This window comes from Nicotiana tabacum, chromosome 15 (genome assembly GCF_000715075.1).
Source record: "Nicotiana tabacum cultivar K326 chromosome 15, ASM71507v2, whole genome shotgun sequence".
NCBI classification, from domain to species: domain Eukaryota; kingdom Viridiplantae; phylum Streptophyta; class Magnoliopsida; order Solanales; family Solanaceae; genus Nicotiana; species Nicotiana tabacum.
The window spans coordinates 109196305-109340483 of record NC_134094.1 but is presented as its reverse complement, the minus strand read 5'-3'; the positions used below and the strand labels follow the sequence as shown (position 1 = coordinate 109340483).

General features: G+C 39.6%; 2 protein-coding genes and 1 pseudogene across 2 annotated transcripts; all 3 read right to left on the bottom strand.

Annotated features, from left to right (window-relative positions):
- Positions 1-17910: 17910 nt before the first annotated feature.
- On the bottom strand, positions 17911-19018 carry LOC107827949 (short chain aldehyde dehydrogenase 1-like). Its single transcript, XM_075231854.1, has 2 exons — positions 18937-19018; positions 17911-18838 (listed from the first exon to the last, which is right to left on the bottom strand). Exons 1-2 carry the CDS (start codon positions 18972-18974, stop codon positions 18031-18033), a joined length of 846 nt encoding a protein of 281 aa, XP_075087955.1. The 5' UTR covers positions 18975-19018; the 3' UTR covers positions 17911-18030.
- A 22285-nt stretch (positions 19019-41303) lies between these two features.
- LOC107827948 ((+)-borneol dehydrogenase 2-like) lies at positions 41304-85512 on the bottom strand. The gene is made up of 3 exons (XM_075231704.1): positions 85499-85512; positions 85240-85357; positions 41304-41879 (listed from the first exon to the last, which is right to left on the bottom strand). The coding sequence occupies exons 1-3, from the start codon at positions 85510-85512 to the stop codon at positions 41304-41306; spliced, it is 708 nt and encodes a 235-aa protein (XP_075087805.1).
- Positions 85513-85686: 174 nt separating this feature from the next.
- On the bottom strand, positions 85687-86678 carry LOC107808371 (secoisolariciresinol dehydrogenase-like; annotated as a pseudogene).
- Between the last annotated feature and the right edge of the window lie 57501 nt (positions 86679-144179).

Sequence of the window (144179 nt, the reverse complement as noted above, 5' to 3'; positions counted from 1 at the left end):
GTGTTGTACTCATGCTACTCTTCTGCATATGTTTTTGTGTGTTGATCCAGGTGCTTCTTATCAGCCCCGCTACTAGCTGAGAAGTACTTGATGTTGTACAGAGACTTCATGGTACATCTGCCGCGTCCGCAGACCTCGGAGTCCCCCTCTATTCTCTCCTATGTCATTTACCTTTCGTACTTCTTTTCTTAGACTCTGGTGTATAGAGATACTAGTTTCTTTTTGTAGCTTATGACTCATGATGTTCCGAGTTTTGGGAAGCTGTGTACGTCTAGCATTTTAATTGTTGTACATGCTGAGCGGCATTGTTATTAGTTATTCAGTATGTATTGCAGTTAGTTAATAAGTTTTACTTTCGTACTGTTATTTCAGAAATTTGTTAGGCTTACCTAGTCGTAGAGATTAGATGCCGCACGATGTTATACCGAGGGAGTTTGGGCCGTGACAAGTTGGTATCAGAGCTCTAGGTTCATATGTGTCGTGAGTCACAAGCCGGTTTATTAGAGTCTCGTGGATCGGTATAGAGACGTCTATACTTATCTTTGGGAGGCTATGGAATTGTTAGAAAAAATTATACTTCTTTGATTCCTTGTCGTGCGAAATTTGTTAACATAAAAAAATTCTAAACTTCTGTATTCTATTCTCTCACAGATAGTGAGGACACGTATAGGAGAATCTGATGACCAGGCACCCGCACCCCCTGCTAGAGCCATGAGAGGCTGGGGTTCGGGTAGAGGACGTCCACACAGTGTAGCTAGAAATCCCGCACGAGCTGCTACAGAGGAGCCCCCAGTAGCTCCAGCTTGAGGGCAGGCACCTGAGGCGGAGTAGCTCAGAATTGAGAGGTACAAGAAGTACCACCCACCTACCTTCAGCGGATTGGCTACAGATGATGCTCAAAGTTTTCTAAGAGGAGTGTCATCGTATTCTCTGTACTATGGGCGTAGCGGAGACGAGTGAGGTTTCTTTTACCATCTTCCAGCTTAGAGGAGCAACCTATCAGTGGTGGCATGCTTATGAGTTGAGTAGTCCGGATGAGGCAACTTCACTTAATTGGACTTAGTTCTCGGACATGTTTATGAGAGAGTATGTCCCTCAGAGCCTCAGGGACTCATGGCGCGCGTAATTTGAGTAGCTGCACCAGGGTGCTATGACGGTGTCGTGTAGTCCACTTAAGTGATTTGGCCCGACATGCACCGGCCTTGGTTGCCATAGTTCGAGGGAGGGTTCAGCTGTTTATTGAGGGACTCCACCCCAATACCCGGATTAGTATGGCCACGGAGTTAGAGATGGAAATTTCTTATCAGCAGGTTATGAGTATTGCCAGGAGATTGGAGGGCATGCTTGCCCGGGATAGAGAAGAGAGAGAGGCCAAGAGGTCTCGAGAGATTGGTTCTTATTCTGGTGCTCGTGCCCTAGCAGCTCGCCATAGTAGGGGTTATGTGAGTCACCCCGTTCATTCAGCTCTTCCAGCCGTTAGTGGTGTTCCAACCCCTTCTAGCCCAGGAGCCTTATTATGCACTGCCAGTATCTAGTGCACCTCCTACACGGGGTACTTTTAGCGGTCATTCCAGCAGACCTGGCCCGAGCCAGTCACATCAGCCATGCTCTCTGAGGGCTTGTTTTGAATGTGGCGACACCGGCCATATGGTGAGGGATTGCCCCAGATTTAGGAGGGGTGCACCTCCACATACTTCTCAGCCACTGCGTGCTCCACAGGGTACTCAGGCTATGATTCCACCACCAGCTACCACCCCACCTACTCAGCCAACTCGAGGTGGAGGTCGAGGAGGTTGAGGTCGCCCTAGAGGGGGAGGCCAGGCCAGTTATTATGCTCTTCTGTCTCGTATAGAGGTAGTTGCTTCTGACTCTGTCGTTACAGGTATTGTTCCGGTCTGTCATAGAGATGCGTTAGTATTATTTGACCCAGTATCTACATATTCCTATGTGTCCTCTTATTTTGCCCCATATTTGGGGGTATCTAGGGATTCTATGAGTTCCCCTGTTTATGTGTCTACTCCTGTGGGAGATTCTCTTATTGTGGACCATGTGTATCGGTCGTTTTTGATTACTCTTAGTGGTTTTGAGACCAGAGCCGATTTATTATTACTCAACATGGTAGACTTTGATGTTATCTTGGGCATGGACTGGTTGTCTCCCCATTATGCTATTCTTGATTGTCACGCTAAAATCGTGACGCTCGCTATGCCAGTATTACCGTGATTAGAGTGGAGAGGTACCTTAGAGTATACTCCCAGCAGAGCTATTTCATTTCTTAAAGCTCAACGAATGGTTGAGAAGGGGTATGGCGCGTATCTAGCTTATGTGAGAGATGTCAGTATTGATACCCTTACAGTTGAGTCAGTACCAGTAGTGAGGGACTTTCCAAATGTGTTTCCAGTTGATCTTCCGGGCATGCCGCCCGACATAGATATTGATTTTGGCATTGATTTGTTGCCGGGCACTCAGCCCATCTCTATTCCTCCATATCGTATGGCTCTTCTTTAATTGAAGGAGCAGTTGTAGGAGTTTCTTGATAAGGGCTTCATTCGGCTCAATATGTCACCTTGGGGTGCTCCTGTCTTGTTTGTGAAGAAGAAGGATGGTTCTATGCGTATGTACATTGATTTGCGCCAGCTGAACAAAGTTACAGTGAAGAACGAGTATCCAATGCCTCGTATTGATGACTATTTGATCAGTTATAGGGTGCCAGAGTGTTTTCCAAGATTGACTTATGTTTAGGCTATCATCAGCTGAAGATTCGAGAGACAGATAGCCCGAAGACTGCTTTCAGGACTCGGTATGGTCACTACGAGTTCCTTGTGATGTCATTTGAGCTAAATAATGCCCTAGTAGCTTTTATGCACTTGATCCACAGTGTGTTCCGGCCTTATCTTGACTCATTCATCATTGTGTTTATTGACGACATGCTGGTGTACTCTCGGACTCAGGAGGATCATGAGCAGCACCTGAGGATTACGCTTCAGACCTTGAGGGAAAAGAAATTATATGCAAAATTTTCAAAGTGTGAGTTCTGGCTAGACTCAGTGGCATTCTTAGGTCATGTAGTATCGAGTGATGGGATCCAGGTAGATCCGAAGATAGTGGACGCAGTGCAGAGTTGGCCTAGACTGTCATCAGCTATGGAGATCCGCAGTTTTCTTGGTTTGGCGGGGTATTACCCTCGTTTTGTAGAGGGATTCTCATCTATTGCAACACCTATGACCAGGCTGACCCAGAAGGGTGCTCTATTAAGGTGGACAGAGGAGTGTGAGGAGAGCTTTCAGAAGCTCAAGACATCTTTGACTACAGCCTCAGTATTGGTATTGCCTACAGTTTTGGGGTCTTATACTGTATATTGTGATGCATCGCGGATGGGTCTCGGTGCGGTGTTGATGCAAGATAGTAGGGTGATTGCCTATGTGTCCAGACAACTGAAGGTTTATGAAAAGAACTATGCTGACCATGACCTTGAGCTAGCAGCTATTGTTCATGCCTTGAATAAATGGCGGCACTATTTGTACGGTGTTCCTTGTGAGATTTACACCGATCACCAGAGTTTGCAACATTTGTTCAAACAGAAGGATCTTAACTTGCATCAGCGAAGGTGGTTGGAGTTGCTTAAGTATTATGATGTCACCATTTTGTACCATCCGGGGAAGGCCAATGTGGTGGACGATGCTTTGAGTCTCCAGAAAGAGAGTTTGGAGAGTTTAGCATATCTAACAGCAGCAGAGAGGCCATTGGCGTTGGATGTTCAGGCCTTAGCCAGCCAGTTTGTTAGATTGGATATCTCTGAGCCAAGTCGAGTATTGGCTTGTGTGGTCTCTTGGTCTTTTCTTTATGATTGTATCAGGGAGCATCAGTATGATGACCCCCATCTACTTGTCCTTAAGGACACGGTCCAGTACGGTAATGCTAAAGAGGTCACAATTGGGGATGATGGTACATTGAGGATGCATGGCAGATTATGTGTGCCTAATGTGGATGGTTTGCGTGACTTGACTCTCCATGAGGCTCACAGTTCACGGTACTCCATTCATCCGGGTGCCACAAAGATGTATCAAGACTTGAGGCAGTATTACTGGTGGAGGAGGATGAAGAAGGATAGAGTGGAGTTTGTGGCTCAGTGTCTAAATTTCCAGCAGGTTAAGTATGAGCATCGGCGGCTAGGTGGATTACTTCAGAAGATAGAGATTCCGGAGTGGAAATAGGAGCGGATCACTATGGATTTCGTTGTTGGACTCCTACGGACTCAGCAGAAGTTTGACGCAATTTGGGTGATTGTGGATAGGCTGACCAAGTCAGCTCATTTCATTCCTGTGATGACTACCTATTCTTCCAAGCAGTTGGCTCGAATTTATATCCGCGAGATTGTCAGGCTTCATGGCGTACCGGTATCTATCATCTCTGACTGGGGTACGCAGTTTACATCATAGTTCTGGAGGGCTGTACAACAGAAGTTGGGTACTCGGGTTGAGCTGAGCATAACATTTCACCTTCAGACAGACGGACAGCCCAAGCGCACTAATTCAGATATTGGAGGATATGCTCCGTGCGTGTGTGATAGATTTTGGAGGTTCTTGGGATCAGTTCTTGCAACTTGCGGAGTTTGCCTACAACAACAGTTATCAGTCGAGCATCCATATGGCATCGTATGAGGCTCTGTATGGTAGGCGGTATCGGTCTCTAGTGGGTTGGTTCGAGCCAGGCGAGGCTAGATTATTGGGTACAGAGTTGGTTCAGGATGCCCTGGATAAGGTGAAGGTGATTCAGGATCGACTTTGCACAGCCCAATCCAGACAGAAGAGTTATGCGGACCGAAAGGTTCGTGATATTGCATTCATAGTTGGAGAGCGGGTCTTGCTCCGGGTTTTGCCTATGAAGGGCATTGTGAGGTTCGGAAAGAAGGGCAAGCCGAGCCCAAGGTTTATCGGCCCATTTGAGGTGTTGCGACATGTTGGGGAGGTTGCTTATGAGCTTGCCTTGCCTCCCAGTCTATGAGGGGTACATCCAGTATTCCATGTTTCTATGCTCCAGAAGTATCACGGTGATCCGTCTCATGTGTTGGATTTCAGCTCAGTCCAATTGGACAAAGATTTATCTTATGTTGAGGAGCCAGTAGCTATTTTGGATAGGCAGGTTTGAAAGTTAAGGTCAAAGACTATTGATTCAGTGAAGGTTCAGTGGAGGGGTTAGCCAGTCAAGGAGGCGACTTGGGAGACCGAGCAGGATATGCGCAGCCGTTATCCTCATCTTTTGACCACTTCAGGTATGTCTTTATGCTCGTTCGAGGACGAACGATTGTTTTAAGAGGGGGAGGATGTAACGACCCGGCCGTTCGTTTTGAGAGTAATAGCCCTGATCCCGTATTAACTGCTTCCCCGTATATTTTTCTGCTTATGTGACTTGTCGGGAGATTGTTGTTGTAGTTTCGGAGTGAATTAGGACACTTAGTCCGTAAATGGAAGCTTAAGCCTTAGGATTTTGACCGTAGTCGGAACAATGTGAAGACGACTCCGGAATGGAGTTTCGTCGGTTCTGTTGGGTGATTTTTGACTTAGGACCGTGTATGAACTGTGAATTTGAGGTCTGTAGCTGATTTAGGCATGAATTGACGAAAGTCGAATTTTGGAGATTTTAACCGGTAGTGAACTTTTAATATCGGGGCCGGATTATGATTCCGGAAGTTGGAGTAGGTCCGTAATGTTGAATATGACTTGTGTGCAAAATTTGAGGTCAATCGGACGTGGTTTGATAGGTTTCGGCATCGGTGGTAGAAATTTGAAGTTTCAAGTTCATTAAGTTTGGATTGGAGGGTGATTCGTGTTTTTGTTGCTGTTTGATGTGTTTTAAGGGCTCCACTAAGTTCGTATGGTGTTTTAGGACTGGTAGGTATGTTTGGTTGAGGTCTCGGGTGCCTCGGGTTGATTTCGGGTGGTTAACGATCATTTTTGGACATGCAAATTGCTGAAGTTGCTGGTTTCTGGTGTTTTCGAACCTGCGGTGGGTGATCGTAGGTGCAGACTCGCACGTGCGAGAGGAGGATCACAGATGTGGGCTGGAGGAGTTTGGCCTGGGTCGCAGGTGCGACATGAAGGCCATACGAGTGGAGTCGCTTCTGCGGAAGCTTGAACGCAAAAGCGGAGAGGCCTGGGAGGTTTGGGATTGCAGGAGCGATCCCTGGTCCGCAGAAGCGGAGACCCTGTGCATGAGTTGAATCCGCACTTGCGATGGTTTTGTCGTAGGTGCGGCGTCGCAGGTGCGACTAGAGGTCCGCAGGTGTGAAATTTCTGGACAGATCACTTAAATGCAAGGGTTCGCGATTTTTGCTCATTTTTGACATTTTGAGCTCGGATTTGGCGATTTCTTGAGAGCATTTTCGAGGGATTTCTTGAGGTAAGTCCCTTGTGCTTATTTTTGATCAATAATCTTGCTTCCCCATTTATTTGTGCACCTAGTTAGTGTGTATTTACGGTGGAATTTGGGAGTTTGAGGCTAGGGATTTGAAGAGTTTGATTTTGGGTTTTGAGTGGTCATTCGACGTCGGATTTTGATTATTTTGGTACGAGTGAACTCGTGAGTGAATGAGTGTTCATATTTTGTGACTTTTACCCGATTCCGAGATGTGGTCACGGGTCAACTTTTTGGGGCGATTTTATAATTTCTTGCATTAGTTTTGATTTCATTAATTAGATTAATTTCTTATAGTTGTATTTATGTTATGTAATTGATTTTGGCTAGATTTGGGTCATTCGGAGTCAGATATTCATGAAAAAGGCATTGTTATCGATTGATTGAGTTTGGTTCGAGGTAAGTGGCTTGCCTAGCCTTGTGTGGGGGAAATCCCCTTAGGATTTGGTACTGTTGTGATATGTGAGCGCCGTGTACATGAGGTGACAAGTACATACACTGGCTATTTGTTGAAAAACCCAATTTATTTTACTGAGTAGCAACCTGTTTGTTTTTCCTTTAATTTGAGTTATACCATTTAAATGAGTATTAGTCTATTTTTCATTCTTAATTGAGTTATTCCAACATGCGTAGTTATCCTATTTAGTCTAATATAGCATATTTACGTGCTTTAACTGCTTATTTGAACTCTGTGAAGCATGCCTAGTTTATTCCTGCTTTTCCTTGCTCTTTATCAGTCTTAACTGTAAAATTCTTGCTGTTAACTATGGTATTTATCGGTTGAGCTGTGTGTTTACTTTTGAGACTACGAGGCGGTTCCTCAGGAGTTCTCCCTGCATATTTACTTTTGAGACTACAAGGCGGTTCCTCGGAAATTCTCCCTGCACATTTACTTTTGAGACTACGAGGCGGCTCCTCTGGAGTTCTCCCTGTATATTTACTTTTGAGACTACGAGGCGGTACCTCGGGAGTTATCCTTGCATATTTAATTTTGAGACTACGATGCGGTACCTCGGGAGTTCTCCTTATATATTTACTTTTGAGACTACGAGGCGGTACCTTGGGAGTTTCCCTACATATTTATTTTGGGACTACGAGACGGTATCTCGGGAGATCCCATGCTGTTTATCCATGTGTGTTGCATTGTTATATCGTTATGTTTTCTTTTTGTTAAATTCCAATCTCTTATTATACTATTATATTTTCCTGCTTTATTTATTATATACCAGTGGGCCTGACCTGACCTCGTCACTACTCTACCTAGGTTAGGCTTGGCACTTAGTATGTACGGTTGTGGTGTACTCATGCTACTCTTTTGCACATATTTTTTGTGTGCAGATCCATGTACTTCTTATCAGCCGCGCTATTACCTCAGAGTGATTACTGTTGTACGGAGACTTCAAGGTACATCTGCCGCGTCCGCAAACCTCAGAGTCCCCTTCTATTCTCCCCTATATCATTTACCTTCCGTACTTCTTTTGTTAGACTCTAGTGTATAGAGATACTAGTTTCCTTCTGTAGCTTGTGACTTATGATGTTCTGGGTTTTGGGAAGCTGTGCACGTCTAGCGTTTTGATTGTTGTACATGCCGAGCGGCATTGTTATTGGTTATTCAGTATCTATTGTAGTTAGTTGATAAGTTTTACTTTCGTACTGTTATTTCCGCAATTTGTTAGGCTTACCTATTCGTAGAGACTAGGTGCCGTCACAACATTATACAAAGGGAGTTTGGGTCGTGACATTTGTGCAGAGCCAGGTATTGGAGATATCGGACTAGGACAGAGTTAGAGTGTGATCGTAAGAATTCAAGGTAGAGCTGCATGGTCGTTGTAGTTCCTTGGAGCCTTTATAGTTTTATTGTACTATTGATTATTAATTAAACACTATTGAGTATTCGATCCTTGAGATCATTTCATGCATTCAGTTAGAGTTCGTGACTCATATTTACCAGTCTTAGGAGGTTATTTGTAATTATTTTCGATGTTGGCTTCAATTATCTATTTAAAAAACAAAATGGTTCGAAATGTAATTGTAACCAGCTTACCTAGTCTTAGAGGCTAAGTGACATCACGACACCTATGGTGAGATTTTGGGTCGTGACCAGAACCTACGGGGAGTCTTAATTAGGGGAACGAAGATCTAAAAAGTAAAATGACCGGTCGGGCCGTTACACAAGTATAATAACTTTAAATGTTCCATGATGATTATTAAGCTATTTAATTGTTATAAAATCAAAAACACCAAGGTCGAACGTGGTGTAACCCTTATTTTAGTAAATTCTCAACCATTAGTTTACCCTCGACTGCAATAAGTGTTGAGGACGAAACCTCAAGTTGACACTCGCCCATTAAGGAAGTCTATTGATTTATGTTAAATTCCAGGGTTAGGGTTCAGGGTTAGGGTTAGGTTTAAGGGTTTATAGACTATTAAAGAAGTTTATTAGTGACTAGTGGTTGATGGAAGACAACTTGTGTTGTTCAGTAAATTAAAATATGTCTACTTGGCCTATCCCTAACCATATATTTTTTGACCCGTTGAAATTACCCATTTGACCCATTTAAAATTACTCATTTGATCGGCCATGTGATCAAAATAAAATTGATCACATTTCAACCATATTTTTTTGACCCGTTTAGATTAACACATTTGACCTATTTAAAATTAACCATTTCACCTTCCATCTCAAAACAAAATTGATCACATTTCAACCCTAATTTTTACTTCCGAAAAACATTACTCAAACAATTGAAGGAAAATGAGTCAAAAATCGAGTGCATCCTTTAGGTCGAGAAAGAATTATCACTACGGCATGGCTGCCAGTCAATTTACAGCTACAACTCCGGTGAATGCTGGTAAGCGATTCTCAAAATGTTCCAAAACTAAGGTAAGATAATTTCACATATTCCCCTCTTTCTAATTTTAGAGATTTAATTTTACAAATAAATTGTTTTCCCCATTTGATTCGATAAGGTAAAAGATGTTAATTTTGGTAATGGGACGATGATCTGCTAGATCCAAGGATTGCTCACCTTATCAGTAGTTTGAAGTGTGAAAAGAATGCTCTTAAGCGTGAAAACATTGTTCTGCAGATGAAGGTGGATGAACTTGAAAATATATTAGCAATGGATGTTCATGAGGAAGATGATGATGATGGAGGGATTGAATTGGGGGGAGGGCATATTCCTATAAATTGTACAGTTGGAGGGATGATTAAGATGAATGAAATGAGGCTGAATAAGCTGGTTATGCTCTTGTGCGTCGTTGTAAGATTTGTGGCAGCTTGGATGATGAAGTGAGAAGGAATATTGGTTTGTTGTTGGTAGGAATAGTTTAATTACTGTAAGTTTCTTTTGTTTGAAGTCTTTTGGATCATGTAATGTTGTACTGATGCAATGTTAAATTTGTTGAAGTTATTAGATGCGACTTTGAGTCTATTACGCAACCAAGTAGCTAGTTTATTGATGGACCAATATCTATTACACAACTTATAATGACCAGACCAGTCGTTTTGAGCTCTAGAGCATTGTTCAGTAGTTTGAAACCTTAAGTAGCTTCACTTTCTATAATATGACTTGCACGTGCAGTCGGGATTGAATTTCGGGAAGTTCGGAGTTGATTCGGAAGGAAAATTCTCAATTCGGAAGCTTTAAGTTGGAAGAGTTGACCAATGTTTGACTTTTGAGTAAACGGTCATGGAATCGGGATTTGAAAATTTTAATAGGTTCGTATAGTGATTTTGGACTTGGGTGTATGTTCGGATCGGGTTTCGGGTGGACCGAGAGCATTTCAGTGCTTATTGTGGAAAGCCGGCATTTTGAAGATTTTTGAATTTCCTAAGTTTGATTTGTAGTAGACTTTGGTGTTATTAATGTCCATTTGGGATTTCTGAGCCTTGGACCAGATTTGTATCATGATCTGTGACTTGTATGTAAAATTTGGTGTCATTCTGGAATGTCTAAGTATGATTCGGATGCGTTCGTCAAAGTTTGAATGTTTGAAAATTGAAATAAGAATTTTGGCAGTCGATTCGTGATATTGATATTATTCGTGGCATTTTGAGCCTTTGGATAGGTTTGGATAAGGTATTGGTACTTGTTGGTGTGATTGGACGGGGTCCCAGGGGCCTCGGGTATGATTCCTTATTTTACAACTGCTGGTGATGGTGTCTGGTTTTGTTCTACGCGAATGCGAAGAAGGATTTTGGCTCCTGGGATTTTGTGCTTCGCGTTCGCGATTATTGTCTCGCATTTGCGTTAGAAAGATCGCGTTCACGATGAAGAAGCTGACCTGGTGGGGAATTTGGTCTTCGCGTTCGCGGATATGCATCCGCGTTCGCGATTGCAGGATGGTAAAGCTTCACGTTCGCGGGCCTTGTCCCGAATTCATGTATAGGAATTGGGGAGCAGATGCTGGTAGTGCTTCGCGACTGCGAGGGACTTTCCGGTTTGCGAAGAAGGTCGTGCTGGGCAATGTTGTTTTAAATTAGGGGTTTGGCTCATTTTCATTTCATTTCTTCCGTGAGAGCCAACTTTGGAGCGATTTTAGAGTGTCATTTTCATCATCAAACATGAGATAAGTGATTTCTACGCGTTGTGAGTTAAATACACGAATTTGGGTTTGTAAATTCAAGAATTTAAGTGAAAAATATGTTGGGGGGGAGGGGAGGGTTTTGTAGAAGACCTAGAATTGATATTTTTGGAGTTTGACCACGAAATTGGATATGAAATTGGGAATAAATTATATATTTGAGTTCGTAGCATTATGGGTAATTATTGTCTTTAAAAGTTTTCGGAATCTGTGCATTATAAGTGCATTAATTACTCGAATCTCAATTCCGTGAGCTATTTGGAAGGATAATCGATTGATGGTAAATATCATGTTTACGTTACGTCTCTGACCATGCATAGTAAATACGTGATTCGTAAGTCGATAAATTTCTTCTCTTCCTGGGGATCGGGCTGAATGCCTCGACAATATATGTATATGTGAGATGCATCCATGGATCGGGCTGTATGAACTCGGCAATATATGTACACGACTATATGGATTAGGCCGAACGACCTCGGCATAATTTGTGCGTAAAATTGCTAGGAGTCCGAATACCCACGAGATTACCCTCTTGATTGAACTTGAAAATTTTATGATATTCTCTTTATGACCTGAGATCGGATATTTAGTAATGGTTCTTATTTGTTGAGATAGCATGTGGTACTTGGGGATTTTTAAACTGATGATATTTATGAATGGATTTCATTATCTATTGTTTCCTTATTCTATTGATTCTTGTTGTATTTCATGACTGCTTATGATTCCTGCATTTGATTCATTGGACCACTAATAAGTATCGATATCGACCCCTCATCACTATTTATTTGAGTTTAGGCTAGATACATACTGGGTACGCGTTGATTTATGTACTTACGCTACACTTTCGCACTGAATGTGCAGGATCTGACAAGTTCATTTGGTGGTCATCCTGGCGCATAGGCGCAAATTTTGAGGGGACTTTATGGTGAGCTGCTTCCTATGCTACGCACCGCAGCCCTTAGAGTCTCCATCTTATTCATTTACTTTATCCTGTCTATTTTATTTTCTATACAGTTGTTGTATTATTATTGCACTTTTTAGTAGACGCCCATGCACTTGTGACACCGGATTTTGGGATGTTCTAGAATTTGTTTATGGGTTTGCTTAACATTGATACACTTTTACTTTATATATTATACAAAATGTATGTATCTACGATTTTTAATGCATTAATTTCTCTATCTAATAAGATTCTTGATTTCAAAAATAATAAAATGCATAGTTGGTAGTTCACTGTTGGCTTGCCTAACGGTGGCGTTCGGTGCCATCACGACCTATAGGGGGTTTTGGGGCGTGACACAAATTTATAGCTGCCTGATGCAATATTATACTTGATGAAGTTATTTACGCGACTTGAATCTATTACTCAACCAAGTAGCTAGTTTATTGATAGACCCAATGTTTACTACGCAACCAAGTAGCTAATTTATTACTAGACACATTGTCTATTAGCAACCTCTAGCTGCCTATTGTAATACAATAAGAAAATTCTAAGAAAACAAAAATTACAGAATCAATAGTTAATAAGCAAAGAGGTAGTTTCATTACATAGAGGTAGATGAAAATATCACAAATTACTACAAGTTCACCCAAAATGAAGTTGTCCCATGACCAACACAAATTTAAATTATAATTATAAAACTAAGAAGGGTCCATCCTCCCCCTGAAGATATTCACTACAAATATTTCCCTGAACAACTCCATTCTCTTATCATTGAGCTGATCCGGCAACGTATCAGTTAGGAGGAAGACAATAACTTTTACTGCATATGCTCCACTGCTTTCACTACAATAATCAAAGACACAATTAGTTATTAAAGAAACCAGAAGAATGAGTAAAACATAATGGATGGCACATTTAATTTACCTTTGTTGAATGGATGCACATCCATAATACTCTCCCAGGACCATTTCTTTATAAGCACATCTTGGTCTAAGTCTGTAAACTGTCCAGTTTTCATCAAAATCCTAGGCATCATGAGTGCGAGGGGTTGTACCGGTTCTTCTAGTTTACCATCATCATACAAGATGACATTGCTATCATAAATTCGAATCAAACCCTCTTTCAAGTGGAAAACAACAGGTACAAAATATTTGTTATCAATTTTTCACACACAGTACAATACCATAGCCTTGCACCACTCCACAACCCCATATTTTGGCATACTTCCTTGAAGATATAGTATCAGATGTGTAAGGCACAAGTCTTGGAAAGTAGCAACTATCTCACAAAAGTCCAAATCTTTTCCCTCTTTACTGACAGTCTCCTTGATCTTATCCTATGCAGTGCCCATTTTATTGCATAATGCAACATCCATAACAATATGACTATGGGCATAAAGGCGTGGATGTTTTATGTTTCATACACGCATCAGTGCCTAAAGTTCCTCCATATGCTAAATATTATAAAAACATGTACGTTAAACATGGAGCTACTAAAAAAAATGAAATACAAGCAGTGATTAAGGGACTTACAAAAATTAAAACAGATGGTTAGCACCACACAACTGCTCAAAAAATCTCCAACCATAGCTATCAGTCAAAAAGCTTTTGGGAAATTTCTCCTTCTTGTCAAACCATTCACTGAATAATTTCTTATTTTCCTCCAAAACTGGTTTGACTACGTCTACCTTTGGTTTCTTCTTCTTGATTAGTTTCAACTTCCTCATCTTGCTTGCAGAAATTATAGCATTCCTCAATCTACTTTGCAATCTTGTAACCATGTACCAAGGTAACTCAACTATTTTAGAATGGCTCTCATTCTGATTTTGCATCTCCTCAAGGATCTTCAATACCTTATCTTATTTCTCATTCACAACCTTCAACTCTTCACGCACAACTGTATCACTTGACTGAGCATTACACATCCTGCATGGCCCCCCTCTACCAATATCAGAAAAATCACCAACTAGTGGTGAACTAGGAATACTCACAACCAAAGATTCATCATCAGCAATGTCAACTTCACCATTAGTCTCTAAGCTCACTGCACCAGGTGCCTTTTTAATGTCAGTCACATATTACAAATCAACCGCTAGCTGGTCGATTATAGGATCCGTTACCTCATCATTGTATGGTTCTAAATTCTCCATGTAGTCCATATCCATCTCACGTAGGGTAGGAATAAGGTAAGGGTGTACCTCCTGAAATATAGTATAGATAGAAGCCAATAGACAAGCAATACAAAAAATAGACACGAGGTCTATGATAATCTCCTACTTTGGTTGATTCTAATCTACTGGTAGAGTGTTATTGCACTCCCTATCTTACCACACCAGGGTCATCAACTCTCTGCTTAAAGGGATCCCAATCAGGGTCAGATGTCACTTTCTTGATGTGCCATCTCAACATCCTTGGCCAACGACATTAGTACGACCTTTGATTTCTCGGCACTACGACCAAATAGCGGAATTGCTTCGTATGCCCATGCCTACACTTTTTCATGAACCAAAAAGTACTAATTTCTGTCTGTAGTAAATAAAATAATTGTACTCAACTTCAAAAAAAAATTGAGAATCTTTTTAATACTTACCATGAATGCCCATGGGAAGCCGTACAGGGCATAACTAGCCGATTTGGGCTTTTTACCAGAGATTTTATTTTATTTCCTCTTGCTCACATATAATTTTTACATTGACAACATGTCCTTCTTCAAGTACTCAATTTTAAGCTCAAAATACTCCTTGCCCCATGAATATTTCATGAAAACTTCCAGATTGTTAGCCATACGAATCCACTTCTTATCGACGCACGCTATGTTATCCCTTGCAAGCAAGACTGAATGGACAAACCACACCAATACAATCTTAAACCTCTCAACTCTGTCAAACCTCTTTGACTTTAACTGTTTCAAAAGAAGCTCTGCATCCACTCCCTTCCTGCTAAACTGGAAATCTTTGTCGCAGAATACTTCGCCATCATCCATCACTTTCTTCATTTCTTCTTTACTGGGTTTGGCACCACAGTTCAATCCAAAGTCATCATAGAAAATTTCTTCAATCCAAAGTGAACAGGCTTGCCTCCAACTAAAAATCATAACTCGCACTTCTTCGCGCAATAAATTCAGCAAATCAACAAGGAATGGACAAGCTGTCCATTGAACTCTGTCCAGTGCTCTGAAAGTTTTATAAACTGTTCAAAAACACTACTATTAAACTTTTCTATCAATTTGATTGTTCTATATTTATCCTTGAACTCATAGAATACATTGATCCTACATCTCACAGTAATCTTGGCCGGGAAACATCTATGCTTTCTTAGAAAAGTCCTAAATTTATATTTAGATGCATCGATCGCCCTTACAAATGCAGGAATTGACAGAGCATCCTGGTCACCTTCAACTGCTGTATGTGTTTCACTTTCCAGCCCATCTTCACCATCTCCAAGTTGTTGTTCATCATCATCATCATCTTCATCATCTTCATCTTCATCATCTTCTTCTTCTTCTTCTACTACATCTTATTATTTTTCTTCTTTAGTATTTTTATCAACCTCGTGAGCAGCATCATCACCATTTTCATCATCCTTCTCACCTAAAGCTTCATCATCACTGTATTTTTCTTTTTCGATAATTGTTTTTTCGAAAACTTGTTCTTCCATTTGAGGTTGTGCTGCATTTATGTCCAAGTCTTCTTTATCCTCCTCATCAATACCCTATAATGGTAACCTCCTTGAAACAAATTATTTACTAACATGTATGTCCTGGTCAACTAATCTAGACCTTGATCTTGTTCTTTTTTTACCAGTAGAATTTGATGGCTCTTTATTCTTTTTTCTCCTATCAACGCTTAGAAATCTCAGCATTTCCTTTACTAGGGGAAGCTTTAGAAATATCTAATTTTCGTTTCCTAGTAGCATTTTTTAAGGCCCAACATTTGCTTTACTTGGCGATGCTTCTTGTGTTTCTGCATTTTCTTTCCTGTTTGGAGGCTTTGAAGGTTGTGCAATTGTCTCCGTTGCCGAAGGAATATACTTCTTAGCAATTGCTCTCTTCCTCATGTTACCTACATGCAAATATGTAATATCACATTTAATAATTTGAAACTTATGATCGGAATAAGAAAAATAAGCCCCAATCCCAGCAAACGTCTATGACCCAAAAATCATCGTCCACATGTTTATCAATAAACATTAGGTCGCCAGTTACGACGAAATTCTAAAATACAGAGCACAATCCAAGAAGCAAATATAACCACCCACGCCATATAAGATACGGTTATACAGAACCCAATCGATCTTGAATATGCACATGAACGAATCACTCTACAAAACTCGAAATAAAAAATGTAAGAAACGGAAAAAGAAAAATTTAGGATTTATCAAAATTGACGCATTTTGAGCTTTAATACAATGCTTGTTGGGTTTATAGAGACGATTCCACCCAAAATCGAAGCTTCATTCTTGTCCCTTTCCACCGGAAATCACCGTGTTCAAGGGGGTTGAGTGAGAGAGAGAAGAGAGAGAGAGAGTAGAGAGATGAGAGAGAATTTGGATGGAAAAATAAGAGAGATATATTATTTTTCAAACTTTATAGGTGACCCACAAGTTTTTAAAAAGTTAAAAAGGCTCCATCCATCTTAACCCACTCATTTAGTCATTTTTCAACCCAAAAAAAATTGAAAAAGAAAATGAGAGTTCACTTGACCAATTTAAGGGTTGAGGAGGTCGTTTTGCCAACTGTACTGTTTTACTTCAGCAAATTAGTTTTGTTTCCCGTTTCCCGGGCTTCGTTTCTTCTATTCTTCTTCCCATTTCCCCTCAAATTCAAAGGTTAATGTTGGCTTTTAATAATTACTCCCATTACATGTGTTTAAAATAAATGACTTCATCAAAAGCAACGTGCTCACAGAATTAGAAGTGGAACAATTGGCTGATGCTGCAGAGAAAAACACTCTTGCCTGTTCTTTGTTACATGGGCTATGGGAAATGATCTCAGTAAGCCATGTACGACCTCTGTTATTAAGTTTGACTTGGGTCGGAGTTTAAGATTATAGACTTGTGGTCTTGAACCTATTATGATATTTCTTTGGCTATGGAAACATGTTCTTAAAAGTAAAACGGGAATAAGTAAAAATTATCTCCAAATATGTTAATATGTCCTTATTTTGAAGTAACTATTAAAGAAATAGTGCTACATAAAACAAAAAAAGAAAGTAACTTATTTTTTTCTCGATTTCTTATTTTCTAAGTACTAATTATGGAAATTTAATGACCTTTTTGATGTTCCTAATTAGATTACAAATGCGAAAAATGATGAAAGTTTTGACTACATGAAACATGCCAGACAAACGTTTGAACAGTAACGGTTGAGAGGGTTTAAACTGTTAAGGGCTGCAGAAAATTCATTCGACCGGGAAAACTTATACTCCCTTCGTTTTAATTTATGTGAACCTGTTTGACTGGGCACAGAATTTAAGAAAAAAATGAAAACTTTTGGAATTTGTGGTCCTAAACAATTCAAAAAGGGGCCCAGAATATTTGTGTGGTTATAAAAACTTCTCATTAAGGTTATAATTGTAAGTTTAAACAAAATTATTTCCAAATTAAAAAATTGGGTCATTCTTTTTAGAACAAACCAAAAAGAAAATATGTTCCATAAACTGGAAAGGAGGTAGTATGTATTATACCCGATGCAAACAAAGAAAATATAAATTGATTTCACAAGTAGCTTGGTTTGAGATGAAAGGTAGAGATAAGAATTGCTTGAGAGCCTTCGCTAGTGTTGCATTAATTTATAACATCATATTAATGTACAACACGTTAATCATACTAAAAAGGTAAAACATAAGCTTATTAAACTGGTGCAGAAGTATACTGTATCAATTTGGAATATTATGATACAATAAGAAGGAAACATGAATCAATCATTTAACTTTATTTCGTACTACAATCCAACTGATCAAAGCGAGCGAGCTTTTATTCCCTGTTTTTATTGATATAGATTCATAATTTGAGCACAAAACAAACACATAACACACACTACACACATGCGCGCGCACATACACACTCTCACTCTCGCCAAGCAAATGGTTACTCAATAGTTGATGGAAATAATTTCTTGTAGGTGTCTGTTAAAGCCACATTTGTGGTAGTAAAACCACCATCAAGAACGAGATTCATACCACTCACGTATTTGGAATCATCACTTGCCAAATACAATACTGCCTTTGCAACATCCTCTACACCTAGTAATGCTCCTTTCAGATTTCCTGCTTCTGCAAACCATTTGTCCGCCGTCTGTTTGTCTATTCCATATCCGCTTAATACAAGCGGGGTGCTAATGTAATAAGGAGAAACACAGTTAACTCTTATTCCATACTCCCCTAATTCGACTCCAACGTTCTTGGAAAGCCCCACAAGTGCATTTTTCGAGGCCGAAGAGGTGTGCATGATAGCAGGAACGTAGACCTCTGTCGAAGCACTTGCCGTGAAAAGAATGACACCTTTCTTGGCCGGAATCATCACTCTAGCAGCGTGTTTCGCGCAAAAGAAGGCGCCAACAATGTTTACATCAAACACGGTCTTAATTATGTCGTAATCGACCTCTAAGATGCTGGATATTGGCTTGCCCAGTACACCAGCGTTACTGAACATTATGTCGAGCTTACCAAATTTGGCAACTGTGGCATCCACCGCATTTTGGACGTCCGATTCAATCGCGACATCACAATGGACAAAGGCAGCATTTTCTGTGCCAATCTCTTGAACAACGCTAGTTGCGAGTCTGTCTTGAATGTCTGCAATTATAACCTTTGCACCATGTTGTACAAAAAGCCTAGCTGTTGCTGCTCCTATGCCGCTAGCACCACCAGTTACAAATGCTACCTTACCTTCTAACCTGTAAAAAGAAGTTAAAATAAAGATTAGTATGATCCTTATCTAAGTGCACAGGAAAAGAATTATCAAGATATAAGGAAAATAAAGAAAGGAAATAACTTTTTGGCTACTGGGGATTGAAGAAATGAGCTGGCCATTTTCTCAAACTAGAGTGCTCTCTGTTGTTCACATACGATACGAGAGAGCTCTATTTATAAGAAAATGAATTTGGCCAAAGTGGGAAATCAAATACGAGTTTGACACGATACTGAATTTAAGAACATAAAATTTTTTTAAATCTTGCGGCCTTAAACTAAAGGTGTGTAATATATCAAAATCTTCTACTCTTTTGTAATCTTAAATATCTCATGTCATATCCACAAGGAGTTGTCATATCCATAGGAGTGTCATTAAAAGTAAAACGAAAGTGTTAAAATTAAGAATTTACTAAATATATAAAGAATTATCCTTTTTTAAAAAAGAATAATCAATTAGTTTTACTGCCCATTACAAAAAAGAATTTACTAAAATTATTTTTAGTTTTATGAACCTATCTTTTTTTTTTTAGGGAAAAGGGCCAAATATACCCCTCTACTTTCATATATTGTCTATATTTAACCTCCGTTATACTATCGGGCCAAATTTAACCATACCGTTATACTATCGGGCCAAATTTATCCATACAATTAGTAAACTTTTAAAAATACCCCTTGATCTGTTAAGCAATCCAAAATCTCCCAAATTTATTTTATTTAAATCACTTGTTGTTCTTCTTGGTCCACTATTTTTGAAATAATTGGCATTTAAATTAGAGAAAAAAATATATTAAATAATACAATCGAATAAACAAAGTATAGTAAATTAAAAAATTTAAACTAGGTAGCTTTTCTAAATTTTAAAAGTATTTATAACATCCCAATTTTAATGAATTCATTGCACCAAATGTATGGAGACTTTGCAAGTATTAGTGATTGAAGTTGAAGTTCCTCAGAGACTTTATATTGTCTAATTTAACTTTACTTTAATTAGATGCCTACACATTGTGCACTCTTAAGTTAGTCAATCGAACTCTATATTAACCAGGCAACGACAAAATATATTTGAATATATATATATATGTACATACATGATGATCAGCTCCATATACAACAACAACACCAACATACCGAGTCTTATCCCATATCGTGGGGTCTGGGGAGGGTAGTGTGTACATAGACCTTACCCCTACATTGCGAGGGCATGATCAGCTCCATATAATACACAATAAATAGACCCACTAAATTCTACAGTGTGTATATGATTGAAAAATAAATAAAATTTTTGTAACGACTCGGTCGGTCGTTTCGGATATTGCAACCTCGTTTCTCCATTTACTGTTAAATTTGTTCTTTACAGTTATTATGTGACTTGCCGGGGTGATTGATTCGGGTCCGGTAAGGTTTTGGAATGAATTGGAACACTTAGTTCCAATATTTAAAGCTTAAGTTAAAATAGTGATCGGATGTCGACTTATGTGTAAACGACCCCGGAATAGAGTTTTAATGATTCCAATAGCTCCGTATGGTAATTTTAGACTTAGGAGCGTGACAAAAAATATATTTGAAAGTCTGTAACTAAATTAGGCTTGAAATAACTAAAATAGAAATTAGGTTTGGAAGTTTGACCGGGGAGTTGACATTTTGATATCGGAGTCAGAATACAGTTTTAAATAGATCCGTTATGTCATTTATGACTTGTGTACAAAATTTTAGGTCAATCAGAATTAAATTGATAGGTTTCGGCATCAAATGTAGAAGTTGGAATTCGTTAGTTTCTTTAAGCTTGAATTGGGGTGTGATTTGTGATTTTAGCGTTGTTTGATATGATCTGAGGCTTCGACTAAGTTTGTATGATATTTTAGGACTTTTTGGAGTATTTGGTTGAGGTCCCGGGAGCCTCGGGTGAGTTTCAGATGGTTAACGGATCGAGATTTGGACTTAAATAACTGTTGGAATTTTTCTGATGCCTATATCTGGTTTCCTTCATTCGTTCGCGAAGAGGGAAATTTGGACTGACCCATTTTGTGCTGCGCGTTCGCGACTGGGGGTACGCATCCGCGACCGGGGGCACGCGTTACGATCGGGGGCACACGTTCACGACCGGGGGCAAAACGCCTCGACAGAAACTGACTAGAGAAATTGATGACTGAGTGAGGCCGAGGCCTTGATTGTGAGGATAATTATGGGATCGGGCTGCACGCTGCAGCAGGCCAGATTGGTTTATTATAGCACGTGAGTTGTCCGTGCAGCACTCGAGTTGTCCGTACGGATCCAGATATTGATACTATAGCACGTGAGTTGTCCATGCAGCACACGAGTTGTCCGTGCAGCATGTGAGTTGTCCGTGCAGATCCAAATATTGATACTATATGGGATCGGGCTGCACACCGCAGCAAGACAGATTGGGTTATTATAGCACATGATTTTTCTATGCAGATTATAGCGCTTGGGCTGAAGGAGCCCCTCCGGATTCTTTACATATCCCCAGTGAGTACAGGTACCTACTGAGTGTGCTTGCCGAGTGCCGAGTGATTGAGAGGAATGAGTGACTGTGAGGAATGAGTGACTGTGAGGAAAGTGTGAATGTGAGGTTGGAGTGAATGGGATGACTGAGTGACTGTTACTCTGAGAGTATACATTGATTTCATTATTGCTGCATTTTAGCTATCATATATCACTGTTTTGGAAATTTCTAAAAGACATTATCTTCTGTTTTAGTCGAAGTTGATATATGAAATTATTGTGAAATTTTAAATATTGAACTTGAGAGCATGCCTACCCTTTTATGTTAAAAATTGTTGTATTTGGACTTAGCGGTGAAGCTCGTCACTACTTTTAGTTCTTATTTATTATTGTTACTTACTGAGTTGATTGTACTCATACTATACCCCTACACTTTGTGTGCATATCCAGGTGATCCCGGACACAGTGGGTGTTGATTCTTTCGCACAGTTGATTTTTCGGAGATTCAGAGGTAGCTGCCGTGTTTCGAAGACATTGTCTCTCCTTCCCTATCTCCCTATTTACTATATTTGGTCTCAGACTATTATATACAGTGTTGTCCAGACTAGTGATGTATAGATGCTCATGTACTAAGTGACACCGGATATTTGGGAGTGTGTTTATATCCAGTATTTGTGAGATTTTCTCTTAAACTTAGTTATTATGTTTTCAGTATTTAAATTTTTTTTGGGTTATTGATGTTGTCGGCTTTCCTAGTATTGAGGTAGGCGTCATCACGACAGGCGTGATTTTTGGGTCGTGACAAATTGGTATCAGATCCTAGGTTACATAGGTCTCACGAGTCATGAGCAGGTTTAGAAGAGTCTTGCGGATCGGTATGGAGACGTTTGTACTTATCTTTGAGAGGCTACCGAACCTTAAGAAATTTCATTTTCTTGTATTCCATTGTGCGATATTGATTCAGCTTGAAACATAACTCTTTGAATCCCTTCCACTCATTCGTGTGCACATGTGAGCGCTCGATATCGTCTGTGCATCGCCGGCTTGTGATTCCATGAATGAGGTTCGATATGAGTATTCTGTGTTTTGGTTATGGGCCAAGCTTAAGGACTTGAGGCCGGGATTAGACCACAGCTTAAGGTCGGTAGTTTAGATTATGAGAACTTGTGCGTTTGGACTTATGCATTCGATAGTATCCCTACAAGTGGAAGTTGTGGCTCGATGAGCAGTTGAATGACTATATGATGAGTATGATGTGAATGCGGGATGTGTTTAGATGGGTTGAATTAGACAAATAAAGTTTACTGGTGACTCAAGAGTTTGCTATTGGGTACTTGATTCATGTTTTGATGTGACGTACGGTCTTGAGTTGTGAATGCATTGAAGGATCAGTCATGCTGTTTAATTGTAGAGCGATGTAGATTTTCATGTCGTGTTGATGAGTTCAAACTTAAAAATATTAAGCGATTCCGTAGTAATTGTGGCTACGAAAGGGTATAGCAAGATGCCAATTTGAGGCTAAGCAGGTGGGTTATCTCCTGAAGAGTAATCTACGTATGTGTGTTCCTTATAATGTTGAGTGGAAGGTTTATTTTCTCCTAGCGGGGTATAGGTGTTGAGATTTGAGTTTGGATTAGTTAAGAAAGTTGACTTGACCGTCACGGGGATAAAGGCGGACTTAGTAGATGATTTGAGGTATTTTATGGTTTGTGTTACCTGAGCTTGTAAAGAATTTTTATGGAATTGATTGAGGGATTATGACAATAGTAGAGTATGGTTATGGTGAGTTATCAGATGTTTTATTATATGACTTTGAGCTAAGTGGGGGAGTCTGCTATCTACAATTTGATTGCACGATTATGTGTGGTATTGGTTTTGGTCCGAGGCATACTTGTTGATTAGTTATGAGTTGTAGAGGTTGATATCGGGGATGACTCGAGTAAGAAAATTTCTTGAATGCGGGTTATATTGCACTTTATGAAAATATGAAAAATCATGAAAAGATTAAATTGTTATTTTAAAGTATATAGTGCGCACGAAGTATGAATTTGACTGGTGATGTTAAGGCAAGGTTACTTCTTTGGGGGCTATTGTGCTAATGGGGCTTGTGTCTTTCGGCCCGTTTAGGCGGTGCAATTTAGTTTTGAGCATAGTGGGTGACTTTCGAAAGGGTTCTAATGGATTCAAAATGTATATGTGTCAATTGAAAATTTTGCAAAATTTGTTTATCGTCAGAATCGGTTATGTACACTGGATTGTGCTGGGATTTGCGGTAATTCTGTATGACTATGGATTCTACAATTCAATATAAGAAAGGAAAGAGAAATAATTTTTAAATTCACAAAAGATCCTTCAGAGTGGGTGTCTCGGTTGTGGTACTTTGTGGTGCTTAAGAAGAATACAATGGCTTATGGGCCTTAGAGCAGTGTAGTTATATGTTAGGATGTATTGTAGTGAGCTTTGGGTAAGGATCGTGGAGTTCTGACAAGGATAAGTGTCAACTTGAGGGTAATTCAGAAGAAACTCGGAGAAAATAGGACGACTAGGTAGTAGGCTGGACCAGTTTGGTAATTGTATGGTCAGATCTTTGGGTATCTTTGATGTAGTGAGACTTTACAGATGTTTTGGTGGCAATATTCTTGGATTTGGTGTCCTGCGTGGTTTGATCAAGTTAGAGGAATTCAATCTGATAGCTTGGTTGTGTGCAAATGGATTTCAAAGTGTCCTTGATGGTTTCTACCATGGTTTGAGCTAGATATGTCCTATGGGCGTGAGGAACATGTTGTGTATTGTGATTTCCTCCTGTGTGGGAGCAAGAGGACGGTTTCTAACTGACCGCGTATGTAATTTGCTGGTGACTCAGAGTTGATAATGAGATTCTCTTTCTTGTCACATGATGGCATGATAGATGTGATGTGTTGTGCGAGATTATGATTTACATGTACAAGGTGGCAGTTCATCCTTGAAGGGAAGGTCACGAATTCTGGATAAAATGGTCAGTTTTATATATTTAGATGAATGTTATAACTGCTCGGTTATCCCTGAGAATGGTGCGTATTTCAAAAGGCGCATTGTGTTTTGATTCACGGATGTTCATTGGTATTGCGGCACTCACTTGGTTAATAGACTTCTGATATTCAAATTATTGCTATGTGGCACGGAAGAATTATGAAAGTATTCCTTGTGGGATGATCGTGCATGAAAAATGTATTAGTCATTCGAGTGTTAGAGTTGGGATCAGTTACGGTGGTTCATATGTTCTATGAATTTGGAGACTGGGAGTTCTCCGAAGCATATTGTTTTGGGGTTGCGGCCTGTTTAAGGTGAGTGTTTTATTTAAACTTAGTGGAGGCACTAGATGCGTTAATTATTTATGATAGCTACGCGCTATGAGTGCGCATATGTATGGGGTTTGAGCCCACGTGCGAGCACCGGGGCAATTAATTATTCGTGCATGGAAGAATGCCTAGGCTATGATATGCCTAGAGTTGACTGTTAAGCATAAAGTTATAGCGTTTCTCATATACGTACCTTTGTTGAGAACTACCTGGGCTATACCCGAGGTTACAAAGAGGCTAATTCCCTGAATAAACTTGGTAGTTACTATTTCTGCGTTAACTTACCGAATTAAGTTGTGGTAGTTACTATTTCTGCGTTAACTTACCGAATTAAGTTGTGATAGCATATTTTGCACATGCCTACTCTATGGCGTGTTATTTATACCAGTCCAGGAGCATACGAGTCTTATTTCAATTACCATATACATGTGCACTTGTTAGATTGCTCCTGTATGATATGCTTGGACTGGAGGCTTGTGACCATGCCGTGCGAGTGATGTTAATGTGAGTTCTAGGAGAACTGGTTACCGTTATTATATTCATGTGTCTTGGTTCTACTATGTATTATGAGCTTATAGCATTGCAGTTTGTGGTGGTGCTTGTTGAACTTGTAATACGATTCTCTACTTTGAGACATCTTCCATTTTGGGTACAAGGTTGCGCAGTTGTGGCTTGAGTTGTATTAGTGAGGCATGTCAGTGGGATAGTTGTGTTTAATAATATATGGTCATTGGACTTAGAATGGGTACTATCAATTTTATTACGTTATATTGGGAGGATAATATTGAAAGTCATCTTAGAAGGTGATTATGATTCTGGTTAGGACAAGAAAGCTCCATGACGTGTTGATCTGATAAGAGGTCATGAGATTCTGCGTGTTTCTTTCATTATCAGCAGTGTACAAAGGTTTTAGGACGAGGTTTTGTTTGATATGGGGTTTAATACCAGTACCTGGTTGGTTTTGAGTAGTTACTGTGATCGAGAATGGTGCTGCGAGTATGCGAGTTGTGTAGTATGCTATGCGATTATATCTGGAGCTATGGCTATGGCTTGATACAGTTTGTTCAGACTTATACAATATATAGATGTGAGATTCGGGTCTTGAAAAGAAATTCTGGATGTTGGAAATTGAATTTCAAGGTTTATGAGCTACGGTTGAAGTAATGATCTTCAATTACGTGGTATTGTCAGGCCTATATGGAATAGGGTGGCATGGGATCACCCCCGGGAATGTGCGTGGTAAGATGGAACAATGATGTGATGGCTTGGAAATAACTCTTGGTACGTTCGAGGACGAACATATGTTTAAGTGGGGGAGAATGTAACGACCAGGCCGTTCGTTATGGGTATTACAACACTGTTTTCTCATTTACTGTTAAATTTGTTCTTTAAAGCTGTTATGTGACTTGTCCGGGTGATTGGTTCGGATCCGGTGAGGTTTTGGAATGAATTGGAACACTTAGTTCCAAGGTTTAAAACTTAAGTTAAAATAGTGACCGGATATCGACTTATGTATACACAGTCCCTAGAATAGTGTTTTGATGATTCCAATAGCCTCGTATGGTGATTTTGGACTTAGCAGCGTGTCCGAAAATTTATTTGGAAGTCCGTAGCTAAATTAGGCTTGAAGTGGCTAAAATAGAAATTAGGTTTGGGAGTTTGACCGGGGAGTTGACTTTTTGATATCGGAGTCGGAATCTAGTTCTGAAAATTTTTTTAGCTCCGTTATGTCATTTATGACTTATGTGCAAAATTTGAGGTCAATCGGAATTGAATTGATATGTTTCGGCATCGAATGTAGAAGTTGGAATTCGTTAGTTTCGTTAAGCTTGAATTGGGGTGTGATTTGTGATTTTAGCATTTTTTGATATGATTTGAGGCTTCGACTAAGTTCATATGATGTTTTAGGACTTGTTGGTGTATTTGGTTGAGGTCCCGGGGGCCTTGGGGTGAGTTTCAGATGGTTAACAGATCGAAATTTGGACTTAAACAACTACTGAAATTTGTCTGATGCCTGTATCTGGTTTCCTTCATCCGTTCGCGAAGAGAAAAATTTGGGCTGACCCATTTTGTGCTACGCGTTCGCGACCTGGGGCACGCATTTACGACCGGGGCCAAAACGTCTGGACAGAAACTTTAAGTTCTGAAAATGGGAGTTCGTCTCATTTATCATTTTTGACAAATTGGAGCTCGGGGAGAGGCGATTTTCGAGATATTTTCCAGAAAAACATCGGGGTAAGTGATTCTAACTCGAATTTGGTCAATATACATGAAAATATCATTATTTTCATCATTTAATTAGTATTTTGAGATGAAAATTTGAGAAAAATTATAGAAATTTCATAATATGAAATTGTTGAGATTTGGATGTCGATTCGGAGTCGGATTTGGGTGAAATTGGTATGGTTAGACTCGTGGTTGAATAGACTTTCGGATTTTAAGGAGGATTATATCGAAGATGATGGTGTGTTTCGGATGCAGGGCTGGATATGTGTGCCTAATGTTGATGGGTTGCATGAGTTGATCCTTGAAAAGGCCCACAATTCACGGTAATCCATGCATCAGGGTGCCTCTAAGATGTATCAGGATTTGAGACAACACTATTGGTGGTCAAGAATGAAGAAAGATATAGTGGAGTATGTGGCTCAGTGTTTGAACTATCAGCAGGTAAAGTACAAGCATCGGAGGCCGGGCAGCTTGCTTCAGAGACTTGAGATTCCCGAGGGGATGTGGGAGCATATTACAATGGATTTTGTTGTTGGGCTCCCATAGACTTTGAAGAAATTTGACGTAGTGTGGGTTATTGTAGATAGGCTGACCAAGTCGGCACATTTCATTCTGGTGGTAAATACCTATTCTTCGGAGTAGTTGGCTCAAATCTATATCCGTGACATTGTTGTCTACATGGTGTGCCAGTATCCATTATTTTCGACTGAGGCATGCTGTTCACATCGCCTTTCTAGAGAGCCATGTAGCGTGAGTTAGGCACATGGGTTGAGTTGAGTACAACATTTCACCCGCACACAGATGGGCAGTCCGAGCGCACTATTCAGATGTTGGAGGATATGTTACGCGCTTGTGTTATGGATTTCGGGGGTTCATGGAATCAGCTCCTACCGCTTGCAGAGTTTACCTACAACAACATCTACCAATCAAGTGAGGCCTTATATGAGAGGCGATGGCGTTCTCCAGTTGGTTGGTTTGATCCGGAGAGGCTAAGTTTTGGGGCACAAATTTGGTTCGGGATGCCTTGGAGAAAGTCAAGTTGATTCAGGATCGGCTTCGTGCAGCCCAATCTAGGCTGAAGAGTTATGCTGATCGGAGGGCTCGTGATGTAGCATTTATGGCGGGGGAGAGGGTTTTGTCGCGGGTTTCACCCATGAAGGGTGTGATGATGTTCGGGAACAAGGACAAGTTGAGCCCTAGGTATATTGGTCCCTTTGAGATCCTTGAGAAAGTTTGTGAGGTGGCCTACAAACTTTCATTGCCACCCAGCTTATCAGTAGTTCAACCGGTGTTCTATGTCTCCATTCTCTGAAAGTATTATGATGATCCGTCCCATGTATTAGATTTCAGTTCAGTCCAAATGGACAAGGATTTGACTTATGTTGAGGAGCCGGTGGCTATCTTAGGCAGATAGGTCCGAAAGTTGAGGTCAAAGAACATTGCTTCAGTGAAGGTCTAATGGAGGGTTCATTCGGTTGAGGAGGCAACCTGGGAGATGGAGCATGACATGCAGAGTCGTTATCCTCACCATTTCATCACTTCAGGTATGTCTCTATACATGTTCGAGGACGAATGTTTGTTTTAAGAGGGGGAGAATGTAACGACTCAACCGGACGTTTTGGGTATTTAAGCCTTATTTCCCCTTTTTGGTGTTTCACATATGTGTATTTGTGGTTTTATAACTTGTGGAGTTGATTAGTTTTGTTTCGGGAAGATTCTGGGTTGATTTGGACCCTTTGGTTCTTGGCGTAGAAGCCTAAGTTAGAAATGTTGACCAAAGTTTGACTTTTGTGAAAACAACCCCGGAATGGTATTTTTGATGGCTCCGATAGGTTCGTATCATGATTTCGGACTTGGGCATTTTCCCGAAATCGAATTCGGAGTTCCCTAGGTTGATTTGACTTATTTTGTCGAAAGTTTGAAATTTGAGGTTTAGAAGATTTTTCAAGTTTTACCATATGTTGACCTTTTGGCTATCAGGTTCAAAATTTTGTTTTGGGACTTGGAATAGCTCTGTTTTGCTATTTAAAACTTGTCTGCAAAATTTTATGTCATTTGGAGTTGGTTTGATAGGATTAGGATGCTTGGTTGCAATTTTAGAGGTTCTTTAACTTTTCTTTGAAAATTCATGCGTTTTGATGTCCGATTCATAGTTTTAGATGTTAGTTTTGTGTTTTGATCACGCGATCGAGTTCGTATGATATTTTTAGACTTCTGTTGATGTTTTGTTTGGAGCGCAGAGGGCTTGGGTGAGTTTCAGACGTATTTCAAAATGGTTTGAACTCAAATGCAGGTTGCTGGTGCTACAGTTGTCGCAATTGCAAGCACCAGCATCGCAATTGCAAACATGAAAGGAGGGAATCAGGTATCGTAATAGTTCACATTATCTAAGATTAGGATTAGGTGAGTCAGTTTGCATTTGCGATAAATTGGTCGCATTTGCGAAGAGGGTAGACTTCACATTTGCGAAGTCTATGTCGCAATTGCGAAGTCTATGTCGCAATTGCAAAATCTCCTAGGCTTGTCAGTAGCCACAGTTGCGAGACTTTATTCGCACTTGCGACATCTGCAACTGAATAAAAGGGCTGGAAGTCGGGGTTTCATTTCATTTTCTCTCATTTTAGGATCCTAGACTCGGTAGGAGGCAATTTGTGTGAGTCCATGTAAAAGTTTACCTAGAACCCGGGGTTTCGTGGTGCCGAGGTAGGCTAATGTATTTGAGGATTGTAGAAATTCTTCGCGGCGAGCTTGCATTGGGGAGTTGGATGAAAAATTGTTACAGAACATAGCGTTTCTGCGGTCCAGTATGCAACCGCAGAATTACTCCGCGGATCGCTGATCCGCCACGGAGTGGAGCAGAAAAAGGGACAATTTTTGAAGGATATTTTGCGGTCAATTATGCGACCGCATAATCATTTTGCGGGCCGCACAATTCGTTGCAGATCCAGCATAAAGAATTTTGGAGGGAGATTCTGCGGTGCGTTATACGACTGCATAACTGTTCTGCAGGCCGCAGACTTGGGCAGGCTAACCTAGTTTTTGGGACCGTTATTGCGGTCCATTTTATGGGCCGCAGACCTGATCTGCTGTGCACTCTGTGATCGCAAAGTTGAGTTCGGAGGGTCCATTTTCTTATTTTATAACCTGACCCCATCGGGTTCCGAGACGTGGACCCCATTGGAAATTTTGGGTGAAATTTCAAAATTTGATAGAAAATTTATATTTTCATATGGAATTAATTCTTATAATTTTTATTGACTGAATCAGATTATTCGTGGCTAGATTCGAGGCGTTTGGAGGCCGATTCTAGAGGCGAAGGCATTGCAAAATAAAGAATTACACGATTTGAGGTAAGTAACAGTTCTAAATCTGGTATTGAGGGTATGAAACCCCGGATTTTGTGTTATGTGATCGGTTTTGAGGTGACACACGTGCTAGGTGACGAGCGTGTAGGGGTGCGCCATAGAAATTGAGACTCGGTTGATTCCGTAGAGATGTATAGTCAATTAACTTGTATTTTTGTATGTATTTTTATGTGTTAGAGAAGCTGAGTTGTGACTCATGTTAAAAATCATGCTTAGGTAAATGTTGGTATTATTGGGACCCACTGAGGTCATTTCTAATATCGAATTATATGTTTAAACTGTAATTTCATACTCAGTCATATTAATTCATTGCATATCATATCTCATTCTCCGTTTTTATTTATCGATACATCATATCATTATTTTGGGCTAGTTTCATGATATTATGAGCCTGGGAGACTAGATAGATTAATGACTAAGTGAGGCCGAGGGCCTGATTCTGAGGATAATTATGGTATCGGGCTGCACGCCGCAGCAGTCCAGATTGGTTTATTTTAGCACGTGAGTTGTCCGTACAATACGTGAGTTGTCCGTGCGCATCCAGATATTGATACTATAGCACGTGAGTTATCCGTGCAGATCCAGATATTGATACTATATGGGATTGGGCTGTACGCCGCAGCAGGCCAGATTGACTTATTATAGCACGTGAGTTGTCCGTACAGATTATAGCTCTTGGGATGAAGGAGCCCCTTCAGAGTGTATACACACCCTCAGTGAGCGCATGTACCTACTGAGTGCGAGTGCCGAGTGCTGAGTGATTGAGAGGAATGAGTGACTGTGAGGAATGAGTAACTGTGAGGAAAGAGTGAATGTGAGGTTGGAGTGAATGAGAGGACTGAGTGACTATTACTCTGAGATGATGCATTGATTTCATTATTGCTCCATTTCAGCTGTCATATATCACTGTTTTGGAAATTTCTGAAAGACATTATCTTCTGTTTTAGTCGAAGTTGATATGAAATTACAGTGCAATTTTAAATGTTGAATTGGAGAGCATGCCTACCCTTTTATGTTGAAAATTACTGTATTTTGACTTAGCTGTGAAGCTCGTCACTACATTCAGTTCTTATTTATTATTGTTACTTACTGAGTTGGTTATACTCATACTACACCCGTACTTCGTGTGCAGATCCAGGTGATCTCGGACATAGTGGGTGTTGATTCTTTCGCACAGTTAATTTTCCAGAGATTCAGAGGTAGCTGCCGTGTTTCACAGACCTTGTCTCTCCTTCCCTATCTCCTTGTTTACTGTATTTAGTCTCAGACTATTATAGACCGTATTGTCCAGACTAGTGATGTATAGATATTCATGTTTAGTGACACCGAATTTTGGGAGTGTATCTATATCCATTATTTGTGGGATTTTCTCTTAAACTTAATTATTATGTTTTTAGTATTTAAATTTTTTTTTGGGTTATTGATGTTATCGGCTTGCCTAGTATTGAGATAGGCGCCATCAAGACAGGTGTGATTTTTGGGTAAATAAAATTCTAAACCAATTTTATTTATTACAAGAAGAGAAATAGGTGCATTGGTAAATAATTTATATAGTCTAGTAACTTTAACATTCACATCAATAGTAATTTTTGAAAATAATAGAGAAAAAAGAACAACAAGTGATTTAGATAAAAAGAATTTGGGAGATTTTGGATTACTTAACAGATCAAGTGGTATTTTTAATAGTTTGCTGATAATAAGGGTAAATTTGGAACGATAGTATAACGGTAGGGGTAAATTTGTCCTGACAGTATAGCAGAGTATAAATATAGACAATATATGAAAGTAGAGGAGTATATTTGGCCCTTTTGTTTTTTATACATAGGAGATTTGCTTTTACACATAAGAGATCTAAAAAGGACACTTTCTTAATTTTAACATTGTAAAAAGCAATGAAAGCCTATTTCCTCGACAATATTTTTCAAAGCATATGTGGGTCCCACAAGATTCCACCATATTTCCCTATCCTCCCCAATATTGCCCTCCCACAAGAAACAACGTCTCAGAGTTAAATAATTGATTGTAAGTTCTGGTAAGCAACATTAAGCCGAAGATTTAGCGCTTTAAAGCTATGGTTACTTTTGAGAAGGGATCCAAATTATACACACTGGCAGTCTTTATATCGATCATTAGGGTATTTTCATTTGTTAGAATAGGTGACTCACTGTTATATTACCCATTAAATGACTTGAGTATGAAGTTATGTGAGTGCATATAACATTGCGAGTGCATATTGTGTAGGGTAAATTGGTTTATATTAAATGATCGAATAATTGTGTGACATGTGGAACGGAAGAAAGACAGAAGATGAATCGATTAAGAACCAAGGCCGGGAACAACAGTCACTGACGGTATCGGATAGACCCAGAAGGGAGCATAATCAATAGGAGCAGGTCGAATGCTTGTCACCAGATGACATTTAATGAAGATTATTCCCTAGAATTAAATGGGCAGCCGTTGTAGAGAATTTTGGCATTCATGGCATGCCATTACACATTCATCAATGGGCCCCTTTATTGTCATTAAGAGGAGCTTGATCATATGATCTTGTTTCCTAAGTATAGCTATAAATCAACGACCATTGTAAGAATACGAATTTTCTGGCAAAACTTATGCTATAATTTATTCTCAAGCTAAATAATACAACTTTACTTCATGTCTAATATTACTCTTACTTCTGTCCACGGAAGCATTGCTCCCGGAGTCAGGCCTGCTATTTTCTTTGATTTTAATGCTTAGTGTTATATTTAATTAACTTATTTATCATTTTGTATCAAATCGATTCCCGTGTCTATAAACCACGTAACAAATTCAATTGTACCGTTTTACGAGTAAACAGTTTGGTGCCCACCGTGGGGCTTAGACAATTGCGTAATTGAGTTGATCCTTGCATATATTACTAACTCGTTTGATTCCTTGTTGCATAGCAAAAAATAAAAAAAGGCAGCTAACGGTGTCAATATCGCACACAACGTTGAGGCACACAAAACTCTGCATCAACATGAGAATTCAATCAGTGACAACTGCAACGAGGGAGACGTAGCAACTCCGGTGCACGTCGGACAACATCCCCAACATGTGCAGGAAATGACTCCCGATGACACTGAGGACGAGCGTGTTGCGAAAACAGTAAAGATCTTGAGAGAGCAGGAAAAGGCCATCATGTGCCATCTCTCAAGTCAGGACCAGGTGATAACCGAACTAAAGCAGGCATTATCGGGCACTTCCAACAACGCAAATGGAAGATGCCCAGCTCTTCCGGGCATTCCAGCAAATCAAATGGCTCAAAGAATTGATAATAACAACCCGAGGGATGAGGCCAGCTTCGACGGAGCCGGGGGGACCGGTAGCGGTTCCGATAATGACAACGGTAATGATCCCTTCAAAATCGAACACATGAGATTAATGAGGGAAATGAACGAGCGAATGAATCAAAATGTGAAGGAGTTCCACGCCCGAATGGATCAAATTCCGGTCGCACCACCAATTTCGAAAGGTCCAGATTCGAAGAAGTACACCCAGTTACCGTTTAAGCCGAGCACAACACCATAATTGATTCCAAACCGTTCAAAATACCAGACATACCGAAGTATGATGGGATTTCAGAGCCTTAGGAGCACATCACAACTTATACAATGGCATGAAAGGAAACGACTTCGCCAACATGAGATTGAGTCGGTTCTGCTGAAGAAATTCGGAGAAACCCTCACGAAAGGGGCCTTGACATGGTATTCACTCCACCTGAACATTCAATAGACTCATTTAAAATGCTCGTAGCTTCTTTCATTAAGGCCTATGTAGGGGCCAAAAAGATCTGGGCCCGTAAGGCGGACATATTCAAAATTGCACAAGGAGAGTCTGAATTGCTGCGTGAGTTCGTGATCGGGTTCCAGAAAGAAAGGATGTTGTTACCGGCCATGCCAGATGAATGGGAAGCTGAGGCGCTCACTAAGGGTCTAAACCTGGGAAGCTCCGACGCCTCCTGAAAGTTGAAGGAAAGGCTACTCGAATTCCAGACGACCCCTTGGATGGATGTCTATAACCTCTATGAATCGAAGATAAGGATAGAAGATGACCAGCTCGGGTTCCCGACATCAACCATGGGACGCGACCGAGACAAGAACCGGGATAAATTCAAGGATAAATTTGATGCAAACCGGCGATCTTCTAAGGGACGATTCTTGTCATACGGGAGAGCCGAAAGACACAGCAACAAAGGGTTCCGGTCCGTGAATAGGTTTGCCTCCGATAGAAGAACTGACCGCGGCTAGAACAACAGGTCGTTGCAAGACAGAGAGGTATCTGGGTCCCGGGATTACACTTATCCCAGATTATCGGACTACAACTTCAACATCAGCATAGTGGAGTTGGTATTGACGATGAGGAATATCAAAGAAGCACGATTCCTGAAGCCAATCAGATCTGATCCCAGCCAAAGGGATCCCAACTTATGATGCAAATATCATGGGACTCACGGCCATAGAAATGGGGACTAGGGATGGGTATTCGGTACTTCGGTTCGATATTTAAAATCTCAGGGAGTTCTCGAGCGACCGAGCCAAGAACAATTATGGCCGCAGCCGTGACAACACAGAACCCTCGAAGATAGGGGAAGACCCTACACGGCTAACTATCAACATGATTTTCGGAGGGAATGAAATTGATGGTGTAACCTTCTCGGCGGCCAAAAAGAAAAAAGTATTGGTAACCCACAGCAAGAGACTCCGGGAAGTCGCTGAAGATGACATCTCCTTCACGGAAGAGGACACCAACGGACTTCTCCTGCCGCACAATGACGCCCTGGTAATTTCTCTTAATATTCTAGATTTTAAAATTAAACGTGTTTTGATTGACCTAGGAAGCTCATGCAACATCATTCAATGGAGAGTGCTGGAACAACCTAAATTAACCGGAAGCGCCATTCCGGCAACAAAACTCCTCGATGGGTTCAATCTGGCGAGTGTGACAACCCGATGGGAGATCTTGCTGCCCATGAGTGCCGAAGGGGTCACGAAGACCACCTTATTTGAAGTGGTGGATGGTGAGATGGGCTAAAACATATTCCTCGGTAGACCATGGTTACATGAGATGAAGACTGTAGCATCAACTTATCACCAACTGCTAAAATTCCCGACCCTAGAGGGAATCAAGCAGATAAGAGGATATCAAACGACAGTAAGAGAAATGAATACAATGTCAGTTTCCAGCAATAAAGGGAAGGATCCCAATAAATAACAATTACAGGAACCGACGCCTATTCCCGAGCCGAGCGAAGATGATAAAGACGAGGAGCCGTCGGGATCCCACCAGGTATCAAGATACTTTCAGGTACCAGAAGAGACATACGCAACCAAGTCCACGGTAGAAGAACTCGAATAAGTAGCTTTGTTTGAGGAATTCCTGGAGAGAAAAATTCACTGGGAACAAGACTCAATCCCGAGCTCAGGTCAGGGTTTATTGATTTCTTTACAACTAATTTTGATTGTTTTGCATGGTCGCACTCGGATATGACAGTTATCCCTCTAGAGGTGACCGTGCATAAGCTAAACTTGGACCCAAGCATCCCTCCGGCGAGGCAAAAAATGCCCAATATCCGAGGTTAGAAACAGATTTGTTAAGCAAGAGGTAACTCGATTACTTGACATCGATTCAATAAAGAAGGTAAAGTATCCCGACTGGCTCGATTAAATGATCGAATGATTGCGTAGCACATAGAACCGGAGACAGATAGAAGATGAATAGAGTAAGAACCAAGGTCGGGAACAACAGCTGTAGACGGTATCAGATAAACCACCGAAGGGAGCATAATCAACGGGAGCAAGTCGAATGTTTGTCACCAGATGACATTTAATGAAGAATATTCCTTAGAATTAAATGGGCAGCCATTGCAGAGAATTTTGGCATTCATGGCCTGTCGTTAAACATTCATCAATAGCCCCCTTTATTTTCATTTAAGAGGGGCTTGATCCTCGCATCTTGTTTTCTAGGTATTGCTATAAATAGTGGCTTCAACAACCATGGTAAGGACATGAAATTTTTGGCAAAACTTATGTTATACTTTATTCTCAAGCTAAATAATGCAACTTTACTTCATGTCTAATATTACTCTTACTTCTGTCCATGGAAGCATTGCTCCCCAAGTCAAGCTTGGCATTTCCTTTGATTTTAATGCTAAGTGTTATTTTTAATTAATTTATTCATTATTTTGTATCAAATCAGTTCGCTTGTTTACAAACCACGTAATAAATTCAACTATACCGTTTTACGGATAAACACATGTAACTCAACTCTTTGAGAAGTTAAGCATTTAGAAGACCATGGACGCAAGGTTCGAAAATTTCAAACCTATTAATTAGTTAAACTCGAAACGTGTCTAATTACATACAAAAATAATTAGTATGCAATTGTAGGTGCGGGACCATACTTCTCGCTAGCTCATTCACTACATCTTGACTTGTTATTTGTGACGGAAAGAAACTATTCGCAACAAATGAATTAAAACCATCACGCTTGGAGCTGAAGATCTACTTGTTTATGCTCTTCACTTAGATTAGGTATACTAGTTTAACATGGCAATTGTGAATCATAAATTCAAAGCTTACGTAACTAGCTCCTAAACTTAGCCTCAATTGCCATTTTAATACTTTAACTAATCCTTGACCGATTAAAAACTCAATGCATGTTTAAAATGTGCTTATTACTTGCATTGATTTAACATCCCGATCCTCCTACTTCACCGGATTTCATTTGAACACCTGAACTTGCTCAAATCTAATAATTTAAACCCCTCTAGCTGTTGACAAAACATACTTGCCAATGATATAGATGAGTTGGACAAAATGTATGATATTCACGTGTTTGAGTAGCGTGAATGGGTGAACTTAACTTTAAAAATGATTAAAATAAATAAAAACAAAAAAGAAAAGGCAAAAGAAAGAGGGGTAAAAGGTCCGAAAAATAATAGAAAAAAGGATCCCATTTTTGTTCAAACTCAGCCACCCCACCTTTCTTCTTCCTTTTTGCTGTCACTGTCACCTTTTTATTTCTTCTCAATAAACCAATAAAATCATATGCTACTCCATACTCCATATATATCTTTAAATCTAAATAAAAGATAAAGTCTAAGAAAATATGCTAAATTCCTAATTGAATAAAAATTTCTCTTTCTGTTTTTTCCTCGTTTCATGGTCCAACTCAGTTCAAATCTCAGCTACGCCAAACAGTCTCTTTTGCTGTTTATTTTGATTTATTTTATATATATTCTCAAAAGAAAATTGGTTGTCTAATTTGATTTTAATCCTTGATTTTTTTCGTATTTTAGGTGAGCTTTGGGAATTGATTGATTTTGCTTTATATTCCAAAGAACCAAAAAAAAAAAAATGAATATGTTATTCGATTTGAATTCTTTAATTTTCCTGTAATTTTGGAATCATTTTTGGATCCTCTTTGTGGGTTTTAGTTCTGGTGACGATTCAAGAACTTACTTTTTTGGTGGGGTTTGATTAAAAAGCTTATTTTATAAACTCAAATGGATGAGAAAAAGGGTGTAAATGGTAGCAAGGAATTTATAGGTGGAAAGAGAATAAGAATGGAAGATTCAGAATTGTATATCTTTCTCTGAGTTTGGAGGACCAAAGAGAATGATAGGAGTTTTTTTCATTTTTTGATTTTAATTTTTTTAATCAAATTTATAATTACTGAAATTGATTATGACGCGGTAACTAATATAGATCTGATGTGCCATTCACGTATGAAAGATTGAGATACACGCAGGGTTGGAGGTGCTTAAAAGAATATACTCCCTCCGTTTCAATTTATGCGAACCTGTTTGATTGGGTACGAAGTTTAAGAAAAAATGAAGACTTTTGAAATTTGTGGTCTTAAACAAATCAAAAAGGGGCCCAGAGTATTTGTGTGGTTATAAAAGATTCTCATTAAGAGTAGAATTATAAGTTTAAGCTAAATTATTTTCAAATTTAGAAATGAGTCATTCTTTTTAAAATCGATCAAAAAGGAAATAAGTTCACATAAACTGGAACGAGAGAGTATTTAAACAAGTTCAAGTATATGGATGAAACTTGGTGAAGCAGGAGGTTGGGTATTTAAATCGATGCAAGTAGAGATGCCAACTAGGTTATTCTGCCTATTAATTAAAAATCCTCACTAACAACTAGTAAAAAGAAAAATAGTGTGCAATTCACATCTATGGGTTTAGTTAGTTTTTAAAATTCTTAGTATTAAATATATTATATTTTAAAAAGTATAGATTCGTGCCTATCATTTATTGTAATTTTAAAAAAGCAATTACATATAAATTTATGTTCCGTATTGAAAGTATTGGATTCAAATGAACTCGTTACAACTACTCTACTCCTAGAGCATATGCATGGCTAATGAAATTCTTTTTGGGATTATTTCATTTCCAAGACTCAATTATGTCTTTTTAAGATAAATTAATTAGGGGTTCTACGCATCTTACTCATCTCTACATTATATTTATACTATATTAAAAGCACGAAGGCCCTTAGCGAAATTCATCATTTTTACCCTTTTAAAATAAAGTTCATACTAGACAAATTAGTCTTTTAATTATTTTTTATATATTTAGGAATAGTCATTTAATTTTTTTTAATATTTAAAAATAATTATCTAATTATTTTTCTAATACTTAAGATTTTAATTTTTAATTCTTTCCTATTCTAGAATTGATATACTTTCAACTACATAAAAATTTAGGAATATAAAATAAGCACTTTCAATTGCACACAAGGATATTCGACATCTTTCAATTTAGGAGTATTTTTTCTTTCTTTTTCTTCTAACTTTGTACACCGCTTGCCTTTTATTTCATTTAGAATATATTTGAGGATAGTACTAAATCTTTTCAAAGGGATATCTTTAGGAGTAAAAATTATCTCACTGAGTAATATTGTTGCATTTACCATTTTATACGTGAAAATAAAATACTAAATAAGAAAATGAGGTTACAATTTGCCGAAAATTATTTGTATATATTTATTACAGAAAAAAATAAATACCAAAAAAGAAGAATTCATAAAAAATTTAAAAATAAAAAGAAAAATGCTTTTGTAAATTTTGTAATAAATTTTAGAAAATATAAACAATTTAAATATATTTTTGAATCAAATTAGGCTTACTTTTGAAAACTTTTTATTTAAATGGGAACTGATTATAGACACACAAGAAAATTAAAGCGCTACATATGTGAGAATTGATAAAAAGAATAAATTCTAATTTTGATTAGCTTGAATTTCATATTCTATGAACGCAACTTTTTCATAATCAAACAATTGCAAGTAATACTACTACAATCATATACTCTTACTTTTCATAGATAACAACATCCAAATGCATCCAGATGAAGAGTCGAAGATGCATGATTATGTGTTTAGATAAAGGAAGAATTATAGATTAATCATACTGTAGCGGTTGAATTAATCTATTTTTGCAATAATAATTTATTATTTTTTATTATGTTGGAAATAATTCCTATATAGTATCTGCCAAAATAATTGAATAATTTGCATTTTGATCATGAGAAAAAAATATGTTTTTCAAGTTAGTCGACTATATTTCTGTCTTTTTAGAATGAACTTAAAAATATGGGGTACACGCGCAACATACGTAATGGTCATATAACTATGATCTTTATTCACTAAAGTCATATAACTATGTTTTCTCACACAACAATCATAAAACTTTCACTAACTCACACAAAAATCAAAATGACCAGAAAACAAATTTTTCCTGTAATTGTTTTTTATTCCACATTTTTTTATTTTTTATTTTTATTCTAATAATAATAACCCAATTAAAATAGAAATTACCAACCGAACCCGATCCTATCCTACCCAATACCCATATACATAAATTAAAATAATACTAAAAGTGAATCCCCCCCGAAACACGATACTTCTATCGTTTATTATTCTTTTTATGATTTTCATTGAAATTGATAGCATTATTATTTCAAGAGGTCTCTACGTATCCATACCTTTTTTTGTCAGAATCTCATGCATTCCAAACTACGTTTTTTTGGTGAACGATTCAATTTTAGTATCATTTGTTTTTTTATGTATATGGGTATTGAGTCGAATTGGGTGATTTCTATTTTAAGGGCTAAAAATTGATTGGTCGGTCGAAACTAATTGCATCAGCTAATCAAAAATATATAAAATATGTCTATTATATGTATATAATATACATACATACAAACTATATATTTTGTCGGCTATTATTTTTGGAGCTGCTAAAAGTATATATATTTTTATTTTAATTAGGTTATTATTTCTTATACTGAAAATAAATAATAAAAGAATGTGAAATAAGAAAATGATTTTTCAGTCACTAAATATTTTTTGTGAGTTAGTGAAACTTTTGTGATTTTTATGTGAGAAAATATAATTATATGATTTTGATGAAAAAGAATCATAGTTGCACGAGCATTTGTGAAATTTACACTACAAATGTCTAAACAATCTATAACACTCCTAAGAACACCCTATATAATGTATGTGCACCAGCAAAGAACAAGATTTAAACCCAACTAGTTCGTATCCTTAATAATCCTTGCCTTATTGTTATTGACTTCATAATTTCCATATTGGATAGTTTTTCAGTCAAACCATTGCAGTGTGAACCCCAATCCACATATATATAACACCATTAGGATGTGCAACCCGATCAACATATATATATATATATATATATATATATATATATTTTTGTATATTGAATATCATTGCTCTAGTGGTGAGCACCCTTCACTTCCAACCAAGAGGTTGTGAGTTCGAGTCACCCCAAGAGCAAGGTGGGGAGTTCTTGGAGGGAGGGAGCCGATGGTCTATCGGAAACAACCTCTCTATCCTAGAGTAGGGGTAAGGTCTGCGTATAAACTACCCTCCCCAAACCCCACTAGTGGGATTATACTGGGTCATTGTTGTTGTCTTTAATTATTTAATCCCATATTTAATAAGCATTGCTTTAACAAGATCCCTTCCTCCTCCTCCTCCGAGCAAATAGTTACACTGCTTTAATTATTGGTGGTCTGATGGGAACAATTTGTTGTAGGCTAAAGCCACATTTGTAGTGCTAAAACCACCATCAAGAACGAGATTCATACCACTCACATATTTGGAATCATCACTTGCCAAATATAGCACTGCTTTTGCTACCTCCTCTTCATCTAATAATGCTCCTTTCAAATTTCCTCCTTCTGCAAACCATTTGTCCGCCATTTCTCTCTCAGCTATTCCAAGCCCATTTAATGCAAGTGGTGTGCCAACGTAATGAGGAGAAACACAGTTAACTTTTATTCCGTACTTTCCTAATTCGACTCCAATGTTCTTGGATAGCCCCAAAACCGCACACTTTGATGCTGCATATGCGTGCGGGGCAAGACCAGAGACCACTGTTGCAACACTTGCTGTGAATATAATGGAACCTTTCTTGAATGGAATCATCACTCTAGCAGCATGTTTCGCGCAAAAGAAGGCGCCAATAATGTTTACATCGAACACTGTCTTAATTATGTCGTAATCGACCTCTAAGATGCTGGATATTGGCTTACCCAATACACCAGCGTTACTGAACATTGTGTCCAGCTTACCGAACTTTTCGCCGGCCTTAATACGCGAAGTTGAAAAGGAATTGCTGTTAACCTTGGGGACTTCCTCATAAATCTGGACCCTTTTTACGGACCGTACCTCGAACGCAAAGGGGTCAGGACTTGGCATCGTGTTGAAACCTCCTACGGGTAATGTAGTTAGGCAAACTATTAGAATTAAGAAATTGACTGAGACCGAGTATGAGGCCATGATTGCATGTCTAGAATTGGCTAAAAGCCTTGGGACTGAGGTGGTCGAAGCTAAGTGTGATTTCCTCCTTGCGGTAAATCAAGTCAATGGGACGTTCGAAGTAAAAGAGGAACAAAGGCGAAGGTATTTAGATAAATTGTAGGTAACGCTGCATCAATTCAAGGAATGGACCCTATAGCACGTGCTCCGAGATCAAAATAGCGAGGTTGATGCTCTGGCTAACTAGGGGTCATCAGTTGATGACGGTAAATTTAGCTCAGGAAGAGTTATACATCTCATGAAATCGATAGTGAAAGAAGTCCATGCCGAAATAAACTCAATAAGTTTAACTTGGGATTGGAGAAATAAATGCATAGACTATTTGAAGACCGGGAAGTTTCCCTTGGATCCTAAAGAATCTAGAGCTCTACGCACGAAGGCGGCCAGGTTTAGCCTGTCCGAAAGGACTCTGTTCAAGAGAACATTCGACGGCCCGCTCGCCATATGCTTGGGGCCGGGAGATACTGAATATATCTTGAGAGAAGTTCACGAAGGCACCTGCAGAAACCATTCAGGGGCCGAATCTTTAGTTCGGAATATAATCAGGACCGACTATTACTGGATTGACATGGAGAAAGATGCAAAGGACTTTGTACGAAGATGCGCCGGCTATCAAATGCACGCACCGATGATCCATCAACCCGGAGAACTACTTCATTCTGTCTTGTCCCTATGGCCGTTCATGAATTGGGGAATGATCATCGTCGGTCCCCTGTCGTGGGCACCTAGTAAGGCTCAATTCAAACTGTTTATGACCGATTATTTTTCTAAATGGGTCAAAGATCAAGCGTTCGAGAAAGTCCGGGAAAAAGAAGTCATTGACTTCATTTGGGACCACATAATATGTTGGTTCGGGATACCGGCCGAGATCGTGTGTTATAATGGGAAGCAATTCATCAGCAGCAAGATAAACAAGTTTTTCGAAGACCACAAGATTAAAAAATATTATCCACACCCTATCACCCTAGTGGGAACGGACAAGTAGAATCTACAAACAAGACCATACTCCAAAACTTGAAAAAGAGGTTGACCGATGCCAAAGGGAAATGGAAGAAAATTCTGTCTGAAGTCTTGTGGGCATACCGTACACCTTCGAAGTCTAGTATCGGGGCCACCCCATTTTCATTGGTCATTCGTGCCTAAGCATTAATACCAGTCTAAGTGGGAGAACCGAGCCTCAGATTTCAATATGCTACCGAACAACTGGAACGTGACGCACTTAAAGCGGTACTGCTACTAAGGTGCGATCTCATTTACCATTTTATAATATTATGAATATGGCTAACACTTGCAGGATATAACCAAAGGAGAATGTGACTATTAGGTCTGAAAGCACGCGTTGCACTCTTTTTTCCTTGAACCAATTTTGTCCCAAATGGATTTTCCGGCAAGGTTTGTAACGAGGTAACAGTAAATCATGCTAACTTAGATTTGAAGACCGATTTTAAATAGGAGTTAATGGACACATCAAAAATAACCTATCCCTCTCAAGATCGACCTCGAATACTAGGGGCCATCACCCTCGGGTTAAGGTTCTTAGCAAGGAAAGAAGGAAACTTTGTACTTGAACAACTTAGGCTCGGTTGTTGGGATTTATTGTAAGGGCCAAACGGTCAAGTGAACTGTGCCCGCGTAGGCCACCTTAGCCATAATACAAGCTTTTACATGCTTTTGATCATGTCCTTTACACACAGAAATGAAAGAAAGTTTTCATCTTGCTATTACGTATTGTTGCCTTTTCAAACATAGAGCCTAAGGGCTACCCTTATTTGGGGACTATCGAGCCTAAGGGCTACCCCTATTCGGGGACCATCGATCCTTAAGGCTACCCTAATTCGTGCAATATCGAGCCTAAGAGCTATCACTATTTGGGGACTATCGAGCCTAAGGGCTATCCCTACTCGGGGACTATCGTCCGAAATAAGTTCAGGCAACTCGGGCTACCAAAGCCCAGAGGCACAAAACCTATTGTGATAACCCAAAAAGTCATCTTATGTTTTAGAACTCGAATCTGTGTTCTTAAGCCTTAAAAATTACATTTTTACCCTTCTCAATTTGCGTGCGTATTCCGAAAGGGGAATGTTTCGGAAAAACATTTATGTTAAAAATTGATGAAAATAAGAATTTTTGCCTTAAAAGTTAATTTTAGTTGACTTTGGTCAATATTTTTAGTAAACGGGACCGGATCCGTGTTTTGACAGTCCCGGTAGGTCCGTATCGAATTATGGGACCTGAGCGTATACCCGGAATTGAATTGAGAGGTCCCTATCTCGAGTTATGAATTTTTTTATAAAAATTAAAAGTCTGAAAATTTTTTATTTTTAAGAATTGGTTAATTCTAATATAATACTTATGACTTATCTGTAAAATTTGGTGAGAAACGGAGTTGGTTTGACGTGATTCAGACGTCCAGTTGAAAAAATAGGAATTTTAAAGTGTTCTTGAGAATTTCATTTGATTTGGTGCTAAATTCACAGTTCTAGGTGTTATTTTGGCGATTTGATCGCTCGAGCAAGTTTGTATGATGTTTTTAGACTTGTGTGTATGTTTGGTTTGGGGTGAGTTTCGGATAGGCCACGAGATGATTTGGACTTTGGAAAATCTGGTCTTCTGCAAATTCTGGTGTTCTGGTATGTCCTTCTTTGTGTTCGCGAAGATACTCTCATGAACTCGAGGAGTAAACTGATGAGGCTGGTATTTTCTTCTTCACGAACACGAAGGCTTGGTCGTGAACGCGAAGCGATGGGGGCGCTACCCTTCACGAACGCGACAAGCACCACACGAACTTGTAGTGTTAGGCACTGGGGGGGGGGAGGGGGAAGTCAGTCATTCCTTCATCGCGAACGCAAACAATGTATCGCGAATGCGAATGGCAAGGGGGTAGCCTACCCGAACAAGGTCTCGCGAACGCGAAGGCTTTGCAACCTATACCCTTCGCGAATGCGATGAACACTGTCGCCCAACACTTAACATAATCCAAAAATGGGAATTTGCCATTTATTTCATTTTCTTAAAACCCAAACGGACTAGAGGAGATTTGTAAGGGTTGTTTTCTTACCCAAAGTGTTGGTAAGTGATTCTAAACCATTTTCTTTCAATTACCCATTACATTTTATGAATTATCAACCTAAAATCTAGAGTTTTCATGGTAGAATTAGGGGTTAGGGTAGAAACTAGGGATTTCGAAAAATTGGGGATTTAGACCTCAATTTGAGGTTGGATTCAAAAACCAATTATATATCCGGGCTCGCGGGAGAATGGGTAAATGAATTTTGGTTCGAACCTCGGGTTTTGACCAAGCGAGCCCGGGGTCGATTTTTAACTTTCTGAAGGAAAATTTGGGAAATTTAATTTATGCAATATAATTGATTCCTTTAGCAATATTTGATATTATTGAATTGTTTTTGAATAGATACATGTGGTTTGGAGTTGAATTCTAGAAGAAAAGCTGTGATTGAGAATTAAGTGGCCTACGGAGCAAGGTAAGTGTTGTGCCTAACCCTGACTTGAGGGAATTAGGAACCTTAGACTATTTGCTATGTGAAATTCATATGAGTGGCATATATGTGAGGTGACAAGTACTTATGCGCCGCCAATTTATCTATTTTCCATGTTTCTTCTGTTTTTCTTATATTGTCTCTTTCCTATGCCTAATTGCTACGTGTTTATACTAGTGTTGTTAACTTGATCGTTCATATCATGTTTACGGATTTTCTGGTGATAATTGAGAATTTATTTCAAAGTAAAGTTGATATTGTGGAACCAAATGTTGAAGTAAGGCTTGTACTTGTTATTCTATCTCCCTGTTGTTATTTATGCATTACATTATGGTAAGGGAGAGTGTTTATGCACGAAGGGTGAATCCGTGCCATGTTGTGAGTGTTAATGCACGAAGGGTGATGCCGTGACATATTGTGAGTGTTTATGCATGAAGGGTGATGCCATTCCATATTGTGAGTGTTAATGCACGAAGGGTGATGCCATGCCATATTGTGAGTGTTAATGCATGAAGCGTGATGTCGTGCCATATTATGAGATTTAATGCACGAAGTATGATGTCGTGTTGTTTCTATTGATTTATGGTGAGACTGAGAGTAAAAGCACGAAGGGTGATGCCGTGCATTTTTCCTTTACTATATTCGCGTTCCTGTTGATTCATAATATATTGGTTATTCCAGTTATCATTCGGTTGTAGTTCTTTATCTCGTATTTCCCCCAACATGTTTCCCCTTCCCGATATCGCATGTCTAATTCTTCATTACTGTTATTTGTATATACATTGTTAAACTGTATAGGTTGATTTATAGGTGCCTTGCCTTATCCTCGTCACTACTTAGTTGTATTTCTTTCAGGCTATTACTTGTAGTAACTTCTATAATGCTCGTAAATTATGGCTCCAGATCCGGGTGGTAGTAATTAATGCAGTTTTTATATTATTCCGCACTTATTATATTTCACTTTAGTTAATTTGCTATTATTTACTGAGTGGGATAATAGTGGGTTTAATGATTCTCTAACGTTGGCTTGCCTAGCAAGTGAAATATTAGGGGCCATTACGGTCCCGACGGTAGGAATTTCGAGTCGTGACAAGTTGGTATCAGAGCACTAGGTTGCCTAGGTCTCACGATTAACGAGCAAGCTTAGTAGAGTCTGGAGGATCGGTATGGAGACATTTGTGCTTATCTTCCTGAGGCTATAAAGTTTAGGAACAAATTTCACTTATATTCTCGTCTGTCGTGCGATGTTGTTTTCTCAATACTGATTGAACTCTTCTACTCTTGTTCTCTCACAGATGGCAAGAACACGTACTTCTTCCTCAGCTGAGCAGCAGCCAGAGCCTCAAGTGGAAGCCTATAGCCCGAGCAGTAGCCCCAGCAGTGGAGCCTCAGATAGATCTTGATGAGGAGGTTCCAGCCCAGACCGTTCCTGCCGGGCCAACTCAGGTTCCGGAGGGGTTCATTGCCACCCTAGTACTTCAGGACACTTTGGTCCATTTGGTGGGCCTTATGGAGAGTGTGGCCTATACTGGCGCATTTGCCATGGCACCAGCAGTCTCTCAGGCTAGAGGAGGAGCCTAGACTCCCACTACTCATGCTCCGGAGAAGATAGCTCCCTAGTATCAGGCTCCAGCAGCTCAGCCAGTTGGAGTAGTTCAGTCGGTTGTTGCGGCACAGGTCGAAGATGGGCTAACTATGTCTTCTGAGGCTTTGTTGAGATTGGACAGGTTTACCAAGCTCTTCCCAATTCACTTCAGTGGTGCTCCTTCAGAGGATCTCCAGGAGTATCTTGACATCTGTCACGAGGTTCTACGGAACATGGGTATAGTGGAGACCAATGAGGTCGATTTTGCTACATTTCAGATGACTGGTTTTGCCAAGAAATGGTGGAGAGATTATTTGTTGACCAGACCAGCTGGGTCGCCTGCTCTTACTTGGGACCAGTTCTCTCAGCTCTTCCTAGAGAAGTTTCTGCCTATCCTATTGAGAAAGGAGCATCGCCGTCAGTTTGAGCATCTTTATTAATGGACTTGCTCAGCCTATCAGATTGCATATGGCTAAGAAGACTGGGAGTAGGATTTCATTTGAGGCGGCTACTAATGTCGCCAGACGAGTCGAGATGGTTCTTACTTAGGGAGGTCAGGGGTCTGACAAGAGACCTCGTTATTCCGGTGAGTTTATCGGTGCCTCATCTAGAGGCAGGGGTACTTTTGGTAAAGGACATCCTCTCAGGACGTTTCATTCAACACTCCGGGTATCCCACGGTGCCTCAGGTGGTCGTGGCCCTCAGATGCATTATTCCGACCAGCTAGCCTACAATACACCACCAGCTCCTATTAGTGCACCTCCACTCCAGAGTTATCAGGGTGATTATTCAGGTCGACAGGGTCAGTTTCAGGGTCAGCAGTCACAACAACCGAGGTTATGTTTTACTTGTGTTGATCCGAGGCACATTGCTAGATTTTTACCTTGGGCAACGGGTAGTTCACAACATCAAAGTTCTCGTGACATGGTTCCAGCACAAGTTGCTAAACCACCTGCTCAGCCAACCAGAGGCAGGGGTCAGGCAGCTAGAGGTAGAGGCCAGACTACTAGAGGTGGAGGTCAGGCCATTAGAGGTGGAGACCAGCCGGCTAGAGGTCGTCCCAGGGACGTAGTTCAGGGTGGTGGGGCCCAACCCCGGTGTTATGCTTTCCCAGCCAGGCATGAGGCTGTTTCATCTGACGCTTTTATCACAGGTACTGTTTCAGTTTGCAGTTGAGATGCTTCAGTTCTATTTGATGCGGGGTCTACTTACTCCTATATGTCATCCTATTTTGCTTCATATTTGGTTGTGCCCTGTGATTCTTTGAGTGCTCCTATGTTTGTTTCCACACCAGTGGGAGATGCTATTGTTGTAGATCGTATTTATCTTTCGTGTGTGGTCACCATTGGGAGTCTTGAGACTCGTTTATATCTTCTACTCCTCGATATGGTTGATTTTGATGTCATACTGGGTATGGATTGGCTGTCAGCTTGTCATGCTATATTAGATTGTAACGCCAAGACTGTGACCTTAGTCTTTTAGGGGTTGCCTCAATTAGAGTGGAAAAGGAATCTTGGTCATTCTACCAGCAGGGTTATCTCTTATGTGAAGACTCGGCATATGGTCGAGAAGGGTTGTCTAGCTTATTTGGCTTATGTCCGCGATTCTAGTGTGGAGGTTCCTTCCATGGATTCAGTGCCAGTTGTTCGTGAGTTTCTAAGAGGTGTTTCCTCCAGACTTGCCGGGGATGCCACCCGATAGGGATATTTATTTTTGCATTGATTTGGCTCTGGGCACTCAGCCCATTTCTATTCCGCCATACCGCATGGCCCCGCCAGAGTTGAAAGAATTAAAGGAACAGTTGCAAGATTTGCTTGATAAGGGCTTTATTAGACCTAGTGTTTCGCCTTGCGGTGCACCGGTGTTGTTTGTGAAGAAGAAAGATGGATCGATAAGGATGTGTATAGATTATTGGAAGTTGAACAAAGTCACCATCAAGAACAAGTATCCATTGCCGAGGATTGATGATTTATTTGATCAGCTTCAGGGTGCCAAGGTGTTTTTGAAGGTTGATTTGAGATCTGGCTACCATCAGTTGAGGATTAGGGCATCTGATGTCCCTAAGACAACTTTTCGGACTCGGTATGGGCATTATGAGTTTCTAGTTATGTCATTTGGGCTAACAAATGCCCCAGCAACATTCATGGATTTGATGAACCGGGTGTTCAAGCCCTACTTGGATTCCTTTGTGATTGTGTTTATTGATGATATCTTGGTCTACTCCCACAGGCGAGAGGAGCACGAGCAGCATGTTCGGATCATTCTTCAAACTCTTAGAGACAGCTAGTTATATGCTAAGTTCTACAAATGCGAGTTTCGGTTGAGTTCAGTTTCTTTCCTGGGTCACGTTGTATCAGTTGAGGGTATTCAGGTGGATCCTAGGAAGATTGAGGCAGTTCAGAACTGGCCTAGACCCACATCAGCTACAGAGATCCGTAGTTTCCTCAGTTTGGCGGGCTACTACCGTCGATTTATGGAGGGTTTTTTTTATCCATAACAGCCCCGTTGATCAGGTTGACCTAGAAGGGTGCCCCGTTCAGGTGGTCAGACGAGTGTGAGACGAGCTTCCAAAAGCTCAAGACAGCTTTGACTACGACACCGGTATTGATGTTACCCATAGGTTCAGGATCTTATATAGTATATTGTGACGCATCTCGTATTAGTCTGGGTGCGGTATTGATGTAGGGTGGCAAGGTTATTTCATATGCTTCGTGGCAGCTGAAGGTTCACGAGAAGAATTACCCTGTTCATGATCTAGAACTGGCAGCCATTGTCCATGCGCTGAAGATTTGGAGGCACTATCTTTACGGCGTGCCACGTGAGGTATTCACGGATCATCGGAGCTTGCAGTATTTGTTCAAGCAAAAGGAGCTCAATTTGAGGCAGAGGAGGTGGTTAGAGCTATTGAAAGACTATGATATCACCATATTGTATCATCCCTGGAAGGCCAATATGGTGGCCAATGCTTTGAGTAGAAAGTCAGCTAGTATGGGTAGCCTTTCTTATATTCAAGTTGGTGAGAGACCGCTTGCATTGGATGTTCAGGACCTGGCCAACCAGTTCATGAGGTTGGATGTTTCTGAGCCCAACCATGTTCTAGCTTGTACGATCCTTATTTACTTATCCTTAGAGACACAGTGCGGCACGGTGGTGCCAAACAGGTCACTATTGGAGATGATGGAGTTTTGAGGATGCAGGGTCGTATTTGTGTGACTAATGTGGATGGACTTCGTGAGTTGATTCTTGAGTAGGCCCATAGTTCCTGATATTCTATTCATCCGGGCGCCGCTAAGATGTATCAGGACTTGCGGCAACATTATTAGTGGAGGAGGATGAAGAAAGACATAGTTGTGTATGTATCTCGGTGTCTAAATTGACAGCAGGTAAAATGTGAGAATCAAAGACCTGGTAGTTTACTTCAGAAGATAAATATTACTGAGTGGAAATGGGAGCGTATCACTATGCATTTTGTTGTTGGACTCCCGCGGACTCAGAGGAAGTTCGATGTAGTTTAGGTCATTGTGGACAGGCTGACCAAGTCAACGCACTTCATTCCTGTGGCAGTTACCTATTCTTCGAAGCGGTTGGCAGAGATTTACATTTGTGAGATCGTCCATCTTCATGGTGTGCCCGCGTCTATCATTTCTGATTGAGGTACGCAGTTGTCGCACTTCTGTAGGGCAGTACAATGTGAGTTGGGTACGCGAGTTGAGTTGAACACAGCATTTCATCCTCAAACGGACGGGCAGTTCGAGTGCACTATTCAGATCTTGGAGGATATGCTCCCCGCATGTGTTATAGACTTCGGAGGATCGTGGGATCAGTTATTGCCCCTTGCAGAGTTCGCCTACAACAATAGCTACCAGTCGAGCATTCAGATGGCTCCCTATGAGGGATTATATAGTAGGCGGTGCCGGTCGCCAGTTGGGTGGTTCGAGCTGGGAGAGGCTCGGTTGTTGGGAACAGACTTAGTACAGGATGCCTTGGATAAGGTCAAGATTATTCAGGATCGACTTTGCATAGCTCAGTTCAGGATGAAAGTTTATGACGACCGTAGAGTTCGTGATATTGCATTCATGGTCGGGGAGAAAGTGTTACTTCGGGTATCACCCATGAAGGGTGCAATAAGGTTCGGAAAGAAGGGCAAGTTGAGCCCTAGGTATATCGGACCTTTTGAGATTCTGGAGAGAGTGGGAGAGATGGCTTTCAGGCTTGCGTTTCCACCTAGTTTAGTAGTTATTCATCCGGTATTCCATGTGTCCATGCTTCAATAGTATCACGACGATCCGTCCTATGTGTTAGATTTCAACTTTATCCAATTGGACAAGGATTTGACTTACGAGGAGGAGCTGGTGGCTATTCTAGCCTGGCAAGTTCGCCAGTTGAGAGCAAAGAGTTATCCTTCGGTTCGAGTGCAGTGGAGAGGTCAGCCTATTAAGGCAGCTACTTGGGAGTCCGAGTCCGATATGCAGAGTAGATATCCCCACCTTTTCACCAGCCCACGTACTTTTCTATGTTCGTTCGAGGACGAATAGTAGTTTTAGAGGTGGAAAATATGATGATCCAAAAGGTCATCTTATGTTTTAGAACTCAAATCTATGCTCTTAAACCTAAAAAATCTCATTTTTACCCTCCTCAATTTACGGGCGCAGTCCGGGCGTGTTTCCGAAAAACGTTTATATTGAAAATTGATGAAAATAAGAATTTTTATCTTAAAAGTTGATTTTAGTTAACTTCGGTCAATATTTTTACTAAACGGGCCCGAATCCGTATTTTGACGGTCCCGGTGGGTCCGTATCGAATTATGGGACCTGGGCGTATGCCCGGAGTCGAATTCGGAGGTCCCTAGCTCGAGTTATGAAGTTTTGATGAAAATTAAAAGTCTGAAAATTTATTGTTTTTAAGAATTGATTGATGTTTGGTCTTGTTGATACCGGGTCCGTATTTTAGTTCCGGAGCCCGGTATAGGTCCAATATAATATTTATGACTTATCTGTAAAATTTGGTGAGAAATAGAGTTGGTTTGATGTGATTCGGACGACCAGTTGAGAAAATAGCAATTTTAAAGTGTTCTTGAGAATTTTATTTGATTTGGTGCTAAATTCGTAGTTCTAGGTGTTATTTTAGCGATTTGATCACGCAAGCATATTCGTATGATATTTTTAGACTTGTGTGCATGTTCGGTTTGGAGCCCCGATGGCTCGGGTGAGTTTTGGATAGGCCACAGGATATTTTGGACTTTGGAAAATCTGGTTTTCTGCAGATTCTGGTGTTCTGGTATGTCCTTCTTCGTGTTCGCGAAGGTACTCTCGCGAACGCAAAGAGTAAATAGAGGAGGCCAGAATTTTCTTCTTCGTGAACGCGAAGGCATGGTCGTGAACGCGAAGCGATGGGGGCGTTACCCTTCACGAACGCGACAAGCACCACGCGAACGCGTAGTGTTAGGCACTAGGGGGGAGTCAGTCATTTCTTCATCGCGAACGCGAACAATGTCTCGCGAACGCGAAGGCCGGGGGGGGGGGGGAGGGGTTAGCCTACGCGAACAAGGTTTCGCGAACGCGAATGCTTGGCAGCCTATACCCTTAACGAACGCGACAGTGTTCTCGCAAACGCGATAAACACTGTCGCCCAACACTTAACAGATTCCAAAACACAGGAATTGTCCATTTATTTCATTTTCTAAAAATAAAACGGACTAAAGGCAATTTTCAAGAGTTGTTTTCTTCCCCAAAGTATTGGTAAGTGATTCTAAACCATTTTCTTTCAATTACCCATTACATTTTATGAATTATCAACCTAAAATCTAGAGTTTTCATGGTAGAATTAGGGGTTAGGGTAGAAACTAGGAATTTCGAAAAATTGGGGATTTAGACCTCAATTTGAGGTCGGATTCCAAAACCAATTATATATCCGGGCTCGGGGGTGAATGGGTAAATGGATTTTGGTTCGAACCTCGTGGTTTGACCAAGCGGGCCCGGGGTCGATTTTTAACTTTTTGGAGGAAAATTTGGAAAATTTAATTTATGCAATATAATTGATTCCTTTAGCAATATTTGATATTATTGAGTCAATTTTGAATAGATACGTGTGGTTTGGAAGTGAATTCTAGAGGAAAAGGTGTGATTGAGAATTAAGTGGCATAGGGAGCAAGGTAAGTATTGTGTCTAACCTTGACTTGAGGGAATTAGGAACCTTAGACTATTTGCTATGTGAAATTCCTATGAGCGGTGTATATGTGAGGTGACGAGTACTTATGCACCGTCAATTTACCTATTTTCCATGTTTCTTCCGTTTTTCTTATATTGTCTCTTTCCTATACCTAATTGCTACGTGTTTATGCTAGTCTTGTTAAATTGATCGTTCTTATCATGTTTACGGATTTTCTGGTGATAATTGAGAATTTATTTCAAAGTTGAGATTGATATTATGGAACCAAATGTTGAAGTAAGGCTTGTACTTGTTATTCTATCTCCCTGTTATTATTTATGCATTGCATTATGGTAAGGGAGAGTGTTAATGCACGAAGGGTGATGTCGTGCCATATTGTGAGTGTTAATGCACGAAGGGTGATGTCGTGCCATATTGTGAGTGTTAATACACGAAGGGTGATGCCGTGCCATATTGTGAGTGTTAATGCACGAAGGGTGATGCCGTGCCATATTATGAGAGTTAATGCACGAAGGGTGATGTCGTGTCGTTTCTATAGATTTATGGTGAGACTGAGTGTAAAAGCACGAACGGTGATGTCGTACATTTTTTCTTTACTGTATTAGTGTTCCTGTTGATTCATAATATATTAGTTGTTCCAGTTATCATTCTGCTATAGTTCTTTGCTCCGATTATCATTCTGTTGTATTTCTTTATCTCGTATTCCCCTCAGCATGTTCCTCTCCTGACATTTCTAGTTTAGTTCTTTATTTATGTTATTTATATATACATTGTTAAATTGTACATGTTGATTTGTAGGTGTCTTGCCTTAGCCTCGTCACTACTTCATCGAGGTTAGGCTCGACACTTACCAGTACATGGGATCGGTTGTACTGATACTGTACTCTACACTTTCTGTGCAGATTTTGGTATCGGCTCGGGTTGATCGAGATTTTTCTATTGGACCGCTATCCGGAGACTCAAGGTAGATCTGTCGGCGTTCACAGACCTTGAAGTCCCCGTCTATCTTTTCTGTTCTACTGTTTCTTTCATTCAGATAGTTGTATTTCTTTCAGACTATTACTTGTAGTAAATTCTAGAATGCTCATGAATTGTGACTCCAAATCCGGGTGGTAGTAATTAATACCGTTTTTATATTATTTCGCACTTATTATATTTTACCTTAGTTAATTTACTGTTATTTACTAAATGGGATAAGAGATGGTTTAATGATTCTCTAACGTTGGCTTGCCTAGAAAGTGAAATGTTAGGCGTCATTACGGTCCCGATGGTGGGAATTACGGGTCGTGACACTTATTAAGTAGTGCCTAAACATGAAAGGCTACGACCACCCTAAAAAACGGCTTGAAGACGTCCGTAAGCTCGTAATCAGAACATAAGGCCTACATAAAAATTGAAAACCTTCTAAAAGGTTACCCTCAGCAAAAGCATCATCTAAAATCACTTAAGCATCTTGGGAAAACTGCCGGTCACACCGAGTTTCCAAGGCCTCGAGCAAATAAAGTTTCATCGAAGTCGGGCTCTATTCGGACATATGAAAAGCGAACGACTTATTACTATATTTGATTCTATGCTAAGGCATCAGAAATATTTTCAGGAATATAGATTATGAAAAGATGCTAAAAAAGTAGAGACTTGCAATTGCCAGAAAGGGAAATTGTATATATTCCGGAATGTATTTACAAAGGCCCAACAAAAATGACATCAAAATAAATAAAACATATACACAAGAAAAAAAATAAAAAAGTTTTAAGGCATTCAAGCCTGATCTTCACCAGGGCACAACTCGTCGCCAGAACCGTCTGAGCCTTCGGATCCCCCTGAACCCTCGGAGCCTTCGACACCTTTAGGCTTGGAAAGTTTCTTCGCCTCGGCCTCAAGCTTTATTTCTTCCTCGATCTTGGCTGACAGGTCGAAGTCTCGGGCGTGAATTGCTTCGAGAGTCTCCCTTCATGACAGCCGCCTCACATATTTGGCATTGGTCTTCAGAAGGGCCTCGGCTGCTTCGACATCGGCCTTGTATTGGGCCACCATCTCCTTAGCATCGGCAGAGGTTGTCTCCAGCTTGGACTTCATTGCCTCATGCTCTCTACCAAGGGCGTCCCATTCTGTGACAACCGAGCTTAGCTGTGCTCGGAGATCTTCATTCAGCTGATCCCGCTTGTCAGCTTTCTCCTTCGCCACCCGAAGTTGAACCTCTACCGATTTCAGATTTGCACGGGCGGTTTCCTTTTCCGAACCCAGAAAATCCATCTTGCTCTTCCACCTATTGGTCATGTCTTGGATCTTGTTCATCTCCTTTCGAAGTTGGTCGACCTGGTCGATCTTCTGTTGGACCTACGAGGTTTTGTCATTAGCCACTATGACTAGTTCCTCGTTTCTAACTTCAAAGACCTTCACCTTTTTGACCAAGTTGGCATGTTCCCGCCTCAGGGCCGATGCATCCTTTTGAGCCACATCCAGCTCCGCCTGAAGGTCCTTGACGGTCTTGTCTTGTTGCTCGCTGAGGAGCTTGTAGATATCCTTCTTTCAAGCCTGCTCCTTCAGCTCGAGCTCGAGCTAATTAACCTCAACACGGTACTGGATGAATCTCTCAGGGTGAAGTACCGAGGCCTACAAAACAACGAATGTCGTGAGAAATATAAAACTTAAGTAAAATATGAGAAGATATAATGATGCATTACCCGGTTCAGCATCTGCTGCGCCTCATTGAAAAGACACGATACATCCACTTCATTCATTTTTTCCTGGTCCTCCTCGGTCACCAGGCATCGAAGGTAGCTGGCATCCTCCGGGATAGTAAGAATAATCGATCTCTAGCGACCCGGGTCCACACTCGGAGCGGGAAACTGATTAATCAATTTTGGGCTCGAACTCGACACGCCAACTTCCGAAGATATATCCTTCTTCGGGACTTCCAGGTCGCCTAGACCAGTAAAATCTTCCAAAGTGGATGAGTCCACACCATTGAAGAAAGAATGAAGGGGATCGTCCGTGCCATGAACCCCTTCATTGGACTTCTCTTTTCCTACTTGAGCCTCCTCAAGCATGGACTCGGTGTAGGAGGGCGTCACCATAATGTCTATTACACCGCGGTGTCACGACCCAAAAATTCCAACCTTCGGGACCGTGATGGCGCCTAACATTTCACTTGCTAGGCAAGCCAACGTTAGAATGATATTAGCCATTTTAAAATAATTTTAAATTTATTAATAACAAAGAAACCAAAGCGAAAATAAGGTCTGAAATGTAGTGAATAATCCATAATCATAGCGATATCTAAATACCATCCCAGAATTGGAGTCACAAGTGTATGGGCTTCTAGAATAATACAAATAAAGGTTTGAATAAAATTCAAGCTGTTTGAAATATACTACACAGCTGAGATAATATAAAAGGGGACTTCAGAACTGTGAACGTTGTGCAGTTATACCTCAAGTCTCCACTGGTAGTTGTACTCGGGAAAATCTACAGTACGCCGCTGGGACCAACTCCAAAATATGCACAAGAAGTGCAGAGTGCAGTATCAGTACAACCGACCCCATGTACTAGTAAGTGCCTAGCCTAACCTCGACGAAGTAGTGATGAGGCTATGACAAGACATGTATGTAAACCACCTGTACAAGTATATACCAATACAAAGTAACAATAATACAACAAGTAAATATTTATAAATTGGGAGGGAACATGCGAAGGGGAAGGATATAATAATTTCAGCAGGAGGAGTGTCACTTAGCAGCCAATCAATTTATCAACAATAAAATAAGCAAATGATAATATGAAAATGGCATGGCACCACCCTTCGTGCTTTTACTCTCATTTGACACGGCATCACCGTTCGTGCTTTTACACTCACAAATGGCATGGCACCACCCTTTGTGCTTTTACTCTCATTTGACACGGCATCACCCTTTGTGCTTTTACACTCACAAATGACACGGCAACACCCTTCGTGCTTTTACACTCACAAATGGCACGGCAACACCCTTCGTGCTTTTACACTCTTCCTTACCGTAAAAATAATAATATAAATTTGGAAGAGTATTTAAGTGTGGGGATATAAACTTATCAATCAATTTAATACCAAAATACTGACTTCACCTTCCAAAATATTCATCAACAATTAAATGAATAATAATTTCACGAATAATGATCAAATAAGCATGTGACAACTTTTGCAGGAATCCAAGAATTAATATTTGAAAAGGAATATGAGTGAAACAATTACTATAATAATTAATTTATGATTTTAAACGATTTATAATTTTTCAAGTAATTATGCAAATAATTAATTTGACGACGTATAGACACTCGTCACCTTGCCTATACGTCATACGCATGCATCTCACATAACAAATAAATTAAGGGTTCTATTCATTCAAGTCAAGGTTAACCACGACACTTACCTCACTTTGCAACCAAATTCAAGAATCCAATAAACCTTTGCCTCGCGAATTCGTGTCCAAAATCCAAAAATCTAGTCATAAATAATTCAATATACTCAATACAAATCATAGAAATTAATTCCATATGAATTTACTAATTTTCTGGATTAAAATTCGAAATCCATCTCAAAAATCAACAGTGGGGACCACGTCTCGGATTTTGAAAAAACATACGAAATCCAAACACCCATTCTTGATATGAGACCAACCATACAAAAATTATCCAATTCCGATGTCAAATGGACCTTTAAATCTAAATTTTTCATTTTTGGAAAGTTTTACAAAAATTTCAATTTCTTCCATCTAAATCCAAAATAAAGGATGAATATTGACATGAATTTATGAAATATAGACACTTTTAGTTATAGAACACTTACCCAATTCAAAATCATAAAAATTCCCTTTGAAATCACCCAAATCCGAGACTTGAAATGTATACAAATGAGAAAAATATCGGACTGATCGATTTATACACTGCCCAGCGATTTTCGCACCTGCGGTGCCTGGGCTCGCACCTGTGCATCCACTTTTGCGGAAGGAGTTTCTCTTCCGCGAACCTCACTTGCCCAGCCTCCGCTTCTGCGATGGTTAGGACCACATCTGCGGTCGCCCTTTTGCGCAAAAATGGCCGCACCTGTAAAGACCCCAGGCCAGCCCAATCCCGCATGTGCGATGGAAGTATCGCTTCTGTGAGCTCGCACCTGCGATGGAACTTCCGCATGTGCGATTACATCAGATGGCATAACCTTCAGATTTCCTTCTAAGTCCAAATTCGATCCGTTAACCCTTTGAAACTCACCCGAGGCCCCGGGACCTCAACCAAATATACCAACAAGTCCTAAAACATAACATGGACTTACTCCGGGTCTCAAATCACATCAAATAAAATCGAAATTACATTCATACCTCGATTCGAACTTTGAATTTTAAACTTTTCAATTTGCAAATATCGTGCCTAAACATGTTAAATGAATCCGGATCGACTTCAAATTTGGCACACAAATTATAAATGACATAACGGAGCTATTCTAATTTCCAAAATTGGAGTCCGACCCCGATATCAAAAAGTCAACTCTGTGGTCAAACTTGAAAATCTTTAGCCTTTAAATTTCTAGTTTCCGTTAAATGGTCATAACTTGAGCTAGGGACCTCCAAATTAAATTTTGGGCATACGCCCAAGTCCAAAATCACGATACAGACCTACCGAAATTGTCAAAACACTGATCCGAGTCCGTTTGCTCAAAATGTTGACCAACGTCAACTCAATTGAGTTTTAAGGCTCTATTTCACATTTTTATCCATTTTTCACATAAAATCTTTTCGAAAAATTATACGAACTGTGCACGCAAGTCGAGGAATGATAAATAGTGATTTTTGAGGTCTTAGAACAAAAAATTAATTATTAAATTTAAAGATAATCTTTTGGGTCATCACATTCTCCACCTCTAAAACAAACGTTCGTCCTCGAACAGAATTAGAAAAAGTACCTGAGCTGGTGTAAAGGTGTGGATATTTAATCCACATATCCGACTCGGACTCCCAGGTAGATTCTTCTACCGACTGACCTCTCAATTGTACTCGAACTGTTGGATAACTCTTTGACCTCAACTGCCGGACCTGCTAGGCTAGAATAGCTACCAGCTCCTCCTCACAAGTCAAATCCTTGTCCTATTGGAGTGAGCTGAAATCTAACATATGGGACGGATCGCTATGATATTTCCGGAGCATAGACACATGGAACATCAGATGAACTGCTGATAAACTAGGTGGTAGTGCAAGCCTGTAGGCTACTTCACCCACCCTTTCAAGAATTTCAAAGGGTCCAATATACCTAGGGCTCAATTTGCCCTTCTTTCCGAACCTCATTACACCTTTCATAGGTGACACCCGGAGCAATATTCTTTCTCCAACCATGAATGCAATATCACAAACTTTACGGTCAGCATAACTCTTTTGCCTAGATTGAGCTGTGCGAAGTCGATCCTGAATAACTTTGACTTTGTCCAGGGCATCCTGTACCAAATAGGTACCCAACAACCGAGCCTCTCCCGGTTCAAACCAGCCAACTGGCGAACCACATCTCATTCCGTATATTGCCTCATATGGAGCCATCTAAATGCTCGACTGGTAGCTATTATTATAAGAAAACTCCACAAGTGGCAAGAACTGATCCCAAGAATCTCCAAAGTCTATAACACAGACGCGAAGTATATCTTCCAATATCTGAATAGTGCTCTCTAACTGTCCATTTGTCTGTGGGTGAAATGTTGTACTCAACTCAACCCGCATGCCTAACTCACGCTGTACAGCCCTCTAAAAGTGAGGTAAACTATGTACCTCGATCTGAAATAATAGACACAGGCACACCGTGAAGGCGGACAATCTCACGGATGTAAATTTCAGCTAACCGCTCTGAAGAATAGGTAATTACCACTGGAATGAAATATGCTGACTTGGTCAACCTGTCCACAATGACCCAAACTGCGTCGAATTTTCTTTGAGTCCGTGGAAGCCCAAAAACAAAATCCATAGTGATACGCTCCCACTTCCGCTCAAAAATTTCTAACTTCTGAAGCAAACCACCAGGTCTCTGATGCTCGTACTTAACTTGTTGATAATTTAGGCACCGAGCTACAAATGCAACTATATCCTTCTTCATTCTCCTCCACCAATAATGTTGCCGCAAATCTTGATATATTTTTGTGGCACCTGGATGAATAGAATACCTGGAATTGTGTGCCTTTTCAAGAATTAATTCACGAAGCCCATCCACATTAGGCACACAAATACGACCATGCATTCACAGAACTCCATCTTCTCCCACAACAACCCGTTTGGAATTACCGTTTCATACCGTGTCCTTGAGGACAACTAAATGAGGATCATCATACTGCCTCTCTTTGATGCATTCATATAAAGAAAACTGAGCGACTGTGCAAGCTAAAACCCGACTGGTCTCTGAAACATCTAACCTCACGAACTGATTAGCTAAAGTCTGAATATGTGCAGCTAACAGTCTCTCACCAACCGGAATATACGCAAAACTGCCCATACTCACAGCCTTTCTACTCAAAGCATCAGCCACCACATTGGCCTTTCCGGGGTGATACAAAATAATGATATCATAATCTTTTAACAACTCTAACTATCTTCTTTGCCTCAAATTGAGATCTTTTTGTTTGAACAAATACTGAAGGCTACGATGATCAGTAAATACCTCACACGAGACACCGTAAAGGTAATGCCTCTAAAACTTCAAAGCATGGACAATGGCTACCAATTCTAATTCATGAACATGATAATTCTTCTCGTGAACTTTCAACTGCCGCGACGCATATGCAATCACTCTGCCATCTTGCATCAATATTGCACCAAGCCCAACGCGAGATGTATCACAATACACCATATAACATCCTGAACCTGTGGGTAATACCAACACAGGCACCGTAGTCAAAGCAGTCTTGAGCTTCTGAAAGCTTAACTCACACCCGTCTGACCATCCGAATGGAACACCTTTCTGGGTCATTCTGGTCAATGGGCTTGCTATAGATGATAACCCTTCCACAAACCGATGATAATAACCTTCCAAACCCAGGAAACTCTGGATCTCTGTAACTGAAGTAGGTATAGGCCAATTCTGAACAATCTCAATCTTCTTAGGATCCACTTTTATGCCTTCTACCGATATAACATGCCCCAAAAAAGGCAACTGAGTCTAACCAGAATTCACATTTTGAAAATTTGGCATATAACTGATTATTCTTCAAAGTCTAAAGCACACTCCGAAGATGTTGCTCATGCTCCTCTCGACTACTGGAGTAAATCAAGAAATCATCAATGAATACAATCATAAAAGAATCCAAATAGGGTTTGAACACCCGATTCATCAAATCCATAAATGTTGTTGGGGCATTTGTCAACCCAAATGACATCACTAGGAATTCGTAATGCCCATACCGAGTCTGAAAAGCTGTCTTAGGGACATCAGATGCCCTAATCTTCAACTGATGGTATCCAGACCTCAAGTCGATCTTTGAAAACACCTTGGCACCCTGAAGATGTTCGAATAAGTCATCAATTCTTGGCAGTAGATGCTTGTTCTTGATAGTAGCCTTGTTCAACTGTCGATAATCTATACACATTCGCATTGAACCATGTTTTTTCTTTACAAATAGTACAGGTGCACCCCAAGGCGAGACACTGGGTCTAATGAATCCTTGATCAAGTAAGTCTTGCAACTATTCCTTCAATTCTTTCAACTCTGGCGGGGCCATACGGTATGGTGGGATAGAAACGGGCTGAGTGCCCGGAGCTAAATCAATATAGAAGTCAATATCTCTGTCGGGTGGCATTCCCGGCAAATCTGTAGGAAATACTTCTGGAAATTCATGAACAACTAGTACTGAGTCCATAGAAGGAACATCCGCACTGGGATCGCGAATATAAGCCAAATAGGCTAGACACCCTTTCTCGACCATACGCCGAGCCTTCATATAAGAAATAACCCTGCTGGTAGAATGACCAAGAGTTCCTTTCAACTCCAATCGAAGTAACCCCAACATGGCTAGGGTCACCGTCTTGGCATTACAATCCAATATAGCATGATAAGGTGATAGCCAATCCATTCCAAAGATGACATCAAAATCTACCATATCAAGAAGTAGAAGATCCACACTAGTCTCAAGACTCCCAATAGTAACCACGCACGAATGATAGACATGATCTACCATGATAGAATCTCCCACCGGAGTGGACACACATACAAGAGCACTCAGAGAATCACCAGATATGAAGCAAAATAAGAGAACACGTAGGAATAAGTAGATCCTGGATCAAATAGAACTGAAACATCTCTATGGCAAACTGGAACATTACTTGTAATCACATCATCAGATGATTCGGCCTCAGGCCTAGCTGGTAAAGCATAAAATCGGGGCTGGGCCCCACCACTCTGAACTGCGTCCTTAGGACGACCTCTAACTGGCTGACCTCCACCTCTAATGGTTTGGCCTCAACCTCTAATAGTCTGACCTCCACCTCTAGTTGCCTGACCCCTACCTTTAGCTTCCTGAGCGAGCGGTGAAGCAACCGGTGCTGAAATCATAGCGCGAGAGCCCTGCTGCTGCATGCTGCCCTGAGATGTGAGGCAGAATCTAGCAATGTGCCTCAGATCACCACAAGTATAATAAGACCTCGGCTTGCTGTGACTACTTATCTGAATGGGCCGAATAACCGCTGTAGTGACTCTAGAGTGGTGGTGCACTGAAAGGAGCTAAATGTGCACTAAATGCTGGCTGCCCAGAGTAAGGAATAATAGGACCGTGACTCCCTGAAGCACCGGGAGATGCCTGAAGTGCTGAATGAAACTGTCTGGGAGGATGACCCCTACCAAAATTACCCCTGCCTCCAGAAGAGACACCACTGAAACCACCGAACTAATGAGGCCTCTTCTTAGACCTCTGCCCTCTCTCCTGTGCAAGAACCATCTCGATCTGCCTCGTGACATTAGCAGCCGCTTAAAAGGAAATCTCACTTTCGGACTCCTTGGCCATCTGAAGCTTGATAGGGTGAGTGAGCCCCTCAATAAACCACATCACTCTCTCTCCCTCAATAGGTAGTAAAAGGAGATCATGACGGGATAAATCCACAAAACGAGATTCATACTAAGTAACAGTCATACTGTCCTGCTGTAGACGCTCAAATTACCTGCGATAATCCTCTCTCAATGTAATAGGGAGAAACTTCTCTTGAAATAGCCATGAGAAACATTCCCAGGTCAATGCAGGCAATCCAACTGGTCTGGCCAATGTAATATCTCTCCACCACCTTTTGGCAAAACCCATCATCTGAAATATAGCAAAATTGACCCCATTGGTCTCAACTATACCCATGTTCCGCAATACCTCATTGTAGCGGTCAAGATAGTCCTGTGGGTCCTCAGAAGGTGTACCACTGAAGTGAATTGGAAAATAGGTAGTAAAAGGAGATCATGACGGGATAAATCCACAAAACGAGATTCATACTAAGTAACAGTCATACTGTCCTGCTGTAGACGCTCAAATTACCTGCGATAATCCTCTCTCAATGTAATAGGGAGAAACTTCTCTTGAAATAGCCATGAGAAACATTCCCAGGTCAATGCAGGCAATCCAACTGGTCTGGCCAATGTAATATCTCTCCACCACCTTTTGGCAAAACCCATCATCTGAAATATAGCAAAATTGACCCCATTGGTCTCAACTATACCCATGTTCCGCAATACCTCATTGTAGCGGTCAAGATAGTCCTGTGGGTCCTCAGAAGGTGTACCACTGAAGTGAATTGGAAAGAGCTTAGTAAACTTATCCAGTCTCAATAAGGCCTCAGAAGACATGACGGGCCTATCACCGGCCTGTACCGCAACAACTAACTGAACTACCCCAATTGGCGGGACTGCTGGAGCTTGATTTTCGGGAGCCATCTGCTCCGGAGCGGGAGTAGTGGGAGTTTGTGCTCCTCCCCCAGCCTGTGAGATGGCTGGTGCCAATGGAAATGTACCATTCTGGGCCACGCCCTCCATAAGACTTACCAAACGGACTAGAGCATCCTGAAGCACTGGAGTAGCTATATATCCTTCCGGGCCTTGAAGTTGTCCAACTGGAAAAGTCTGAATGGGAACCTCCTCCTGAAGATCCACCTGAGGTTCTACAACATGTGTTGTTGCTCGAGCTCTAGACTGAGCTCTACCTCTGCCTCGGCCTCGGCCCCTAGCACGATCTCGGCCTCGACCTCTACCCCTGGTCATAGTTGCCATCGGGAGATCTAGTCCCTGTCCGTCGGTAGATGTACTACGTGTTCTCTCCATCTACGAGAGAATAAGAATAGAATGGTTCAATTATCGATGATAGAATAAGATCGCATGATAGAATAAGAAATAAGTGATATTGTTCCTAAACTTTATAGCCTCTGAAAGATAAGTACAGACGTATCTGTATCGATCCTTCTGACTCTACTAAGCTTGCTCGTCACTCGTGAGACCTATGCAACCTAATGCTCTGATACCAACTGTCACGACCCGAAATTCCCACCTTCGGGACCATGATGGCACCTAACATTTCACTTGCTAGGCAAGACAATGTTAGAATAATATTAGCCATTTAAAAATAATTTTAAATTTATTAATAACAAAGAAACCAATGCGGAAGTAAGGTCTAAAATGTAGTGAATAATCCATAATCATAGTGATGTCTAAATACCATCCTAGAACTGGAGTCACAAGTGCACGAGCTTCTAGAATAATACAAATAAAAGATTGAATAAAATTCAAGCTGTTTGAAATATACTACATAGCTAAGATAATATAAAAGGGGACTTAAGAACTGCGAACGCTGTACAGTTATACCTTAAGTCTCCACAAGTAGCTGTATCCGGGAAAATCTACAGTACGCCAATGGGACCAACTCCAAAATCTGCACAAGAAGTGCAGAGTGCAGTATCAGTAAAACCGACCCCATATACTAGTAAATGCCTAGCCCAATCCCGAATCTGCGATGGAAGGCTCGCTTCTATGAGCTCTCACCTGCGATGGATATTCCGCATGTGCGATTACATCAGATGGTAGAACCTTCAGATTTCCTTCTAAGTCCAAATTTGATACGTTAACCCTCTGAAACTCACTCGAGGCCCCCGGACCTCAACCAAATATAACAACAAGTCCTAAAACATAACACAGACTTACTCGGGGTCTCAAATCATATCAAATAACATCGAAATTACAATTCATACCTCGATTCGAACTTTGAGTTTTAAACTTTTCAATTTGGAAATGTCGTGCCGAAACATGTTAAATGAATTCGGAATGACTTCAAATTTGGCACATAAGTCATAAATGACATAACAGAGCTATTCCAATTTCCAAAATCGGATTCCGACCTCGATATCAAAAAGTCAACTCTGTGGTCAAACTTGGAAATCTTTAGCATTTGGATTTCTAATTTCTGTTGAATGGTCATAACTTGAGCTAGGGACCTCCAAATTAAATTTTGCTCATACGCCCAAGTCCCAAATCACGATACGGACCTATCGAAACTGTCAAAACACTAATCCGAGTCCATTTGCTCAAAATGCTGACCAAAGTCAACGTAGTTGAGTTTTAAGGCTCTATTTCATATTTTAATCCATTTTTCATATAAACACTTTCCGGAAAATTATGCAGAATGCACACTCAAGTCGAGGAATGGTAAATAGTGCTTTTTAAGGTCTTAGAATATAGAATTAATTATTAAATTTAAAGATGACCTTTTGGGTCATCACACGGGGCCTTCTTTCAGAGCGGAGCCAGTATCTCGGGGGGTCCCACCCCCGACTCCATATCGGCCTCTAGAGTCTTACGGATATCGGCCTCGCAAATCTCCCCCTCGGCAGCCACCTGCTCCCCAAGAGGGGTTGATCTATGGGCGATAAAAATGTCATCTTCTTCTAACTCATTCCTAAGTCGGAGAAGCGAGTTGGAATCTAGCACTCGAGAGCTGGTTCTCTTCTTGGGATTGCAAGCCACACTCTTCCTTGGATTTACCTCGGCACCCGGGGAGCCAGAAGGTTTTATTTTCCTCTTCTTCCTTTCCCCCGCGGAAGCCCCGGGCTGTCTCATAATGAAGGGATCAACGGACAAGAATACGTCCTCGTCCCCTTCCAAAGGCCTAAGCTCGGTGGTCTTAGGCAAACCTATAAAAGAAAGAAGAAAAGTCTATATGATCTGATTTAAGAACACGGTAATAGCTATTCGAAGGATAACCATAACAAGAGAACGGACCTCTCATCGGCCCTTAGAAAGCTTGCACCTTGAGTGCTCGAAGTATGACATCTGTTTGCAGATGCCTTCCATCCAGTCCTTACAATGGGGGACCGCAAATATGAATGATGAGAAAGAAAATGAAGAAAAATTGACACTTAAATAAAGACTGCACTTACGAGATGCATTCCATTTATCGAGGAATGGCATAAACTCGGGAGGGATCAGATCTTCGGTCTTCACCCGAACGAAGCGTCCCTGCCAACCTCGGTCTCGATATTCATCAATACTCGAAAAGAGGGCCTTATCCAAGTTTGATTAGTCCCCATCAAGTTTGATATTCATCCCATGAGTAAGTTTGATTAGTCCCCCTCTAAATATTCGGGGGAATGTACAGACGGAGTAGGTGGTCAAGTGTAAACTAACGGGACTCGCTGTTATTCACAAAATAGTGGAGAGGATTACGATCCTCTAAAGAAACGGGTGGATTTTCTCAAGGCACACCTCATATCTCTTGCAAAAATCCAAAACAACTAGGTCTATCGGGCCCAGTGTGTAGGGGTAAGTGTAAACACGTAAATACTCTCCACGTGGGTAGTAATAACATCCTCAGGCCCGTGGACTACTACGTCCTTGCCTTTCCATTTACAGTCCTCTCGGATCGCGAGAAGGACGTCTTCGGTAACAAAGCATATATACCTCGATGCTCCTTCTTTTCGGTCCTGTTTAGATGAGGGATTTTCGACCTTGAAGTTGTCCGTAATTGAACAGCCCACAGGAATAAACATTTTTAAGCGGGGGTCAAGGGCCAATTCGGTGGCAGCCACTTCGGGAATAGCCGTCTCGAGGACAAATATTTTGGGAGTGACTGCCTCAGTACCGGCGCCCGGATGGGAAGATGAAGAGGCAGGCTGTTGAGGAGTTGATTTAGACGTTTTAGCCTTTGTTATCCGGAAAAGTTTGAAAATCTAAAGAAAGAATATGAAGGTTTGAAGGAACAAGTTTGAAGGCCGAAGGACAAAAGTATGAAGATTTGAAGAAAATATGGGTAAGAACCTAAGAACAACTATGATAATTTGAAGATCAAGGATGAAGATATGAAAGAAATTGGTGATAGCTAGAGAATTCGAAGGTAGAAACTTGATCGGAAAGCGGAAAAAGAATAGGGGATAAATCTCTTATAGAGGAAAGTACGCGACGCTTCGCATTCAGAGGCAACCAGCCGATGGTTGACACGTGTACGAAGTCAGAACAACGTGACTGGTGGGATATTTAGACTTTTTTGTCATTTCGGTTGTAATCTACGGAGGAAAGAACCATAGAACATCTATCGTTTCTCATTATTACGGAGAACCTACTCTCTGAAAAATGAGGATATTATCTGTATACGGGTAAAACCGAGGCTAATGAGCATCTAGATTTTCCGATGGGGTAAATGAAGCAAGGACATAACTACAAGGGATCGAAATCGAAGCTGGGAGCCTCTCGTATCAAGGACCGAATAAAACACATGCACTCAGAGCCATCGAGACCACGCCCCCCGGATATGGTTCGAGTTTCAAGACCTCGGAAAGTATTACCAAATGTCCGCGCACGATTAACAAAGGGTCGTGATATCCATACCCAACCGGATATCATGGCGTGGATCTCGGCCCGCGACAACAGATTAGTGACTAGCAAAAAGGAAGATTTTTACCTTTCTTAGAATTGTACTTAGGATGAAACTCCCCTACAATATAAAGGAAAAATTTATTATTCAATAAACACATTGTAACACGCATGTCAAGGCAAATATAAATTTGTTTCCTCTGTTTCTAAGCTATTCAAAGGTTCTATTCTTGTTCATATCTTTTCATATATATATATATATATATATATATATATATATATATATATATATGGCTACTTGTCAAAGGCAGATTAATTGTTAAGCCCACAACCGAGCCCAGATTCAATACTATTGCTGGTTTGGCTATTTATTCTATCTTTCATTTGCTTAGCTAATATTATTGATTACTTGTATTGGATTAATCCACGTATCCTTAAGATCACGTATAAATTCAATTGTTATCCATTTTAAGGGTAAACAGAGTGATACATACTTCTTTATTCTCAATCAGAGGTTTAAGTTTGAGTCCTAGTATAAAGTCACTTTTATAATGGAGCAATTTATCCCATTGTGGAATATTCTAGCGCAAATTTAAATTTAATAGAATTCTAATGCAAATACTGAATGCTATTAAATGAAAAACCCAAAAAAATAAAAAAAACTTAGTGACTAAGCATTTAGATGGGCCTAGATTTATGGACGTGGACGCCAGGTTCGAAACCTTCATACCTAGAAAGTGTGTTATCGATGTGCTTTGGAAATGAAAAAATAGCATTATTCGTCCTTGTATTGTTGCCTTGTTCCGATTTTGGTGATATTTGACGTCCCATATTTAACCTTTAATTTATAAACACAGTGAGTAATTTCAATCCTTTTACTACCGATGGTTAATGGTTTCTTTCCCTGTTCAATGTTAAACTTTTTATTACTTGGTACTATCCGTTGAAATTCTAGTAATGGTAATTGTAACTGTGTTTTGCCAATGAATGTTGACATTATTAAAGAAGTCTGGTTCAAAAAGAAATATTTAAAGAAATAAATAAACCAGAAGTAGAAACATTGCCGCATCATCATCATCCAAAATTCCTCAAATATTGGGTGCCGCTTTTCTCTACCATTTTTGTCTATCGATGTCGCTTAAAAGATCTGCTATTACTTCCTCCGACAAGTCTATTGTAAATCTTTTTGTATTTGCAGTAATGACGTGATTGTCCTTGGCAGTAGTGAATGGAATATTTGCACTGTTAACTGATGTTAGTAAAAAGGATTAAAATCACTCACTGTACTTAATTAAAGGTTAAATATGGGACGTCAAATACCAAATAACCGGAATAAGGCAATTATAGGGGGACAAAACAAATGCAATTTCCCCTTTGAAAATATGTAACGACCCGACTTGTCGTTTTGAATATTTACGCTCTTTTAAACTATTTAAAGTTCTAAATAGCTTCATATGATGTATTATAATGTGTATGAGTTATCGATTTTGATGTTTCAGGTGTTTCGGGATTAGTTCGGAAGTATAAATTTCATGTTGGAAGCTTAAATGAAAAGGGTTGACCGGAGTTTGACTTTTGTGCAAACGATTCCGAAATGGAGTTTTGATAGTTCCAATAGCTCCGTATAGTGATTTTGGACTTGGAAGTGTGTCCAGATATTTATTTGGAAGTCCGTAGTTATTTTGGCTTGGAATGACGAAAGTTGGAAATGAAAGGTTTGGAAGTTTGATCGGGAGTTGACTTTATTGATATCGGGGTTGGAATCTAGTTCTGAAAATTTTGTTAGGTCCGTTATGTCATTTATGACTTGTGTGCAAAATTTGAGGTAAATCGAACTTGATTTGCTAGGTTTCGACATCGAATGTAGAATTTGAAATTCGGAAGTTCATAAGTTTCTTTGGCTTGAATCGATGCGTGATTTGTGATTTTGAAGTTTGGTACTTCGGAAAAATTCTTGAATAAATCTTGTGTGAAAGTGGTGGTTGCCGAAATAACCTTGACCCGGGCGAAATAGAAAAGATTTTCTATCACCAGCGCCCAGGGTAGCGTGGGGCGCTAGTCCTGGCGCTGAGATTTTTGAGGTTCTTGAAACTGGGCCACAGGTAGCGCCCCACGCTATCTGTGGCACTCAAAATATTATATACTCATTTCGGGGTTCATTTTTTCCCATTCCTCTTGGCCAAATTTTGGGTGTTTCCTTCACTCTTTCAAGACCTCCAACTCCCCCCATCTTCAAGGTGAGTAATCCCTATTAATTTGGTATTTTATTCCATCAATTCCATCCTAAAACTAACTTAATCCTCCATGAAATCCTTACATCTTCAAGAAATATTTTCAAGAACTCAAAAGAGGATTTTTGTAAGATTTCTTCCAAAAGGTAATCCTACACCCTTAAACATACATGTATGAATTTATTATGGGAATGTAAGTATGAATTAAGTATTGGAATTCATTGGATGGTGATTGGAAGCCATAAGTTCCAAATTTAAATGCATAACCATTGTAGAGATTGAAAAATGATTATTTAATGGAATTATTTTGGTTGGGTGTGAATGATTAGTCACACATGTGATGTTGGGAGTATAAATTATTAAGAATGATGGTGGAATAAATTATTGATAAATGGTGTTAGTTGGATGAACTAATTCTATGATTAAGAGGTGTAGAGATTTATGCCTACTAGGTATTTGATAAAGTGTCTAAATGGCTTAAACTATGGAATTGGTTACTAATGTTTGTTCCATTGGATGTTGATATTGTAGATTAAAGATGCTTAGTGTAGTGGATCGTTGTAGTGTCATTAAGGAGTGAATTTCATTTTCGGATAGTTGGCTTTGAATTGAGGAGATAGGAAGGCGTTCAGAGGTGGATACGTGCGGAATGAAATTTTCGGAGCAATTATTTAGCTTGCTCGGTATTGGATTGGCTTGTTTGAGGTAAGTGTTTTGCTTAACTTTGTTGAGAAAACTTTTCCTACTAATTGCCATTACTTGTTACATGCGGGGGTGATACATATATGAGGTGACGAATATATATGTATGTGCTAGGGTTAATCATACTCGGGGGTAAATTATACGATTTATTGTGCTTTATAAAATTATGTGACACTCTTGTTTCATGTCTTCTTTGACTTTTAGATTTCTATGAATATGACATTAAATGCTAGAAACCCTGATTTGGGTTGTTATAATTTGATTAAAAATATGACGGACTTTTGTGAAAATTATTGATATGCTAAATTCGGTCGTTATTATACTTAATCACAAATACGACTCTACGACCGTTCTTCTTTAGATTTTGAATTCTATACATGAGTTGAATATCATTTTTGAGAGTTGTTGAAATACTGGAAGAATAAAGTGCTTGAAGTTTATTGAATTGTTTTTGGCTTGAAAGTCGTGATTGATGTTCAATTTGGAACATTCGTTTAAACACTCTCCTTGATGTTATTTATGCTTCCTACCTTGCTTGTTAATGATATATGTGTGCTTGATAAGGAAGAGTGTAAAGCATGAAGGGTGTTGCCGTGCCATTTAAGTTATATTATCATGTGAGGAAAAGTATAAAGCATGAATGGTGATGTCGTGCCATTCATATACATTAATATGCACAAAAGATAATGTCGTGTCATTTCATATAAATTATCGTGTGAGGGAGAGTGTAAAGCATGAAGGGTGATGCCGTGCCATTTCAATTATATTATCATGTGAGGAAAAGTATAAAGCATGAAGGGTGATACCATGCTATTCATATACATTAATATGCACGAAGGATAATGTCGTGCCATTTCATATACCTCATGTGAGGATGAGAGTAAAAGCACGAAGGGTGATGTCATGCCATTTTTTTATATTATCATATGTTCATGGCACGAAGGGTGTTTCCGTGCAGGCAAGGACAAGAGACATACATTGTATTATGATATCTTTTCGTTGTTTATACATTCATGCCTTTATCTTGAACTGTTATTGTGCACCTATATTTTTTTTATATGACTTGTAGTCGTTGTTCTTTCTGTGTCCTCTACCCCAAGTGTTGTTGTATATCCATGCCTTCTATCTGTTTAAATTACAAATATATATTATGATTTTTTTCTTGTTTGTTATATTTGCATCTAAGCCTTCTACCATGCTAATCAGTGAAATTCATATTGTTCTTTCCTAATTGCTGTCATAATTTCTATGCCTTTTTCCCAGCCTATTTTTGTGGTCCATATGTACTGCTTCGTTCGTTGTTGTTTTCTGTGTGCCCCCCACCTTATTTCTTTTATTGTTATTGACATTTCTCCCACCTAGTTGGTACTGTTATATGTATGCTCGGTGAGAAAGGGTGTTGCTGTGCCATTTTTTGGATATATATATATATATATATATATATATATATATATATATATATATATATATATATATATATATATATATATATATGGGTGAGAATGAGACAAGTGCACGAAAGGTATTACCGTGCCATTCGATGTGATATCTTGAATATATTTCTCACATTAGGAAAGTTATGAATTTGCTATTGTGATTTCTCCTAGTAATCTTTTTCTGTCTCACATAGTAGTTTCATTGTACCCTTATCTGTTATGTTCTATAATTGTTTCTATTATTGGTATACTGCACAGGTTATAACAATGAGTATCTTTTTATTAAAAATCCTCGTCACTACTTCGGCGAGGTTAGACAAAATACTTACTGAGTACATGGGGTCGGTTGTACTCATACTATACTTCTGCACCTTGTGTGCATATTTTGGATGTTGATGTTGCGGTGTATGGCGGGAGCTGGCCTTTGAAAATATTTCCGCAATCCGATCATAGTTGCCTCTTGTTCTTGGTAGCTTTAGAATCATTAATCTGTTCATGTATACGTCAAACAGATGATATATTTTATTTCATATCAGCTTTGCAAATTCTAAATCTTAGAGACTCATGATTTGTACTACGAGTCCTTGGGAAGAGTAGAAAGGTTTAGTTATTTTATCATTTATTTTTCTCGATAAACCTAATTAAATTGGATTATAGTTAATTTGCTTACCTAACGGGTTGAGTTAGGTGCCATCACGACTGGACAAATTTTGGGTCGTGACAAAATAGAATAATTTATTTTAATAAAAAGAACATCTAATCTTTTTTTTCCTTACAAGATTAATTTCAAAAAATGTTATCATATTTAGCCATTTTCGTCATTTTGACTAATAGGAATTAGCTCTTTTTGTTGAGTAACGTGTCTAGTTACATACAAATTGTTCAAGCAATTGTATGCGGGATACCAATTCCTTGTTTATTGAAAGTCAAAAAGAATTATCTAGATGTCCTTTTAGAAAGAAACAATCACTCTTGACTGAGTGGCTTGTTTACTGCTCTTTTCTTAATCTATTACTAGTTTAACATGGTACTAGTAAAATAGTAAAAAAGCACTAATTGCCTGAGAAAAACTTTGTGCTCCTAAGGTAGCAGTGGGCCTTAACTTCATTGATGTTGAGATGTGTAATAAAGTAGCAATATGTAAGCTCTTATGGAACATATGCACAAAGAAGGAGAAATTATTGGTGATATATATGAGTACACTCATACTACATAAAAGGCAAAACTGTATAGGACACATAACCAAAGAATACTTCATGGATCATGCAGAAAACATCCAAGGCTAAGCACTACTTTGAGGTTGCTGGATACACTGAAAAAGATGTTTACCAGATGGAAAGATTCTCAATTAGACAACTCTATAAAGATATGCAAGGTGAATTTCAGAAGGTGACACAGAAAAAGCTAGTATGCAATAATCAAGGATTGTCAACGTGGAATTTTATTATGAGACTAGCATTGTTTAATAGGCTTGCTACAAAAGACAGGTTGGCCAAATGGGGGTATCATTCCAGATCAACTATGACCCTTATGTGAAAAGGAGAATAAAACAGTGTAACATATTTTCTTTGAGTGTGAAGTCACTGGAAGTATATGGCAGCAGCTGTTTTACTGGCAAGGAATACAGAGAGTGAAGAAAACTTATCAAGAAGAGATCCAATGGATAGAGAAGTTTGCTAAAGGTAAGAGTGGAGGGGTTGCAGTATATAAAATGACCTTTACAATAACGATTTATCATGTCTGGCAGGAAATAAATTGTGTCATTTTACAAAAGAAGAAGAGATCGGCCAAAGCCATAACTCGACTGATCATTCAGGAAATCCATGTGAGGGCTAGTTGCTTCCCTAGGCTAATGAGAACAATGAAACAGCTGAATTGGTATCTAGAAATGGCCTAGGTAGAATGTGAAGAGTATGGTAAGAAGGTAGTGAGTATTAGGTAGCTTCAAGCTGGGGCTTCATGTCCAGCTGAAGTTATGCTAAGAGAAAATACTGTTATATGCTAGTTTGTACATAATTATACTTGGTAAATAAAATTTTTATTTACAAAAAACAATATCATAAAATCCAAAGTTTTACTTTTTGAAAATGATAACCAAGTCCGAAGTACATGGTAACCTTGTCCAAAATTCATTAGTAAATGATTTTTTTAAACTTATAATTTTAAACATGTCATAATATTTGTATGCCTATATAATTTCTAAAATTTGTGGTATTAAACAAATTATAACATATATGTGACTATAAAATAAAAAAAGTTTAACGTTAACTATTTCTAAATATAAAAATGTGTCACTTTTTTTCGAATGAACTAATAAGAAAAAAAATGCCAAACAAATGGATTCATTTTGTATGTCTATATGATTTCTAAAACATGTGGTATTAAACAAATCATAACATATATGTGACTATAAAATAAAAAAGTTTAACATTAACTATTTTTAAATATAAAAATGTGTCACTTTTTAGAATGAACTAATAAGAAAAAAATGTCAAACAAATGGATTCATTTTTCTTCTTAATCATATAATAATACGTTAGTTTTTAAAAAATATAAGTAATTTGTTGATGTTTTAACTTCAATACCACACAAGGGGGAGGGTGGGGGGGGGAATGATTTATGTGGTGTCCAATGTTTTGCGTGCACAGATTATAGAAGGACCCGGTTCTTCTATGTGTTCTTATACTACTATTGCCGAATAATAAATGCAGAAATTAAAGAACACAAGTATTTTACGTGGAAAACACCTGGCTCAAAAGGTGAAAAAATCACGACCTACTTCCCAGTAGGATTTTCCCAAACTCTCCCTAAATTACTGAGCCAAAAACTGCATTTACAAAATACTTTTGTAAACCTAGGATTAACTCTAATCTCGTTGTGACAACCAGCCTCTAACTGCTGCAAAAACTTCAAGTTAACTCTTACTTGAATACTCTGAGTACCTATTATAATTGCCTCTAGATAAAGCTAAAAGGTACAATATGAAAATACCTACTACAATTGAACTAGAATAAAAGACAGACACTTGGAACTGGTTCTTCTATCTCGTTCATGTAGCTTTAGGTTCGCACACTTGAATCACACACGAACTACTTGCAAAACGCCTTGCTATTTTGCTCTCAATTCACGTTTAACTTCTGTTTTGGTGCGTCACTTGTAGAATGAGAACATCCTGCGATTTATAGAGTTAGTTGAATAAAAAATAACTAGAGTTCTAATGCTACTCTTCCTTGGTGGAAGAGTTCTAGTTAATCTTAACTCCTTGCTTATCTTGGATAATATTCTCGTTGAGTAAGGAGTCATTCTCCTTATCAATTATGCAATCTTTTCGATCAGGAGATATCAATTATTATGCCAAATTTCGTTTATCTCCTGCATGTGCATCTCACGTACTTTGAATATGCCCGTGTCTATGCCTACCAGTGATGGACCTGGTTCATCCCTGAGTTCCTTTGTCAATCTTCAAAACTATCCTTTACTTGGGACAACAAATTCTCCCTTTTGATGATGACAAACTCTGCGCTTCCATAAGCTTAGGGCCTGCTTCAACTCAGCCCAACATCAACACAATGTTAGAACAATTTTCACTTATCATCAAGGACTAGGTTTATCATGTTATAAATATCACTGTTCAGAATACAAAGCACATTTTTTCCTCCTTTTGGCATCATCGAAAAGTTGCAAAATAAATGTGTGAAACCCATATCTTAAAACTTACTCATGGCCACTGGGGCTACTTCAAATTCATTCATGGATTAATTATCAATAATCAGGATAAGAATTTAAACTATCAGAGAAATATAAACATACAGTTAGAGCAAAAACAACAGATTTCATTGATAGTCGATATGAATTTTCCACAAAACACAAAAGAAATAAAAATACTGAAAACATGAGCAAACACAAGAGATATCCCAAATCTGGGTCACTGAAATGTCGAGACTGGGCTAGGAAGTTAAGGCTTGGAAGAACTAGAGGCTTGATTTTTAGCTTGGAGAAGGTGCAACATGTTTTGAAGAATTCTATCATTCTTCTCCTTTTCCTTTGCAAGTTTTGTTCGGAGAGCATCTCTCTCAGATTTTACCTCAGCCAATCGTGTCTTTAGCCTTATTATCTCAGCATCCTTTTACCCACTCCCATGTACCTAAGTTCTGACCTTGATATTTACTGGTGTCCTTTTAGATGAACCAGGTTCATTTGGAGTGACATGGACCTCATAATCACAAGCGAGCAGGGTGTTAACCCCAAAATGGTCTTTGCTTGTAGCCATCTCCCACTTCTTCAATGGCACCTTAAAATGAGCAAGAACCACAGTGAGAATGAAGCCATAGGGAATTACATGGGCTTTGGAACCATTGATAACCCTATCAAGAAGTTGGATAAAATTTTTAGGCCAATTGATCTGCCTCACACTATCCAGACATTCCATCAAAACCAAGTCCATGAAGTTGGCAATATGCCTCCTTTCCTGCCTGGGCAGAACACACTTGTTGATGAATTCAAACAATACATTGTTGGGGGGGGGCTTCATTTCACTTTTGTAGACAGCCTTGGGCTCACTTTCTTCTTCATTATCACAGAATTTTCTGGTGATGGTCAGGGCAGTAGGAAGGGTGTCTAGGCTTGGCCATTTCTTCCTTGTATAATCACTGTACCCGTCAGAAGGTACACGTTACATGTCACCCAGCGCCTTTTCATTAAAAGAAATATGTACCCCTTTCACTAGGCTTGTGACTCTTCCATCCTTTACCTCAGCATTGGCCATGAATTCAACAATTCCATTCCTTGTCAGTCTTCCATCTATCTGAAGGACCATGTCCTTCCACCCTTGCACCTCTAATTTTTCCATCAGCATGACCATCCCTTCTTCCTCCAAATCCTTCAGGAGCATACCCTTCAAGATAGTTCATTTTCCAAACTTGGCCAGCTTGTCCTTGTCACTGTCTGACTCATCCTCCTCTTCTTCACTACATTCTTTTTCTTCAGCAATTTTAACTTGTTTGTTTTTCACTGCAGACCTGGTCCGTTTGGCCAAGTTAGATGGTTCAGCAGACTTAGGTACAGATGTAGACTTCTTAGAAGAATTCTTGGCTTTCTTGGGCTTAGGGGTCTGAACCTCTACCTCAATAGTCACTTGTTCACCTTGATGGACCAGGTCCATCTCATCCACATCAACAGCCTCAACAGGCTCTACCATCTTTTCTTTCCTTTTGTCCATCCTTTTCTTCTTGCTTTCATCTAAAGCTTTCTGCAACTCCTCTTCACTCTGCTTTAGTTGACTTTTGGTGGCTCTTCTTCATGAGGGAGTAATCTCCACAGTTTCGGAAGGGGCAACCTTCCTTTTCTTGTTAGCCCTAGCAGTGTCAGGGATCTTAGCTTTGGAAGTTCTCTTCTTCTTGGGATTGTAACTGTCTCCTACTTACTTCAATAGTTCTGTGAGGGTTTCTTCAACTGATGAACCAGGTTCATCTACATTTTGCCCAGGTTGAGGACAGATTTTCCTCTAACTTTACAAAAACTATTATGAGGATCATGTAAATATAAAACAAAATAATGCAAGGCAGGCTGTTCAACATACATACATATTATGACACTAAGTATCAATTGATTAAATTAATAAATACATATATTAATCATGGAGTCGAAAGTTCACTATGTTCCCAATTATCGTCCAAGAATTAAAATCATGATAGACAAGCACCATCACTCTATTTTTCTTTTTTCTTTTTATTTTTACCACCTCTCCTTCTGGACTCAGAAGTTTCTACATCCACCACAGATCCAACCAAAATAAACCTATTCTCCATATTTTCAGCCAACTTAGTAGTAGTATTTTGGCTAGAGGTTACATGTTCAATATCGGAAGACTAGTTTCTTCCCCCGCAGTCGCAGACTTGAAAAAGTCGTAAGAGTTCTGGGGTTGTTGGTTTTGGCTAGCTTTTAGTTTTGCGTATAATTTCTTTCATAACACACCTCCAGCCACAGTCTTGCGAGCAAGCATTTTTACTCTTCTTTTCTTAGGCGGAGGGGTGGTTGAAGATGAGGAGCATGGTAGGTGTGTACCAGGGTTATCAGAAGGATTAGTCATTTTGTGCTTGGTTTTGGAAGAAGGAAGAGAGGTAGATTGAAATTTGGAGAATGAAAGAAGATGGAAAGAATTTTCGATGGTTTGAGAATTATGAAGAGGAGGCAGTGAAGATGATGATCAATTTAGAGAAATGGGGTAATTAGAAGTCTAATCAAACTGAAATGTAGTTTTGAATAGACGGTGGAGTCTTCCTTAGAATCTAGGTGTTTTAATTTGGTTAGGATTCTCTTGAACGGAACTGGTTCAATTTAATTGGATAAGTTTAAGAGAAATTTGAACTTGGGTAGAACTCTACTTCAAATATTATTATTTCAAATTGTGTAGAGTGAAGAAAACATACCGTATTATCTTGATGAACCAGGTTCTTCACTGATAATTCTCTTGTGTAAGTCTAAATTTGCCAAAATAGAGAAAATATCATTAGAGATTAATGAGTCATTTTAACACATGGCACAAGAGTATACTATTGAAAGTATGAGACTAGGCAAAAATTATTCTAATTATGTACACAATTTTCAGATTTTCTAACCAAATTTTTTTTTTCGTTGTGTACTCTCAACTGGTCTTTTTAGGTGATCTTAATCATCCATAATTCTAACCCGTTCCTTTCAAAGTGATCTCTACCTAGGGATTTTGTGAATATGTCAGCTATTTGCTTGTCAGTAGCACAAAATTCCACAGTGATCAACCCCTTTTCATAGTTATCCCTCAAAAAGTGATGCCTAATATCTATGTGCTTAGTTTTCTTGTGATGAACCTGGTTCTTGGTCATACTAATTGCACTAGTGTTATCACAAAAATAGGGATACAACCAACATCAATTCCAAAGTCTATTAATTATTTTTTGATCCATAACAATTGAGCACAACATGAAGCAGCAACAACATACTCAGCTTCAGCAGTAGATAAGGCCACCGAATTTTGCTTTTTGGTAGCCCAAGACACAAGACATGAGCCAAAAAAGTTTGCCATACCTGAGTGCTCTTTCTATCCATAAGAAAACCCACATATCAGCATCAGCATATCCCACAAGATTTAAATTACTATCTTTTGGATACCAAAGACAGATCAGTGGTGCCTTTTAGATATCTCAAAATTCTCTTGACAACAGTCAAGTGAGACTCCTTCGGATTTGCCTGAAATCTTGCACAAAGGCCTATGCTGAAAACAATGCCAGGTCTACTAGCAGTGAGATACAACAATGAGCCAATCATTCCCCTATACAACTTATGATCAACAGATGAATCAGGTTCATCTATATCCAACTTTGTAGCTGTTGCAATAAGAGTGTCAGTTTTTTTGGAGTCTTCCATTTTAAACCTTTTAAGCAACTCTTTTACATACTTCTGCTGATGGATCATAGTTCCATTTGAATTTTGTTTAATTTGTAAGACTAAAAAGAAATTAAGCTCACCCATCATGCTCATTTCAAATTCACTCCCCATTAGTTTATCAAATTCTTTACTTAACTTATTAGTAGTTGCTCCAAAGATTATATTATCAACATATATCTGAACTACCAAGATATCTTTACCTTTTTTCTTTCAAGAACAAAGTATTATCAATTTTACCTCTCTTGTAGTTATAATCAAGCAAAAACTTTGATAATCTTTCATACCATGATCTTGGCGACTGCTTGAGCCCATAAAGTGCTTTGTCAAGTTTGTACACATGATCAGGACTCTCTTTGCTTTCAAACCCCGGAGGTTGCTTGACAAACACTTCTTCCTTTAGATAGCCATTGAGCAAGGCACTCTTGACATCCATCTGGTGAAGGGTGAATTCCATGTAAGCAGCAAAGGCTATAAGGAGTCTTATTGCTTCTAACCTTGCAACTGGAGCAAAGGTTTCATCTTAGTTTATGCCCTCATTCTGGCTATATCCTTGAACCACCAATCTTGCCTTGTTCCTTGTAGCAGTTCTATCTTCATCAAGTTTGTTTCTGAAGACCCATTTTATGCCAATTACTGATCTGTCCAAGGGTCTTGGTACCAGATGCCAAACTTGACTCCTTTCAAATTGGTTGAGTTCATCTTGCATTGCATTTACCCAGTCTGCATCCTGCAAAGCCTCAGCAACATTTTTGGGTTCAATGAGAGATAAGAAAGCATCAAAAGCACAAAGATTCTTTAATGAAGATCTGGTTTTGATTCCAGAGGTTGGATCAGTAATTATGTTTTCAATAGGATGAGAACATTGATACTTGTAAGGTTTCACAACCAACTGGTTTCCCCTTGATGTTCCTTCAGTGTTTTGTTGCTGTGGACCAAGTTCATGGACAGATTCCATTGAGGTTTGGGGAACATTTCCTATTTGTTCTATTCCCCCTGTCAGGTTGCCCTGGGTAGAAGGACCTGTTCCATCACCTGTTCCTTCTTCCAGTGCTGCTTTAGTCTGGGCTGTGGTTTTATTTAAGTTTCTCACCAGCCCATCTTCTTCATCATCATGTTCCTGTCTCTCAGAAAGAATATTAGTTTCATCAAAAACTACATGAACACTTTCTTTAACACACATAATTATTTTGTTATAGACCTTATAAGCTTTACTATGTGAAGAATATTCCAAGAATACTCCCTCATCACTTCTGGGATCAAACTTGCCTAGGGAATCTTTACCATGGTTGTGCACAAATCACTTGCATCCAAATGTCCTAAGATGGGATATATTTGGTTGTCTCCCTTTAAGTAACTCATAGAGAGTCTTCTCTACAAGAGGTCTAGTCATGCATTTATTTATGATGTAGCATGCAGTATTTAAAGAAGCATAGTCCTAGCCATATCTTCAAGTGTCCTATTCTTTCTTTCAACTACTCCATTTTGTTGTGGAGTCCTAGGAGCAGAAAAATTATGATCTATGCCATGCTCATCACAAAATTCAGCAAATTTAGCATTTTTAAATTCAGTGCCATGATCAGATCCAATTGATGCAAGTTGATTACCTAGTTGTTTCTAAGTTTTTTTAACAAAAGAAGTGAACATGTCAAATGCTTTATTTTTAGATGTTAAAAATAATGTCCAAGTAAACCTAGAGTAATCACCAACAAGCACCATCACGTATGTTTTACCACCTCTGCTTAATGTTCTCATTGGACCACGGAGATCCATATGAACCAGTTCTATCGTTCTGGTGGTACTTACCACTTTCTTGCATTTAAAAGATGATCTTACCTGTTTTCCCCTTGCACAAGCCTCACAAACTTTGTCATCCTTGAACTTGATGTTAGGCAGCCCTATAACCAGGTCCTTGGAGACTAATTTGTTGAGTTAACTCAAACTTGCATGTCCAAGTCTCTTGTGCCAAAGGAGGGGATCATTGTCCAACACACATAAGCAAGTGAGTTTATTTTATGACAGCGTGGACAAATCTACAATATATATATATTATTCACTCTTTTTCCTTGCAAAACAATCTTGTCAGTGGTAAGATTAATCACAAAGCATTTAGTAAAGGTGAATCCTACCAAATTATCTCTATCACATATTTGTGATACACTAATTAGATTGTATTTTAGGTCGTCTACCAAATAGACATTCTCAATCGAGTGTGAGTCAGTCTTACCTACCTCACCAATCCCAATGATCTCATATTTCTTCCCATTTTCAAAGGAGATATTACCTCCTTTGAGGTCCTCAAGTGAAAGGAACTAGTTCTTGCTTCCTGTCAAGTGCTTTGAGCATCCACTATCCATGTACCATATTTGGCTGCTCCCTTTCACTTGGACCTGCAAAAGGAAATCAGGGATTAGTCTTAGGAACCCAAACTAGTTTGGGTCCCTTTCTATAGTCAAAAAGATGAATCAAATTCCTTTTATCCCAACATGGAACCCTATTTTTCCTTTGAACAAACTTTTTATTCTTTTGACTAGCCTTTTCTTTTGCAGTGCATTCACTTTAATAGTGACCAGTCTTACCACAGTGTGTGCAAATTTTGTTCTCATGAAGTGTAAGATACTTGCTTTTGGGATCCCATTTAAGTGGAAGATTCCCAAAGCCAATTCCTCTTCTATTGCTACTATGATGTTTCTGTAGCTATGACAGTGCATTGGAGGACCTGTTCCATTTACAAGTTCTATCTAGTTCATGCTTGACCTTGCCTAGATCCTCTGTCAAAATTCTTACCTACTCATCCTTCTTATACAACTCATCTTTTAGTTTACCTACATTTTCTTCTAGAGTGAGTTGTGTGCTATCAGTTGTCTTCTCACTTGTCCCTAATTTCAGTTTTAGGTTTTCAAATCTAAGTTCTAGGACATTTGATTCAAATGCATGAACCTGGTTCTTTAATGCAGCATTTTCACTTATAGTCTCACTAACCCTAAGTTCCAGGTTCTTACACTTTACTTTTAAAATCATACATTTCTTAGACAATTGTTCCTTTTCATTGTTTATATCTTCAGATTCGTAAATGAAATCTAGAAGTAACTCAAATAGCCTTTCTTTAGACAAAAACTTAATCTTTTTTTTTAGATGGATTATACTTACTTCAGATTCCTCATCGGATTCTCCAATTGTCATAAGTACTTGTTCATCTCCATCTTCATCATCTCAGTCCTCATCTGAGGTTTCTCCTCAAGCAGCAACCATAGCCTTTGTTGATCCTTTATTCTTCTTGAGATGAACCTGTTCCTTCTTTCTGTTTCTTCGTTCAACTCTTTCCTTCTTCCATTCAATTTCCCATTGAGGGTAGTTTTTGATGTGGTGATCAGTCTTCTCACACTTGTAGCAACCTTCATTGGTCTTTTTTTCAGGAACCCTTGATTTGTTGTAGCCTCCACTTCTTGAAGAACCCTTTCCTCTCATTAGGTACTTCTTGAAGTCCTTTGTGATCATAGCCATTTCATTATCTTTTAGATCAGAACCTTCAGTGATTCTGAGTGCCAGGCTCTTTTCCTTCTTGGGTACATCCATCTTCATAGTTTTCCTTCTAAGTTCATAAGCAGTGAAGTTTCTAATTAGCTCATCCAACCTAAGAGTGGCAATGTTCTTTGATTCCTGAATGACAGTGATTTTGCTCTCCCAAGTAACTGGCAGAACCCTTGTCAGAATCTTCTCGACTTTGTCTTCTTCAGAAATAATCCTTCCAAGAGACTTAAGTTCATTTGTCAGTGTGGTGAACCTTGTATATATCTCTTGGATGGTTTCCCCTTCCTTCATGGTGAAATTCTCATATTGAGGATATAGTAGTGTTCCTCTGGACCTCTTCACTTGAGGTGTTCCTTTATGGGCTACTTGCAAAGTGTCCTAAATTTCCTTAGTAGTGGTACAACTTTGGATTCTACTGTACTCATCTGGACTGAGTCCACAAATAAGCCATTTTTGGCTTTAGCATTCTTCTCCCATTTCCTCAAGTCTCCAGCAGTGCAGTCAGCTCTTCTTTTTGGCACCTCTTCTCCTTCGGCATTTATCTACATGGTAGCTAGTGGACCATCTGTGACAATGTCCCATAGCTCATAGTGTTCTCCTATGATGTGATCTCTCATCCTATTTTTCCACCAAGAGTAATACTGACCGTTGAAGAGTGGTGGCCTAGCAGTGGATTTCCTTTCCCAGTTTCCAGGTGGTGCACTCATCTTAATCTTCTCCTAAGGTATTAGCCTCTTCAAGGATAACCTTGCTCTGATACCAATTGATGTTTTAACTTCAATACCACACAAGAGGGGAGGGGGTAATTTATGTGGTGTCCAATTTTTTACGTGCACAGATTATAGAAGGACTTGGTTCTTCTATGTGTTCCTTATACTACTGTTGCGGAATAATAAATGTAGAAATTAAAGAGCACAAGTATTTTACGTGGAAAACATCTGGCTCAAAAAGTGAAAAAACCACAACCTACTTCCCAGTAGGATTTTTCCAAACTCTCCACTAAATTACTGAGCCAAAAATTACATTTACAAACCGCTTTTGTAAACATAGGATTAACTCTAATCCCGTTGTGGCAACCAACCTCTAACTGCTATGACAACTTCAAGTTAACTCTAACTTGAATACTCTGAGTACCTATTACAATTGCCTCTAGATAAAGCTGAAAGGTACAATATGAAAACACGTACTACAATTAAACTAGAATAAAAGACAGACACTTGGAACTGGTTCTTCTATCTGGTTCATGTAGCTTTAGGTTCGCACAATTGAATTACACATGAACTGCTTGCAAAACGCCTTGCTATTTTGCTCTCAATTCACGTTTAACTTCTGCTTTTGTGCGTCACTTGTAGAATGAGAACATCCTGCAATTTATAGAGTTAGTAGAATAGAAAATAGCTAGAGTTCTAATGCTACTCTTCCTTAGTGGAAGAGTTCTAGTTAATCTCAACTCCTAACTCCTTCCTTATCTTGGTTAATGTTCTCGTTGAGTAAGAAGTCCTTCTCCTTATCAATTAAACAATCTTTTCGATCATGAAATATCTATTATTATGCCAGATTTCGTTTATCTCCTGCATGTGCATCTCACGTGCTTTGAATCTGCCCGTGTCTATGCCTACCAGTGATGGACCTGGTTCTTCCCCGATTTCCTTTGTCAATCTTCAAAACTATCCTTTACGTGGGCCAACATTTGTCAATGTTGAACATTTAAGCAAATTTTGGCACGACCATGATTTTCCCCTTTACTGCGTTTTGAACGTCCGATTCCATCGCGACATTGCAATTGATAAAGATTGTGTGTTCTGTGCCAATTTCTTGTACTAAGGAAGTTCCAAGGTTTGACCTAAATGTTTGCAATTGTAATTTTTTGCACCAATCTCTCTAAAAAGCACAAGGAGCTTGGCTTGAGATGAAAGGAAGAGTCTACAACTGCTCGAGATCCTTCGCTAATATTGCAATAATTTATAACATCATATTAATGTACAACACATCAACCATTTTAAGTTTAAGGTACAACATAATTTAATTAAACTAATGTAATAATATACTCTACCAGCTTAAAAAATGAAATAATAAGAAGGAAAACATGAATCAATCATTTAACTTTATACTTCCGAACTATAATTTCAATACTTTATACTTCCGAACTATAATTTCAATCGACCATAGTGAGCAAGCTTTCTATTGATTGCTTTTATCTATACAATATTGGATAAGTTTCAGTCAAATGATCTGATCAATCAATTGAATATTACATAAGATGGTCTTCTCCTTATTTATCCTCACTATATATTATAGTAATAAGATTTGCTTTTACAATATAATGGTTACACTGCGTTGTTTATAGTTGGTGGAAACAGTTTGTTATAGGTCGTTGTTAAAGCCACATTTGTAGTGCTAAAACCACCATCAAGAACGAGATTCATACCACTCACATATTTGGAATCATCACTTACCAAATATAGCACTGCTTTTGCTACCTCCTCTTCATTTAATAATGCTCCTTTCAAATTTCCTGCTTCTGCAAACAATTTGTCAGCCATTTGTTTGTCTATTCCGGTTCTGTTTAGTACAAGTGGTGTGCTAATGAAATACGGAGAAACACAGTTAACTTTTATCCCATACTCCCCTAATTCGACTCCAACATTCTTTGCGAATCCTAGAAGTGCATTTTTCGAGGCCGAATAGGTGTGCGGGACGTCAGTACCATAACACACTGTCGCAGCACTTGCTGTGAAAACAATGGCACCTCTGATATTAGCTGGAATCATCACTCTAGCAGCGTGTTTCACGCAAAAGAACGCGCCAACAACGTTTACGTCGAAGTTGCGAGTTGGAATGGACAAAGAATGCCTTCTCTGTGCCAATCTCTTGTACTACGCTAGTTGCGAGACTGTCCTGAATATCTGCAATTGTAACTTTTGCACCATGTTGAACAAATAGCCTAGCTGTGGCTGCTCCTATGCCACTAGCTCCACCAGTTATAAATGCTACCTTACCTTCTAGCCTGCAAAAATGAGTTAAAATAGTGATTTCTAAGTGCAGAAGACAAGAAGAAGATTATGAATAAAGAAAATACGGAAAATTACTTTTTGGCTATTGGGGATTGTAGAGAAGAGCTGGCCATTTTCTCAAACTTGAGAGCTCTGTGTTGTTACTCATACGAGAGAGATTTAGAGGCTATATTTATAAGAAAACAACATATATATAATCCAACGTGTGAAATCAAGTCTGAGTTTGAATAGCATAAATGAGATAGTGTCTAGGCCTCATTTTATGTGTCTTAGTTTGACGAGACACAAAATTTAAAAAAATAAAGAAGACTTTTGAACCTCGTTATAAACTAAAGGTATGTATATCATATTCAAAGTATCATTTAAATCTTTTAATCCTAAATATGCCATGACATATTTATAGGGAGGATCATCAAAGGTAAAACGAGATATTAGGATTATAATCTTACTAAATACAAAAAGAGATATTCTATTGGCCAAATACATGCGGAGGCACTTTAACTTATCCGAATTTTTCGTTTAGACATTTAAACTTCGGCTAGTACCTACTGAACACCAAAACTATTCCAAAAGCGTTCCAATTAGACACATTTTGCTAACATGGCAAAGTGTTTATTTCCCACTCTCTTAAAGCGCGTTTAGTATCTCATAAAACAGTAAATTCATTTTTTTTTTCTTTTTCCTTTCTCTTTCTCTTTTTTTCATATTCTTTTACTCTGGTTTTTCCTGAAGGTCGGCCTACCTTGCCAGAAATTTCCATGGCCGGCCCGACAGCAAGCCCGCTTCTCCCTTCTCCGCCAAGAACACTCCGAAAAAACATTAGATCTGGTTTTTCCAATCCCACCCAATTATAACACCACCATCAGCTACAGCTTTCCTTGTAAATTTGATAATAGAAAATCAGAGTCAAAATCGGTTGCCGGATATGTGTACTGAAATCAGAAATTTGCATTTATTATGGGAGTTGGTGAGACGATTAAGGAAACACAAACTTAAATATTTGAAATTGTCAAGCAGAAACTTATTTGACATTCAGGACAGCTTAGTAGAGACATTTTCCTTATTTGTCTATTCTCTTTACATTTTTTATAAGCATTGTTTTTTCTCTGTTAATGGTATTTCCACCCGAGTTAGTGGTGGTTGCATCAAGATCTCCTTTATATCAATTCTAGTTTCCAATTTCTGCTAAGAACCCCGTTTTAACACTACAACAACTAATTTTTCATGTGTTTAAGCTGCAAAAAGCTCATGCAAAATTAAGGAAACGTTACTGGAAAAATTTAAAGGAAATATCGGGAGAGAGAAAGAGAGTTTTTTTTCGAGGGCGGGGGGAGGGTGGGTGGCGTTAGCTATAACGAAGTTTTTTATTTAATTTCCCCTCAAAATGTTTTTTTCTAATTATTTGGGATCAAATTCCAAGTGTCTCTGTCTCATTGATTTGTTTTGCCAGGTCAACTGCATTTGAAATGCACGCACTTTATTTTTTGGCTATCTCAACAAAATGTGTCTAATTAATACACTTTTGGAAGACTTTAGGTGTTCAATAGGTACTAGTCCGAGTTCAAGTGTCTAAATGAAAATTTTGGACAAGTTTAGGTGTCTGGCGTATGTATTTGGCCTATTCTATTTAAAATAGACAAAAAAAAGTGTAATAAGATACTGAAATTGAATCGGAGGGAGTATTGTCAAATAACTATTGTGGATCTCACAATATTTCAGCATCCTTGATTATGAAACGGGCAAATTGCATTAGGCAGGAGATATAGGGCTTTAACTATGGCTACTTTTCAGAAGTTATGGTGTAGCCAACGAGGAACTTGATAACAAGCCGTGTGAACATGGCTAAGCATTTATAAGGGCCTATATCTAGGACGCATTATTCGCCGGCTACTTATATTTTATCCGGTTGGGTGGACGGTTGGGTGGACGATTGTTTAGGTTAATTCTTCTTCATTATTCTTCAAAGCCCGACGTTTAGTTGATGACCTGTTTCTCTACATATTATTTTAGTTTTAGAAGCATTCACTTATTGGATCAAAATTGGGGTATAATCACTTTTATTCCGCAGCAGAAACTATTTATATTTGGTAATCAAAAAAGTGTATAAAATTTGTATGATTTTTATATATAACATACCGAATGTATATATATATACAAAAAATATATAAATTTTATACATTTTTTCGACTATTATTTTTATAGCGGCTATACAATATTATTTTTCCATCAAAATTCTCCACGGTCGAGTGGTCTCATTATGGTAATTATAGTGAAAATAGCACGGACTAGCCAGTTTTCGGATTGGTAATTGAAAAATAGCTAGCGTTTGCAAAGTTATTGAAAAATAGTCACTAATTTGCTGCAACACGGAAAGTTCCAGCATGATATACTGGAGATTGGTTCACCTGTGTATGAACTTTCAGCATATTATGCTGGAACTATAATACATAGAAAGTTCCAGCATAATATACTGGAGATTGGAGCACCTGTGTATGAACTTCCAGCATATTATGCTCGACCAATATATTATGCTGGAATTTCAGTATATTATGCTGGAATATTTTCATGATTTTGAACTGTGTTTTTCTTCGGATTTATCTTTACATGAAAAGTGGCTAAATTTCGATTACTTTGAAACTGTGGCTATTTTTTAATTACCACTTGTAAATCTGGCTATTTTTGAATTTCACCCGTAATTATTCTCATTTGCCGACATATAGTAGCATTAGTATAACCATTGCAGCAGTTAAATAATATTCCCTCCATTTTAATTTAGATGGGGTAGTTTGACTCGGCACGGAGTTTAAGAATAAAAAAGAAGACTTTTGAAACTTGTGGTCTTAAAAACTTAAGGGGTAAAAGTTTTGTGGGGACATGATATTTTTGTGGTTTTAAAAACTTCTCATTAAAGGTAAAATGAAGAGTTTAAAGTTGAATTATTTCCAAATTTAAAGATGTGTTATTTATTTTGAAATATACTAGAAAGGAAAGTAGTTCGTCTAATTTGAAACGGATGGAGTAACATATTAATATCACAAACACAAAAAATTCTAAGTCTTCTATCTCGAAACTTAGTAAAAGATAAACATATACAGACTGGTTGAAGTGTGTGAAATATGAAACAGGGAAGGATGTTAACTGACCAGGATGACCTAATTAACTCATGCAGAAATAATCAAACATTAATTTGGACTGTTGCATAGAGAAAATTACGAAATCTTTTATATAGATAGTGTCACGATCCAAAATTCACTAAAGATTGTGATGGCGCTTAACACCGCCGTCAGGTAAGCCAACACTGATTTATCAACTCACTTACTTATTTTAGTAATTAAAATTAAAAAATTTCCTTGATTAAATCGTATGTAATAGATTTTTCAAAGTAAGTAAAAATATTTACACAACTACATCAACGAACAACCCGTAGGAACACCCAAAATCCGGTGTCACAAGAACATGAGTATTTTTCTAAGGAGTACAATAATAATACAACAACTGTCCCGAATGTAATAAGACAGAATAAAATAATTAGTACAATGGAGACTCAGTGAACTGCGATGCGTAGCTTGAAATGCAGCTCACATGAAATCTCCTCAACAAGTGCCCCTACGCGCCAAGGGAATCATCAAACGATCCTGTCAAATCCTGCACATTTAGTACATAAGTACAACATGAATACGTAAATCAATGCGTACCCAGTAAGTATCTAACCTAACCCCAGATAAGTAGTGAGGAGGGGTCGATATCGACACTTACTAAAGGCCCAATAAAACAATATAGTAAAACATGAGCAGATATGAAGCATACAGAAATGATGGGATAAATCTGTAAGTTACATAATCTTCCAATTACTTCTTTTAAAACATGAATTTCTAAATCTTGTGTTCTACCTTAATAGCTCAGAAAATGTCAAGTGTCATTATCAAATAAATAAGGAATACCATGTAAAACGTTGGACATTAGTGGAAGGTTTATCTCGTGAATATTCGTACTAATAGCGTTATGACGCACGATTTTCGCCGAGGTCGTTCGGCTCGATCCAGAATAATGTGTACACTAGCGAGGGTCGTGCGGCACGAACCACAAATGCATCTATATACTGCCGAGGCGTTCGACCCGCTCCACAAGAAAAGGAAGGAAGTCACCGAATTACGGGACACGTGTTTACATTATGGCACATGAGCCTAAAATGAATATAATTTTTACCATTTCCCAAGTGACTCGCCCACAACTTAAAATTTTAGGGCTTGGCCTAGTGTACATATATTTATTTCTAAATCAATTTTACTTATAACTTCAATTAATTAAGCCAGCAACATAAGTTCAAATGATTCAAATATTACATAATAAGATACTAAGTCTACCCGGACATAAATATGCTCTAGCGACGTATGGACTCTAGTCACCTCATGGGTACGTAGCACCCACAACTAGCTGCACATAAAAATAAATATCACCTAGGGGTAGTTTCTCCCTCACAAGGTTAGACAGGAGACTTACCTCGCTCCGAAGTTCCATAACCGTCTCCAAAGCCTCTCTAACACCTCGAACCAAAGCCCGTCGATCCAAACTATTCAAATAGTGTGCAACCCAATCAAAATGTATTCCAATACCCATAATTAATCAATTTAAACAATTTCCAACCTCGCTCGAAAAGTTGATAAAACCAACCCTCGGGCCCACGTGCCCGGATTCCGAATATTTTCGAAGATAAACTTTACCCATAACACCAGGAACTCAAATATATGATTTATTCCTAATTTCATGCCCAATTTCGTGGTTAAAATCCAAAAATACAAATTTCTAGGTTTTCTACCAAAATCCCAAATTTCTACTAATTTTCATATTCAAATCAAAATATAAACCATGTATTTAACTTGTAATATGTAGGAATCCCTTACCTCGTGGTTCTTGATGAAACTATACCCTTGGAGCTCTCTAAAATCGCTCCAACCAAGTGAAAATGAAAGAAGATGGGCCAAATCCCGTTTTTTATAAAAACCTCACTGCCCAGCGACATTTCGCATATGCGGAACATGAGTCGCTTCTGCGGCATAGATACCGCTTCTGCGACTCCCTCTTGGCCCCTCAATCTCCGCATCTGCGGCTCCTCATGCACATGAGCGGTGTCGCTTCTGTGGAACTCGACCGCATCTGTGGTCCCAGTCTTCCCCAGTCGCTCCACTTCTTCACTCAAAGGCACCGCATCTGCACCATCGTAGATGCAAAAATGGTCTCGCACCTGCACCACTGCCCAGCTCGCCCAGAACTGCTCCTGCGACCTTCTTGGCCGCTTCTGCGGCTCCGCACCTGTGGCCAAAACCTCGCAGGTGCGGTTACATCAGATGCCAGCTGCTTCAGCATTTCCCCCAAGCCCAAACTCGATCCGTTAACCATCCAGAATCCACCTGAGGCCCCCGGGACCTTGACCAAATATACCAGCACATCCCAAAATACAATACAAACTTAGTTGTAGCCTTAAACCATGTCAAACAACATCAAAATCATGAATCCCGCCTCGAATTAAACATATAAATTTTTTCAAATTTCGAAATTCTATATCTTGTGCCGAAACGTATCAAATCAATCCAAAATGACTTCAAATTTTGTACATGAGTCATAAATGATATAACAAAACTATTTCAAGGCTCGGAACCACAAACAGACATCGATAACATCAAAATCCACTTTAAACCAAACTCATAAAATTCTTAAACCTTTAAAATGTCGGCCTTCCATAATAAGCGATGAAATGCTCCCAGGTGATCCGATACTCAACCCAAACATACGCCCAAGTCCGAAATCATCATACAAACCTATTGGAACCTTCAAATCCCAATTCCAAGGTCGTTTACTCAAAAAGTCAAGCTTTAGCCAATTCTTTCAACTTAAAGCTCCCGAAATTAGAATTTTCTTTCCAAATTAACTCTGAACTTTCCAAAGTTCAGTTACGACCACATGTACAAGTCATAATACCCGAAGTGAAGCTACTCAAGGCCTCAAACCACCAAACAATGCGCTAGAGCTCAAAACGATAGGTCGGGTCGTTACAGCTAGAATTATTTGATTTGTTAAAATGAACTCCAGAAGGACTCGAAATACCCAAAAAACAAATGTCATGTTGAGTTTTAGAAATGCAAAATACATAAGTTACCACTTGAACTATGGACCAAATTCTTGTTACACATTTTTTGCTAACGAAAATCACTTTCCTCTCTCAATCTTTTTAAAGTGTGTCTAAGACACACCATTTTTTTCTTTACCATTTTTTCAGAATATGAGTAATGTCACGCACCTATAAGGCCATGACACGTGTTATTATTATTTTTTTTGAAAATAAAATACTGAAAATTTACAACTATACCCCTTAGAAATTCTCTATCTCTTTCTATTTTGTCCTCTAATAGAAAGAAAGAAAAAAAAACAGAGCACGCCACCTTCAGATTCAACAATGATTTTTAGGAGCCCGAGATAACTTTTTTAAATCAAATAGCTCATTTTACAATAATCAAAAAGATTGTTTCACTCCAAAACCGTCTAATAACCTATCGCGATGGCGCCTATCTCGATATTAGGTAAGCCGACAACCTTAATAAACCACAATTTCTTTTAAGTTTAAAAATATAATATTTAAACACAATATACAAGTCTCACAAATACCGATACACACACTCCCAAAATCTGGTGTCACTGAGTACATGAGCATCTATATATTACAAGTATGGAAAACGTGGTCTATAATAATCTGAGACCAAATACAATAAACAAAAGGATAGGGAAGGAAAGACAAGGTCTGCGAAATATGGCAGCTACCTCTGAATCTCCCGAAAATCGGTTGTGTGAAAAAATCAACACCCACTGTATCCGGGATCACCTGGATCTGCACACGAAGTGCAGGGTGTAGTATGAGTACAACCAACTCAGTAAGTAACAATAATAAATAAAGAACTGAAAGTAGTGACGAGCTTCTCAACTAAGTCCAAATACAGTACTTTCCAATATAAAAGAGTAGGCATGCTCCCAAGTTCAACATTTAAGATTTCACTGAAATTTCATATCAAGTTTGACCGAAACAAAAAATAATGCTTTTCCGAAATTTCCAAAATAGTGATATATGACAGCTGAAATGCAGCAAATAATGAAATCAATGCATCCTCTCAGAGTAACAGTCACTCAGTCATCCCATTCACTCCAACCTCACATTCATTCTTTCCTTATAGTCGCTCATTCCTCACAGTCACTCGGAACTCGCACCCAAGCGCTATATCAAGCCAATCATGGCATAAATCAATAAAAACATATTGCGGTGTGCATCCCGACCCATAAATATCCTCACAATTAGACCCTCGGCCTCACTCTGTCATCAACCTCTCCAGTCTCTCGGGCTCTTAGAAATCATGATAATCAGCCCAAAATTGATAATATGATATTTTAATAAATAGCAACAGAGACTGAGATATGATATGAAATGAATAAACATGACTGAGTGTGAAATTACAGTTTGAACATATAATTCAACCACAGAAATGACCCCAGTGGGTACCAATAATAACAGCATATGTCTAAGCATGATTTTTAATACGAGTCTCAGCTCAATTTTCTCTAACACGTAGAGAATGTACGGATATCAATAGATAATTCAACTACACAGTCCCATGAAATTTGACCAAGTCTCAATTCCTACAGTGCACGCACACATGCCCGTCACCTAGCATGTGCATCATCTCAAAACCAATCACATAACACATAATCCGGGGTTTCATACCCTCAGGACCAAACTTAAAATTGTTACTTACCTCAAGCCGTGTAATTCTTTATTCTGCAATGTCTTTTCCTCGTGAATTGGCCTCCAAACGCCTCGAATCTAGCCACAAATAATTCGATCCAGTCAATAAAATTTATTGGAATTAATTCCATAAAGAAATACTAATTTTTCAACAAAATCCGAAATTTAGCTCAAAAATCGCCTGTGGGGCCCACGTCTCGGAACCCGACAAAAGTTACAAAATCCAAAATTCCATTCAACCACGAGTCTAACCATACCAATTTTACCAAAATCCTACCTCAACTCGACCCTCAAATCTTCAAATTAAACCAAGAGGGTTTTTTAAATTTTCCAACTTAATTCACCCATTAAATGCTAAAAACAACCATGGATTCGGATAATTTAACCAATATTGAGTTAAGAACACTTACCCCTTTGTTTTCTCTGAAAATCTCCCAAAAATTTCCTTTATCCGAGCTCCAAATCGGTAAAATGGAAAATGTTTTCACAACTTAAACTATCTGCCTAGTCATTTGCTCTACGCGATCGCGGACAACGACACACGATCGCGAAGCACAAATTTCCACTGCCCAGATTAAACCCTACGCGATCGCGGACTTTTACACGCGATCGCGGACTTTTCCACGCGATCACGAAGCTCACTCTTTTAACCCTACGCGATCGCGGACTCGTCCACATGATCGCGAAGCACAAAACGTATGACCTCTACTTCTGCTCCACTTACTCTACGCGAACGCGACCTTCTTCACGCATTCGCGAATAAAAAACTCGCATAGCTACGCGATCACGGCCCTCTTCACGTGATCGCAAAGAACAAAATCATCACTGCCTCAAACAAGCCTACGCGATCGCGGACATTCTCATGTGATCGTGTAGAAAGAAACCAGTGACAGAAAACCAGCATTCTTCAGCTGGAATGCCAAGTCCAAAATTGATCTGTTAACCATCTGAAACTCACTTGAGGCCCCGGGAACTCAACCAAACATACCGTCAAGTCCCATAAAATCATACGTACTTAGTCAAACCCTCAAATTACCTCAAACAATGCTAAAACCACGAATCATACCCCAATTCAAGCCTAATAAACTTTGAAATTTTAAGTTTCCACAAACGATGCCAGAACCTAGCAAATCAAGTCCGATTGACCTCAAATTTTGCACACAAGTCATAAATTACATAACAGACCTATTAAAATTTTCAGAATCGGATTTCGACCCCGATATCAAAAATTCAACCTCCCCAGTCAAACTTCCCAAAAAAATTCGACTTTCGCTATTTCAAGCCTAATTCCACTACGGACCTCCAAATAATTTTCCAGACATACTCCTAAGTCCAAAACCACCATACAGAGCTATTGGAATCAGCAGAATTAAATTCCGAGGTCGTTTACACATAAGTCAATATTTGGCCAATTTTTCCAACTTAAGTTTTCAATTAAGAGACTAAGTGTCTCATTTCACTCTGAAATCCTTCCGAACCCAAACCAACTAACCCGGTAAGTCATAAAATAACTATAAAGTATAAATTGAGCAGTAAATGGGAAAACGGGGTTATAATACTCAAAATGGTCGGCCGCATCGTTATATTCTCCCCTGCTTAAACAAACGTTCGTCCTCTAACGGGTTTGGAATCATACCTGGAGTCTCAAATAGGTGTGGATATTTTCTCTGTATCTCCTGATCAATCTCCCAAGTAGCTTCTCCGACTGGCTAGCCTCTCCACTGTACCTTCACTGATGCTATGTTCTTTGACCTCAGCTTTCGAACCTGCAGGTCTAAAATAGCCACCGGCTCCACATCATAAGTCAAATTACCGTCCAGCTACACTGTACTGAAATTCAGAAAATGAGATGGATCCCTGACATACTTTAGGAGCATGGATACATGGAATACTGGATGAACAACTGATAGACTAGGTGGCAAGGCAAGTTCATAAGCCACCTCTCCAATTTTCTTAAGTATCTCAAAAGGCCCAATATACAGAGGGCTCAACTTTCCCTTCTTCCCGAACCTCAACACACCCTTCGTGGGTGAAATCTTGAGCAGAACCTTCTCCCCAACCATGTAAGCAACATTACGAACCTTTCGGTCAACATAACTCTTCTGTCTAGACTGTGCTGTGTGAAGCCACTCCTGAATTAATTTAACCTTCTCCAAAGCATCCTGAACCAAATCAGTACCCAATAGCCTCGCCTCACCTGGCTCAAACCAACCCACCTGAGACCGACACCGTCTCTCATATAAAGCTTCATACAGAGCCATCTGAAGACTCAATTGGTAGCTGTTATTGTAAGCAAACTTTGCCAGTGGCGGTGAAATATTGTACTCAACTGAACCTGTGTGCCCAATTCTCGCTGCACTGCTCTCCAAAATTATGATGTAAATTGTGTGCCCCGATCTGATATGATGGACACTGGCACACCTTTTTGGCGAACAATCTCGCGGATATAAATATCAGCCAACCGCTCCGAAGAATAATTAGTACCAACTGGAATAAAATGTGCAGATTTGGTCAATTGATCCACAATCACCCAAACAGCATCAAACTTCCTAAAAGTCCGTGGGAGCCCAACTACGAAGTCCATGGTGATACGCTCCCATTTCCACTCCGGAATTTCAAGTCTCTGAAGTAATCCTCCTGATCTCTGATGCTCGTACTTTACCTGTTGACAATTTAAATACCGAGCTACAAACCCAACTATATCTTTTTTCATTCGCCTCCACCAATAGTGCTGCCTCAAATCCTGATACATCTTCGCGGAACCTGGATGAATGGAGTACCGAAAACTATGAGCTTCCTGGAGAATCAATTAACGCAAACCATCTACATTAGGCATACATAGCCTGCACTGCATCCGTAATATACTGTCATCCCCAATAGTGACCTCCTTGGCATCGCCGTGGTGAACCATGTCCTTAAGGACAAGAAGATGGGGATCATCATTCTGGCGCTCTCTGATGCGATCATATAAAGAAGACCGAGAAACCACACAAGCCAAAACTCGATCCGGCTTGGAAACATCCAATCTAACAAACTGGTTGGCCAAGGCCTGAACATCCAAGGCCAAAGGCCTCTCTGTTACCGGTAAGTATGCTAAGCTGCCCAAACTCTCCGCCTTACGACTCAAGGTATCGGCCACCACATTGGCCTTTCCGGGATGATAGAGAATGGTGATATCATAATCCTTAAGCAACTCTAACCACCTTCGCTTCCGTAAATTAAGATCCTTTTGTTTAAATAGATGTTGTAGACTCCGGTGATGTGTATGAACCTCACAATGGACATCGTACAAGTAATGCCACCAAATTTTCAAGGCATGAACAATAGCTGCTAACTCAAGGTCGTGGACCAGATAATTCTTCTCATGTACCTTTAACTATCTGGACGCATAAGCAATCACCCTACCGTCTTGTATAAGCACTACACCAAGATCAATACGCGATGCGTCACAATACACAGTATAAGACCCTGAACCTGAAGGCAACACCAATACTGGAGCTGTAGTCAAAGCTATCTTGAGCTTCTGAAAGCTCTCTTCACATTCATCCGACTACCAGAACGGAGCACTTGTCTGGGTCAATTTAGTCAAAGGCGATGCAATAGACGAGAAACCTTCCATGAAGCGACGATAATAACCTGCCAAACCGAGAAACACTCTGAATCTCAATAACTGAAGATGGCCTGGGCCAACTCTGAACTGCCTCTGTTTTCTTCGGTTCCACCTTAATCCCTTTACTGGACACTATGTGTCCCAAGAATGCCACTGAGCTAAGCCAGAACTCACACTTAGAGAATTTTGCATAAAGTTTCTCCACTTTCAGCCTCTGCAATACAGTACCCAAGTGTTGTGTATGCTCCTCCTAGCTATGTGAGTACACCAAGATATCATCAATAAATACCACGACAAATGAGTCAAAATACGGCTGGAATACACTATTCATCAAGTGCATAAATGTTGTTGGGGCATTGGTTAACCCAAAAGACATCACAAGAAATTCATAATGGCCATAACGAGTCCTGAATGTTGTCTTTAGAATATCCAAATCCCGAATTTTTAGCTAGTGATACCCCGATCTCAAGTCAAATTTGGAGAATACCCTCGCTCCCTGAAGTTGGTCAAATAAATCATCAATACACGGCAAAGGATATTTGTTCTTGATTGTAACTTTGTTCAGTTGTCTGTAATCAATGCACATCCGCATAGTACCATATTTCTTTTTCACAAACAAAACTGGTGCACCCCAAGGTGACACACTAGGCCTAATAAACCCCTTATCAAGGAGTTCCTGGAGTTGCTCTTTCAATTCTTTTAACTCAGTTGGTGCCATACGATACGGAGGAATAAAAATGGGCTGAGTGCCCGGCACCAAGTCAATACCGAAATCAATATCTTTGTCGGGTGGCATACCCGGCAGGTCTGCAAGAAATATATCTGGAAAGTCTCGTACTACCGATACTGAATAAATAGTAGGAATATTTGCATCAACATCTCTCACAAAGACCAAATATAACAAACACCCCTTTTCCAACCATACGTTGGGCCTTCAAATAAGAAATTACCCTGCTAGGAACAAAATCTAGAGAACCTCTCCATTCAGCCTTCGGAAACCCCGACATCGCCAATGTCATGGTTTTTGCGTAATAGTCCAGAATAGCATGACATGGAGATAACCAATCCATACCAAGAATTACATCAAAATCAACCATACCGAGTAATAAAAGATCAACTCTAGTCTCCAGTTCCCCAATAGTTACCACACACGACCGATATACACAGTCCACAGTAATAATATCGCCCACCGGCGTAGATACATGAACAGGTGAAACTAAAGACTCATGGGGCATATCTAAATAACGAGCAAAAAACGAAGATACATATGAATCAGTGGAACCAGGGTCAAATAATATAGAAGCCTCCCTGTGGCACACAGAAACATTACCTGTGATCACTGCATCTGGAGCAATAGCATCTGGCCTGGCAGGAAAAGCATAGAATCGGGCCTAACCGCTACCTGATCGGCCTCCCCCTCTTGGGCGACCCTTAGCTGACTGACCCCCACCCCGAGCTGGCTGGGCGGGTGGTAAATTAACTGGTACTAAAGTCGTAGTCTGACTTCTCTGCTGCACTGGACCTCCCGAGCGATGAGGATATTGTCTCCACATATATCTAAATTCCCCGCACTTAAAGCAGCTCCCCGGTACTGGTGGTGGTGCTGACTGAATCGGGCCCCGAGAGCCAGAATAACTGCAAGAAGCACCCGGTGCAAATGAACCCTGAACTGAAGGAGCACGAGACGAACTCTGGGCTGGCAGGGCACTGAGAGATGACTGACCCTGATGAGAACTATATGAACTCTGGTTGGATGATGCACCATGATGAACTGGACGACCCGTTTGAGCGTGTCTGTAAGGACGACCCCTACCGCGGTAAAACTGACCCCCGGAAGGAACACCGCTAAAATCACCTGGACCACGAGTCCTCTTAGCCTCCCTCTCTCCACTCTCTTTGATACGGACCAACTCTATCTGCCGAGCAATGTCAACTATCTCATCACAAGTAGCACAAGATACTCTCTCCCGAGTCATAAGTAACCATAGCTGATATGTGAGGCCACCAATGAACCTCCTAATCCTCTCCATATCAATGGTAACCAACCAAACTGCGTGACGAGCCAACTCAGAAAATCTCATCTCGTACTGCATCACAGACATACCATCCTGAAGTAACTGCTCAAACTGTCTGCCCAGCTCCTCTCTGCGAGACTGCGGTACAAACTTCTCCAAAAAGAGAATGGAGAATTTCTGCCATGTAAGTGGTACAGCACCGACCGGCCTGCGCCTCTCATAAGTTTCCTACCATCTGAAGGCAGCTCTAGAAAATTGAAAAGTAGTGAACGAAACCGCACTAGTCTCCAAAATACCTGTTGTCCGAAGCATCCGCTGGCACTTATCTAGAAAACCATGAGCATCCTCTGACTCAGCACCGCTAAATGATTGAGGTCGAAGCCTCCCAAATCTCTTAAGTCTCCTCTGCTCATCATCTGCCATAACGGGGACTACTGGGGCTTGAACAGCTGCAGCTGGCTAGGCTGGTAGTGCCCCTGGTATCTGATGTCCCTGTACCACCTGATCTGGAGTACGGACAACAAGGGTATGAGTACCTCCCCCGGCCTGAGAAGTGGCAGGTGCGGTCTGAGTCGAAACCAACTGAGCAAGGACAGTGCAAACTGTCAATATGTGGGCCAAAGTCTCCTGAAGGCCTGGAATCTCAATGGGCACAGCTGGTGCCTGAGCTGGTCTTATCGGCTCAGCTATATCTGAAATATGCTCCCGAGCTGGAGCAACTGGTGGTGCTACAGGTGCTGCTCCAATTGCTATACGAGTTACACCTCGGCCTCTACCTCGGCCCCGGCCTCTCGCGGCCCTAGCTAGTGGCACTGGTGGCTGACCGTCTAATCCAATAGTATGTGTTCTCACCATTTGTGAGAGAATAGAATAACAGAAATTTAGTTTCTGGAATCAATAATTTGCACGACAGAATACAAGAAAGTAAAATTTTCCTAAGGGTTAGGCAGCCTCTCGAAGATTAGTACGGACGTCTCTGTACCGATCCGCAAGACTCTACTAAACCTACTCATGACTTATGAGACCTATGTAACCTAGGCTCTGATACCAACTTGTCACGACCCAAAATCCTAACCTGTCGTGATGACGCCTATCTCGATACTAGGCAAGCTAATAACCTCAATAAATCACCATTTCTTTTAAGTTTAAAAATATAATATTTAAACACAATCCACAAGTCTCGCAAATACTGATACACACACTCCCAAAATCCGGTGTCACTGAGTACATGAGCATTTATACATTACAAGTCTGGAATATGTGGTGTATAATAATCTGAGACTAAATACAATAAACAAAAGTATAGGGAAGGAAAGACAAGGTCTGTGAAACATGGCAGCTACCTCAGAATCTCCGGAAAATCGGCTGTGTGAAAGAATCAACACCCACTATATCCGGGATCACCTGAATCTGCACACGAAGTACAGGGTGTAGTATGAGTATCACCAACTCAGTAAGTAAGAATATAAAATAAAGAACTGACAGTAGTGACGAGCTTCTCAGCTTAGTCCAAATACAGTACTTTCCAATATAAAAGAGTAGGCATGCTCTCATGTTCGACATTTGAGATTTCACTAAAATTTCATATCAAGTTTGACCAAAACAGAAAATAATATTTTTCCAAAATTTCCTAAATAGTGATATATGACAGCTGAAATGCAGCAAATAATGAAATCAATGCATCCTCTCAGAGTAACAGTTACCCAGTCCTCCCATTCACTCCAATCTCACATTCACTCTTTCCTCACAGTCACTCTTTCCTCACAGTCGCTCATTTCTCACAGTCACTCATCACTCGGCACATGGCACTTGCACTCAGTAGGTAACCGCGATCACTGGGGATGTGTACAAACTCCGGAGGGGCTCCTTTAACCCAAGTACTTTAACAAGCCAATCATTGCATATAACAATGAAACATGCTGTGGCACACATCTTGATCTCATAAATATCCTCACAATTAGGTCCTCAGCCTCACTCAGTCATCAACCTCTCCAGTCTCTCGGGCTCTCAGAAATCATGATAATCAGCCCAAAATTGATAATATGATATTTTAATAAATAGCAACATAGACTGAGATATGATATGAAATGAATAAACATGACTGAGTGTGAAATTACAGTTTGAACATATAATTCAACCACAGAAATGACCCCAATGGGTACCAATAATAACAGCATATGTCTAAGCATGATTTTTAATACGAGTCTCAGCCCAATTTTCTCTAAAACGTAGAGAATGTACGGATATCAACAGATAATTCAACTACACAGTCCCATGAAATTTGACTAAGTCACAATTCCTACGGTGCACGCCCACACGCCCGTCACCTAGCATGTGCGTCACCTTAAAACCAATCACATAACACATAATTCAGGGTTTCTTACCCTCAAGACCAAATTTAAAATTGTTACTTACCTCAAGTCGTGTAATTCTTTATTCTGCAATGTCTTTCCTCGTGAATTGGCCTCCAGACGCCTCGAATCTAGCGACAAATAATTCGATTCAGTCAATAAATTTTATTGGAATTAATTCCATAACAAAATACTAATTTTTCAACAAAATCCGAAATTTAGCACAAACATCGCCCGTGGGGCGCTCGTCTCAGAATCCGACAAAAGTTACAAAGTTCGTAAGCCCATTCAACCACGAGTCTAACCATACCAATTTTACCAAAATCCTACCTCAACCCGACCCTCAAATCTTCAAATTAAATCAAGAGGGTTTTCTAATTTTCCAACTTAATTCACCCATTAAATGCTAAAAACAATCATGGATTCGGGTAATTTAACCAATATTGAGTTAAGAACACTTACCCCTTTGTTTTCTCTGAAAATCTCAAATTATAACATCATACGAACTTAGTCAAACCCTCAAATTACCTCAAACAATGCTAAAACCACGAATCATACCCCAATTCAAGTCTAATGAACTTTGAAATTTCAAGTTTCCACAAATGACGCGGGAACCTATCAAATCAAGTCCGATTGACCTCAAATTTTGCACACAAGTCATAAATAACATAACGGACCTATTAAAATTTTTAGAATCGGATTTCGACCCCGATATCAAAAAGTCAACCCCCCGGTCAAACTTCCCAAAAACATTGACTTTTGCCATTTCAAGTCTAATTCCACTACGGACCTCCAAATAATTTTTCGGACACCCTCCTAAGTCCAAAATCACCATACGGAGCTGTTGGAATTGTCAGAATTAAATTCTAAGGTCATTTTTACATAAGTCAACATCCGGCCAACTTTTTCAATTTAAGTTTTCAATTAAGAGACTAAGTGTCTCATTTCACTCCGAAATCCTTCCGGACCCGAACCAACTAACCCGGTAAGTCATAAAATAAATGTAAAGCATATATTGAGCAGTAAATGGAGGAACAGCATTATAATACTCAAAACGACCAGGCGAGTCGTTACATAACCCATTTCTAATTCATTTGAAGACCCATTTAAATCTCACAAAGACTACTTGACAATAAAAATTGGAAAAAACCTATGGAAAATATCAAGATAAAATCAAAAATTCATGAATTTCACATTCCAATTCCACATTAAAACTTGATTAGAGACTCGACCTAACCTTTAATATGCGGATTTTAATGATGGGGTTGGATAAAGAGAAGATGGGTGGAGAATGAAAACGAGAATCCATTTACTCTGTTGGTGTGTGCCGAGAAGAAGGCAATGAGGCTCTGTAATTCAATTTCTGAATGTTGGGAACATAGACAATGTGGGGAAGAAGACAAAAAATTGAATCTTAAAACAAACTGGAAAAAAAATGAATGGGAAAAACTAGAAAGCTAAAGAACCAAAATACTAGGTACCCAAACCCATTTGACCCGCCCAACCCGTCCAAGCTTTAATGGGTTTGGGCTCGAATGATTTTGCAAATGGACTATTTTGGGCTAGCCAAGTTAATCCATCAAACATCATCACCCCAAATGCACTCATGATGATGTCCAACCTTGACCCATAGAAATGCTCAATCTTAGAGTTATACCTTGACTCATGTTCTAGAAAATATTTTTTAATTTTCTCATGTTTGGGTGATATCCTCACAAAGAAAGTATTCATTTTATTGAAATGAAAGAAAATACTTTTTCTACAACATAAAAAGAAAATATATTCATTTTGTTGAAATAAAAAAATACTTTTTCTACAATATGAAAAGAAAGTATTCATTTTGTGAAAAAAATATATTTTTTGCATCATGAAAAGAAATTATTCTTTTTGTTGAAACAAAAGAAAATAATTTTTCTACAACATGAAAAGAAAGTACTCATTTTATGGGAAAAACTACTTTTTCTATATCATGAAAAGAAAGTACTCTTTTTGTTGAAACAAAAGAAAATATTTCTTCTACAACATAAATAAAAGAAAAGAAAATGCATTTTCTACATCATGAAAAAAAAGTACTAATTTTATTGAAATGAAAGAACTTTCTATATCATAAAAAGAAAATATTTATTTTATTGAAATGAAAAAGAAAATACTATATCTACAACATTAAAGAAAGTACTCTAAATAATATTTCTATTTAGAGTGGGGGTGAGGGTGAGGTTTCTCATCTTTGTTAGTATTATAAGATGAATAACTATCAAATAAAATTCTAAATCCAAATTGAGGAAAGAAATCATTTGGCATGATTTAACATTTATTCCAAAACATAAGTTAATTTTTATATATGCTTGTTTTAAAGGTAGAGAATATTGCAAAGATTTGGTTTAATTTAGGGTGGTTGGATTATAACCCATTGTTTAGCTCATCTTGACCTAGCCATCTTAAATTATTAGTGTCAAGGGGTCGGGCCTGGTTATTGGAAAATGAGATCGGCCGATCTCTGTGCCGGGCCGGTTACCGGTTTCAAATACCGGTTTTACCGATTTTGTGCATGGCCGATGAAAATTTAAACCGGAACGGTTCTGGGCCTAAGGGGCCAGGCCGGGCCGGTTTTTTTTTTTTGTATTTTGATTTTTGTATAACTATCATAATTTATATTCAGATAAATTTAAAATGTAAAACATAAAAACAATCTTATAAAAAGAGTATTTGAATAAATTTCAAAGGCTTTAAAAGCCTTATATTTGAATATTTCATTAAGAATTTAAGATAATACAATGAAGATGGAAAAAAATTTAACTTATAATTTGCAAGTTCTTTTTTTAATTCAAACTTGCAAATTAGAGTTTACATTTTATAATAACTAAATTAAAGAAAAAATAGTAAATTAAAATTTGAATTATTAAATATAAATCAAGAACTTCAAAGGTTTTGCATTTTCTTAGTAAGTTCTTCATAATCAATATGAACTTCTTGGCCATCTTCTAGAGTGTTAAATTCAGATGGGTTACCATGTGTTAATATATCTCCAAGTTCCTCCTCTTCTGGTTTATCAACATCTTCAAGTCCCTGATTTTTTCGTTACGATCTAATCTAATCTCTGAAACATACTAAAACTTTCAAAGCATTGCTTCCCAATGAGTGACGGGTGTCTCCTCGTTATTTTTTTGCTTGACTAAATGCACTCTCTGACGCAACAGTTGAAATTGGCACATTTAGCACATCGCGAGCCATAGCGGAAAGAACAGGAAATTGCTTTTTATTCTCATGACACCATCCCAACAGTGAAAATTCCTTTGTGCGAGGCTCTGTTTGCTTTTGCAAGTAGAATTGAAATTCATCAATGTTCCTACTACTGGTTTGAGTGGAAGGAAATATAGACCAAATATTATAACCATCAAGGCCTTCATCTTCATCCATAGTAGCAGATGCAGTAGAAGTAGTGCAATGCATAATGGGATTAACATTTTCTACATTTATAGCAACAACATCAATTATATTTGCATAATAATTATATAATTATTGTAAATAATCATTTAGCTTATTCATACAACAATATATATCTTGGGTTTCAGTTGGTCCAATCTCCATATAAGTATATAAAATATTGATTAATTAGTAACTGTAACGACCCGATCGGTCGTTTTGAGTATTATAACCATGTTCTCCCATTTATTGCTCAATTTATGCTTTACAGTTGTTATATGACTTTTCGGGGTAATTGATTCGGGTCCGATGAGGTTTTGAAATAAATTGAAACACTTAGTCTCCAAGATGAAAAATTAAGTTGAAAAGGTTGATCGAATATTGACTTATATAAAAATAAAATTGGAATAAAATTTTGATGATTCCAATAGCTCTGTATGGTGATTTTGGACTTAGGAGCGTGTCCGAAAATTATTTGGAAGTCCGTAGTTAAATTAAGCTTGAAATGGCTAAAATGGAAATTTAAGTTTGGAAGTTTGATCGGGGAGTTGAATTTTTTTTATATCGGGGTTGGAATCCGATTCTGAAAATTTGAATAGGTCCGTTATGTCAATTATGACTTGTGTACAAAATTTAAGGTCAATCGGACTTGATTTGCTAGGTTTCAGCATCGAATGTAAAAGTTAGAATTTCTTAGTTTCATTAGACTTGCATTTGGGTATGATTCATATTTTTAGCGTTGTTTGATATGAATTGAGGTTTCGACTAAGTTCGTATGATGTTTTAGGACTTGTTGGTACATTCGGACGGGGTCCCGAGTGGCCCGGGTGTGTTTTGAGGGTGAGTTTTGAGCGAGTCTGAGCATTTCGGCACTCTGATATTGTTCTGGAACTTTTGAAGTGCGGGGGCACATTTTGGAGTGCTAGGCAAAGTAAAAGTGCAGACCGCAGAGGAAAAGTGCGGACCGCAGAAGAAATGTGCGGACCGCAGAATTCCTCTCGCGGCCGTAGAAAGGAGATTTTGTAGATTCGATGGTCCAACTTCGGAAGCTTTTATCTTTTAATCTACAAGGAATTTAGAGATGATTCAAAAACGAAAGTTGTAGCTCTTTGAGTCTAGTTTTCAAAAACTTAAACAAATCATCATTTGCATATTTATACAGAAAGTTATGATTAATTTATTGAAACCTGGTATTGCAGCCACTGTTGAAGTGCAACCGCACAAAACAAATGTGAGGTCAGCAGAACGAGGGATCAGATTCTTGTACTATATGAACGAGGGTTAGAGTATTATTTCATATTTGAACTTTGAAAGCTCGGTTTGTGGCGATGTTTTGTGAGATTTTTAATAAATTCATCGGGGTAAGTGATTCTAACTCGAATTTGGTTAATATACATGAATATATCATTGTTTTCATCATTTAATTAGTATTTTGAGATGGAAATTTAGGAAAAGTTGTAGAAATTTCATGAAACAAATTTTTGGGATTTGGATGTCGATTTATAGTCAGATTAAAGTGAAACTAGTACGGTTGGATTCATAATTGAATGGGTTGTCGGATTTTGTGAGTTTTGTCGGATTCCAAGACGTGGGTCCTACGGGCAGTTTTTGGGTGCAATTTCGGATTTTGTTGGAAAAATTAGCATTTTCATATGGAATTAATTATTATAATTTGTATTGACTAAATTGAATTAATTATGACTAGATTCGAGGCGTTTGGAGGCCGATTCGCGAGGCAAAGGCATTGCAGAATAAAGAATTACACGATTTGAGGTAAGTAACAGTTCTAAATTTGGTCCTGAGGGTATGAAACCCCGGATTATGTGTTATATGATCGGTTTTGAGGTGACACACATGCAGGGTGACGGGTGTGTGGGCGTGCACTATGGGAATTGTGACTTGGTCAAATTAAATAGAACTGTGTAGTTGAATAATCTGTTGTTATCTGTACATTCTCCATGTAGTAGAGAAATTGAACCACAAATCATATTTAGATTTTCTGTTGGCACTGTAGGGACCCTCAGAGATCGTGTACAGGTTAATCTATCTGCTAAATTGTTGTTTTGTATTCAGTTAGAGTTTAATTGTGTATTTTATCTCAATCTCTATTGTTCCTTGTTGATACATTATATCATTTCTGTTGGGACTGATTTTCATGATTGTTGAGAGTCCGAGAGACTGGAGAGATTTATGACTTAGTGAGGTCGAGGGCCTGATTGTGAGATATTATACTATAGCACGTGAGTTGTCAGTGCAACACATGAGTTGTCCGTGCGGATTCAGATATTATACTATAGCACGTGAGTTGTCGGTGCAGCACGTGAGTTGTCCGTGCGGATCCAGATATTATACTATATCGCGTGAGTTGTCCGTGCGGATTATAGCGCTTGGGCTGAAGGAGCCCCTCCGAAGTATGTATACACCCCTAGTGAGCGCAGGTACCTACTGAGTGCGAGTGCTGAGTGAATGGAAGGGCTGAGTGACTGTGATCCTGAGAGTATGCATTTGATTTCATTATTGTTGCACTTCAGCTGTCATATATCACTGTTTTTTTTAAATTTCTGAGAGATATTATCTTCTGTTCCAGTTGAACTTGATATGAAATTATTGTTGGGCCTTAATTCTTGAACTTGCAAGCATGTCTACTTTCCTATGTTGGAAATTATTAAAATTGGACTTAGCTGTGAAGTTCGTCACTATCTTCAATTCTTTATTTAGTATTGTTACTTGGTGAGTTAGTTGTACTCATACTACACCCTACACTTCATGTGCAGATCCAGGTGTTCCCGGACACAGTGGGTGTTGATTTCTTCACACAGTTAATTTTTTGGAGATTCCGAGGTAGTTGTTTGACGCCCGCAGACCTTGACTCTCTTCCTTTCAGTTATTGTACTGTTCTATATTTTTCAGACAGTGTGTTTATCAATCAGACTTTGTTATCATTTAAATGATTATGTACTCAGTGACACCGAATTTTGGGAATGTATTTTATGTCATTAATTTGTGAGATCTTCTATGAAATTCAAATATTATGTTTTCAAACTTAAAAGGAATTGTGGTTTATTGAGGTTATCGGCTTGCCTAGTATTGAGATAGGCGCCATCACGACAGGTTAGGATTTTAGGTCATGACAGTGACAATTAGACATCTTAATAGAAGGATTTAAAACAACACCAATTAAGTAAATAGGAGGAATTAGAAAGAAATATTTTTCAAATATTTCTTGCATTTTTTCAACAGCATCCTTATATTTTTCTTTCTTCTTAAATTCAGAGAGTAGAAAAAAAATTTCACTATATCTACTAAAGCCATAGTAACAGTAGGGTAATATGCTCCAGAAAACTCAACAGTAGTTGTATAAAGTTTATGCAAAAATTTAACAACATCATTAATGACCTCCTAAGTATTAGTTGTTAACATACAGTTTGGATTAGTACAATACGCGTTAGCAACTTCAGTTATCAGCAATCTATATTTGTAGAAATATTTTAAAAATAAGTATGTATAATTCCATCTAGTAACAATTTCATCTAGCATGAATCTGGGATTAAAGTTATATCCGGTACACTTAGTCTTAAATTCCCTAATTCTAGATTGTCTATTATTTTCTTGAATAACACCAACTGCTCTTCTAACATGAGTAATCATAGTTGAAAATAAATCAAGGCCACTTTTAACAGTTAAATTATAAACATGACATGCACACCTAACATGAAAAATTTCGTCAAGTGGTGGTTGCAAATGTAGTTTTAATATTGAAATTGCGGCATTATTGTTAGAAGCATTATCAAGACATACACAATACTTTTTGCTTGAGATTATAAAATTCAACTTCACAAATAGTAGTACTTATAAACATATCAGTATGACTCTGATCTTCATCATATTTAAAAGCGATAATACGTTTTTGCATACAATAATTATCATCTATCCAATGACATGTAATTATCAAATAATCATTTTCATTAACAGCATGGCCAATATAAAAAATTAGAGAAACTCTACAAGAAAGGTGGTCAAACAAATAACGTATGTATGTCTGATATTGTCCATGAAGACTAAGGATATCAGATCTACAAGTACTTCTAGGGATACCTTTAAATAAATGATTATAAATCCTTTGAATATACATAATAAGATATGATGAAAAAGCAAAAGAAAAAGGTAGACAACCCAAAGCAATCATTTTTGCTAACTCCTCACGATCCCTCATTTTATCATATTTCATAAGTCCTCCAGTACTAGAGTTTAGAGTTCCTTGATTTTCATCTAAATCAGAGCCCCATTTTATATGATGAGTAATTCTCATATGTCTACTAAGTATCCCAATCCCCCATAAACTTCATCTAGTCTTATATTTAAAATCATCTTTAAAACTTTTGCATCTAACTGTACCAGAATTCTCTATTTCCTCAAAATATTTCCAAACTTTACTTCTCTTTCTCCGATTACTAGTCGGGGCCACAAGTGGTCTACTACTAGTGCCATGACCACCATGCTTGGTACAAACTCCAAAACTACTAGGTGTAAGTGGTGTCTCATCTTCAATTTCTAATTCATTATCTTCTATACCGAAATTTTTCTGTAATTGTTCATAATCTATATTATTTTGAGGTGATGTTTCAGAAACATGTGTAAAGTTATTTAAATTATTACTAGAAGTTGAAGTAGTACCTCTTTTTCTATTTTTCCGATTGCCCCGATTAGCAACTTTATTACAAACTCTTTTTGCAGCATTAAACATATTGTGAAAATTTAACTACTAATAAAAATTAAATAAGCAAATAAAATATTAAATAAGAGAAAGAGTTGGAAGGAGTGCACCGAATTTCGCAATAAATTGAACATTTGATAATTTTTGAAGTCTTGAAATTGAATTTCGCAACTCCGATGTTACCACGAAGAAACGTCAATTGTTCAAAGTTCAAACTTCAAATAATACCATAAATAAAATTCCAAAAATAATGAGAGCCAAATAGTTGATTGCAATTTAGGTGAAGAATGAGAGAATGACAAATTGACAATTGAGAATTTGGGTTTGAGAATTGAGAGATGAGTGAAGAAATGAAGAGGGGGGGAGGGTATATTTATAGTTTTTTAAATGGCTAAATTAGTAAATACTAAAAGTATTATTTTTGAAAAACAATGCCCAAAAAAGGACTATTCTTGCAAAATAGTCGTTGGGAAACAATCAAAATGGCAGCCGACCGTTGCCAACTATATTTAAAAAAAATTGATTTATAGCCGTTGAACCTGTCCGGGCCGGTCCGGTTAACCGGTACCCCTATCCTACTAGGCACAATATGTTCCCCGTCCCAACCTAGCCCTGCCCGGCACCCTACCTACCGGTCCGGTCCAGACTAAAACCGGTATGGGTCGGTCCGGAATCGGGTCAACCCTGCCCGTTTGACACCATATTTTAAACCCAAGTGAACTTTGGGCAGAGTTGGACAATGACCCATTTAATGAGGCAGCCCATTTTGACTAGCCCAAATACAACCCATTTGCCACCCCTACTAGGGATCTATGAGAGAAATAATTCAATTTATTTTAATGATTTGAAAGGATTTCAAATTGTATGGGAATTAATAAATGGCCATAATGTTTCAAGAGAAGAAAATGGTGTGAGATGAGGAAGAACAACGGTTTGATTGGGGGGAGGGGGTTTCAAAGAGGAGCCAAATAATGTTAAAAAGAAAGAAAAAAAAATCAAATTTTGCATTTGCCATCTAAATAAGGATTGTAAGCGCTCTTATAGTTTTTGTTAATCTTGCGCGTGCCACGTTGCAAAAGAAGTGTGTCTTAGACGTATTTTAGAAAGGTTGAGTGTGTAAAGTGATTTTCGTCCGCAAAAAATATGTAACGGGGATTTGGTCTATAGTTCATATTATAACTTATGTATTTTGGGGCAATGGCCCATTTAATGGGGCAGCTCATCTTAACTAGCTCAAATACATCCCAAACAGCCCATTTTTCACCCCTACTACGGATCTATGAGAGAAAATAATTCAACTGATTTTAATGATTTTGAAGGATTACAAATTGTATGGGAATTAATAAATGGCCATAATTTTTCAAGAGAAAAAAATGGTGTGAGATGAGGAAGAACACCTATTGGGTTGGGGGGGGGGGTTCAAAGAGGAACCAAATAATGTTAAAAAGAAAGAAAAAAGAATCAAATTTTGCATTTGTCGTCTAAATATGGATTGTCAACGCTAGTATAGTTTTTGTTAAGCATGTGCGTGTGTAACGACCCGACCGGTCGTTTTGAGTATTATAACCTTGTTCCCGAATTTACTGCTCAAGTTATGCTTTACAATTATTTTATGACTTATCGGGTTAGTTGGTTCGGGTCCGGAAGGATTTCGGAGTGAAATGAGATACTTAGTCTCATAATTGAAAAACTTAAGTTGGAAAAGTCGACCGAATGTTGGCTTATGCATAAACGACCTCGGATTCGAATTCTGATGAATGCAATAGCTTTGTATGGTCACTTTGGACTTAGGAGTGCGTAACGACTCGACCGGTCATTTTGATCTCTAGAGCGTCGTTCGGTGATTTAAGGCCTTGAGTAGTTTTACTTCAGGTATTATGACTTGCACGTATGGTCAGAATTGAATTTTGGGAAGTTCGGAGTTAGTTTGGGAAGAAAATTCTAATTTCGAAAGCATTAAGTTGGAGGAATTGACTAAATATGATTTTTGAGTAAAAGACCTCGGAATCGGAATTGGAAGGTTCCAACAGGTTTGTATGATGATTTTGGACTTGGGCGTATGTCCGGATCGGGTTTTGGATGACTCGGGAGTATTTCGGCGCCTATTATGGAAGTTGGCATTTTGGAAGAATTTACTAAATTTTGGTTGAAGTGAATTTCAATGTTATTAATTTCCGTTTGGGATTCCGAGCCTGGGAATAGCTCCGTAAGGTGATTTTGGTATTGGGAGCGCGTCCAGATGTGGATTTGGAGGTCCGTAGGTCATTTGGCGAAAGCTGGAATTTGAAGATTTTTGAGGAGTTTGACCAGGAGTAGAATTTTTGATATCAGGGTCGGATTCTGATTCCGGAAGTTGGAGTAGGTCCATAATGTCAATTATGACTTGTGTGTAAAATTTGAGGTCAATCGGACGTGATTTGATAGGTTCTGGCATCGAATGTAGAAGTTTGAAGTTCATTAAGCTTGGAATGGGGTGCTATTCATGAATTCGTCGTTGTTTGATGTTATTTTAGGCCTCGAGCAAGTTCGTGTTATGTTTTTAGACTTGCGTGGGTGTTTGGTTTGGAGCCCGGGGGCTCGGGTGAGTTTCGAAGTGGCTTCAGAGTGTTTTGTTAAGACGTTGGATTGTTGGTTATGGTATGATCACAATTGCAATGTTTTGGTCGCAAATGCGACCATCGCATTTGCGAGGCAGTGTTCGCATTTGCGAACCTGGGCTACTGAGGGAATGGATCGCATTTGCGACAATATGGTCGCTTTTGCGAAGCCTGAAGAGTTCACATTTACGAACTCTGTATCGCATTTCGATGAAGGCCAACTCTGTCAGGGTCGCATTTGCGATGCTTTGTTCGCATTTGCGAAGGTCACATTTGCGAACCCCCCTATCGCAAATGCGACATCTGCGACTGGAGCCAAGGGCCTTTATTCCGAGACTTAGCTCATTTATCTCATTTCCTACTTGGACTTAGGCGATTTTTGAGAGCATTTTGAGAGGGGGTTCCATCATCATCAATAGGTAAGTGATTTCTTCTAGTTGTGAGTTAAATACAAAGTTTATACATGGATTAAGACATAAAAATTTGTAAAAATTTGGGATTTTGAAGGAAAACCTAGAAATTGGTATTTTTTTTATTTTGACCACAAATTTGGGCATGGAATTGAGAATAAATTATATATTGGAGTTCGTAATACCATGGGTAGTGTTTATCTTCGAAATATTTTTGGAATCCGGGCACGTGGGCCCGAGGGTTGCTTTATCGATTTTTTGAGCGGAGTTGGAAATTGTTATAAATTGATTAATTATGATTATTAGAGTATATTTTGATTGGGTTGCATCTTATTTGACTAGTTTTGGAACGACGGTCATTGGGTTGAGATGTTAGAGCGGCGTTGGAGCCGGTTATAGAACTTCAGAGCGAGGTAAGTCTCTTGTCCAACTCTGTGAGGGGAAAATTACCCCTAGGTGATATGTTTGATGTGTGCTACTTGTTGTGGGGACTACATACGCGCGAGCTGATGAGAGCTCGTACGTAGCTACATTCATGTTATTGTCCTGGTAGACTTAGGTTCACATCATGCTATAGCTGTACAATTTTAGTAGTCTCTCGCTTATTAATTCCCCTGCTTTACATTCTATTTGAGACTAGGCTTGCTATTGTAGAGACTTCACGGGTTCAGGATAGCCATCAGATAATATTCCACCTCTTACGGCATGGCTCTGGTATATATATGTTTCATCGAAAGGTTTTCATTAAATAAATTACAACTCACATGTTTATTCGTGAGTGGGGTCAAGGACCCATCAAAACTTCTTATTCTAATGGGATCGGGTCGTTCGCCTCGGCAGGTTTATGTATTTCACTTCTTATGGGATCGGGCCGTTCGCCTCGGCATGAAATTTGTATTTCACTTCTTATGGGATCGGGCCGTTCGCCTCGGCAGGAAATTTGTATTTCACTTCGTATAGGATCGGGTCGTTCGACTCAGCAGGATTTATGCCACACTCTCATGGGAGCAGGTCGTTCGCCTCGGTAGGTTAATTGATTTATCATATGGTTAGGGGTGTTCAACCCTCGGCAGTGCACAGTTTTATTATTATGTTGGATAGGGTCGTACGCCTCGGCATTTCCTATATCACATTCCCATGAAATTGTGCGTAAAACTTGGCAAGAAGCTAGTGTATTTGTAAATTCCGGATTTGAATTATGGTAGACACTTGATAAGTTTCACTATACCTATATATATGTTCCGGTTAGGGACGAAATTTCTAATGAAGAGCTTGCGTTCCTCCTAAAGAGAGGGTATTTGTACCACGTGATCTATATTTGTCTATTTCACTTACTTACTCTGCCTCATATTTCCTACCTCATTACTGTACCTTATGTTGTTGGACCACTAGTGAGTGTCGATGTCGACCTCTCGTCACTACTTCTCTGGGGTTAGGCTTGATACTTACTGGGTACACGTTGCTTACGAACTCATGCTACACTTGCTGCACATTTTTTGTGCAGGTACATATGTGACTAGTGGCCTTGAGAGAGTAGAGGTGTGTATGCATACGGGGACTTACGTGAGCTGCATTCCACATTACGACCCACATCCGGCAGAGTCTCCTTCGGAGTATTTATATTTCTCCTGTCCAAGTTTGTATTCAGGACAGATGCCGTATTTTATTTTACATTCCTAGTTGATGCTCATGCACTTGTGACACCGGATTTTGGGGTGACTATGAGTTGTTTTGTATTGATATTTGTTAAAAATATTATCATTTACTCTGTAAATTTCATCTTCTACTATTTAATGGAAGGAAAAATATGGTTTCAAAATATTAAAACGAGAACCAAATTAAGTAATTATTGTTGGCTTACCTGACAGTGGTGTCTGGCGCCATCACGACCTTATGGATATTGGGTCGTGACAACATGGTATCAGAGCACTAGGTTCACTTAGGTCTCACGAGTCATGAGCGAGTGTAGTAGAGTATTGTGGATCGGTACGGAGACGTCTGTACTTATCTTCGAGAGGCTACAAGGCTGTTAGGAGCACTTCCGTTCTTGATTCCTCATCGTGCGAATTGATTCTTTTGAGGCTTGTACCTTTATTTCTTTCCTATTCAATCTTATACGACGTGAAGCTCTTGTTATAGATTGGGAATCGAGGAATTTACATGGTACTAAAGAGGTGGTGCAGGATGTCTCTGCCTGCGTGTTTGATTGGGCTATTACCATCGCCTTGTGGGAGGCCGTCCTGTTGTTTCAGCTCAGCATCAGTACTTCCTATGGTCTTGAGATTTGGCATTAATTGTTATGATGATTCGTGCGTTGTTATCGCACCGTGTTTGTGTAACGGTAGGATGCATGTATATGCGTCGAGGCAATGAATGAATCGAAAGGAGGTTTTTCTCAATACATGATTCAGAGGTTCAGTGTTTTATTTCCAACTGAGGGAAAGGCAATCGGACTAAGAATATTTAGGTTGGATTGATGGAGTAAAGGGACTTGTTATTTTCGAGTGTGGTGGAATCTTCATCCGAGATGTAATGTCATCGTCCTTGATTGAATGTGTTAAGTTTGCTGGTGTTATGGCCTTCTTCAAATCTCCTTTGTGGCAGAGTATTGTGAATGGTGCTGGGGAAGCGGCTGTCAGATGTCGCAGTGTGTTGTGGTTCAGAATCGAATCGGTAATCCTAATGTGGATGGCTCGAGAAGGATGATCTTCAGAGAGGTTTAGAGTGGTAGCGATCTATTGGTTCAAGTGTTACAGAGATGGGTTTGAAATTGGGGCAACAACTGGGCAGCGAAGGATGAGGAAGAAAATGTGGGAGGTGTCTTGTGATGGTTAAACTTCTAGAAGGACAAGTGTAAGAAAACGAGAGTCGAGTATTGCTTAAAGGAGGAGGGTTTGACCAAAGTGGGAGAGTGGAAGAGTAGCATATGGATAGCCACACGCCTTGGGGGAAGTTAGAGTGATTTGGGATTCATGGTGGACAGTGACTAGGTCTACGAGCTTAATTTGAAATATTGGTTGTTATATTGAGGAAGATTGGGTGTGACAGGAGGGAGTTGCTCAATATGAAACAGGATACAACATGACTTTGGATTGGATTGTATTGTCGCACCTTTAGTTGATGCCCATGAGGAGTGAACGGACTTGTACAACTGGTGAATGAGCACGGGCTCAGGATGGTTTATTGGTTTCGTGGTAATTGTACTCGGTGCAGCGTTGTTGGAGGATGTTGGCATGGAATTTCCACAGGTGGTGTTGATGAAGCTTCTACGAAGAATTTTACCGACTATCCAGTAAGAGGTCGAATATGTCAATGTGGCTAGTGATTCAGAATGTTCATGAAATGTTTAACATAACGATTTCGAGGAATTTTGTCGGGTTAGTTGTGCAAGATCATTTCAACAGGGGATAAGGAATCTTGGTGGGTTCCAGAGCTATGTAATGGTAGCTTCAAGCCAAGTGGGAGAGCCCCACCATCTATGATTGGATTGCGTAGTTGTCAACTTGTACGGTTTCTGGTTATCGGTGTATTGGCGCGTTATCCTGACTAAGGAAAGAGAACATCAGTGGTAATTTGAGCAAAGGATTTGAGGAATGTGTGATGTAATTGGCCTTAGCGATTCATGTTCAGGTTTTGGGAAGACTCGGAGTTTATGCTTTGTGGGGATGTGATGTACAAGGAAAAGGAATTTAGTCGGTTTCTTCTTTGAGAGGGTGTACCTGTTCTAGGAGGGCCTTGGAGTTGATTGTATTTGGGACCGAGTCAGAGTGGGTGACTCTCAACAACGGTCCTAGTGGATTCAAAAGTTAAAGTGTGGTACTTAAGGATTTCGAGTCCGTAGTATGGCTGAGTATCGAGCTTTTGCGGCAGTTCATGAAAAGGGGCTTTGAATATTTTATGTTGTCTTCGGTCTGAGATGTACCATTAGAGGAATAGGAGAAAATAACTTCTGATTCATAGGGGAATTTTCAGAATGGGTGTACCCTATTAGTGGTTCAGGATTTATGATGAAATTCTTGTACTCTTGCGAATTGGCATGATTAAGTGCAGTGGGTAGCATGGGAATTGGATGTTGAGGATCAAGGTTGCGGTTAGGTGTTGATAAGAATATCAAGAGCTCGGATGAGCAGGGAAGAATTCAGATGTTTAGAGTGAGCTAGTATTGCCTTTAGCGTCACCTGAGATCGGTGTCCTGTGTAAGGGGCTTTGTGTACTAATTTGCGGATTCCCGATTTGCTTTACAACCTTAGTATGACTGGTGGTATGGATGTGCAGAGTTGTTACCTGGTACGGAAGGTCGTGTGAGTGTATCCCATGGGAAGATTGTATAAGTGTGACATGAAGTCACTGGATTGATTAAAGATTTAAAGCCAAGTATGGAGATTGTGGTACTATCTCTAATGTGAGAATTTATGCCTAAAGGGCGTTCGGTTCATTTGGTTATGGAATATGGATGTTTGTTCCGGATTTGACGGTTGTTCTTATGTGTCGTGAATAGGTCATTGTGGGTCCTTGAGGGGCTATTTAGCCAAGCATGGTAGGATCAGAATCGATTTGAGGTCCGTAGATGGATCTAAATGTGAATGTGGGATCTATATCAGGCCGGATGTGCTCATCTCAGCATAGCGTTGTTTTAGGAAGGGTCTTTGGGCCTTGGATGTTATTTCTGCCGTCAGCTATTCCATGTAATCTATATTATACCAGGTGGGTTGTGAGGTGGTTTAATTATTCGCACTCGTATTGAGGTCCCGTATGGTTTGTGGTATTATGTGAGAGGATGGCTTTTGAGATGCAGATCATATTTTGTACCTTAGTTGTGCTTGAGTTTTGTAGAGCGTGACACTACCCGTCTCCCTAGGATTTATATTATGCACTTGGCGTGCTTATGGTTGATATTTGGGCATTTTGTATATGAGTGTTACGGCTCGATGTGTATTTTCTTTAGATTATTATGTTGATTGGATCGGGTGGCACACCGCCACGGGTATCATGGTTGGATCGGGTTGCACGCCGCAACTGTATCATGTGTGGATCGGGTTGCACGCCGCAACAGTGTGTTATTGAGTACAGTTTCCAATATCTATTACTGCGTGTTTTGCTTCTCATTTCCTGATGAAGGTTCATAACATCTTTTCGGTTGTTTAAATTAGTTACGTGGGTTGAGTAGATATTTCCAGAGTTCATTTCCTTATGTATCACCTTCAAGTTTGTAGCTTGTTGGCACATTATGGCATTATATGAGACTTTTGGCAGTGTCTTAGGTAGCTTACTGCCTGAGCAACTTGTACTGGGTGAGATGAGATTATTGGACCTGGGATCAGTGCGATCAGATTTATATGAAGCGTATTAAAGAGTAAATATTGTTATTCAGTCCATAATGAGGTAATGGTTCTTATCGATAGGAGAGACTCCTTAAATTGTGATTCGACGGGTGGTTATGAGTTCTACACATCTTCTCTGTCATGGCAGTATTGCAAGAGTTGGAACAGGACTTATATGAGTCATGAGGTGTGTCGTGAGCATCGGATTCGTGGGTTTTCGGCTGTTGTTATCAGGGAACATTATTATGGTCATGTGAATTATGCGGTGCATGGTGTGGATTCCGAGAAGGTATGCGATCATGTATTGGTGCATCGTGTAGTGATTAATACGACGTTCGTATGTTGGAAACATTCCTGGTAGAGGAATTTCAGATGTTGGAATTTGGCTTTAAGGTTTATTTTCCTAAATAAAAGGGAGGATTTTCAGGTTTGCTCGAGCTAATGTGCTCAGCTAGGTTGTGGTAGCACGGGTAAGTGCATGAGGTATTAAACAGTGATTTCAAGCAACTCCATAGCAGTTCTTAGCACGTCCGCGGACGAACGTATGTTTAAGTGGGAGAGAATATAACGACCCGACCGGTCGTTTTGAGCTCTAGCACGTCGTTCGGCGATTTGAGGCCTTGAGTAGTTTCACTTCAGGTATTATGACTTGCACGTATGGTCGGAATTGAATTTCGGGAAGTTCGGAGTTAGTTTGGGAAGTAATTTCTTATTTCGGAAGCCTTAAGTTGGAGGAATTGACTGAAGTATAATTTTTGAGTAAACGACCTCGGAATCAGGATTGGAAGGTTCCAACAATTTCGTATGATGATTTTGGACTTGGGCGTATGTCCGGATCGGGTTTTGGATGACCTGGGAGCGTTTCGACGCCTATTATGGAAGTTGGCATTTGTGAAGAATTTCCTAAATTTGGGTTAAAGTGCATTTCAATGTTATTGATGTCCGTTTGGGATTCCGAGCCTGGGAATGCTCCGTATGGTGATTCTAGTATTGGGAGCATGTCCGGATGTGGATTTGGAGGTCCTTAGGTCATTTTGAGGTCATTTGACGAAAGTTGGAATTTGAAGGTTTTTGAGGTGTTTAACCAGGAGTGGACTTTTTGATATCGGGGTCGGAATCCAATTCCGGCAGGTGGAGTAGTTCTGTAATGCCAATTATAACTTGTGTGCAAAATTTGAGGTCTATCGGGCGTGATTTGATAGGTTCCGGCATCGAATGTAGAAGTTTGAAGTTCTAGAGTTCATTAAGCTTGGAATGGGGTGCGATTCATGAATTCTTCATTGTTTGATGTAATTTAAGGCCTCGAGCAAGTTCGTGTTATGTTTTTGGACTTGTGTGGGTGTTTGGTTTGGAGCCCCGTGAGCTCGGGTGAGTTTCGGAGTGGCTTCAGAGTGTTTTGTTAAGAAGTTGGATTGCTGGTTCTGGTATGATCGCAATTGCGATGTTTTGGTCGCAAATGCGACCATCGCATTTGTGAGGCAGTGTTCGCATTTGCGAACCTGGGCTGCTGAGGGAATGGATCACATTTGCGACAATATGGTCGCTTTTGCGAAGCCTGAAGAGTTCGCATTTGCGAACTCTGTATCGCATTTTGATGAAGGCCAACTCTATCAGGGGTCGCATTTGCGATGCTTTGTTTGCATTTGCGAAGGTCGCATTTGTGAACCCCCCTGTCGCAAATACGACATCTGCGACTGGAGCCAAGGGCTTTTATTCCGAGACTTAGCTCATTTCCCTCATTTCCCACTTGGACTTAGGCGATTTGTGAAAGCATTTTGTGAGGGGGTTCCATCATCATCATCAAGAGGTAAGTGATTTATTCTAGTTGTGAGTTAAATACAAGGTTGATACATGGATTAAGACATGAAAATTTGTAGAAATTTGGGATTTTGAAGAAAAACCTAGAAATTAGTATTTTTGGATTTTGACCACGAATTTGGGCATGGAATTGAGAATAAATTATATATTTGAGTTCGTAATGCCATGGGTAGTTTTTATCTTCGAAAAATTTTTGGAATCCAGGCACGTTGGCCCGAGGGTTGCTTTATCGATTTTTTGAGCGGAGTTGAAAATTGCTATAAATTGATTAATTATGAGTATTACAGTATATTTTGATTGGGTTGCATCTTATTTGACTAGTTTTGGATCGGCGGTCATCGGTTTGAGGTGTTAGAGCGGCGTTGGAGCCGGTTATGGAATTTCGGAGCGATGTATGTCTCCTGTCTAACTCTGTGAGAGGGAAATTACCCCTAGGTGATATGTTTGATGTGTGCTACTTGTTGTGGGGACTACGTACGCGCGAGGTGACGAGAGACCGTACGTAGCTACATTCATGTTAATGTCCGGGTAGACTTAGGTTCACATCATGCTATTGTTGTACTATTTGAGTAGTCTCTCGCTTATTAATTCCCGTGCTTTACATTCTATTTGAGACTAGGCTTGCTATTATAAAGACTTCACGGGTTCACGATTAGCCATCAGATAATATTCCTCCCCTTACGGCATATATATATATATATATATATATATATATATATATATATATATGTGTGTGTGTGTGTGTGTGTGTGTGTGTGTGTGTGTGTGTGTGTGTGTGTGTGTGTGTGTGTGTGTGTGTGTGTGTTTAAAAACTGAATTTGAATTAAAAGATAATTTTACACGTTTATTTGTGAGTGGGGTCAAGGACCCATCAAAGCTTCTTATTCTAATGGGATCTGGCTGTTCGCCTCGGCAGGATTATGTATTTCACTTCTTATGGGATCGGGCCGTTCGCCTCGGCAAGAAATTTGTATTTCACTTCTTATGGGATCGGGTCGTTCGCCTCGGCAGGAAATTTGTATTTCACTTCTTATGAGATCGGGTCGTTCGCCTCGGCAGGATTAATCTACCACACTCTCATGGGAGTTGGCCGTTCGCCTCGGCAGGTTAATTGATTTATCATATGGTTAGGATCGTTCGACCCTTGGCAGTGCACAGTTTTATTATTATGTTGGATTGGGCCGTACGCCTCGGCATTTCCTATATCACGTTCCCATGAAATTGTGCGTAAAACTTGGCAAGAAGCTAGTGTATTTGTAAATTCCGGATTTGAATTATGGTAGACACTTGATAAGTTTCACTATACCTATATATATGTTCCGGTTAGGGACGAAATTTCTAATGAAGAGCTTGCGTTCCTCCTAAAGAGAGGGTATTTGTACCACGTGATCTATATTTGTCTATTTCACTTACTTACTCTGCCTCATATTTCCTACCTCATTACTGTACCTTATGTTGTTGGACCACTAGTGAGTGTCAATGTCGACCCCTCGTCACTACTTCTCTGGAGTTAGGCTAGATACTTACTGGGTACGCATTGCTTACATACTCACGCTACACTTGTTGCACATTTATATGAAGCGTATTAAAGAGTAAATATTGTTATTCAGTCCATAATGAGGTAATGGTTCTTATCGATAGGAGAGACTCCTTAAATTGTGATTCGACGGGTGGTTATGAGTTCTACACATCTTCTCTGTCATGGCAGTATTGCAAGAGTTAGAACAGGACTTATATGAGTCATAAGGTGTGTCGTGAGCATCAGATTCGTGGGTTTTCGGCTGTTGTTATCAGGGAACATTATTATGGTCATGTGAATTATGCGGTGCATGGTGTGGATTCCGAGAAGGTATGCGATCATGTATTGGTGCATCGTGTAGTGATTAATACGACGTTCGTATGTTGGAAACATTCCTGGTAGAGGAATTTCAGATGTTGGAATTTGGCTTTAAGGTTTATTTGCCTAAATAAAAGGGAGGATTTTTAGGTTTGCTCGAGCTAATGTGCTCAGCTAGGTTGTGGTAGCACGGGTAAGTGCATGAGGTATTAAACAGTGATTTCAAGCAACTCCATAGCAGTTCTTAGCACGTCCGCGGACGAACGTATGTTTAAGTGGGAGAGAATATAACGACCCGACCGGTCGTTTTGAGCTCTAGCACATCGTTCGGCGATTTGAGGCCTTAAGTAGTTTCACTTCAGGTATTATGACTTGCACGTATGGTCGGAATTGAATTTCGGGAAGTTCGGAGTTAGTTTGGGAAGTAATTTCTTATTTCGGAAGCCTTAAATTGGAGGAATTGACTGAAGTATAATTTTTGAGTAAACGACCTCGGAATCAGGATTGGAAGGTTCCAACAATTTCGTATGATGATTTTGGACTTGGGCGTATGTCCGGATCAGGTTTTGGATGACCTGGGAGCATTTCGACGCCTATTATGGAAGTTGGCATTTGTGAAGAATTTCCTAAATTTGGGTTAAAGTGCATTTCAATGTTATTGATGTCCGTTTGGGATTCCGAGCCTGGGAATAGCTCCGTATGGTGATTCTAGTATTGGGAGCGTGTCCGGATGTGGATTTGGAGGTCCTTAGGTCATTTGGCGAAAGTTGGAATTTGAAGATTTTTGAGGAGTTTGACCAAGAGTGGACTTTTTGATATCAGGGTCGGATTCCGATTCCGGAAGTTGGAGTAGGTCCATAATGTCAATTATAACTTGTGTGTAAAATTTGAGGTCAATCAGACATGATTTGATAAGTTCCGGCATCGAATGTAGAAGTTTGAAGTTCTAAAGTTCATTAAGCATGGAATGGGGTGCTATTCATGAATTCGTCGTTGTTTGATGTTATTTTAGGCCTCGAGCAAGTTCGTGTTATATTTTTGGACTTGTGTGGGTGTTTGGTTTGGAGCCCGTGAGGGTGAGTTTCGAAGTGGCTTCAGAGTGTTTTGTTAAGACGTTGGATTGTTGGTTCTGGTATGATCACAATTTCAATGTTTTGGTCGCAAATGCGACCATCGCATTTGCGAGGTAGTGTTCGCATTTGCGAACCTGGGCTACTGAGGGAATGGATCGCATTTGCGACAATATGGTCGCTTTTGCAAAGCCTGAAGAGTTCGCATTTGCGAACTCTGTATCGCATTTAGATGAAGGCTAACTCTGTCAGGGGTCGCATTTGCGATGCTTTGTTCGCATTTGCAAAGGTCGCATTTGCGAACCCCCCTGTCGCAAATATGACATCTGCGATTGGAGCCAAAGGCTTTTATTCCTAGACTTAGCTCATTTCCCACTTGGACTTAGGCGATTTTTGAGAGCATTTTGAGAGGGGGTTCCATCATCATCAAGAGGTAAGTGATTTATTCTAGTTGTGAGTTAAATACAAGGTTTATACATGGATTAAGACATGAAAATTTGTAGAAATTTAGGATTTTGAAGAAAAACCTAGAAATTAGTATTTTTGGATTTTGACCATGAATTTGGGCATGGAATTGAGAATAAATTATATATTTGAGTTCGTAATGCCATGGGTAGTTTTTATCTTCGAAACTGTTTCGGAATCAAGGCACGTTGGCCCGAGGGTTGCTTTATCGATTTTTTGAGCGGAGTTGAAAATTGCTATAAATTGATTAATCATGAGTATTACAGTATATTTTGATTGGGTTTCATCTTATTTGACTAGTTTTGGATCGGCGGTCATCGGTTTGAGGTGTTAGACCGGCGTTGGAGCCGGTTATGGAATTTCGGAGCGATGTAAGTCCCCTGTCTAACTCTGTGAGGGGGAAATTACCCTTAGGTGATATGTTTGATGTGTGCTACTTGTTGTGGGGACTACGTACGCGTGAGGTGACGAGAGACCGTACGTAGCTACATTCATGTTATTGTCCGGGTAGACTTAGGTTCACATCATGCTTTAGTTGTACTATTTGAGTAGTCTCTCGCTTATTAATTCCCGTGCTTTATATTCTATTTGAGACTAGACTTGCTATTATAGAGACTTCACGGGTTCACGATTTGTGTGTGTGTGTGTGTGTGTGTGTGTGTGTGTGTGTGTGTATATATATATATATATATATATATATATATATATATATATATATATATATATATATATATATATATATATATATGTGTGTGTGTGTGTGTGTGTGTGTGTGTGTGTGTGTGTGTGTGTGTGTGTGTGTGTGTGTGTGTGTGTGTGTGTGTGTGTGTGTGTGTGTGTGTGTGTGTGTGTGTGTGTGTGTGTGTGAAGAAATTACAACTCACACATTTATTCGTGAGTGGGGTCAAGGACCCATCAAAGCTTCTTATTCTAATGGGATCTGGCCATTCGCCTCGGCAGGATTATGTATTTCACTTCTTATGGGATCGGGCCGTTCGCCTCGGCAGAAAATTTTTATTTCACTTCTTATGGGATCGGGTCGTTCGCCTCGGCAGGATTTATCTACCACACTCTCATGGGAGCAGGCCGTTCGCCTCGGCAGGTTAATTGATTTATCATATGGTTAGGGTCGTTCGACCCTTGGCAGTGCACAGTTTTATTATTATGTTGGATCGGGCCGTACGCCTCGGCATTTCCTATATCACATTCCCATGAAATCGTGCGTAAAACTTGGCAAGAAGCCAGTATATTTGTAAATTCCGGATTTGAATTATGGTAGACACTTGATGAGTTTCACTATACCTATATATATGCTCCGGTTAAGGATGGAATTTCTAATGAAGATCTTGAGTTCCTCATAAAGAGAGGGTATTTGTACCACGTGATCTATATTTGTCTATTTCACTTACTTACTCTGCCTCATATTTCCTACCTCATTACTGTACCTTATGTTGTTAGACCACTAGTGAGTGTCGATGTCGACCCCTCGTCACTACTTCTCTGGGGTTAGGCTAGATACTTACTGGGTACACATTGCTTACGTACTCATGCTACACTTGCTGCACATTTTTTGTGCATGTACATATGTAACTAGTGGACTTGAGAGAGTAGAGGCGTGTATGCATACGGGGACTTACGTGAGCTACATTCCATATTACGACCCGCAGCCGGCAGAGTCTTCTTCAGAATATTTATATTTCTCCTATCCAAGTTTGTATTCCGGACAGATGCCGTATTTTATTTTACATTCCTAGTTGATGTTCATGCACTTGTGACACCGGGTTTTTGGGGTGACTATGAGTTGTTTTGTAATGAAATTTGTTAAAAATATTATCATTTACTCTGTAAATTTCATCTTCTACTATTTAATGGAAGGAAAAATAGGGTTTCAAAATATTAAAACAAGAACTAAATTAAGTAATTATTGTTGGCTTGCCTGCTAGTGGTGTCCAGCGCCATCACGACCCTTATGGATTTTGGGTCGTGATAGAGCATGTCCGGAAAATTATTTGGAGGTCCGTAGTGGAATTAGGCTTGAAATGGCGAAAGTCAAATTTTTGGGAAGTTTGACCGAGGGGTTGACTTTTTTATATCGGGGTCGGAATCCGATTCTGGAAATTTGAATAAGTCGGTTATGTCATTTATTACTTGTGTGCAAAATTTGAGGTCAGTCGGACGTGATTTGATAGGTTCTGGCGTCGTTTGTAGAAATTGGAAGTTTCAAAGTTTATTAGGTTTGAATCTAAGTGTGATTTGTGTTTATAGCGTGTTTGAGGTGATTTGAGAGTTCGACTAAGTTCGTATGATATTTTGGGACTTAATGGTATGTTTGGTTGAGGTCCCGGGGGCCTCGGGTGAGATTCGGGTGGCTAATGGATCATTTTGGACTCAGCATGTTGGCTGATGACTGCTGGTTTTTGTTGTTACTAGTTTCCTCTTACGCATTCGCGAGAGATGTCTCGCATTCGTGAAGGGTGTTTGTGGGCTGAAGAATTTTGTCCTTCGCATTCGCGAAGAAGAGGACGCAAACGCGAAGGTTTGGACTGAGAAAGCATCGCGTTCGCGAGGCAATGTTGCGTTCACGGGGAGTAGGGTGTCAAAGCTTCGCGTTCACGAAGCTAGGCTTGCATTCCCCTAGAAGGGTGAAACAGACTTGGGCACCAGGACATAAGGCATCGCGTTCGCGATCAGGTGGACGCGTTCGCGTAGGACAAGCTAGGCAAGGCATCGCGTTCACGAGGTGGGGTTCGCGTTCGCGTAAGAGAATTTTTCGGGCAGTCAAGTTTGTGCTTCGCGAATGTGAGGCTTTTTTCGCATCGCGATGAAGGCATATCTGGGCAGAATTAAAAGTTTCAAAACGGGGGTTTTGAGTTCATAACACAAAATTGAATTGGGAGCTCGTAGAAGGCGATTTTTGGAGAGATTCTTGCGTGGGTGTTTAAGATAAGTGATTCTTATCCAGTTTTGGTTAATTTCCATGATTATGCCTTTGAATCCATCATTTAATGGGTGAATTAAGTTGAAAATTTTAGAAAACCCCTCTTGGTTTAATTTGAAGATTTGAAGGTCGAGTTGAGGTCGAATTTTGGTAAAAATGGTATTGTTAGACTCGTGGTTGAATAGATTATCAGATTTTGTAACTTTTGTCGAGTTCTGATACGTGGGCCCTACGGGCGATTTTTGATTTAAATTTTAGATTTTTATGGAATATTTGTATTTTTATATGGAATTAATTCCAATAATTTTTATTGACTAAATCGGAATATTTGTGGCTAGATTCGAGGCGTTTGGAGGCCAATTCACGAGACAAAGACATTGCAGAATAAAGAATTACACAGTTTGAGGTAAGTAACAGTTCTAAATTTGGTCTTGAGGGTATGAAACCCCGGATTATGCGTGATGTGATTAGTTTTGAGGTGACGCACATGCTAGGTGACGGGCGTGTGGGCGTGCACCGTAGGAATTGTGACTTGGTCAATTCCATGGAATTATGTAGTTGAATAATCTGTTGATACCCGTACATTTTTTCACGTATTAGGGAAATTGAACTATGAATCATGTTTAAACCATGTGTTGACACTGTTGGGACCCACAGAGGTCGTGTACATGTTGAATTATCTGTTAAATTACTATCTGTACTCAGTCACGGTTTTACTTACATATTACATCTCAGTCTCTCTTATTCATTATTGATGCATCATATCATTATTGTTGGGCTGCTTATCATGATTTCTGAGAGCCCGAGAGACTGGAGAGGGTGATGACTGAGTGAGTCCGAGGGCCTAATTGTGAGGATTTTTATAGGATCGGGATGCACGCCGCAGCATGTTTCATTGATTTATGTCATGATTGGCTTGTTATAGCGCTTGGGCTAAAGAAGCCCCTCCGGAGTCTTTACATACCCCTAGTGAGCGCAGGTACCTACTGAGTGCGAGTGCCGAGTGCAGAGTGATTGAGAGGAATGAGTGACTGTGAGGAAAGAGTGACTATGAGGTTGGAATGAATGGGAGGACTGAGTGACTGTTACTCTGAGAGGATACATTGATTTCATTATTGCTGCATTTCAGCGGTCATATATCACTGTTTTGGAAATTTCTAAAAGACATGATCTTATATTTCAGTCGAATGATATGAAATTATTGTGGAGTTTTAAATGTTGAACTTGAAAGCATGCCTATCTTTTTATATAGGAAATTATTGTATTTGGACTTAGCTGTGAAGCTCGTCACTATCTTCAGTTCTTTATTTAGTATTGTTACTTACTGAGTTGGTTTTACTCATACTACACCCCGCACTTTGTGTGCAGATCCAGGTGATCCCGGACACAGTGGGTGTTGATTCTTTCACATAGTTGATTTTTCGGAGATTCAAAGGTAGTTGCTATGTTTCGCAGACCTTGCCTCTCCCTCCCTATCCTTTTATTTATTATATTTAGTCTCGGATTATTATAGACTGGGTTTCCCAGATTTGTATCGTATAGATGCTCATGTACTCAGTGACATCGGGTTTTGGAAGTGTATTTATACCCAGTATTTGTGGAATGTTTCTATTAAATTTATATATTATGTTTTTAAACATAAAAGAAATCGTGGCTTATTGAGGTTTTTGGCTTCTCTAGTATTGAGATTGGCGCTATCACGACATGCAGATTTTGAGTTGTGACAAGTTGGTATCAGAGCCTAGGTTACATAGGTCTCACGAGTCATGAGCAGGTTTAGTAAAGTCTTGTGGAGAGGTACAAAGACGTCTGTACTTATCTTCGAGAGGCTGCCTAACCCTTAGGAAAATTTCACTTTCTTGTATTCTGTCGTGTGAATTGTTGATTCTGGAAACTAAATTTCTGTTATTCTATTCTCTCAGAGATGGTGAGGATACGTACTACCGGATCGGACGGTCAGCCACCAGTGCCACCAGTTAGGGCCACGAGAGGCCGGGGCTGTGGTAGAGGTCAAGGTAGAGGTCGAGGTGTAACTCGTACAGCAGTTGGAGAAGCACATGTAGCACCACCAGTTGCTCCAGCTCGGGAGCAGATTCCAGATATAGCTGAGCCGACAAGACCAACTCAGGCACCAGCTGTGCCCGTTGTGATTCTAGGCCTTTAGGAGGCTTTGGCCCAGATATTGACAGTTTGCACTGCCTTGCTCAAGTGGTTTCGGCTCAGGCCGCACCTGTCACTTCTCAGGATGGGGAAACTCATACCCCTGCTGCCCGTACTCTAGATCAGGTAGTACAGGGACTTCAAATACTGGGGGCACTACCAGCCCAGCCAGTTGCAGCTGCTCAGGTCCCGGTAGTCCCTGTTATGGCATATGATGTGTAGAGAAGACTTGAGAGATTTGGGAGGCTTCGACCTCCATCATTTAGCGGTGCTGAGTCATAGGATGCTCAGGGATTTCTGGATAAGTGCCAACGAATGCTGCGAACAGCGGGTATTCTGTGGACCAGTGGGGTCTCGTTTACTACTTTTCAATTTTCTGGGGCTGCCTTCAGATAGTGGGAGGCTTATGAGAGGTGCAGGCTGGTTGGTGTAGTACCACTTACATGGCATGAGTTCTCCATTCTCCTTTTGGAGAAGTTCATGCCGCAGTCTCGCAGAGAGGAGCTGCGCAGACAGTTTGAGCAGTTATGTCGGGATGGCATGTCTGTGATACAGTACGAGATGAGCTTTTCTGAGTTGGCTCATCATGCAGTTTGGTTGGTTCCCACTGATAGGGAGAGGATTAGGAGGTTCATTGATTGCCTCACATATCATCTACGGTTACTTATGACTCGGGAGAGAGTATCTGGTGCTACTTTTGATGAGGTAGTTGACATTGCTCGGCAGATAGAGATGGTCCGTAGTCAGGAACGTGGAGAGAGGAAGGCCAAGAGGCCTCGTGGTCCAGGTGATTTCAGCGGTGTTCGTTTAGGGGGTCATTTTTACCGCGGTAGAGGTCTTTCTTACAGACACGCTCAGACGGGTCGTCCAGTTCACCGTGGTGCATCATCCAGCCATGGTTCATATAGTTCTCATCAGGGCCAGTCATCTCTCAGTGCCCTCCCAGCCCAGAGTTCGTCCCGTGCCCCTTCAGTTCAGGGTTCATTTGCACCGGGTGCTTCTAGCAATTATTCTAGTTCTCGGGTCCCGATTCAATCCGTACCACCACCAGTACCGGGGAACTGCTTTGAATGCGGGGAATTTGGGCATGTGTGGAGACACTGTCCTCATCGCTCAGGAGGTCCAGTGAAGCAAAGGAGTCAGACTACGACTTCAGCACCAGTTACTTCACCACCTGCCCAGCCAGCTCGGGGTGGGGCTCAGTCAGTTAGGGGTCGCCCAAGAGGGAGAGGCCGATAAGGTGGCAGTCAGGCCCGATTCTATGCTTTTCCTGCCAGGCCAGATGTCGTTGCCTCAGATGCAGTGATCACAGGTATTGTCTAAGTGTGCCACAGGGAAGCTTCTATATTATTTTGCCTTGGTTCTACTTATTCATATATATCATCATACTTTACTTGTTATCTGGATATGCCGTGTGAGTCCTTAGTTTCACCTGTTCGTATATCTACGCCAGTGGGCGATACTATTATTGTGGACCGTGTATATCGGTCTTGTGTGGTAACCATTGGGGGACTGGAGACTAGAGTTGATCTTTTATTTCTCATTATGGTTGATTTCGATGTAATCCTGGGAATGGATTAGTTGTCTCCATGTCATGCTATTTTGGACTGTCACGCTAAAACCGTGATGTTAGCAATGTCGGGGTTGCCGAAGGTCGAATGGAGAGGTTCTCTAGATCATGTTCCCAGTAAGGTAATTTCTTATTTGAAAGCCCAATGTATGGTTAGGAAAGGGTATTTGTCATATTTGGCTTTTGTGAGAGATTTTGATGCAGTACTCCTACTATTGATTCAGTACCTGTAGTGAGAGATTTTCTGGATGTATTTCCTGCAGACCTGCCGGTATAACGCCCGATAGGGATATTGATTTCGGTATTGACTTGGTGTAGGGAACTCAGCCCATTTTTATCCCTCCATATCGTATGGCACCAGCTGAGTTAAAAGAATTGAAAGAGCAGTTTCAAGAACTTCTTGATAAGGGATTTATTTGGCCTAGTGTGTCATCTTGGGGTGCACCAGTTCTGTTTGTGAAAAAGAAATATGGTACTATGCGGATGTGCATTGATTACAGACAAATTTAACAAAGTTACAATCAAGAATAAATATCCTTTGCAGCGTATTGATGACTTATTTGATCAACTTCATGGAGCGAGGGTATTCTCTAAAATTGATTTGAGAACGGGGTATCACCAGTTAAAAATTAGGGATTCGGATATTCTAAAGACGGCATTTAGGAATTTTTATGGTCACTAGGAATTTCTTGTTATGTCACTTGGGCTAACCAATGCCCCAGCAGTATTTATGCACTTGATGAATAGCGTATTCCAGCAGTATCTTGATTCATTTGTCATGGTATTTATTAATGATATCCTGGTGTACTCATGTAGCCAGGAGGAACATGCACAACACTTGGGTATTGTATTACAGAGGGTGAGAGAGGAGAGACCTTATGCTAAATTCTCTAAGTGTGAGTTCTGGCTTAGTTCGGTGGCATTCTTGGGACACATAGTGTCCAGTAAAGGGATTAAGGTGGATCCGAAGAAAATAGAGGCAGTTTAGAGTTAGCCCAGGCCATCTTCAGTTACTGAGATTCGGATTTTTCTCGGCTTGGCTGGTTATTATCGTCGCTTCGTGGAGGGTTTCTCGTCTATTGCGGTGCCTATGACTAAATTGACCCAGAAAGATGCTCCGTTCAGGTGGTCGGATGAGTGTGAAGAGAGCTTTCATAAGCTCAAGACGGCTTTGACTAGAGCCTGAGTATTGGTGTTGCCTACAGGTTCAGGGCCTTATACTATGTATTATGATACGTCGCGTATTGGTCTCGGAACAGTGCTTATGTAAGACGATAGGGTGATTGCCTATTGTCCAGACAGTTACAGGTACATAAGAGAAATTATCTGGTCCATGACTTTGAGTTAGCAGCTATTGTTCATGCCTTGAAGATTTGGCGGTATTATTTGTACGGTGTCTAATGTGAGGTTTATACTGATCACCGGAGTCTACAACATCTGTTTAATCAGAAGGATCTTAATTTGCGGCAGCGGAGGTGGTTGGAGTTGCTTAAGGATTATGATATCACCATTCTTTATCATCCCATAAAGGACAATGTGGTGGTCGATGCCTTGAGTCGTAAGGCGGAGAGTTTGGGCAACTTAACATACTTACCGGTAGCAGAAGGGCCTTTAGCCTTGGATGTTTAGGCCTTGGCCAACCAGTTTGTTAGATTAGATGTTTTTGAGCCGAACCAAGTTGTGTGGTTTCTCAATCTTCTTTTTATGATCGTATCATAGAACGTCAGTATGATGACCCCCATCTTCTTGTCCTTAAGGACACGGTTCAGCATGGTGATGCCAAGGAAGTCACTATTGGAGATGACGGTGTATTACGGATGCAGGGCAGGCTATGTGTGCCTAATGTAGATGGGTTGCATGAGTTAATTCTCCAGGAAGCTCACAGTTCGCGGTACTCCATTCATCCAGGTGTCGCGAGCATGTATCAGGATTTGAGGCAGCACTATTGGTGGAGGCGAATGAAGAAAGATATAGTTGGGTTTGTAGCTCCGTGTTTAAATTGTCAACAGGTGAAGTACGAACATCAGAGACCGGGCGGATTACTTCAGAGACTTGAAATTCCGGAGTAGAAATGGGAGTGTATTACCATGGATTTCGTAGTTGGGCTTCCACAGACCTTGAGGTAGTTTGATGTTGTTTGGGTGATTATGGATCGGTTGACCAAGTCCGCGCATTTTATTCCAGTTGGTACTACTTATTCTTCGGAGCGGTTGGCTGAGATTTATATTCGCGAGACTGTTCGCCTACACGGGGTGCCCGTGTCCATCACTTCGGACCTGGGCACGCAGTTTACATCACAGTTTTGGAGAGTAGTACAGCGAGAATTAGGTATACAGGTTCAGCTAAGTACAACATTTCACCCTCAAATAGACGGGCAGTCCGAGCGCACTATTCAAATATTGGAAGATATGCTACGCGCTTGTGTTATAGATTTTGGAGGTTTTTGGGATCAGTTTCTGCCACTCGCAAAGTTTGTGTAACGACCCAAATTTTCCCTCCGTGAATCATCGTGACGGCACCTAGTCTCTACGACTAGGTAAGCCTAACACTTGCGGAAATGAAATGAAAAACATGAAAATTTAACAACTAACGGTAACAGATATTTTAATAAGCAATTGAGATGCCGCTCGGCATATACCATAATCAACTCTCGAAATATACATGACACTCCTAAGACCCGGAACACCGTAAGTCACAAGCTTCTACGAAGTTCTAACTGTTCTATACATCAGTGTCTATAAAAATAAGTGAAGAATCAACATAGGGGGATAGAGGTGGACTCCGAGGATCTGCGGGCGTGGGCAGATATACCTTGAAGTTCTTCGAAATAGCAGCGACTGCAACTAAGGACGAGGTTGGTAAAAGGAACCTGGATCTGCACACGAAAAACATATGTAGGAAAGGGCGTGAGTACACCACAGTGGTACCCAGTAAGTGCCAAGCCTAACCTCGGCCGAGTAGTGACGAGGTTAGGTCAAGACCCTACTGGTATATAATAAATAAGTAGAAGAGTATAACAATATAATAAGAGACTGGAATTTAAACAAGGAGAACATAGCAAAGTAGCAACGCAAAATACAGGGATAACAGCAGGGGATCTCACGAGATACCGTCTTGTAGTCCCAAAATAAAAGTGCAAGGAGATCTCCCGAGGTACCGCCTCGTAGTCTCAAAGGTAAATATGTAGGGAGAACACCCGAGGAACCACCTCGTAGTCTCAAACGTAAATGTACAGGGAGATCTCCCGAGGAACCGCCTCGTAGTCTCAAAAGTAAATATGTAGGGGGGATCTCCCGGGATACTGCCCCGTATTCCCAAAGTAAATACGCAGCTCAAACAAATGAGTATAACAGTTACAATAAGAAACCTTTAATTTAGACTAAGTACAAGTCAAGAAAGAAGCGGGATTTACTAAACATGCTGCAAAGAATTTAAGTAAGCAATTAGGACACGTAGATATGTTATTCTAGGCTAACAAGATAACTACACATGTTAGTATATTCAGATAAGATGAAAAACAGGCTATTACTCGGTAAATATTAGGTTTTTCCACAAATAGCCCGTGTACGCACTCGTCACCTCGCGTACACTGCGCTTACATATCATAACAACACCAAATCCTAAGGGGATTCCCCCACACAAGGTTAGGCAAGCCACTTACCTTGAACCAAGCACAATCAATCGGTAACAATGCCTTTTCCACGAATATCCGGCTCTGAATGGCCCAAATCTAGCCAAAATCAATTACATACCATAAATACAACTATAAAAAATTAATCTAATTAATGAAATCAAAGCTAAAGCAAGAAATTAGAAAATCACCCCAAAAAGTATCCACGGGCCCACGTCACGCAATTGGGTAAAAGTCACAAAATATGAACACACATTCACTCATGAGTTCACTCGTACCAAAATTTTCCAAATCCGATGTCAAAATCTTAGTTGAAGAACTTCTTCCTATTTTCCCCAAATTTCTCAACCAAATTTCTTAATTAGATATGAAATAAACCATAGATTAGTGAAATATAACCATAAAGGAGTTAAGAATCGTTACCCACAAGCTTCCTCTGAAAGTCCCTCGAAATTTTGCCTTAATCCGAGCTCTCAACGTCCCAAAAATTGAAATGAGATAAAACCCTCAATTTGGTCCTTTTTCTACTAGTAAGCCCGCTTCTGCGGGACTTCAACCGCACCTGCGGAAATAACATCACATGTGTGAAAAATCACTAAAGGGGCTGGGCCCGCATCTGTGGCAAGGGGCCTCACCTATGTGTGCACGCCTGCGGAGCACTGTCCGCTTCTGTGGTCATTCACCGTGCCCGCGATCACTCTATCATAGCGGTACCAGTAAGTGCCAAGCCTAACCTCAGTCGAGTAGTGACGAGGTCAGGTCAAGGCCCTACTGGTGTATAGTAAATAAGCAGGAGAGTATAACAATATAATAAGAGACTGGAATTTAAACAAGGAGAACATATCAAAGTAGCAGCACAGAACACAGGGATAACAGCAGGGTATCTCCCAAGATACCGTCTCGTAGTCCCAAAATAAAAGTGCAAGGAGATCTCTCGAGGTACCGCCTCGTAATGTCAAAAGTAAATATGCATGGAGAACTCCCGAGGAACCGCCTCATAGTCTCAAAAATAAATGTGTAGGGAGATCTCCCGAGGAACCGCCTCGTAGTCTCAAAAGTAAATATGCGGGGGGATCTCCCGGGATACCGCCCCGTAGTCCCAAAGTAAATATGCAGCTCAAACAAATGAGTATAACAACTACAGCAAGAAACATATAATTTAGACTAAATACAAGTCAAGAAAGAAGCGGGATTTACTAAACATGTTGTAAAGAGTTTAAGTAGGGAATTAGGACACGTAGACATGCTATTCTAGGCTAACAGGATAACTACACATGCTAGTATATTCAGATAAGATGAAACACAGGCTATTACTCGGTAAAAATCAGATTTTTCCTCAAATAGCCCGTGTACGCACTCGTCACCTCGCGTACACGGCGCTCAAATATCATAACAACACCAAATCCTAAGGCTTAAAACTCCATTTAGGGACTAAGTATCCCAAAACACTCCAAAACCAAAATAAACCCTCCCGCCAAGTCACAATAGCAGAAAAGGATACGGGAAAAATAGTTAATAGGGGATCGGGGCTATAACTCTCAAGACGACCGGTCGGGTCGTCACATCTGCAATCATTCACCGCGCCTGCAATCACTCTATCGCATCTGCGGGCATCGCATCTGCGGAATTCACCTCGCACCTGCGACCCCTGGCACTCCTTCATTTTTCCACTTCTGTACTTGACTCTCCGCACGTTCTATCCCGCACCTGCGGTCTCCCCACCGCAGGTGCAAAAACACCAGATGCCTGAAGACTTCAGAAATAACACAAACCCAACTTTTGATCTATTAAGCACCCGAAACTCACCCGAGGCTTCTGGGACCTCGACTTAACATACCAACCAATCCTAAAATATCATACGAACATAGTCGAGCCCTCAAACCACATCAAACAATGCTAAATTCACGAATCATCCTTCGATTCAAACTTAAAGAACTTGAAACTTCCAATTCGGACAACCGATGCCGAAATCAACCAAACCACGTCCGATTGACCCCAAATTTTTCACACAGGTCATATTCAACCCTACGGACCTATTCCAACTTCCGGAATTGGGATCCGACCCCGATATCAAAAAGTCCACTACAGTTCAAAATCTCCAAAACTTTGACTTTCGCCATTTCAAGCCTAAATAAGATACAGACCTCCAAAATACTATTCGAACACGCCCCTAAGTCCAAAATCACCTAACATAGCTAACAAAACCGACATAACCCCATTCCGGAGTCGTCTTCACATAGTTTCGACTACGGTCCAAATCCTAAGGCTTAAACCTCCATTTAGGGAATAAGTGTCCCAAAACACTCCAAAACCAAAATGAACCCTACTGGCAAGTCTTAATAGCAGAAAAGGATATAGGGAAAACAGTTAATAGGGGATCGGGGCTATAACTCTCAAGATGAACGGTCGGGTCGTCACAGTTTGCTTATAATAATAGCTACCTATCGAGCATTCAGATGGCTCCGTATGAGGCTTTATATGGGAGACGGTGTCGGTCTCCGGTGGGGAGGTTTGAGCTAGGTGAGGCTAGGCTATTGGGAACTGACTTAGTTCAGGATGCTTTAGAGTAGGTTAAATTGATTTAGGAGCGGCTTCGCACGGTGCAGTCTAGGCAGAAGAGTTATGCCAACAGGAAGGTCCATGATGTTGCTTACATGGTTGGGGAGAAGGTTCTGCTTAAGATTTCACCCATGAAAGGTGTGTTGAGGTTCGGGAAGAAGGGCAAGTTGAGCTCTCGGTATATTGAGCCTTTTGAGATACTTAAGAAAATTGGAGAGGTGTCTTATGAACTTGCTTTGCCACCTAGTATATCAGGTGTTCATCTAGTATTCCATGTATCCATACTCCGAAGGTATGTCGGGGATCCGTCTCATATTCTAGATTTCAGTATAGTGCAGCTTGACGGTAATTTGACTTATGATATGGAGCCGGTGACTATTTTAGACCTGCAGGTTCGAAAGCTGAGGTCAAAGAATATAGCATCAGTGAAGGTATAGTGGAGATGCCAGCCAGTCGGAGAAGCTACTTGGAAGATTGAGCAGGAGATGCGGAGCAAATATCCACACCTATTTGAGACTCCAGGTATGATTCTAAACCCATTCGAGGACGAACGTTTATTTAAGAGAGGGAAAATGTAACGACCCGACCGGTCGTTTTGAGTATTATAACCCCGTTCCCCCATTTACTGCTCAAGTTATGATTTATAGTTGTTTTATGACTTACCAGATTAGTTGGTTCGGGTCCGGAAAGATTTCGGAGTGAAATGAGACACTTAGTCTCATAATTGAAAAACTTAAGTTGGAAAAGTCGACCAGATATTGACTTATGTGTAAATGACATCGGATTTGAATTCGGATGATTCAAATAGCTCTGTATGATGATTTTGGACTTAGGAGCGTGTTCGAAAAATTATTTGGAGGTTCGTAGTGGAATTAGACTTGAAATGGCGAAAGTCGAATTTTTGGGAAGTTTGACCGAGGGTGACTTTTTTATATCGGGTCGAAATTCGGCGCGTGTTGAGATGATTTGAGGATTCGACTAAGTTCATATGATATTTTGGGACTTGATGGTATGTTTAATTGCGGTCTCGGGGGCCTCGGGTGAGATTCGGGTGGCTAACAGATCATTTTGGACTTACCATGTTGGCTGATGACTGCTGGTTTTTGCTGTTACTGGTTTCCTCTTACGCGTTCGCGAGAGATGTATCACATTTACGAAGGGTGTTTGTGGTTTGAAGAATTTTGTTCTTCGCGTTCGCGAAAAAGAGGATGAGAACGCGAAGGTTTGGACTGAGGAAGCAATGCGTTCGCGGGGCAGTGGTCGCGTTCGCGGGGAGTGGGGTGTCAAAGCTTCGTGTTCGCGAAGCTGGGCTCGCATTCGCGCAGAAGGGTGAAACAGACGTGGGCACCAAGCCCTAAGGCATCGTGTTCGCAGTCATGTAAACGTGTTCGCGTAGGCCAAGCTAGGCAAGGCATCGCGTTCGTGAGGTGGGGTTCTCGTTTGCGTAAGAGAATATTTCGGGCAATCAAGTTTGTGCTTCGCGAACGCGGTGTGGGCAGAATTGAAAGTTCCAAAACGGGGGTTTTGAGTTGATAACACAAAATTGAATTGGGAGCTCGGTAGAAGGCGATTTTTAGAGAGATTCTTGTGTGGATGTTTGGGGTAAGTGATTCTTATCCAGTTTTGGCTAATTTTCATGATTATGCCTTTGAATCCATCATTTAATGGGTGAATAAGTTTAAAAATTTAGAAAAACCCTCTTGGTTTAATTTGAAGATTTGAGGGTCGAGCTGAGATCAGATTTTGGTAAAATTGATATGGTTAGACTAGTGGTTGAATGTTCTTTCGGATTTTATAACTTTTGTCGGGTTCCGAGAAGTGAGCCCCACGGGCGATTTTTGAGTTAAATTTTGGATTTTTATGAAAATTTTGTATTTTCATATGGTATTAATTTCAATAATTTTTATTGACTAAATCGGAATATTTGCAGCTAGATTCGAGGCGTTTGGAGGCCAATTCACGAGGCAAAGACATTGCAGAATAAAGAATTACACGATTTGAGGTAAGTAACAATTTTAAATTTGGTCCTGAGGGTATGGAACCCCGGATTATGCGTTATGTGATTGGTTTTGAGGTGACGCACATGCTAGGTGATGGGCGTGCACCGTAGGAATTGTGACTTGGTCAATTCCATGGAACTGTGTAGTTGAATAATCTGTTGATATCCGTATATTTTTCCACGTATTAGGGAAATTAAACTATGAATCATGTCTAAACCATGTATTGACACTGTTGGGACCCACAGAGGTTGTGTACATGTTGAATTATTTGTTAAATTACTATTTGTACTCAGTCACGATTTTACTTGTATATTACATCTCAGACTCTCTTATTCATTATTGATGTATCATATCATTGTTGTTAGGCTGCTTATCATGATTTCTGAGAGCCCGAGAGACTGGAGAGGGTGATGACTGAGTGAGGCCGAGGGCCTAATTGTGAGGATATTTATGGGATCGGGCTGCACGTCGCAGCATGTTTCATTGATTTATGCCATGATTGGCTTATTATAGCACTTGGGTTGAAGGAGCCCCTCCCGAGTCTGTACATACCCCCAATGAGTGCAGGTACCTACTGAGTACGAGTGCGAGTGTCGAGTGCCGAGTTCCGAGTGTAGTGTGATTGAGAGGAATGATTGACTTCGAGGAATGAGTGATTGTGAGGAAAGAGTGACTGTGAGGTTGGAGTGAATGGGAGGACTGGGTTACTGTTACTCTGAGAGGATGCGTTGATTTCATTATTGCTGCATTTCAGCGGTTATATATATCACTGTTTTAAAAATTTCTAAAAGACATTATCTTCTGTTTCAGTCGAATAATATGAAATTACTGTGGAGTTTTAAATGTTGAAATTGAAAGCATGCCTATCTTTTTATATAGGAAATTATTGTATTTGGACTTAGCTGTGAAGCTCGTCACTATCTTCAGTTCTTTATTTAGTATTGTTACTTACTGAGTTGGTTTTACTCATACTACACCCTGCACTTTGTGTGCAGATCCAGGTGATTCCGGACACAGTGGGTGTTGATTCTTTCACACAGTTGATTTTTCGGAGATTTAGAGATAGTTGTTATGTTTCACAGACCTTGTCTCTCCTTCCCTATCCTTTTGTTTATTATATTTGGTCTCAGATTATTATAGAATGGGTTTCCCAGACTGGTAATATATAGATGCACATGTACTCAGTGACACCAAATTTTGGGAGTGTATTTATACCCAGTATTTGTGGGATTTTTCTATTAAATTTATATATATTATGTTTTCAAACTTAAAAGAAATTGTGGCTTATTGAGGTTGTCGGCTTGCCTTGTATTGAGATAGGCGTCATCACGACATGCGGATTTTGGGTCGTAACAAGTGCTACGTTGCAAAAGAAGTATGTCTTAGACACATTTTAGAAAGGTTAAATGTGTAAAAAGATTTTCGTCCGCAAAAAGTGTGTAAAAGCGATTTGGTCTATAGTTCATGCGGTAACTTATGTATTTTGCCTTTTATAAATAAACACCCAACTTTTACTGTATTGCACCAAGTAACTAAACTATTTTTTGTAACGACTATCACGATCACTAAACTAGTTATTGTAACAGAAAAAAGTCAATCAACATTACCAAAGTATCATAAAAATATCTCATTTATTTTCTTCAAGTGCCTTCTTGTGGTATTTAGGCACAGTTGAAAGTCAATTCCCATAAAGTCAAACTCCATTACCTAGTTTAGCTTGTAAGATAATAGGTAATTAGTATAAGAATGTGTTACTTTCAGTATAGAAAATTATGTTTCAAATCTTTTCTGTATTATCTAGTATATGAAAGAATTTTCTATTGATTTCCCACTACTAGTTTCAAGAAGAAGAACGGGTTGATTCAAAGATTTGAATTTAATAGGTTTAACTTTATACTAAATTTATGAATTTCCTTGAATTGAGATTTTAAAAAAAATTATATATATATATATATATATATATATATATATATATATATATATATTTCGTGTCAAAAATATTGAATTCACCAAACCAACAGCCAACTGGACTAGCGTAGCTGGTTATCGACTTGCCCACAATGAAATTAAGGGGTATCTACCACTAATTTCCAACTAGGTGACACATTCTTTTGTCAACTAGTTTCCAACTCATCAATGCTTATGATTAGACATAACGAAGCTCAACAACCTCCTATTTATTTTTATCATTTACTGACGGTATTTAACAAAAAAGATTTTTTTGTGAGATTTGTAATTTGAAATCTGTAAGATATTGTTGTGGTTTCAAAAACGTGTTATTAAAAATATAAAAAAAATATTATCAAATATAAAATATTATCATTTTTTCTAAGAATGGACTAATAAAAAAATATTGCCACATAAAATAAAGAATTGAGCTAAGGGGTAGTAAGTCTTCTGTTCAGAAAGTTCTGATCTGTATGGTATGGCCAAATGAGATCATATTTCATCACCGTTGGACGCTTTGGAAACACAAATAATTTTAGAATTGATCGATCACTTGCTTAAAAAGTACTTCCCAAGAAATGTCATTGCTGACACAATTTCAGTTCAAAGTAAGAACTGAAACTGCTGCTATTCAATGATATAGTTGATAAAAGATAAATACACAATGAAAATAAAAAGAAATGGAAAATGAAGATGAAGACTTAAAGCTAAGTTACAAATGATGGTAGTGATATGAATATATCAATGAATAGAGAGTTGACAAACTCCTCATATCCTTCTATTTCAACATGCTAATTGCTAAAGATAGAAATTTGTTTGTAGTTGTTTTCTTGCTGGGAAGTGGAGGAGGTGGCCAGTAGACTGCTACCCACCCCTTACGTTCTTGCTTCAACTATGTAACGATCAGAAGAGGATTCCGAATTTAAATATTATGAATTTCGATAGTAATTAACTTCAAGTTAATATTACAATTAATGATAACTTGATTCACAATCAAATATTTATGAATATTGGTGAGTTTCATAATAGTATATATATATGGGGTATGAGCAAAAGTTTACTGAATTTACATGAACATGTAACCAAGCTTCTATATCCGCCCATGCTTACGGTATATACACATTACAAAGTATTTTATTGTGGCCATTTTTTGAGAAAAAAAAATTATTCACACTTTATGGGAAAAACAATTTAGTCACACGATGTTTATATCAAATCAATATTAATATTTATTAAAATCACAATTAAAATGAGTATCGTTTAATCATAATTCAATTATTACTTTTTTATTACAATTCATTTGTATTGCATCCATTAGTTACAACGTGTACGAATAAATTCTTTCCCTTAAAGTTTTTTACTGGTCAATAGTCGTTCGCTATATACAGATTTAGTTTAAGAACACCATTTATAATGTAAATACATACAGGAATTCATTATAGTAAATTAAAGTTAACGGAATAGGCAAAGGAGGAAAATTCAGGATAACATGTCTTGGGAGTATTTGTCACGACCCAAAATCTCACCTGTCGTGATGGCACATATCTCACTACTAGGCAAACAATCTCAATACACCACCATATCATTTAGGTTTGAAAACAAATATTTAAATTCAACGGAAAAATTATCACAATACAGATAAAAATCACTCCCCAAAATCTGGTGTCACTGAGTACATGAGTATCTAATATGAATACAATATTTGACTGATAAAAATCACTGTCTGAAAGTATAGAACAGTACAATAACTAAAGGAAAGAGAGACAAAGTCACCGGACGCCAGGCAACTACCTTGTTAGTCTCCAACTGGTAACACACTGAGGTCTAACAGCTGCCGTGTCCGAAAGCACCTAGATCTGCACACAAGGTGCAGAGTGTAGTATGAGTACAACCAACTCAATAAGAAACAAGACTAACCTCTGGGTTGAAAGTAGTGACGAGCTATGCAGGTACAGTCCAGTATAAATAATGGTACAGAAATGTAGGCATGCTTTCAAGTTCAACAATTAAACTCAGTACAAGTGAAATAGATCAATATTGCATGATATGAGGAATATGACATCTCAGTAGAGCGACTTTATGTAAATACTGGTCACAAATTATTTGGTCACTCGGTACTGTTTATGGACAATCTAGCCCAGGGGTATTCCAACCAGTATATATATACATATCGACTGACAGTCAGTCACTCAATACAGTATAAGGACAATCCAACCCTGGGGTAATTGATCGAGGCAAAACCTACACCACTATAGAGTAGTGAGGATGGTCGATGCAGTTTTACCCAACGAGGTCGGGATCGATTTCCACAGGGAGTTAATTTGGTTTGGAGTTGGGTATCCAAGTAATCTAGATATGTGTGTTGTTCGTAATTGCATTTCCAAACATTGTTGCGATTGATTCTATTCTAATTTTATACTATTGTATGTTAAGTGTAAGCTAAGTACAATATTTTTGGTGAAAGTTTTCAAGTGTTAAAATGCACTAGGGAAGTGACTTCCGCCTAGGTGAGTATCTAATGGGTATCAAGAATCTAGAACAAGCTTGTTATGATTGGGGTCGTGATATAACCATCACACGTAAGTGCTCACTCTATACCTCTCGGTAGTTTGAGTGACTTTGCCCGATTTGGCTTTCTCAAGCCCAAATGGGTGTTCATACAATACAAGTAAAATTGGCTCAAGTCGGGTATTACTATCTCTAGGTTTAACCCTTTAATTGGGGCTATCAATCTCTTGAGTTCACCCCAATTTCTTGTTAGCCTAATTTTTCTAGACTTAGTATCTCTTTCTCAAGAAGAGCCTAAGTCATAAAGGCATGAGTCAGTGTTTGCAACCACTAATTCTACAATTTTAGCATTAATTACTAACCCATAAATAATTAAGCCCTAAAATTCAAGACCCATTAAATACCCACACTAGGGTTGGGTCACAACCCTAGATATGGGGTCTGGCTACTCATAATAACAGCAGAAATCAAAGATAAAGATGAAATATAAGCCATAATATTAAAGTACAAGATGAAAATTTAAAGTTCGAAGGTAAATCTACTCTAAAATTGCCTAAAAAGGGAAAAACCCAGTCGTTCATGTGCTCTACTAAACAAAACTTAACCTAAAATTGATAAAAGAATCTATTTATACTAGGCTGAAAATTTCGGACAAAAATGCCTTCGCGGAGGTTTAGCAGACGCGTAATTCTGACTGCGTCCGTGCTTGGGCTTTCGTGGTCGCGTAACAGTGAGCGCGGTTCGTGTTTCTTCATATCTGGGCCTGGGTAGATCTTCGTTTCACGGACCGCGTAATGTTTACCACATCCGCGTGAGATTAATTAACGGCCACGTAATTTGGACGCGGACCGCGTTCTTCATTTGAGCCCAAACTGTAGAGTCTATGAACCTCGAACCACGCTCTCAGCGAAAATCCCCTCG

Excerpts from the sequence above, each read along its gene's own strand:
- LOC107827949 (XM_075231854.1), bottom strand. The coding sequence starts at position 18,974 with ATGGCCAGCTCATTTCTTCAATCCCCAGTAGCCAAAAA. Across the intron at positions 18,839-18,936 it reads CAATCCCCAGTAGCCAAAAA|GTTAGAAGGTAAGGTAGCAT; the intron begins GTTATTTCCTTT and ends TTCTTTTTACAG.
- LOC107827948 (XM_075231704.1), bottom strand. Across the intron at positions 41,880-85,239 it reads TAAAGGGGAAAATCATGGTC|TTCGGTAAGCTGGACACAAT; the intron begins GTGCCAAAATTT and ends GCCGGCGAAAAG.